Here is a 106,671-nt window from a genome sequence, read left to right on the forward strand (position 1 = left end):
AAAATCCTAGAGTTTGTCGATTAACTTGACAATAAACAAAATACATATATATGCTATACAAATATGTACGATATTCTTTTCCTACCACCCTATCCAAAGATCAAATTACATTTGCACATTTTCTTAAATATCAAAAATGTAAACCCACTTCCCAATATGAAAAGGATATGTAAAATGCTTAAGAATCTGTCATAACCAAAACAGACGGAGGACCCAGACGCGTAACATTTTCCCACAAGCTTCATTTTACGGGAATGGGGCAGTCACGCGTGTGAATGCGGTGATCGCAAGGCGGAAGAAGTGAGATAGAGAAGTCAGAGGCAGATGAGATCGAGGCCGGACAGAACAGAAGGGATCGATACAGGACACACGGGTAGATACTGGATGGGACAGACAAGGTCGATACCGGATACAGGGGCAAAATACCATACAGGATGAGACAAACGGGATCGATACCGGATACCGAAGACTGGAGCAAGATACAGGACGTGACCGACAGGATCGATACCGGATACTGGAGACTGGAGCAAGATACCGGACAGGACGAGACAGGCAGGATTCATATCATATCCTGGAGACTGGAGCAAGATACTGGACAGAACGAGACAGACGGGGTCGATACCGGACACTGGAGCAAGATACCGGACAGGACAAGGCAGGCGGGATCGATATCGGATACGGGATACACGGGCAGGGTACTGGAGAGTGTGAAAACACAAGTCTTGCAAGTGCAGAGGTTTGTTGACGGACTGACAAGGAGAGAATGAGAGCACTGAGTTTAAACAGGAGGGAAGTCAATCAGGCAACGAGCCGCAGCTGGCGCCAAACGGGTGGGGCCAAGTGAGGGCAATGGGCAACCGTGACAGAATCTGCACCTCATGTAGAGTAAAACATGTCATCATTACTTTTTATCCCTTTTTACTTTATTTATTCTATTCACTCATTTTCAGGTTTTGGTTCTCTGTATTTCTGCAGCACTTTCTGTTCCCTTAAAAATGGTTAACTTTGTTTCATGATGAACCAGTCAAACAGTACTAAGTTGAAACTTTAAGACAATTTTGTTAGCGATGATGCAACGTTCAATAAAAAAGATAAAAAGAAAATGTAAGAGAACTTTTATAAAAACAGTCTTGGCGCCCTCTGCCGGCCTAGAGTGATACTGCAACTCCCAGCGTCATATCAGAATTGTGTGCACTTATTGATTTAACGTACTTAGTGGCTCAAGGAATTGTTGATCTAATTAGTTGCCAGCACTTTTAATAATCGATTTGATCGATTAGTTGTTGGGGCCCTTTTGCGATCAGAGGATGTGATAAAATACACCTGACGGGGAACCACATAAAATCACATATCCACTTTATTAACTAAAACCTAAAATTGAAAAACAAAGTGACTTTATGACTTCATGTTAAGATTACAAAAAAATGTCTGCTGAGTGCTCGCTTCTTCTAACAAATACCTACATTCGCATTGCAACAACATATAAAAATAAATAATTAGAATAAAATAATATCTCCGAATGAGGAACCTTTACAGAGGGGTTAGCCTAGCATAGCGGCTAGCATTTTTCCCGCTTCAATCTAACCTGCCTGAGCAGCAGCCCGGTGTCAGCTAGCGTCCGCCATCGCGTCTCCGATTTGCCGGTTGAGCTCGGCGATGATGCGGTCCTCGTTTCCGTAGACGCCGGTCTGGAGGAGGGCGTCCCGTTCCTCCAGGAGGCGCCTCAAGTGTTCCTCGGCGCTCTGGCTCAAAGCGGACGCCGGCGCTCGCGACACGGGGACCGGGTCCCCCTGCTGCTTCAACCTGGTATGGGGAGGACAAAATGCAGTGAATTCTGGACTACAGTGCCTACCTGATTAAAGGACGCACCCGCAAATTTAATTTACCAGCCATATAAATGAAATCAATCAAATCATTTTCTTATGTTTTGAAAAAAATCAGAGGGGACATGTCTAGTACAGAAAAGTAACACATTAGGACACTCTCTTGCAGACTGCGTCCGCAGATGTCTATCTTAATCAACTAGTGCAGCAGACAATATTATTTAAATTGGCATTCGCATATATACACAATTGTAACAGGAAGATCATTTGCATGATCTTAAGCTCTCCCATCCCTTGCGAGTGAGGGGACCACGTATGGCTATTACCACATGAAAAAATCCAATCAGGCTTCTATGCAGGAGATAGTTTTGAAACTCTGGACTGGCAGGAGAAGAACAGAACCTCAGATAGATGGTCGGTTGTCTGGAAAACGCATCTCCAGTATGAGATGACAATTAGCACAAAAAACAAAACAAAATGACCAACAACCCCAAGGTATCACCACAAACATCACTATCAACCACAAGGGGCTTGAAAACGTAGCTAAATTTACATTTCTTAGAGTTGTCATATCAGAAGATGGGTCAGAACCAGAAATCATGGCCAGGATAGCTCAAACAACAGCCGCACTAGCTATACTTAAACCCATCTGGAGGGACAAGAACATAGCAGTGAAATCAAAGATCAGACTCTTGGAACTGATGGTTACTTCCATTTTCCTTAATGCTTGCAAGACATGGACTCTCAAAGCAAAACTGGAAAGAAAAATCCAGGCTTTGGAGATACAATGCTACAAGAAACTTTTAGGCATCAGCTACATATCCCATGTGACAAATGAAACAGTGCGCAACACCATCAGAAGACTCCGCAAAGAACTGTAACAAATGAAAACTTTAGTGGTATGGTCACGTGACAAGATCATCAGGACTGATGAAGAAGATTCTCTAGGGTACAGTCCAAGGGAGAAGGAGGAGAGGAAGACCGAAAAAGAACTGGGCCGACAACATTAAGGAATGGACTGGTGTCCCAAAAACAGCCAAGGGACCGTCAGCAGTGGAGAAAACTGTCCAGAGTTGCGTCCTCAGTATTTCCCCAACAACCCAGGCAGTTAAGGGATCCATGAGCCTGCGTATATGTTAATGCCAATTAAATGAGTATTAAGGACACATCAGTTGGCTTGAGCAAGGGGCTGGGAATCCCCTCCTCTATATCAATTTCCCAGAGTCAAAATTGGGAATGTGTTGTTGACTCTAGCCACCTCCCACTAGGGGGATATGGCTCCGGTATATAATAGAAAAATTGTATTAACATCTGCACTAGTCCATTGAGATTGACAGCTGTAGACACAGTCCTCAAACGAGTGTCTTAATAGCGGCACAAGGCAGAGATCGCGATCTCACTCCATAATTACAGTGGGCGTCACTATTTAGATCAGGGGTCAGCAACCTTTTTGGTGTGGAGTGCCACTTTCAAATTTCCTTGTAAATCAGTGTGCCACACCAAGATTACTCGCACATTAATTATTTTAATATCCAACAGAGCTGTCATTTTACACAAGTCCAAATGTACAACATGGATAGATATTTTAATCGTACCATACCATAGATCAATGATATTTTGTTGCAGAAAATATCAAAACTTGAAATAATAGCAGCAAAGCAGAAGGCGTGCGCGCGCACGCACGCACGCACGCACACACAAAAAATATTCGCCATCAATAAATGGTTTTCTGTGCTTTGCTATGCAGTGAGCAATGTGATAGCTTGCTTTAGTGGTGGCGTTTTTGTTCTGTGTCTGTTTGCCGTACCTGGACACTGCGCGTTTAAATGTCTATGCCATGTCAGACTCATCCTTGAATTCACGTTCATGTTTCGTCTTGTAATGACGTTTAACACATGTTGTGCGAGGTACAACGCTCTCGAGGCATAATGCACAAAACAGCACGGTCATTTTTTTTTACACAAAGCCTCATTCATCTGTCCATGCTGGCTGGAAAGAACGTCATATATCGCGCGCGTGTGTTTCGTTGGCTAGGTTAAAACACGATCTCTCTTCTGCGAGGCGCCGCGCAAACACACACTGACACACAAAGCAGAGGAGGGGCGCTAACGTAAAGCCTCTAACATGGCGCGCAACTGGAAATGTCTAAATTTCAGGTAAAAATGCGCATTTTTAAAGTATAATCATTATTATTTTGGCGTGCGCTCGCGTGCCACTGGTTAACCCCTCACAAGTGGCACGCGTGTCATACGTTGCCGAACCCCGATTTAGATGAAGAGGCATTTGGCTACTGAAAAAAGTCATAGTTGCTCCTACTGTTTACCCGCCTTCCTTTAATTTTTTAACTTTTACATTTAGAGCACTGAGCAGAAATGACATAGTGTCAATCACCCTCAGTGGGCCTTAACGATGCTTTGCTTTTAAACAGTCTGATACACTGGTATGCGCCAGAGCATCACCGTGTTGACTCGGGGGCCCGAATGAGCACCACAGATGGGGCGACTTGTATTCCGGAATTTCCATTACCACCCGGATTGTAGAGCCAACAAGCTACTAGAGCGGAGCTCACCTGTTGATCTGGTTCCTGATGTCTCCCAGTTCTTGGCGCTCCTGTCGTACGACCTCCTTCTCCTCAGCGGCCACGTAGCGCACTCGCATGGCGTCCAGCTCGTCCTGTTGCTTCTTCAGACGAATCATGGCGTTCTCCTGCTCACGCTGCGCACGCCACACATGAAAGGCAACGATTGGTACGATGGAGTGTCGGGACTAACCCCTTACAAAGGAACACAGTTAATTTTCTCGCGGTAACCAGTTATTAATGAAATGTTGTAACCCTCGATCCGCCAGCAAAATCCTCTGAAGGTTGGGCGTGTTTATATCGAAATACAACTGACTACAGTCATCATGGCGCCAACTCGAGTATGAGGGCACTGAATTCCACGTCATGAAGATATTCTCCCAACTGTACACACCCGCATCCAAGCCAAGTTAACAACTATAACTGCATTACGGTGTGGTATGCTGGGTGCACTGCAGCAGGTAGGAAAACGCTCCAGAGGGTCATCAAAACAGCCCAGAAAATCGTCGGTTGCTCTCTGCCCAGTCTGGAGGACATTGCCTACTCTCGCTACCTCAGCAGAGCAGAAAACATTATCAAGGACTTTTCTCAACCCGGCCAAAACATCTTTTTGACCTGCTGCCTTTCGGCAAGCGCTACAGGTCACACAAAACAAAAACAGACTCAGAGACAGTTTCTTCCCCAGAGCCATTACCACCCTAAACACACACCGCACAAAAAACTGAAAACTTTAGCAAACACACTACCTCATACGAACGTAAAATGGTACTCATGTCTATGATTCTTGCACAATGTTGACTGCACTAAGTTTACTGCTCAACTTGCACAATGTTGACTATTTTTTTGCACTATGTTGACTATTTTTGCACCAAATGCATATTGCACCAACCCTTACGATACCAACTGTATGTAACATCCTACATTTCTTGTGTAAATATTGTGTAAATTATAACTATAACCTTCTTGTTTTATAACCTAAATCTTCTCTGTTCCTTATCTTATATTCTTGGTTTCTCTACCTCACTGTGAGTTTGTGAAACTGGAGTGTCATGCCCAATTTCGTTGTCACAATATGTTAACCCATGTTGTAACAATGACAATAAAGGTATATTCTATTCTATTCTAAAATAATAGACTCAAATCAGGGGGTCAGCTTGTATGCACATATTTGGTTGTGCGTCAACAAGTAGGGAATGGTAGGCAGCGTGAGGGAAGGGCTTATATGGGAACAATAAACAAGCACAGAATTTGCGGTAAACGTATGCCAATTTTTGCAATACACCATGCTTGGATAAAAAAAGAAAATATCAGGGACAGTACCCAGAATTGAAGATCTTCCAGTGCTTTGAAGCCCAGATACAAAACGGGTATAGTGTCTGAGCGAAGTCTTCGCTTGCAAGCTCTTGAGATTTCACAAGACAAAAAATATGAAGGGTCTCCCGCTTCCACAGGTTGGTGTACACATTTTCTTTGTTTTCTTTTATTATGTGTCTGTTTCAAAGCAGTTAAGTAACCGTAATTCATAACTTTTTGATCTGCTAGCTGTAAACCGGAAACGTGAAATATAGGAAAAAAATTCTTTAAAGAAACATCCTAGGAGTCTCCAAAGGTGCATTTATACAGTGACTTGATTACGCAGGTGGATTCCATTTATCATCGTTAGTCATTTAGATCAACAATGAATCATTCAGAGATCCTCACTGAACTAGAGTTTGCTGCACTGAAAGTAAAAGGGCTGAATAATTTTGCACAACCACTTTTTCATTTTTCATTTGTAAAAAAAGTTTAAAACATCCAATAAAGTGTGTTCCACCTCATGATTGTGTCCCACTTATTGTTGATGCTTCACAAGAAATTAGTTTTATATCTTGATGTGTGAAGTCTGAAATGTGGCAAAGTCACAAAGTTAAAGGGGGCCAAATAGTTTTGCAAGACACTGTATATGACAGTGAGGGACATGAGGGTAGACTGATTGAATGGGAGTGGGGACTGCTGTTTAGGAGGGTGACGGCAGCGGGGATCAGGCTTTTCCTAAGGCGGACCCTCCTGAATATTGTTGTCCTGTATCTGCGCTCTGACGGTAGTGGGATAAAGTGTTGGTGTAGTAGGCAGTGTTCTCGTTTGCCCCAGACGCATCATTTTTGCTGGGGACGCATAGTCTCAAATCAACGTGCGTCCCCGGGACGCAACCTTTTTGCCACAAAATTGTCATTATTACCCGATTACTTTTTTTAATAAAGATTTACCGCACTCCATACTTTTCGTCAGGCAGATCCGCTATTGTTGTTTTGGTCTCGCGGTTTGGGTTTTCGTCTGCACGCCGATCTCGGCCTACGAGATCGCGTTGCTTCGAGATTACGTTATTGTTGTGGTGCTTGTCGTCGAGCGTATGCCTCCGAAAAAAAGTTAGTATTGGGTGAAAATCAACACAAAATTGGTAATTTCTTCAGTGTCAGTAATAAGTCGAAACATAATGCAGAAAGTGATAACAACGGCAATAATTCCGGCACGGAAAAACGGCGGAGAAATTCATACCTGTCAACCTGTACGTTTTTGCCGTACAACGTACGTTTATTGTGCATTTTAAGATGTGTACGACGTACGGGAAAATCTGTACGGGAAAACGCAAATTTGTTAATTATGGGTACCATCCGGTATACACCGACTATCACGAAACGGCAAATCAATCAAGTCAAACGAGTTCGAGTCGTGTAGTGAAAGGAAGTCCGTCTTTATTTAGAGAACCGGCTTTTTTGGCTCAACTAATTAAAAAGAGCTGGCTCTCAAACGGCTCACTTGCTTTGATGATTGATATTACGAATTATGTTGTATAAAGAAGTTAAGAAAAAAAGGAAGTATAAAAGGAGAAAAAAAAAAAAAAAAAAAAGACAGGTTTGTGGTTATCCCTTTAATCGGTATATTACCAACAATAATTTGATGCAGAAAATGAATTAATAATCTGATGATTAAAACTGAATTAACATAATAATAATAATAATAGATTTATATTATATATTTATCGCCGATTTACGATTTCAACCTCGATAACACTAAATTTTGGAGACCCATAGATCTCTGTCGGGACCCATAGATTTTTGAGCATGCGAGTCTCCGGGACCCATCACTTTTCACAGGTAAAATGAACACTAAGTTAGTGAGTTAAATATACTCAACCACTACTAAAATCATTTTACCAGAAAAATGAATGACCAAACACTGGTGAGCTATTTTCAGAACTGGTCTGCGGGCTTCTCATCTGTCCTTAAGGGGCAGCACGTTTGCAACACATCTCCTATAGCAGGGGTCGGGAACCTTTTGGACTCAAAGAGCCATAAAAGCAAAAAATATTAATTTTATTTTGGGAAAGAGCCACACCATATATTATGAGACAAATTTACTAAATTGCTAAACCGGCGCCCCAGACAAAAGCTTAGTCTTCAGCACATTTATTTTTGATGATTTGATAAAAATTATGAAAAGAGAATAATGCCAGAGCCCCTGTCCCAAAATCAACAAACATACCACTTTAAACTTGTCTCTTTCTTGCAATTACTCAAGATCGGTTTAACTCATTTTGACCCTTTTTTTTATACATATTGGTTTCAAAACCAGATGCAAGCAGTTGTTTTGTAAAAACGTGACAACATTCTGCAAACAGGGAGCCTGATGTGCTTACTTTTGGCGCATACGGAGTGGGGCGAGAGATGGGAGGGAGTGCTTGCACTTTTTGCATCGCTCCACCCATCCCTCCCACTCACCCAATCAAATGACTAAGTTCTCTTCCGGTGTTTTGGCGTATTTACAGTTCTGTGGATTCATCATAAGGTATCTGAACACTGAACACAGATTATATAGTGAACTTTTATAGAAAGGATTCTTTAGCGTTGTACAGCCAAAACAAGTTTTTTCCCCCTTTTTTTGTGTGACACCTTGACTGTAAATTGTAGTGAAAAACGTGCCCTATATATACTGCGAAGTAATGCTCTTAAATTTAATATTGGTTTGGCTTTGCGTGTACCTGAGTAGAGTAGAATAGAATTCTCAAGTTTTGAACCGGATGGAGAATTTTTGCACGCAAATTTGTCTCTGAGCCACAGATACTCATAGAAAGAGCCATATATGGCTCGCGAGCCATAGGTTCCCGACCCCTGTCCTATAGCATCAGGCATGTGTACATATTAATATGAAACATATTATCTCAGGAAAAAAAGCAGACTTTTCTAAACAGAGAATGATCATTTCAATTTGAGTTTCAGGCATTTTTGAGAAACCTCAGCAAGAGTCTTTTCCCTTTTTTCTTCCACCAAGTGATACACGGCAGCAATGAAATGAGAACGGACGCCAAAGAATACTGCGAAAATGGCGCCTGATGAAATTATCTTTTTCACAAGCATGTATTGTGGGCGAGTACGGAATGCATCCCTGCAATAAATGAGGGTTCGAAGAACACATTTTTTTCGTTTTTTTTTTCTAGGGGGGTAAAACTTTCGTGAGAAAAATGCAGCAGGGAAGAAATTCTCACGCCGGCCGCCGAGACAGGCGAGAGAGTTGGGGGGGACCAAAAAAAAAAAACAAAAAAAAACAAAACGCATGTAAGTCGTATTTCTGTCGTCTCGCTCGCCCGGCGAGCTGCTCGTTAATCACCGTGCGAAAACAAAAAAAATCGGCGCTGCGCTTTAAGGCCGACGCGAGCCGTAAATTGGGAACGCCGGCATTTTAATAACGTTATCAAGGCCTCGACGTCGGACCTTGCACTTCCAATCGCCTTTTGCACTCAGCCTTCCATCTCAAAAACTCATTTCAATAATAAGGCACTGATAACGTTTGAAAAGGACCCTTTTTCTTTTAAAATGTCATATTTAACATGCAGCTATAGTTTTCTTTTAATGTACTTTTAGCAAATACAATCCCGAAAGGCATCCGTTTTAATACAATCAAAAGAAAAAAAGGTTGTACTAACTCTGAAAAGATATAATGAACCCCATGAAGGGGTTTTTAGCCTCCCATTGAAAGATCATGAGTAAACACCATAGAATGCATTTAACCATGGATAAAATGAATAAATGGAAAAATAAAAGTTTACATAAATAAATGGATGAATGATTGCAAGTAGTGCTTGTAATAGAGGAGAGACTGACTCAGTGAGCTGCAGAAGAATTCATCATTATCACTAATGAAATAATGTGTGTGCTTTTATTTCAGCTGTCTACTTTTGTCGCTCCATTTGTTGTTATCCAGAGGTGTCAAACCCATTTTAACCCGGGGGCAACAAGATAGACCAAACATTCTCTTGGGCGCGGGACTAGTAGATTAGAAAGAAAGAAATAGAGAAAGAAATAAGAGAAAGAGAGAGAGAGAAAAAGAGTGTGGGACAAGGAAAGAGAAAAAGGGAGAGAGAGAGAGAGAGAGAGAGAGAGAGAGAAAAGAGAGGGAGAATGTGGGAAACAATAGAGATAAAAAGAGAAATAGTTAGAGAGTAAGGAAACAGAGAGAGAAAGAAAGAAATCCAAAGAGAAATAGAAAGAGAACAGGGGAGACAGAGAGAAGGGGAATCAAAAGAGAGAAAGAGAGAAAAGAGAGAGAAAAGGAAAAAAGGAAGAGAGCAAAATAAGGTAAAAAGACACAGAGAGAGAAAGAGACAAAGAGGAACCTTTGAAAAGACTGAGGGAGTGAAAGAGAGAGACAGAGAGTGACAGAAAAAGGGAGGAAAAGAGAGAAAGAAATACAAGTACAATGTCTTTGTAAGAGGCAGCCGGTTTTGGCAACATCAACTGGACATATTTCGACCTGCAGCTCATTTTTCTCTTGCGCTTCTCTCAGCGTTGTTTCGCAGGCCGGATTCAATCCCTTAGCGGACCTGCTCTGGCCCGCGGGCCGCCTGTTTGACACCCCTGTTATCAAATACCAGTGTGAAGAACGGTCGAAAAAGAAAAAAACCATTTGTTGAAGGGACATTGAGTATCATGAAGCGCCTTCATGCGGCTAAAAAAACCTAATCAAAAAACAATATTAATTTGAATAAGAAAATAAATAAAAAATTATGAATTATATATGTGCATTTTTAAATTGCTTTTAGGTCTAGACATTTCTATTTAGTTTCCATAACTCAAATACAACATAACAAATTAAACATAACCCGGAGGGAGCTGACATGATTGTCGGCCATCTTACTGCTACGGGTACCCCAAAAAGCCAAAAACCTTGCAAAAAGCTGGGCAAAAAAGGAGGACAAAAATAATATGGTTTGTTCACTTAACGTCCCAATAGTTTGTGTTCTTCTTTATACTTTGTAGCACTTGTTTTCAGTAGCACTGCACAATACAGCAACATATAGTGTCCCTTTAATAGTCAAGCGTAGATCTATAGAATGAATGAATGAATGAATACTGCCAGAGGATAGCTGGGATGGGCTCCAGCACCCCCGCGACCCTACTGAGGATAAGCTGTGCAGATAATGGATGGATATGTATTATATACAAGGGCAGCACGGCGGTGCAGTGGTTAGAGCGTGTGCTGCACAGTTCTGAGGTCATGAGATCGAACCTCCTGTGTGGAGTTTGCATGTTCTCCCCGTGCTTGCGTGGGTTTCCTCCCTAGGTGTGAATGAGCGAGCGAATTGTCTGTCCCTGTGTGCCCTGCGACTGGCTGGCAAACAGTTCAGGGTGTCCCCTGCCTGAAGACAGCTGGGATGGGCTCCAGTACCCCCGCGACCCTACTGAGGATAAGCGGTGCAGATAATGGATGGATGTGCGGAGCCGTTCTATGTCTTCGAATATCAGTGCCATAAAGGGTTAAAGAAAACAGCATGCAGATGCTATTCATCAACATCTACATTGTTCTGCATGTTTGCTGGCAACACTTCTCCTGTTTCATGTTTACTTTGACAGTAAAAATGAAGTCATGTTCAGTTTGCTGTTTGCCAAACTCATGAAAAGCAAAAGCAAGCAGCGTCAATGGAGTGAGAAAAGTTGGGGAGACTTTGGCTAGACAGAGGCGGGACAGAAGCAAGTTTGTCAGCAGGCGGTGGATTGCGAAGGGGGGGATACTTTCTGAAAAAGTCGTCGCTCTGGCAAAGGCTGGATGGGAAAAGAGGAGATAGGCGGGACGGGGGCACGGAGAAAAACAGGCTTCGGTGTTGACACAAGCGGGCCCCCGAGGAGCGGCCGGCCGTCTGGATTAGCGAGCGCCTCGGGCCTAATTGCCGCAATAACAAACCTTCCCCGAGACGCGCCGCCAAGGACAAGTCCGGGTCAAGTCCTCCGCCGGCAGAAAAGTTCCAAAAACTCATCGAGTCATTCATCTACCGACCGCTCGCTTGTAATTCTCGTTGTTGCGCGCGGGGGTCAAACCCGGTGGCGGGTGGGCGGGGCCTGTGTTTGGCACCGGGGCAAGGAGTGCGGCTTCGCTTGATATTCACTTAGCGCCACTTTAACATCGTGGAAGGGAAATTGGATGATGATGTGGGAACAGAAAAAGGCGAAAAAAAGAAAGGTTCTTGAAAAAGTCCAAATGCTTTAAAAATATAAAAAACTTATAAGCCAAGGCGCGAATTGAGAAACAATTGTTTCCTACAGACGCTCCCCCTACTTACGACCATTCGACTTACGAAAAACAGTTCATACAAACATTTTTTTCGAGATTTAGAAAAATATCCGGAAATTGCTGTAATGTAAATTTTGTATTGTGTGCACCTTTTTCCAAGTACAGGACAGTACTGTAGTGCTTCTTTCCGCCTCTACCGGCATGTGGCGTTGTGAAGAGCTCACCCAGCATCCACCCCAAAGAAGAAATCCACTTCCTCTTCCTAGTTCATGTGTAAACATTCAATACTGTATCTCCAGCGTGCTAAGAACTTTGACACTTTTATAGTTTAATATCTCGTGCAACTATTCAGTATGGTTGGTGTAAAGTGTAAAGAAGAGGCGAGCCGTTTCTTTCGAAATAAAAGGGGACTAAGAAAGCTTGATGCGGTTGAGAAAATGGTTGGAACGTTTATTTTGGCCACTTTTTACCACGGAGGAGAAACTCTTGAAGCGCATCTTTCAAATGTAAGTTAAACGTAACTTTCTTTATCTTTATAGAGCATATTATTTTATGAAATGTTTCCTTTTTAGTACAAAACAATACAGGTTACGTATACAAGCCTTAAACATACAAAATATAGCACTGAACCAACTTACGAACAAATTCAACTTACAAACGATCGTTCGTAAGTTGGACAGCATCTGTATTTCTTTGTGTATAAAGCGCACCCGTGTACTTGTGTAAAGAAGAGGCGAGCCGTTTCTTTTGAAATGAAAGGGGAATAAGAAAGCTTGATGCGGTTGAGAAAATAGTCGGAACGCTTTTTTTCGGCCACTTTTTACCAAGGAGGACCTCTTGAAGCGCGTCTTCCAAAAGTAAGTTAAACTCAACTTTATTTGTCTTTATAGAGCATATTATTGTATGAAATGTTTATTATTTTAGTACAAAACAATACAGGTTATATATAAAAGCCTTAAACATATAAACCTTAAACATTCAAAATATAGAACTGAAGCAACTTACGAACAAATTCAACTTACGAACGATCGTTCGGAACCTGTTTCGTTCCTAAGTAGGGCAGCGTCTGTATATTCGAGGGTTGCTGCTGAATGGCACTATCAGTCCTATTTTGTATCCCAATATTATGAAAGAAATATCCACTTCTTACAACTTAGACCGTCTCCAAGTATTACACTGTAAAAATGATGCCTATTTATTGTGACATTTTTCTCTTTTAAGTCTATATTACACGTTTATCTGCGAGTGCCATATCTAATCACAAAGCAAAGAATGTTCCTTACGTTGTTATTAATGATAATAAAGCAAGGATGGGCAAACTACTGCCCGCAGGCCACATATGGCCCGTCACATTTTTTCATCCGGCCCGCCAAACTGTTAAAAATATAATGATAATATGTATAAAATGGTAAGAAAAAAAAGTACTACTAATGAAAATGTGTGGATTTGATACCACTCTAGTCTCCAATATCCCAAACATTCAAATAGCTGGCTACATTTAGTTTACTTGCTATGTGTTTATTACATTAATCAATATATTTTACAAATTTTATGAAAAATGTCTAAACTTCTGAGCTGGCTGTATTGCATTTTTAAATTCATATTATCAAATGAAGTGCTTTGAAAAGGGACATAATTTATTACTTTGCTTTTATTCTGAGCGTTTCAAAACCAATTTGATTAAATGGTTTGAATATGAACAAAACAAAAGAAGAATAAAGAAACATAATGTGTAATTGTTAATGTCTGCCTGTTTGGTTTTCTGTTCATAAATGCATATCCGAAAAAGACTTGCCTCCATTTTGGGGGGCATTAATTTTTGCCTGAATGTAATGCACAAAAAATGCCAACAGCCAACAGTATTTTGAAAATGTGCCAAAAAATAGAGACCGGTCGACATTATCTTTTTCCCATATATATTGCTGAAGATTCGAGACCTTTTCGTGGATACATGAAACGAAATCTTTAATTTTTCCCTCCCGGCTTTTTTTGCCCAATTTTTTAACCCGATGCGCCCCTGCAATGAAGACTCATCTCAAACCCGATGCGCCCCTGCAATGAAGACTCATCTCATCTCATCTCATTAGCCGTACCGCTTATCCTCATTAGGGTCGCGGGGGGGCTGGAGCCCATCCCAGTCATCTTCGGGCAGTGGGCAGGGGACACCCTGAACTGGTTGCCAGCCAATCGCAGGGCACACAGGGACAGACAACTCATTTGCTCATTCACACCTAGGGACAATTTGGACCGGCCAATTCACCTGAAATGCATGTTTTTGGAACGTGGGAGGAAACCGGAGTGCCCGGAGGAAACCCACGCAAGCACGGGGAGAACATACAAACTCCGCACAGAAAGTCTGGAGCTGGATTTGAACCCACGACAGGTTCCCATGACATGAACTGTGCCGCACAAGCGCTAACCACTGCGCCGCCGTGCTGCCCGCAATGAAGACTAATCTACTCTAAATTTGTCCAGAGTGACAACCACCTAAATGACAATCTTCAATAAGCCTTTCCCCCATTATTTGATGCAAAACAAATGCCACAATTTATTTTACTAAACACAGATTAATATGTATGCAAAAATGCCTATATGTTCAACTATATTCGACAATATTGATAAAATGTGCTCCTTGTGCTGTTCACACAATAAAAGATAATCACTGCCTTAGTAAATCCCCAAAAAGTTTGTGGAATGTTTGTGTGGTCCCACTGCAGCCACTTGCTCAGTTCCATAAAAGAAGACTAAACACGTTAGCCGTCACTTCCTTCAACACTTTGTGCCCGTTAAAAAGTCAAATGGGGGGCGTGGACATTCTGCGGGGGCCCTAACAATAACAAGATGGCCGCCGGGCCTCGTTATTGTCCCAATATTTGTTCTCGGCGAAGATCGACTATGGCTGCTTGTCCCAATATTTGGAATTGAAAGGCTTTCTAGGGGGGGGAGCTTTCATCTGCGCGTTCAAGACCTCCATCCCCCGCCGGTAAAAGCAACATTCGTCCTGCCGCCGAGACATTCACCACGGGCAGACCGGCGGCGCTTCGAGATTACGGAAATCAAAACAATAGCCGGCATGAAAAATGCCTGGTTCACATAAAAAAGAAGAAGGGGTTCGGATTCAAGATTTTGGGGAGGAACTTATCCTCTGTCATTGACTCAGAGATAAAATGACTTTGTCGCCATCATGTGGCAATCTGGTGGTAAGGTGGAAATGATTTAAACAATTCTAGGTACAGGTTCATTCTATTCTCAAGTTAAAACGAAGACTCGGTCGATGAATCGATCATCAATTTTAACTAATTTTTTTTAACCTATTACAGTAATCCCTTGCTGAATGGCGGTTTACTTTTCTGAGTGTTGTCGCTATTTTTGGGATTTTCATCTTCAGGGTTCATACACATTTTTTCATGCCCAAATTCCAGCACTTTTTAAGGACTTTTAAGGCCAATTCTTAAATTCCTCCAGTACCATTAAAAGAAGACAGCCGGTGAGGATCAATCATTTTGAAGATCCACAAATATATCTGCAAATAACATACGGAAATTTTAACATGGCTTGCACCTTTACCAAGACGTGTGATTCTTAGAGTAAATCGCTGATACATTTGTAGCTGACAAATCTCTCCAGTGTAGGTTAAATTGTTCGGTAATATGTTGCTTACATTTTCAGTTGCAGAACGTTCTTCCCAATTCATTTTACTACTAGGAAATGCTGCCTTAATTTTTAGTGTACACCAATACACATCTTCTTTTATTGCGTGGTCTATCGAGTCAAACTGCCAAAAACATAGCAACAATTTCAAGCATTTTACAAGCACCTTCCCCAAAATCAAAGCCCTTTTCAAACCTCGAAAACACAACCTTGAAATTCAAGCATTATCAACGGTTTCAGCCCTGCATCTTGCATTGTGTTCTGCATTCCAATTGGCTAAATAGTTCCCCCGCCCATTTTCTGCTTGTCTGCTTACGTGTCAATGACATTGACATTATGTCATTATGAATGCGCAAATCATTTTCATTTTTGAGTTCCTTTAAAAGTCATTAGCTAAACACAGGTCAACAAAACACTCGGGACCCAGAAAAAGCACCAAAAGGCAGAGGAAGATTCTTTCTATCGCCAACAAAGTTGGCCTTGTCGACCCATTAAACTTGCTCTGGAGACAAATGCGGGTCTTTGGCGATCCCTAGTGGCTCTATTTTCAAGGTTTGCGGCTCATGACACTTTTTTTGGTCTGATATGCCTTTGTTTTTGGTCCAATGTTTTTTGGGTTGCTGACCGGAAAGTAGATGCAGTTTTACATAACATCCACTTATGGCCTCAAAGTATGATGTAAAGTGGATCATCTCCTTCATACAGTTGTGCAATAAAAGGCCAAGATCACTTAAATTTGAATTTGACTGTAGTTTTTTTGTAAAAAAACAAACGTATAGTACTTTCATTTGTTAAAAGTCTAACTGAGCCTGTAAATTGGGTTTGTTCCAGAGAATTAATACATAATAAATAAATATTTCTACTTTGTGGGTTTTGACCAACGTGGGGTTATTTTGGTACGCAACCTCTGCGAAAAACGAGGGATTACTGTACTGCATTTTTCCAAACTATAAATCACACTTAGGGGTTGCCCTGTAAAATGGCTGAATAGTAATTTCTATTTTAACTAAATTTCAATGTATCTTTGAAGAACTTGGTAATTTGTGGAAAACAAGTTTTCCAGCACCAGCAAATATCGACTTCTCAAATTTTAGGCCCAAAAGTTTGGCTCTTGAGGCCATCTGGACTCATGAAGTAGTTAAGGCAAATTTGACTTTGCAGAGGTGTTCACAAGAAAGAAAAGGAATAAACTAAAGTATTAAACTTGTGAAATGTTGGGAACATTTTGCAAGACGTTCAAGAAAAACTAGTGTTGGGTCACGCTACCTGTTTGAAGCGAGCCAGTTCCTTCAGTGCGCGACTCCACTGCTGCTTGTAATGAAGTTTGGACTTGGTTGTGGACTCCAGCTTCCTTTCAAGCTCCACCTGCTCAACAACAACAAAAAGCCACTATGAGAATTCTGCATTGTGTTGTCCATCTGGTGCATGTTACCTTCTCTAGAGTCAGGATGTTGATCTCAGACTGCAGGCGGACTTCGGGTTTGACATTCTGTTGCTCCTTGTAGTGATGGAAGTCTTTCTCCAGTTGCTTGTAGCGGTTCTCCCATTCGGTGATCTAAAGATCATGTACCAAAACAAAAACAACTTTCCAATCTGTTTGCACTAATCAGTGTTATTTTAATGTATATTTTTATAACTGCCAACCTGCTTGAGGAGCCGCGTACGCTCCTCCTCCATCAGGCGTACTTTGTCCCGCTCTAGCGCCGCCCTGTGGTCACACTCCAGCTGCAACCTCTTGATGGTCTCCTGCGCCTCCTTCTGACTTAGTTTGTGCTCGACCTGCAGGTCCCGCTGGAGCCTCTGGGTCTGTGGAGGAAACGTCGAGGAGGTGAAACTAAGAAAACATTGTGTAGGAGGTACAATAGAAAACGAGAAGAACCTTCAGCTCAGCTTCAACAAGATTTTTCTCCTTCATCTCCAGATCGGACAGAGTTTTCTGAAGCTGCTCCTCCAAACGACTGCACTCTATTTCCTACAACGCAAACGAATAAAATGTTTCTGTTTTGTTTTTAATCTAATTATTATAGAATTTAAGTGATTTTCAGCATTATCTTACGACTGATTTTTACAAATTTTTATTTGACGAAAAAAAAAAAAGCTGTCAGTAGAAAAAATAATATGTTTGAAAATATGATCCTACGACAAATGTTTTAACAGCAACCTCTTACTTTCTTTTTGACCCAGGCTTCCCTCTCATGATCCCGCCGCATCCACTCTTCTGCCAATGCCTGCATGTGAGTGAACTCCTTCTTCCGGAGCTACACGATCATGACACAGAGGACATCAGAATGTACCATCAAGTAAATCAAAGTCAATAATCGGAAAAACCCAAGTAGAAATGTAGGCCGGCCCGGGTACTTAGAATAGTTAATAAAGACATCGACTTCTCCCATTATTATAGCAAATAGAAAACAGAAATCATTTAGACACAGATTATCCTAATTGAAATACGTTTAGTCAGATTTTTCTGTTAGACAATGATATATACTAACATAAAAACAAAATGGGATGTGCCATCACTTTCTAAACATATATAACAACTTGTGGTTCGAACAGTTTGCAACACAAAAAAATGAATGTGTACCTGATCATTGAACAGATCCTCTTGAGTTTCCTTCCACAGCTCCAGCTCCAGGGCCGCGCGGTACTCAGCAGTCTCTCTGGGAGGTGTCAGGCCTGAAGATGCAGTGGGGACGGGGAGGACAGGCTGTGCCCCGGCAGGCTCAGCAAGGGCCACAGGTGATTCCTGCAGAGGAACGGCATCCTGATTCTTTACGGAATCCAACACGGGGATGTCCTTCATGTTGACCAGTCCAAAGTCATCCAGCGTGGCTACGAAGCTCAACTCTGCCACTTTCTCATTGGAGCTAACCCACAGGGGAAAACGGCGCTTAGTTTAGTGTCCGCAGACAGAAACATCAATGGGGGAAGCACCTCAAGGTGGAGAAGAAGGGTACTCGGTCCTGGTAAGTTTGGCGCCAGGTAGTCTCTCTCACGCTCGCCGGTTGGCGGCTCCTCTCAGCGGCGAGGAGGTGGGACAATTGCAGTGAGGCTTGGCCGATCAGGAGATCTGTGGTGCTGCCGGCCTCTTGGTGCCATAACTCCAACACAAGAGGGACTCTTATTCCAGAGGATAGGAGAATATTTTGATGGCTTGTTTTTACATTAGGGAAAATGTGGCACACATTTGCTAGCTAATACATAAAGGTTTTTAGGTAACATGGACAAGTTTCTCAATAACATCAATAAAAGTAGAGTACAAACATATTATATAGCGTGTATTGAATTGAAAAAAAGGTTTGTCACTACCTAAGGAAGGTGTCTTGCAGCTGCTGTGGCACAGCGGCAAAGTCGAAGGCGCAGTACGAGTGTGGCAGGGATACATCTGTGTTCCTGTGCAGCTGCACAGGGCGGCTGGTCATTACGGGTGCCTCACTGCCAAAAAACTCGTACGAGTACCTGAGCAGAACATTGAGAATAATGGTGGGTTTATATTGACCTAACATTTGGCGGTTGTATCTACATTTTACCTGTGACGTAATTTTTAGCGAGCTGTAATTCTGAAAACATTATGAGGTCCTAGGAGGGCCCTTGTAGACATTTTGTAAAAAGCCATTACAAATTCTATAATTCGCTTTATTTGTTGGAAATCATCAATGTGCTACTGATACTGTACAGTTTTCTCTTATAAATATCTTATATACTGCTACATGATACAGTATACTGTACATTAGGATACCTCAAGACAATTTCAACAAAAAGAAAATATATCTCCACATATGAAAACTGTTTAGGTCTATTTTTGTGTGTCATTATGTTGTATCAGATGGTGAGAGGAAAGTTTATAATCTTAAAATGTTTTATTTGACCTTATTTTAAAGGTGATGTCTGTAAACTCAAAATATTTCAATTGCTGATGTCATCTTCAGGCTGAAATAATCATTGCAGCCTCTGTCGAGCTTCTTGTGTGCCGCATGTATCTCTTAGAAGCACTCGAATAATTTCCATCATTTTGGGGTTGGGATCGGCATTCCCACTGCATTTGAAACATTTATTTTCTTACTTTCACCATTTTTATCCTACAATTAAGGAAAACAACCGGCATGCGTGTGAAATCATTCTCCAACCCCTAGTTTCCCTGCTTCCGTTTGTCCAGCCTAATGCAATTTGTGGCTGGAACACCAATGAAAAAAGTAAGATGAAAGCAGTGGTGAAAAAATATACGGTATATAAAAGGCTCTTTGAACTCAGTTGGACATTATTAACACATACGTGATAGATAAAGTATTTAATTTTGAACTTTTTAAGGACACCTAAAACTACGCATCCCACCTTTAAGCCATACGTTTATTTTTTTTATTCTTTTCTCATAAAAATATGTGTGACTGTTTTAAGGTGAATCCTAAATGAAAATACTTAACAATGATAAGATGTAGTTTATTTTCACATGTGTTTCTTGAAGACATCATTGTGAAAAGTGTATCGACTGTCAAGTATACAAGACCAAGATAGGCGCCGGCTTTTTCCCGTTAGCCATTTTTGCTTTCTGTTTTCTGAATTGTTTTATAAAGTTGTTTACTTTGAATTCATTGTAACCTTGTGTTAAGGTGATCAGAAGGAAACTATTAAAATGTAAATAAATAAATTAATAACCAATTTTGGAAAGATATATTTTAAAAGATTTTCTACAGACGGTGTGCCTAAAGATATTTGGAATAAAATAAAAAAACTATAGTTGAAAAACACTGAATCATCACAGTAACACATGCCGCGCTCACCTAATCGTGGCTGCTATGGTGTGTACAAGTCCAGTTTGTCTGAGGTTGCAGAGGTCCAGGGAGAAACAGTACCGATGTGCAGACGGGGGAATAGATGCTTTGGGGGCAGAGAGGAACACTGTAGAACTGGCACCATCTCCCTGGGCTTGGGTTGAGGCGAGCGGCTCCACGTCTGCTGGACACACTTGGTCAGGACGTCACTACATATCAACCAGTGGAAAAAGAAGATGATTGAAGAATACCGTGCGACAGAGTCTTCTGCTGGTTTTGCGACGGCCCAACTTCAGGAGGGTTTCGGATCGGAGTTGAACTGGCCATTTGATCTTCAGTGGTGGGCACAATGATAACAGAAGGGGTTCTCTTACTTCCCTCCTTGACAGATGACGTCTACATGAAGGAAGAAAAGCAAAATATTCAAAATATATTTTTACGTTGAACCCTATATAACTTTTAATAATCCGTTTCAGGAAGTCTTCTAGTTTCTATTTCAAGGGTGGGCTAACTACGGCCCGAGGGCCACAAGCTTCAAGTGGTCTAATCCAGCCCACCAAACGAAAATGAAATGTTGACATATACAGAAATGAGTTGTTGTTTTGATGTCTCCATAAAATGTTTATTTTTCAGTGCGCTCATGGCAAACATTCAAATAGCTGGTTACTGTTAGATTTGACATCTCGGATATTAGCTAGAAGACTTGACCTGAACTGCTAGGTTGCTGTGAGTTGTACTTTCTTCAGAGTCTTACTATTTTAAAGCACTCTTGCACACATTATCCAGTGTGAACCAGTAAAGACCATTGGGTCTCACATTGGCACAACTGTGAGGTTGAGTCTTCTTGATTTTGCTCTAAAAATGCATCGAATCAAATGTACAAAATTTTCTTACAGGGAACCCTGGTCCATCCACCAGGGTCTCACAAGATTCTATGGGAAACACAGTACAATGAAATGTAACTTGTGCATGTAAATGTAAACAAGAAACAATGGATAGGCGTGTTCGCTTTTTTCCCCGTGTATTGCTGGGGTGTCGGGTTCAAGATTCGGTATCAGCATAACACATCAATCACCAATTTTTTTTATACATATGCAAAAATGTGGCAAAAGTTTGCCCACCACTTATCTAGTTAGTATCTAATATTGGTATTGACAGATGTCAGCGGACCTGCAATTGCGGAATGAAGTCCTCTCGGCGCAGCGTCACGGCCACGCTAATGCTGGGCTGCAGGCCAGCGGGGATGGGCGGTTGAGAAGGTTTCACACGGGAAGGGGGATTCAATGTGAACACGCCCTCCACCGTGGCCATCCCCTCTACCAGGTCCACGCCAGGTCCAGCCAGTGCGGCCAGGGGAACTTCGGCGTTTCCCAAGGAGTGCGTGCCACAGCATAAGTGGATCTGCAGGGGAGGCTGCCGTGACAAGAAGGCACGCACGGCGCAATCACTGCTGCGCAGGCGTACAGAGGCGCGCTCGGGCTGGAAGTCCGGAGTCAGGAGGTTCTGGAAGGGATCGCTGGTAATGTCGTTGCCTAGCAAGGTGTAGAAGAAGAAGAAGCCGCGGTCCTCTGACGACAGTTTAAGTGTGGTAGGGATTAACTGCAGACAAGTGTACAAACACATTCATGCTAAAACGTACACACACACACGCAACACGTACTTTGACGTGGCTACAATAGGGTCTTCTTACCTGTTCCAAATTGGCAGCAAAGGCCACAGTGACGGACAGAAGAAACATGTTGTTGTCGATGTTGTCAGGCCCCACCTGGTGATAACCTTGCTCAGGCACCAGGACAGCCTCCAGGTCTTCTTTGAGGGGGTGCTGGGCTGAGGGGCGACTGGTGTAAGCCGCTGGAGATTTGGTGGGGGGGCGGGAGATAATAAAACAAATTCGCTTAATTCTAATTAGACCAGCACAGACTGTCATTTTATTTCCCACCCTACTCGCGAGGTGGCTCATCCTCCATAAGTGGACAAGTACATTCCCTCAGACGCACAACCGATGGATTTAGGAAATATTGCGAAATTTGAGAAAATCAGATTCTCATGTAAAATGTGACTTAATAATGTCACAAAATATTCCAGACAACAAGTATACAAATCTATTTACCCTCCGCGCAGAGTGCGCTTGGCTCGATTTGCAGACATCTGCCCACCCCTACTGCTTACCCAGTCAAATTGTTCTGGGTCCATGCCTGGCGTTTTCCGGTGTTATGTGGGTTTCCCTCAAAGAGTCTCAACATTCTACATAGATTGTTTAATGGGCCATAGAAACATAGAGCCAAAATGGGGTGTTTGACTGTAAAATGTAGTGGACACTGTGCCATATATAATCTGGACAGAACCTTTTCCCCTCCTGTGTCGCATCTGCTTTGCATATACTAAAATTGGAACAATATAGAGAAGATTTGCATGGGTAATATTTTATCTTGGAGCCAACTATACTCATCAAATGAGCCATAAATTCCAGGCCCCTGATAAAGACCATCATGAGCTCTGAGCTTTCCCCCCTTTTTAGTGTTTTATTCATTTTATTCCTATTATAATCATTACTAAAAAAATGTTTTATAAATGTTATGTATTGAATTGACATGTTTTGTTCTGATTCTATATCTATCTTCCCTTTTCTTATATTACCTAATCAGCTATTTTAGTGTTCTGGATGGTGTGAATGTGTGACTGAATGTGTTGTTTAGGTGGGAAGTCACATTTGTTTAATGGTGGCAACCTGTTCAATAAAAGTCCGTTGTCTACCCCAGCTCCATGCAACACCGTTAAAGAGAAAATGTAAATGAATAAAAATATTAGATAAGTAGTACAAGACCAACCTGTTCACAAAAGTTATCTTCTTTTACTCCTTACATTGTGTATTTGACATAACTTAATTAAAGTATTCTCTAGTTGCAGTCTTAATTTCAATCAAACGCGTATGCGACACCACACACCCCGAAAAAAAACATTTAAAATTACTAATAAATAACAGAAAAAAATCGTCTAAAAAAAAAACTCCTCATTAGTACCCTTGACACAAAGAAAGGAAGTAGCACCTTTTTGAGGCTTTTTGTCTCTGGCCACTTGGGGAATGGTTGCCGGTGGAGGCTGGGGTGTTGGCAGCAGCAAGTTAGGTGGGGAGGGTGGGGCCGGTGCAGGCGATGCTGGTTTATCGTCGTTCTCCAGCACCATGCTGAGTAGCAATGACGGCTTTTTCTTGGTGTATTTGCTGCTCAGCAACATGTGCCAGTGAGGGTCCTGTAGGAAATACAGCATTATAGGAGCGGGATGGTTCGTCCAAACATCACCAAGACGGACAAAGCACCTGAGGCACTTCTTGAACGGATCGGAGGTCCAGCACCATATAGCCAACATTCTCTTTGGTGTTGGTGCTGCAGTCCACGGCAAAGCACTGCAGCTTGATGGGAGTCCTCTGCAATCTGGACAATATCCTCAAAGTTATTTTAGGGTCTTCATTTATTCTCAAAGAAAGAATGAGTTGAGGCCTTGAATCTGACGTGACGATTCGCAACTAACGACTATCTTTATAGTGGAATAGTCACAGACCAGAAATAATTAGACGAATAATCAGATAAATATATATTTCTCCTTAAATTTAGCATAAAGTTGGTTCAATTATATGGGAGTTGATATTAAATACAAGCAAGGGTAAGATTAAAAATAAATTTTTAATTGAACATATTGCGGATTTGTATCAAAATTAAATAAAAATACCGGAACTAAATTAAGCCTAGTGCTCGGTCAGTACAGAGACATGAATTAATAAATAAACCTCTATCCATTTTCAGGGACAGGAAAATAATGAATTCAAATTGGGTCAACATTTGTATTCGTTTAGACAAAGAACAGGCTAGTTAATAGCAGTAAAACAGTACATTAACCATATCATGTGCATTTTGTGAAGTGCATTCAGTGTCCACCCGCAAAGTCTGTAACAAAATAACTAACCTATTTTTGTTTGTCTTAACATATTAACAACTGACGTCTGTTCTTCGGAATGCATGAATTTAATTTCAAATATGTTTGTTAGGCAAACTCTGGCTCAAGATAGCTTTGATTTCAAAATATCTATCTATCTAACCAGGTCATATCCCTCGAGAGGGGTGACCGACAAGACAAACACATACACAAAAAGGAAAAAATGGCAAAAAACACAAACTTTTTTGGATCATGGCCAACCCAAATGCCCAAACACCCAAACAAGTTAAGCACCTCGGCACCCAAGTTGATCATGCTTTCGTCCCTCCAGATGAAACGGGACACAAGAAAGCGGCCATGTCACTCGGGTCAGGGTGACACAACACACCCTTCTCTTCAACAGCAGGGCCCGACAGCTTTCACTGGTTTACCCTTGCCGCATCATACAGGTGCCCTGCCCATCCCTTAGAACGCGTCGAAACATCCCGTTATCCTATCACAACACCTCTCCACTCTGTCCAATCACCAACAAGAGCTCTAGCTTCCACTATATTTAGACCTCTTTCCTGCAGTGCACTCATAACACCATCCATCCACGTCAATCGTGGCCTTCCTCTTGGTCTCCTTCCATTGACTTCTGCTCTGTAGATCCTCTTCAACATTCGCTCCTCATCCATCCTCTCCATGTGTCCAAACCAACCGAGTACTCTCTCATCCACACGCTTGCTCAGTTCCTCTACTACTACGGTTCCGTCTCTCACAATTTCATTTCTCAATCTATCCAATCTTGTCACTCCTAACATACTCCTCAAACACTTAATTTAAAAAAAAATAATTTCCTTCTCAAATCTGCTTTCAGGCTCCAAGTCTCTGCACCATAAAAGATAGTCGGCACAATCACACTCTTATACGGTCCTCTCTTTACATCCATACTCCTAAAAATTTCAAAATATAAGCATATAAAATCTAAAAGGTCATCAAAACAGCATTTGCTTGAAATTACTCGAATCTTACTGAGGCAGGTTAGACTATGTTTCCTTTAACTGACGTGATCTTTAATGTTCGTGTATCATCGAGATGCTGCCTTGAGGTCTGCTTCGCAAACTTTGCATGTAGTCTACTTATTTGCCATATCCAGGCTAAAATGCTTCTCAACTTAAGAAGTTTTGGTACGTGCATTGGATGTTAACGCTGTAATTTCTGTATGTTGCCACACGAGACAGAAAAGAAGCTGTTCCACATGAGCGACTCTCAGCAGATTTAATTCATTTAGAGATGCCTCTCAATAGTTGACAAAGGAATTCGTCGTCGACAATATCTACAACCGATTTTTCTCAATAACGTCGACTAATCGTTGCAACCCTAGTCGACATTGACACACAGAAACAAAAATACCTGTGCTGGTGCAGCATCTTGCGGTCCAACTCCCAGGCTAACTCGGTGCTGAAGTTGGGCTGGTCCAAGTGTTTCACTGGGTCGGTTGTCAGCTGCTCACCATCAAAGCTTGCCTGGACCACCAGGCTGAGTCTGGGGCACTTGGGGAAGTCGCGTCCTGTCAACATCAAAATTAAATGAGGGGCAACCACCTAAAAATAGTTTGGAGTATGCTGTATTACTCTTATTTGGCATTTGCTGGGTGTAAGAGAACGGGTGGAAGAAATGTTGGCCTGGAGAGGGATAGGCGCCACCAGGCTGTACTTGCCAAGGACACACCACCGGAAATGGTGCCCCATATGACCCTTGTGGTTAAGGGATATACCCACCCACCCAAAATCAACTAACACGCGAATGGTGCCCGGATTGAGAGCGGATGGAAACATATGTAGGCCAGGAGTGGGATGGCCGCCACTAGGTTGTACTTGCCCAGGACCCACCACAGGAAATGGTGCCCCTACGACCCTAGAGGTTAAGGGATCCAGACAACCTGGACAAAAGTAAAATACACCACTATGTTTACACAAACATAACACGAAAGAATCCATAATAGAGTGGTCTGCTGGGAGAACAGCATTTCGATGGCTGACAGGAAATGCCTGGCTAGTCTGATCAGGAAGGCCAGCTCTGTCCTGGCTGCTCCCTTAGACCTGGACGAGGTGGTAGGGAAGAGGAGGATGATGGCTAAGCGGTCATCCATGACTAGGAACATCTCCCATCCCCTGCAGGACACCGTATCTGCTCTGGAGAGCTCCTTCAGTGACATGCTGCTTCACCCCAAGTGTGTGAAAGAGCGGTTCCGCAGTTCCTTCCTTCCTGCAGCCGTCAGACTATATAATAAGCAGTTCTCCCGATACACTGTACACCATATACCTGTCAACCTGTACGTTTTTGCCGTACAAAGTAGGTTTATTATGCATTTCAAGACGTGTACGACGTACAAGAAAACCTGTACAGAAAAATGCAAATTTGTCAATTATGGGTACCATCCGGTATACACCGACTATGCCGAAACGGCAGATCAATCAAGTCAAACGAGTTCGCCGCGGTAGCCTCTATCTCGGTATCGTTTTTTTTTAGTTACAAACGAAGCGAGCGGGTTGTTGCTACTGTGCGCATGCGTCTGCCACCTCGGATGTCATGTGGCAGTTGTGTAGTGAAAGGAAGTCTGTCTCTTTTTAGAGAACCAGCTTTTTCGGCTCAACTCATTAAAGAGAGCTGGCACTCGAATGGCTCACTTGCTTTGATGCATTATATTACGAATTATTATGTTGTATAAAGAAGTTACCAGCTCGGTGGCCTTGGGGGTACTGGGAGGTTGTGGTTCAAGCCTCGGCCGAGTCATACCTAAGACTTAAACATTGGTACCCGTTGCCTCCCTGCATGGTGTTCAGCATTAGGGGTTGGAATTGGGGGGTTTGGTCACCTAATGACTCCCAACACCTCAGTTGGGTTGAGCAAGGGGGCTGGGAATCCCCTCCTCTGAATCAATCTCCCAAAAAGAGTCAGAAATGACTCTAGCCACCTCCCACTACGGGGCTAGGCTGTGGTATATATATATAATAAAGAAGTTAAGAAAAAAAGGAAGTTAAAAGGAGAAAATAAAAAAGACAGGTTTGTGGTTATCCCTTTAATCAGTATATTACCAACAATAATTTAATGCAGAAAATGAATTCATAATTTGAATAAGAAAATGTATTATTCTACTTAATTATATTTGCATGTATTTTTCCTTCTACAGCGAACGTCCAAGCGACTTCATTTTTGAACTTTTTTTTATAATAAACCTCATTTATGTCGAGCAACTCAGTATCTCACAACAAAATGTTAATTAAAAATATATATGGTATAACGAAGCACATATACAATATAACATGTTAAACTACATAAATAAACACCTTTGAAAAAAAATATGGTGTAAGATTATATTGTATTTTGTAAGGGAAAATACAACAATTTGTAAGGGAATGGAGCCCTGGAGCTTGACAGGTATGGTACACCCTCCGTGACTTTGCCTATTTGCCCATTACTGGGCACTTCACTTCAACTATTTTGCACACCTGCCATTGGAAATATTGTTTTTTATTTTTTATATTTCTAAATTTCTATTTCTACATCAGTTCTCTTATACCTAGCCACTCCTTTGCACATCTGTTCTCCTCTGCACTATCGTACTCCAGTGTTATTGTATAATGACTTGTTTACCTGACTGCCCATTTTGCACATCTGGTAAGCTGCTCCTCTTGCACTCTTTGCACTACTGTATAAAACTATACATAGCTATAAATTATTTAGCATATTATTAGTACTCCAATACTCTAACTCAGTACAACATTTATTTATATCTGTACATTCAAGAAAACTGTGCGGGTCAGATGTATCGACATTTCGTTCTGTATACACGTGTACAAGAATGACAATAAAGTAGATCTGAATCTGAAAACATACTTGTTTATACTGGTAATATTCTTAGCTGTTATTCATTATTCACTGTCTTACTGCTGTAACAAAATTAATTTCCCCATTGTGGGACGATTAAGGGATTATCTTATTTTATAAGCAGGCTGAATATTCTTACGATTCTCGCTATTTGGCCTTCGTTTGTAATTTCGGTGGCAAGTGCCACCTGTTCAGTTGTGTTGGGGTTCTAAAGTTTTTAAAACCAATTAGTTTAATGTAACGAGATCAAATTTAAGGAGATGGCGACTCAGTAAATTCAAATTATGACTCTCTAAGGCATTTGTTTACGCTCACCTTCCAAGATGGACAAGACGACCAGAAGTTGCTCGCTCTTCGGAGCCATGTTGACATTTGGACGAGCAGTAATATTGAAGACAAGGCACGCTAAACTTGTCTTTTAACTGTCCAAATTTTGTGAGGGGAGAGCAGAAAAAAAACTTTAGAAAAGAAAAGCTACTTGAGGTTTTCCGTTGGCAAAAGGGAAAAGCCGCTTTGTTGTCAAGCTTTGGCGCCACCCATTTTGGTTTGGGGGGGAAGGAAGTTGAAGGGGGAGGCAGTCGCAGTGAGGGGGGTTCCAAGTGGTGGGCGGTGGTACTGCACTCTCTTCTAAATATACAATAGACTTACATTTTGAAATAAACTTCTGTAAATATTCAAATCAAATAAGAATTTATTTTACGATAAAGCACTTTCCCGACACTGAATTCCAACCCAAAGTGCTTCAGCGTAAAATGAGAAAACTCCAACCGTTTCTCCTTACCCAATATCCTGGGACGTCAAATATACGGACGCAAACCAATGAAATGGGAATACTTACTAATGCAATTTTAAAATAAAAATTCAACAATAAATAAATTAATAAAACATAACATATTGTCCCGAAAACACTGAAATAGATGTACAGGAGTATATTACTTTTCAAGAAGAAAAATAAACAAATAAATATAAATTTAAAAAAAGAAGGATAAATAGTTTGATACAGATAAAAGTTCTATCATTATTTTTGTCATTAATACCACGCTCCGATCTCCCGTCCCGGCTGCCCAACTCGTACCGGTCCTCCGACCACGCTCTGATCTCGAGAGCTTCCTGCTTCTCCTGCCCAGGCTGCCACCTGAGGCTGCCCCGTTTGCGCCAACAGCCACGGACCCTGATTGGCTGTTGGACTCATTTTAAACTCCCGTCTTCCTGAAAGCACTCGTCAGATCGTCAGCAAACCTATGCTCCCAGCAAGGCAAACTTTTGTGACTCTCCGACTCTATCCTGCCCTGTTTTCTGTCTGATTCCCATTGCCGACCTATTTTCTGGACACTTTCATGTTTTTGCTCCTCCGCCCTGGCCATCGACCTGTTTTTTTCTTGCTGTCAACGACTACCTTCGCTCGACACGGAAGTAGCTATCTGCTACCCGTGACCGACAATCATCGGATGTCATGGTTGCCATGGTGCCCACTTGCTCGTGCCCGTGTGTGTCATGGTTGCCATGGCGCCCACTTGGACGCGCCCGTGTGTGTCACGGTTGGCTTGGTGTCCAATTGGCCCCTCCTGTGTGTCACAGTTGCCATGTTGCCCAATTGGCCCAGCCCGTGTGGCAGAGCTGTGGCTCGTTTAGAGGTTGACTTTCTGTGTATATAAAGCTCAGGGCTCTCTTGCTTCGGTGTCAGCCCGTCAACGAACTTGTGCCCCACAAGACGTGGGTTCTGTCCTGTTTTCCTGTCAACAAATTTCTGCCCCACAAGACTTGGGTTCTGTCCTGTTTTCCTGTCAACAAACTTCTGCCCCACAAGACGTGGGTTCTGTCCTGTTTTCCTGTCAACGAACTTCTGTCCCACGAGTCGTGGGTTCTGTCCTGTTTTCCAGTCAACGAACTTCTGCCCCACAAGACGTGGGTTCTGTCCTGTTTTCCTGTCAACAAACTTCTGCCCCACAAGACGTGGGTTCTGTCCTGTTTTCCAGTCAACGAACTTCTGCCCCACAAGACGTGGGTTCTGTCCTGTTTTCCTGTCAACAAACTTCTGCCCCACAAGACGTGGGTTCTGTCCTGTTTTCCAGTCAACGAACTTCTGCCCCACAAGACGTGGGTTCTGTCCTGTTTTCCTGTCAACAAACTTCTGCCCCACAAGACGTGGGTTCTGTCCTGTTTTCCTGTCAACGAACTTCTGTCCCACGAGACGTGGGTTCTGTCCTGTTTTCCTGTCAACAAACTTCTGCCCCACAAGACGTGGGTTCTGTCCTGTTTTCCTGTCAACGAACTTCTGTCCCACGAGACGTGGGTTCTGTCCTGTTTTCCAGTCAACGAACTTCTGCCCCACAAGACGTGGGTTCTGTCCTGTTTTCCTGTCAACAAACTTCTGCCCCACAAGACGTGGGTTCTGTCCTGTTTTCCTGTCAACAAACTTCTGTCCCAAGAGAAGTGGGTTCTGTCCTGTTTTCCAGTCAACGAACTTCTGCCCCACAAGACGTGGGTTCTGTCCTGTTTTCCAGTCAACGAACTTCTGCCCCACAAGACGTGGGTTCTGTCCTGTTTTCCTGTCAACAAACTTCTGCCCCACAAGACGTGGGTTCTGTCCTGTTTTCCTGTCAACGAACTTCTGTCCCACGAGACGTGGGTTCTGTCCTGTTTTCCTGTCAACGAACTTCTGTCCCACGAGACGTGGGTTCTGTCCTGTTTTCCAGTCAACGAACTTCTGCCCCACAAGACGTGGGTTCTGTCCTGTTTTCCTGTGATATCTGCAGTCCGGTATTGTTCCCGTTTATTTTTGTACTGATTAATTTCAGGTTCCAGTTTTGTTTTCCGTCTATACTTGTCCTGTTGGCTAGTTTCTCCAGTTTTGGTTCCCATCTAGTTTCTCCTGTTTATTTTCGTTACCCTGATTCGTTATCGATCTCGTCGGTCTCTGGCGTCCTGTCCTTCCACGCCAGACCGGCTTCCTAACGTGCATGACTCCCCATTTCCCATAAAATAAAAAGCTTGTGTGAGAACGTCACGCGATTGGGTCCTGTATCTGTTCTGGTTCTGACATCGGACCATGGATGCAAGTCATTTTCTCCTTCTCAATAACACTGAGTAAAACGAACGCAATTGGGTCCCGTCTCCGTTCCCGGTCCGTGACAGTTTTAACCTCGACACAACAAAATTTCGGTAAAAATGCAAATGAGAAATAACACACTTACGCTTATATTTCTATATATATATATATATTTATAAACATCCTTTAATCGTGATTGCCAAACATATGAATTAAGGCATATACAGTATAAAAAAGCAAAAGCAGATTCCATGGTGAGCGATTTTAATGATCATAATATATGAATTTAGAGCAGGGGTGTCAAACTCATTTTAACTCGGGGGCCACACGATAGAACAAACATTCTGTCGGGGGCCGGACTTGTAGATGAAAGAGAAAGAAAAAGAGAAATGAAGAAATAAGAGAAAGAGGGAGGGAAAAGGAGAGAGGGCGGGACAAAGAAAGAAAAAAAGGGAGAGAGCGTGAGAAACAAAAGAGATAAAAAGACAAGTCGTGAGAGAAGGGGAAAGAAAAGGAGAGGAAGAAAGAAATCCAAAGAGAAATAGAAAGACAGGAGGAGAGAAAAAAAGAAAAGAAAGCGCAAAGGGTAGGAAGAGAGAAAGAGAAAAGAGAGAAAAGGAAAAAGGAAGTGAGAGCAAAAGAAGTTAAAAAGACACAGAGAGAGAAAGAGACAATGAGCAACAAAGGAAGAGAAAAAGAGAGACACAGAGAGTGAAAGAGACAGAAACAGAGTGGGAGAAAAGGGGTGGAGAAGAAAGAGAGAGAGAGAGAGAGAGAGAGAGAGAAATAAATACAAGTACAGTGTCTTTGTTCGAGGCACCTGGCTTTGGCAACAACAAGTTGACCTATGTCAACCTGCAGCTTGTTTTTCTCTTGCGCTTCTCTGAGTGTTGTCTCGCGGGCCGGATTCAATCCCTTAGCGGGCCTGATCTGGCCCGCGGGCCGCCTTTTTGACACCTGTGTGTTAGAATCATCTCGTCCTATGTATTTATTCGATGGAGTGAGGCAGAGGCGTTGCTGGAGGACACAAAACATCATAACAAGGTAGATGATCTTCTAAAGATGGAGCTACGTTTTGATAATATCCATGTGAGAAGATGTCTGCAGAGGGAGAAGGTAGAAGAGCAGCACCACATATTATAGTTCAATTCCCCATAGGTCACTTTAAAGCAGGGGTGTCAAACTCATTTTAACTCCGGGGCCACACAATCGAACAAACATTCTCTCGGGGGCCGGACTAGTAGATGAGAGAAAGAAAAAAAGAGAAAGAAATAGAAGAAAGATAGGGAGAGAAAATGAGAGAGGGTGGGACAAAGAAAGAGAAAAAGAAAGAGAGAGAGAGAAAGAAAGTGAGAAACAAAGGAGGTAAAAAGAGAGGGAAAGAAAGAAATCCAAAGAGAAAAAGAGAGAAAAGCGAAGGAGAGAAAGAGAGAAGGGGAGGAAGGGGGAATTGGAAAGCAAGAGAGAGAGAGAGAGAAGAGAAAAAGAAAAAAGGAAGAGAGAGCAAAAGAATGTAAAAATACAAAGAGAGAAAGAATCAAAAAGGGAACAAAGAAAGACAAAAAGAGAGGCAAAGAGAGTGAATTGTTGAGAGTGAGAAAAAAGGGAGGAAGAGAGAGAGAGACGAAGAGAGAGAAATACAAGTACAGCGTTAGTGGGAGGCACCTGGCTTTGGCAACATCAAGTGGACATATTTCAACCTGCAGCTCGTTTTTCTCTTGCGCTTCCATTAGCGTTGCCTGGTTGGTTGACACCCCTGCTTTAAACTCATGGTTATTAGAGGAGGGGGTAGAGTTAGGATGGAGATGGGGTGTTGTGTGAGAGTATGGGACTCCTTAAGGGAGGGGTAGGAAACCTAAAACGTTGAAGGAGCCATATTGAACCAAAGGAAAGAAACAAAAACAAGGGGGGGGATTACCTAATGTGCGGCCCCTTTTTAAGGTTTTTAATTTCCGAATTCTGAGGTTTTGAGATTTTTCCCTGCCCGGATGTAGGTTTTAGATCAGGGGATGGTGTAATGGTAGTCTGGAGCCCTTTGAGACTCCTTGTGACTAAGGACATCCCAAATGAAAATAACTTGATTGGACAACACATGCTGTACATAATGGGTTCCTACACCCTATTCATGTACAAATTCAAGCACTTTCAAGGACTTTCAAAGCCAAATTCTCCAGTATTTCCCTATATAGGTGTAATATGTAGCTTACATTTTCAGTTGCAGGAAGTTCTTCCCATTACCGGAAAACGCTAGCCTAAATTTTTTTGCATGGCCCATAATAAAAATCCATTTTTGATCCGCTTTCCTTGCACTAAGACACATTTCATAGTGCCCTGTTTGGGTTAAGCATACACCTGGCCATACAAACTAATGCCAGCCGCCGTTCATCACTATGGAAGAAATGCAAAGACAAAGCGAAGCAACATTTTTAGGCAGACGTGTTAAGAATGCCATAACTAGGAGGCCAAAACACTTGATTCCACCTTAGGTAAAAATGCCGTAAGGTGGGGTCAATGTATCCTGGGGGTCTGAAATACTGCCGAATTAGTATACTAAAATAATTTGTTGTTGTCATAAGGTGGGGGGAAATACTGTAAAGAGGGGTTCAAAGGTCTTATTTCACATTAAAAGGTAAAAACGTCATAAGGCGGGGTCAACTGTATTCCAAGGGGTCTACAATCCTGCTTAATTTGTTGCTTAAAAATGATTTGTTGATGACAAAAAGTGTAAGTAGGGGCCCAAAACATCTTCTTCCACACCAGTAGGTAAAAATGTCGTAAGGCGGGGTCACTGTATCCTGGGGGTCTAAAATACTGCCTAGCTTGTTGCTTACGTGCTAAAGTAATTTGATGTTGATATAAAAAAAAAGGGGGGGGGGTGATTAATGCCATATGTAGGGGGCCAGAACATCTTATTTCACACCATTCGGTAAAAATGTCGTAAGGCGGGGTCACTGTATCCTGGGGGTCTAAAATACTGCCTAGCTTGAGGCTTATGTGCTAAAATAATTTGATGTTGATATAAAAGGGGGAGGGGCATAACTAGGAGGCCAAAACATCTTGTTCCACACCAGTAGTTAAAAATGTTGTAAGGCGGGGTCCCTGTATCCTGGGTGTCTAAAATACTACCTAGCTTGTTGCTTATGTGCTAAAATAATTTGATGTTGATATAAAAAGGGGGGGGGGAATGCTATGTATTGGAAGCCAAAACATCTTATTTCACACCATTAGTTAAATATGTTGTAAGGCGGGGTCACTGTATCCCGGGGGTCTAAAATACTGCCTAGCTTGTTGCTTACGTGCTAGAGTAATTTGATGTTGATATAAAAGGGGGAGGGGCATAACTAGGAGGCCAAAACATCTTGTTCCTCACCAGTAAATAAAAATGTCGTAAGGCGGGGTCACTGTATCCTGGGTGTCTAAAATACTACCTAGCTTGTTGCTTATGTGCTAAAATAGTTTGATGTTGATATAAAAAGGGGGGGGGGGGGAATGCTATGTATTGGAAGCCAAAACATCTTATTTCACACCATTAGGTAAAAATGTCGTAAGGCGGGGTCACTGTATCCTGGGGTTCTAAAATCCTGCTTAGCTTGTTGCTTACGTGCTAAAGTAATTTGATGTTGATATAAAAAAAGGGGGGGTTAATGCCATATGTTGGAGGCCAAAACATCTTATTTCACACCATCAGTTAAAAATGTTGTAAGGCGGGGTCACTGTATCCCGGGGGTCTAAAATACTGCCTAGCTTGTTGCTTACGTGCTAAAACAATTTGTTGTTGATATAAGAAAAAGGGGGGGGTTAATGCCATATGTTGGAGGCCAAAACATCTTATTTCACACCATTAGTTAAAAATGTTGTAAGGCGGGGTCCCTGTATCCTGGGTGTCTAAAATACTACCTAGCTTGTTGCTTATGTGCTAAAATAATTTGATGTTGATATAAAAGGGGGGGGGGGGGAATGCTATGTATTGGAAGCCAAAACATCTTATTTCACACCATTAGGTAAAAATGTCGTAAGGCGGGGTCACTGTATCATGGGGGTCTAAAATACTGCCTAGCTTGTTGCTTACGTGCTAAAGTAATTTGATGTTGATATAAAAAAAGGGGGGGGGGGGGGTGTTAGCGCCCTATGTTGGAGGCCAAAACATCTTATTTCACACCATTAGTTAAAAATGTTGTAAGGCGGGGTCACTGTATCCCGGGGGTCTAAAATACTGCCTAGCTTGTTGCTTACGTGCTAAAGTAATTTGATGTTGATATAAAAGGGGGAGGGGCATAACTGGGAGGCCAAAACATCTTGTTCCGCACTAGTAGATAAAAATGTTGTAAGGCGGGGTCACTGTATCCTGGGGGTCTAAAATACTGCTTAGCTTGTTGCTTACGTGCTAAAGTAATTTGATGTTGATATAAAAAAAGGGGGGGGGTGTTAAAGCCCTATGTTGGAGGCCAAAACATCTTATTTCACACCATTAGTTAAAAATGTTGTAAGGCGGGGTCACTGTATCCTGGGGGTCTAAAATACTGCTTAGCTTGTTGCTTACGTGCTAAAGTAATTTGATGTTGATATAAAAAAAGGGGGGGGGGGGGGTGTTAAAGCCCTATGTTGGAGGCCAAAACATCTTATTTCACACCATTAGTTAAAAATGTTGTAAGGCGGGGTCACTGTATCCCGGGGGTCTAAAATACTGCCTAGCTTGTTGCTTACGTGCTAAAGTAATTTGATGTTGATATAAAAGGGGGAGGGGCATAACTAGGAGGCCAAAACATCTTGTTCCTCACCAGTAAATAAAAATGTCGTAAGGCGGGGTCACTGTATCCTGGGGGTCTAAAATACTGCCTAGCTTGTTGCTTACGTGCTAAAATAATTTGTTGTTAATGCCATATGTAGGAGGCCAAAACATCTTATTTCACACCATTAGGTAAAAATGTCATAAGGCGGGGTCACTGTATCCTGGGGGTCAAGGGTATTTTCCCAATAGTTGCCCACTTCTTCCCAAACACCCAGAGGTGTTGAACACATGCCAAGGAATTCATGATGGCGGATGCTATGTACAGCGTTTCGAAAAAAGGGGCTACGCTCACAAAAGACGATACAATCAACACGTACGGTTAGCATATAGCGGTACAAACGTAGCATCGTCTTCTTCCTCACGGAGTACATTCGGTCAAAAAACACACCAGTACACGACTTTCCTTCCCGTGAAATCCATTTCCCGTAAATGCAAAGCACCTCCGATGCTGCAGGGGGCGCCAGTGAGAAGTGAAGTTGGTTGGGTCACTGTTTCTTTACTTCGCTTTCTGTGGGAAAATACAACAAAAATAGGTTGCCATTACATATTGAAATATACCGTAAATTCTGGACTATAGAGCGCACCTGATTAGAAGCCGCACCCACCACATTTCGGGAGGAAAACCGATTTTGTACATACACAAGCCGCACCTGTATATTAGCCCCACATTGATAAAACGCAATACAAACACGAAATTAACCCATACCCGATACGGTCTAAAAAACACAGCCGGCAAAATGAAAATGATGCCGGTACTTAACATTTAATGCAGACCTGCAGAGTCCGGGTGCCCATTGAAAGTAATCCAAGGAAAAAAGTGTATATTTCCAAAGGTAAGGGTGGGAAAAATATATACCCACTATTGTCGGCCGCGTCCACAAACACGTCTCACCTTTACTCCACTTCCCGTCAGCCCGCGTTTGCCCCGCCCCTTCTTTCTCATTTGCTCGTACAAAACATCAGAATAAGTTTCTAAAATAAATACATTACAAAAATATACAGTTGCAAATACATATTATACATGGTTACACATATTTACAAAGAAAGACGGTACACCGAGAGAATTTTCAAAGCTTTAATAATAATATTATAACTTTCATTCCGAATCGTGCCTGTAAAGGGTAGCAAAACGCTACTAGCAACACGCTCGCAACACAGTAAACAGCTCTGTTAAGAAAACATACCGTACTTGTAAAAATCACGGTAAACCGTCCTCATCTTCCTCCTTATGACCGACGTCATCAAAGTCGTCTTCCTTCAGTATGGGAAAGAGACTTTGCCATATAGACGTTGTCCCACGCTCCCTTATTCGAAAACATGCTAGCATAACGCTCGCTAAGTAAAGTTTACGTGCGGTAGCTCTGTCTCCTTCTTTATCGGACTGCTCGTTTGCTTTTAGCTTGAAAGCTACGTCATGTGCCTTTCTTTTTGCAATTTGCATGATGAGGATATGCATACGCATATATCATTTGTGCACAAGCTAAGAAGTTGCAGTCTTCCTCGGCGCATATATTCCACCGGTCTAAATCTTACCTTTTGTACTCGAGCGCCGCTGGCGGCCGTTAGAAAAATGACATAAATTGGCCGCATCACTGAATAAGCCGCAGGGTTGAAAGTTTGGGAAAAAAGTAGCGGCTTATAGGCCGGAATTTACCGTATGTGGAATTTGGTGTGATATTTTAAACTAAATATCAGGCATTAAAATGGGTCAGGGGTTAAAATGTGCGGAGGAAATACTGTGTTTGTGTAAAACACACACACTTCATTTTTTTATTAAAATCGGGATAAAATTCTCGTGGTCTCTTCTCGGCCAACTAATCATTGTAAGGGACAAATGTTGTTAAGTACTGTATTTTCCGCACTATAAGGCGCACCGGGTTATAGGGCGCACCCCGAAAAAATAGTTTTTGGTCCTATATCTTCCATAGATAAGGCGCACCGGATTATAAGACGCTACAATGGGAATGTCGACAAAACAGTCAGATTGTTCAGTCCAACTGATTACCCCCTTAACATTCCCAAAGCTTGCAAAGAAGCAAATACGTGTCGAGAACACGTGCGGATGCGGTGTCCGTACCATGTCACTCAAATGCATCGTTGCAAATATCATTCGGAAGGTTAAAGTCTTGGGATTCAAGAAATGCCAACCATTCCTTAGTTTCTATTTTCTTTTTCGCTCGCAACTTGACTGTGCATATGACAATAAACACTTGGAATTGAGTATAATTTCAAAATAGACACTCCAGTCCATCCATTATCTGCACCGCTTATCACAGAAACATCGAGTTCAGTCTGAAACAAGATACAGGGATAATATATAGCCGGAGTAGCTCACCGAAGTCGTTGTGTTCATAATAATGTGCAGCCAATGTCCTCTTATATCCGTGAGTGTAGTAAATCCAGGAGAGTAAAATATTTACAAATACAGAATAGTAAAAAATGCTTTCTGTATGTCGTCAACCACGTGCTATACGCATTCATCTTTTTCGGCCAATTGCAGGCTTTGTTTTGCCGTTCAAGCCAATGCCAGCCTGTAAATGATAAAAAGGATCCGCCCCTTGACCTCCGAATAACTTTAGCCAATAGTAATCGATTCAAATGATGATTGACACATTGGTTAGCCAATGAAACGCCGGTAAATAAATCCCGGCATACACCGCGTACTACTTGGCGTTCGGGGGAAAATCTAGTCGGCGGCTGTTGCATTAGTTGGAAGACTTTGCGACTTAATATTGATCCATATATAAGGCGCACTGTATCATAAGGCGCATGGTCAGCTTTTGAAAAAAATAAAGGCCTTTAGGTGCGCCTTATAGTGCGGAAAATACGGTACACACACCCATGATAAAAATCATTTCATGACAATATAAACTATTAACACTATTAACATTTACAATTATTTACTCCATATCCGATTCATCACCAAATACATCAGAGTTCTTTCCCTCGTTGTGCTTTTAAGTCTTTAGTTATACTTTTCACTTTTTTTTAATGGCCAAATTCAAGCACTTTTCAAGCACTTTCAAGACCAATTTTTCCAGTCCCTTTAAAGTTTTTGAGTTGACTTTACTAAGATAAAGTTGTTATCTTGCTGCTGGCACATACCTTGTGCTACTTTGAACTGTTCCTATCTATGATCGTTTTGTGTCGATGGGTTGCTATAAACCAAGGGTGTCAAACTCATCTTAACTCGGGGGCCACATCATAGAAGGAACATTCTCTCGGGGGCCGGACTAGTAGATTAGAGAGAGAAAAAAAGAGAGAGAAAGAAATAAAAGAAAGAGAGGTAGAGAAAAAGAGAGAGGGTGGAACAAAGAAAGAGAGAAAGAGAGAAGGGGAGAGAGGTAGAGAGAGAAAGAGCGAGAGAGAAGGGGAGAAAATGTGAGAAAAAAATGAGATAAAAAGAGAAATAGCAAGAGAGGGGGAAAGAAATAGAAAGAAATCCAAAGAAGAATAGAAAGAGAGTAGGAGAGAAGGAGAGAAAAGAGAGAAAGAGAGAAAGGGAGGGAGAGAGGGGGGGGCAGAGAATGTGAGAAATAAATGAGATAGAAAGAGAAATAGCAAGAGAGGAGGAAAGAAATAGAAAGAAATCCAAAGAAGAATAGAAAGAGAGTAAGAGAGAATGAGAAAAAAGAGAGAAAGAGAGGAAGGGAGAGATGGAGAGAGAGAGAGAGAGAGAGAGAGAGAAGATGAGATAAGGTGAGAAACAAATGAGATAAAAAGAGGAATAGAGAGAGGGAGGGAAGAAAGAGAAAGCAATCCAAAGAAAAATAGAAAGAGAGTTAGAGAGAAGGAGAGAAAAGAAGAAGAGAAAGCGAGAAGGGGAGAAAGAGAGAATGGGAAAGCAAGCAAGAGAGAGAAAAAAGAGAAAAAGGGAAAAAAGAATAAGAGAGCAAAATAAGTTAAAAAGACAAAGAAAGAGACAAAGAGCAACAAAGAAAGAGAAAAAGACTGACGCAGAGAGTGAAAGTGAGAGAGAGAGAGAGAGAGAGAGAGACAGAAAGAGAGAAAAAAGGAATGAAGATAGAGAGAGAGAGAGAGAAAGAAAGAGAAAGAAATACAAGTACAGTGTCTTTGTGAGAGGCACCTGGCTTTGGCAACATCAAGAGGACATATTTCAACCTGCAGCTCGTTTTTCTCTTGCGCTTCTCTGAGCGTTGTCTCGCGGGCCGGATTCAATCCCTTGGCGGGCCTGATCCTTATAGTCCAGTGCGCCTTTTATATGAAAAATATAATTTTAGGAGGGTTTGCCTTTTAGAGAGAAAAATACAGTAATGTCCTTCAAAGTTCGATTCATCAGTTTTACTTGTCGTGCTTATTGCGTTTATATCTTTCAGGACCACGTTCTGTTTTCTACATTCCCTCATATTTGTCTCTGGTACCGTGAGTGATAATAGTGTGATAATAAAATAAAACCCAATGCCTTTTAGATGGATAACAACACTCTCACTGCCGGGACTCGGGTTCGATTCTTGTTGCGTTCTACTTTTTGCAATTGTGTTCAGAAATTATTTTCAACTGATCAACCATTCCAAAACTACGGTAATTTACCGTAAAACCTCGTGTTAAAGCGCACAAAAACTTTGAGGGTTTTATTTAGGTAAAAAAAAAAGCGTTATATTTTAATAAATGCAGTACCTCCTCCCACTTAAACTCCACGTACTTTAATCCATACACCCAATTCACAGATATTTTCCCCTAGTATCTACACAATTCATGTGGGTCATTTTTCATATGGCCTCATAGCTCAGTGGTTAGAGCACTGGTCTCGTAAACCAGGGGTCGTGAGTTCGAATCTCACTGTGGCCTGATCAGCTATGTTCAATGGTTCTGTTTTCATGAAGCAATTTAAATTGTCTTGGTAGGGTGAAAAGAATCAAAAGTCTCTGTATAGATCAGGTTTTACAAAATGGGGCACTCCAAGGTTTCTATTCTGGCACGTGAGACAACACTAAGAGAGGCACAAGAGAAAAATGAGCTGCACTTTTAAATATGTCCGCTGGATGTGGTCAAAGCCAGGCGGTATTCTGTAGTCTCTCTTTTTTTCTCTCTCTCTTTCCCTCACTCTCTATATCTCTCTCTTTCCATAGCTCTCTCTCTTTTTCCCTTAATCTCTCTCTCTTTCTTTTGCGCTGTTTCTCTCTCGTTTTCTTTTTCTCATTCTCTCTCTCTCTTTTCTTTACCCTGCTCTCTTTTTCTCCTATTCTCTTTCCCTCGCTCTCTTTTTCTCCTATTCTCTATTTTTTTTAATTTTTTTTCTCTTATTCTCTTTCCCTCGCTCTCTTTGTCTCATATTCTCTTTCCTTTGCTCTTTATCTCTTATTCTCCTCCCATCGCTCTTTTTTCCCTTTCTCTTATTCTCTTTCCCTCGCTCTCTTTTTCTCTTTCCCTCGCTCTATCCCTCTCTTTCCCTTGCTCTTTCTGATTTCTCTTTCCCTCGCTCTTTATCCCTCTCTTTTCCTTGCTCTTTTTGATCTCTCTTTCTCTCCCTCTCTTATTCTCTTTCCTTTGCTCTTTTTTTTGTTTCTCTTTCTCTCTCTCTCTCTTTCACTTTCTCTCTCTTTCTCTTTATCTCTTTCACTTTTTCTCTCCCTCTCTCACTCTTTCACTTTTTCTCTCCCTCTCTCTCTTTCACTTATTTTCTCCCTCTCTCTCTTTCACTCTTTCTCTCCCTTTCTCTCCCTCCCCCTTTCTCCCACGTTTTCTCTTATTCGCTCTCCCTAGCTCTTTTTATCTTTCTTTATTTCCCTCACCATCCCTCTCTGTCTATTTTTCTCTTTTCCTTGCTCCTTATCTCTCTTTCCCTTTCTCTTGATCTCTCTGTTTCCCTTGCTCTTTATCTTGATCTTTCCCTCTCTGTCTCCGTCCTCTTTTCTCTTCCTATTTCTTTTTCTTATTTCCTTTCCCTTACTCTCCTGTTTTATCTCCCTCTCTCAAGCTCCCTTTCTTTTTGAAATTGTAATCATTATGGACAAAATGATCAATTGATGACATTGGAGCGTATGTGAAACCTACCAGCAGTAGTTCGCGCCGACACCTGTGGCCCGGATACCAAAGACCTGGAACTTAGACCTTCAAAATAAAGCACACAAATCAGCCAGGAAACGCTGAAAGAAACAAAAACAGTGCAGTGCAAAAAAGGAATACAGTAATTCAGCTGTAATAAACATGTGGTCCGCGGGCCGAATACGCCCGCCAAGGATTTCAATCTGGTCTGTGAGACAACGGCGAGAGAAGCGCAAGAGAAAAACTAGGCACAGGTTGAAAAGTGTCTACTGCAAAGCAACTGTAGCTGGATAACTTTTTAAAATTTATTTCTCTCTTGTTCTTTTTCACTCTTGGTTTCACTCTCCTTTTCTCTTTCACTCTTCATCTGTTTTATCTCTCTTTTGAAATGTTTCTTTCGTTTTTTTTAGGATTTCTATCTTCTATTTGCTTTTTTTTTCTTTGTAATTCTCCCTTGTATTTTTTTTCTTTCTCTTTTCTACTCTCTCTTTTTCTTTCTCTCCCCCCTTCTCTTTTTATCACTTTTCCTTGTCTCTCTACCTCTTTCCTTTTGCCTCTCTTATCCCCTACTTTCTCTCCCTCTTTCTTTCTTTTCCTTCATTTCTCTTTCTTTTACTCTCTCTTTCCCATTCTTTCTCTCTCTGTATAGTTTTCTCTCTTTTCTTTTGTCTCTTATTTGTTTAATGCTTGAGACTGTAAATGTGTTTGTTCTTTGGTTTCAATGTATAATAAAGTACAGTAATCTTTTACCACCGAGCTCTTTGGTTATCACTGGTTTGCGGATTTTGAATTAAGTTGTTTTTGTTGTCATTGATATGAACGACTCGTACATTGCGTTCTGCAGGAGACAGCAAAGGCTATCACGGGGGGAAGCTTGTTTGTGTCTGTGATGGGTGGACGTGACTGCCTGTGCGCATGACTGTGATAGGCTGGTGTACTGCCAACCGTTTCTTCAATCTCGTGCTGACATCGACTTTGAAATACCGTGCTTAGAACATTGCAGAGGGAATTTGTGTTGTTTTTTTGCCTGCATGCACGCTTGCTTTCATTTCTTCAATCTCGTGCTGACATTGACTTCGAAATACCGCACTTAGAACATTGCAGAGGGAATTTGGGTTGTTTTTTTGCCTGCATGCACACTTACTTTCATTTCTTCGATTTCGTGCTGACATTGACTTCGAAATACCGCGCTTAAAACATTGCAGGGGGAATTTGCGTTGTTTTTTGCCTGCATACACGCTTGTTTTCATTTCTTCAATCTCGTGCTGGCATTGGCTTTGAAATACCGCGCTTACAACATTGCAAAGGGAATTTGCATTGTTTCTTTGCCTGTATTCACGCTTGCTTTCATTTCTTCAATCTCGTGCTGATATTGACTTCGAAATACCGCGCTTAGAACATCCATCCATCAATTATCTGCACCGCTTATCCTCAGCCCAGCCGAGCCACCTTTGGGCAGTGGGCAGGGGACACCCTGAACTGGTTGCCAGCCAGTCGCAGGGCACACAAAGACAGACAACTCATTCGCTCATTCACACCTAGGGACAATTTGAACTTACATGCATGTTACTGGAATGTGGGAGGAAACCGGAGTACCTGGAGGAAACCCACGCAAGCACAGAGAGAACATGCAAACTCCACGCAGGAGGTTCGATCTAATGACCTCAGAACTGTGCCGCACACACGCTAACCACTGCGCCGCCATGCTACCCCACTTAGAACATTGCAGAGGGAATTTGCGTTGTGTTTTTGCCTGCATGCACGCTTGCTTTCATTTCTTCGATCTCGTGCTGATATTGACTTCGAAATACCGCGCTTAGAACATTGCAGAGGGAATTTGTGTTGTTTTTTTGCCTGCATGCACTGTAGTTCTGGCCAAATTTGCTCCAAAATTAATTTTTGCAATCTTGAGCCTGGATTTTCATGCACAGGATAGCTCTTCTTGTATGCTGAGGAGGTCTAGACAGTAAGCAACTGTGCACACACGTAGCTTAGAGGGAACATTGATCTCATCCTTTTAGGAATTCAAACACCGTGAAAAAACAAGGGATTGCAGTAGAAAATACACCCATCCAATAGTGTAATTCAATATCATTCTCATCGTGTTAGCAAAAAAATACAACCGTAGCTTGTGCGTACCCGGGTAGATGTCATACTGTCCTGCCACCAGGTTGTACGTAAGTCCAAGGTGCGTGTGATGATGCGTGTGCAGGTGTCGGCCCAAAGTCACGTGGCCTCGCTCGCTTCTGTCCACTTCACGCTCCACCTCAGGGGAACCTTTCTCGTCAGGCTGCACAAAAACACGTATTACTCTTCATTTTTCAACGGTAAGGTGAAAAAGCATGAAAAGAAACCCAAATATCTCACCTCAGATTCCTCTCGACCTGCCGTCTTGCCGTATAAAGGATAGTGGAAACCTTAAGGGACATATTCAAAGACTGTTTTACATCCCATTATTTAAATGAGAAATGATTTTAATGAAAAAGTCATCTTCCCTACAGAAATTTGTGACGCCCTTAATCACAAGGAGTCTCAAAGGTCTGTACAGACCACAGACTATTGCGAGCTACAGACTATTATTACACCATCCCCTGATCTAGGACCTACATAAGGCCAAGGGAAAACTAAAAACCTCAGTCAAGTCATGTTTATATGTATAGCCCTTAATCACAAGGAGTCTCAAAGGTCTGTACAGACCAGAGACTGTTACAGACTAGAGACTATTATGAAACCATCCCTTGATCTAAGACCAACATGAGGGCAAGGGAAAACTCAAAACCTCAGTCAAGTCATGTTTATGTGTACAGCCCTTAATCACAAGGAGTCTCAAAGGTCTGTAAAGACCACAGACTGTTACAGACTACACTATTATTACACCATCCCTTGATCTAAAACCTACATGAGGGGAAGGGAAAACTTAAAACCTCAGTCAATTCATGTTTATATGTATAGCCCTTAATCACAAGGAGTCTCAAAGGTCTGTAAAGACCAGAGACTGTTACAGACTACAGACTATCATTACACCATCCCCTGATCTAAAACCTACATGAGGGGAAGGAAAAACTCAAAACCTTATAAAAGTCACGTTTATATGTATAGCCCTTAATCACAAGGAGTCTCAAAGGTCTGTAAAGACCAGAGACTGTTACAGACTACAGACTATCATTACACCATCCCCTGATCTAAAACCTACATGAGGGGAAGGAAAAACTCAAAACCTCAGTCAAGTCGTTTATATGTATAGCCCTTAATCACGACTCAGTCCTGTTCCTGTTGGTATTTCCTGTCCGGTATTGTTCCCGTTTATTTTGTCCTGGTTAATTTTGGTTTCCAGTTTTGTTTCCGTCTATTTTTGTCCTGTTTATTATTTTCGCCAGTTTTCGTTTCTGTCTAGTTGTTCTGTTTATTTATTTTTTTCGGTCCGGTATCCACCCCTCTGTCCAATATCAACTCGGGCAATTGGAATCGATCTCGTCGGTCTCTGGCTTCCTGTCTTTCTATGCCAGACCGCTTTCTAACGTGCATGACTCCCCATTTCCCGTAAAATAAAAGGCTTGTGTGAGAACGTCATGCGTTTGGGTCCTGATCCTGTTCTAGTGCTTGACAAAATCAATCTTTTGAGTGTAATTAGGTATGTCTTGATATAACTACTTGACCTCGTAATACACCCATTGATTCAGTTGTTATTCAGTCCCTACATTGTTTCAAGAGGTGTTTTTAGTTTGCAGTCGGAAAGCCTTGAGTTTTATCAGTACTTGCTAGACCGGGTTTAGACAACGGGCTACTGTGAAGTAGGGAATTTTCCACTACCCCTCGATTTGTTTTTGTCATAGCCCACCCTCCTTATACAAAAGATAGTCAGCCATTTTGACAGTGCACTAGTGAATCAAACAGTTTTTTTCAGTTATGTTATGTATTTATCCTACATTAGTAACCTACCTTGCATCTAATAATTACGGACGACAATGGATGTTTAAAAAAAAATAAAACATATTTATTCACCAACAGTGGGGAAAAAACTTCTAATGTTTGGTATTGAATGTGTAAACTGGTTTATTTTAACATGAGCTAGCTCACTACGCCACACAAACACAATCACATCTAGCAGTCGGAGACAACATTTGGTTTGCAATTAATGAAAACAAATCATAACTTTTGATAAAAATGACTTAGAGACTTGCTATTTTTGACATACTCAGAAAATGATGGCAGGCCAGATTAGAGGTAAGAAAGTAACCCGACCTGACCAATAACCTTTATTTGAGGGACCGAGCCCGAAGCAAACCCTGCTTTTTCTATTTTATTTGTAAGGACTTGGGAGGAGGAGGTGTGATTTTGGCGGAATTTCAGGTTTTACCTCTAGGCCATATTAATTCATCCACCGCAGCACATTCCTAGTTAAGAATACAGTACTACGTTTTCCACATATGACGTTGGGCTGCTCTTTTGTCTGTGTTTTGAGTTTATTTGGGTTGGGATTTTAGTTTTATATATTTTTTTTTTAAATATATTTATTTTTATTTAACTTTAATATTGATTTAATATTTATTTTTATATGGAATATCGTTGAAAACTCAATAAAAAACGCATATTTCTTTTATTTTATTATTATTTTATTTTCAACACAAGGATACTGCTGGAAGTGTGAATTTCCCTACGAGGATGAATAAAGTATCAATCTATCTATCTTTTTAAAAACAGTTAAAAAGTATTAGGCCCCAAAAATCAATGCATTGTGACACCTTACTTCCGACGCAATTGCTAGTACAAACAGTTGAAAAACGGGAAAAGCATGGTCCTAAAAAACACGAGCAGATGTGTGGAGTGTTATTCCTGACCTGGATAGCTGTGAACCAGGGTGGGTGACGCCCCCCTGTAGGAGCCTCCGCCGCTCTCACACATGGCCAGGTAGGGCGGCGGGTATGAGGAATGCTGGTACTGCATGTAGGGTTGCTGGGGGGTCATTGGAGGAGATACCGCCACCCGGGCACTCTGAGACTCCCCGGACAGGATCACCATGGGTTCTTCCTGAATCCCGTCCGAGTCATCCGGGTCACCAGGGGGCGGCGGGTTGCGTGGGCCCTGGAGTTTCCTAGCGTTGCGAGAGATGCCGCCTCCCGCCGAGGTGGCTTTGGGCCCGGCTGTGTCAGGGGTAACCCCCCACCTCTCTGCATTGCCCTCGTCCGCCGCCTCCTCGGGTGGACTCTGCAGCTCTGAGAATTTGCTGCGAGCCAGGCGGTGAGGCCACACGGAGCCGTCTGGGGGCTAAATCGATGGGGACAAGTGTTGGTGCCGGTGCCAGTGTTTCCCCTGTCAATCGCTTTAACAGTGGTGGGCGGGAGTCGTTTGAGGTCAGTCCAAATTCTTCTCCAGGAGCTGAATCAAACACCAAAGACCTTCTTTGAGGTCCAACTGACATCTACGTTTTAGGAGCATGTTCTGGTTTTGGCAGCTTCAGCCCACCGCTGCTGAGGGGCTACTATAGACCGTTTCAGGATAACGTCACTCATACTTCCAGGTGGCAATAGCTCCAATCGCCCTAATACCAAAAAAAACTCTTATTTGAAAAAAAGCAAAGCCTTTGAAAAAACTGGGAAATGACCACAATTAATCATTGGATTGGGTGACATATGTCAGTCTAAAGATGTTTAATAGGGTAAAGTTTTCAAGGATGTGACATAAGGTCAGGTTCATAACCAAAAGATATGGATACAAAGGAAACAAAATAGGATTTTTAAAAGTTAACATCACTATTGTATCACAACTCTTCATTAAACAAGTTTTTCAGACTAATACTCAAATTTCTGATCATTATTTTAAGCTAGCTGCCACAACGTTAGCATTAGCTGCTGGAGGCCACGTCCTTGAACCTAGCTGGTAAAAAATAAGCCAACTACTTAATGATTTTAGCAAAAAAATGTTTCTTTGACCAGTTTGAACATTTCTGACCATTACCTTTTCATGTTAAACTATAAAGGAACGCAGACATTTTAGGCTTACTGCCACAACATTGCATTTGCTACTGGCAGCTGGAACCTAGCTGGTATACCAGCTCAGTAGCCTAGATGGTAAGGCGCCCGCTTTGAGACTGGGAGGTCGGTGGTTCGCGCCCCGGCCGAGTCATTCCTAAGACTTAAAAAGTGGTCGGCGGCGCCCTCTGTTGGCTGCGGCTGCATCGGCTCGCTACAACGGGTCAGGTGCAATCGACATTTCGTTCTGTGTACATTGTTACACAGAATGACAATACAAGGAAATTATTATTATTATTATTATTATTATTATTATAAGGATGTTAGCCACAAAAGAGGTTTTTAACAATGCTAATCAATAATGCGACCAGCATTGGTGAAGCTAGCAGGGCACTGTCATCAAAAATATGAGCAAAATCGAATTCTTAAAATTTATTAATAGAAAATATTGGGACCAACAGAAGATTTAAGATTTGTTTCGTTTTTAAACTTAATCACACAAAAGGGACAGCGTGTAATAATTCACCACTAGCGGTCTGCATATCATAAGGTGAGTTCGATGCATGTGCATTCAAAGAAGTCACACTAAGGGGGCCCAAACCTGTAGCAATCTCGTGGCTAACTTCTAACGTCTGCATTAAGTGAGAAAATCTACTAAATAGGCTAATAGAAGCTTGAGAGAGCAAACCAGAAATTATGACTGAAGTTAGGGACATTGCATGACCAGCTGTGGAAGGCGAGTGACACCGAAAGAAGTTTTATTTACCTGGAGAACCGAACAACAACAAAACCGGCTAGCAAAAAGCCATAACCCAAAGTCAAGTGGCTAACATGAGTGGCTGCAAGGGGAAATAGCGACAAATAGTTTGGTAAAAGCATGTCATAGCAAATTAGAAGATGACAAATGGTTGATGCCTTAATGATGGGACTCAAGGACGATCACAGCTGTAGAACATAATTAGCCATTAAACAAGTGCTAAAAGTCTCACTAAGACAAGCTAACTCCGTAAAATTGTCATTCCAGCATTCACAGAGGGCGAAGTGTGTCAACCTCAAGAGGAGTTTAACGCCGTATAAAATATTTACACACTTTTGCCTATAATCGCTATACAATACACACAGGGTCTTTTAAGTGTTTGTCAATTTAAGATCATATCGCCCAACTCAGGCCGAAAAATTTCTTCATTACGGAGGAACTAGCCAAGAACGTCATGTGTTTCGGACTCTAAAGAATTTACCTAGTCTTCCCAATCAAGGCTTTTTATGTCTATGTCCGCATTTCAGACCAATTAAGCTGTTTTTTTGCCTCCCCTGGAAGTATCCAGGCTCCCATTGTATACAAACAGTATGGAAGGGTCTATAGAAGAAACGCTGCGTGATCAGAGACCACCTTTCAGAAGCTCTGCTTGCATGGAGGATGATGGCGGGCGCAGATTGGTGAACTTGGACGGACGCTTAAGAATCTGTACAAGCAGCACATAGCAACATTTAGAAAAGTTGCGCGTTGACATTCACATGTTACCACGAGCCACGTGCGACAAAACGCCAGGCGGGCTAGCATGCCTCAGGCTGAGCATGAGCGTCTGTGCACAATGGATGATCGATCGCTCGTGAAAGCACCACCACAGTATGGACGGCGGTTAGAGACAGATGGAAAAACTTACACTGGAATAGGAAACGTTTGAGTCCAGATCTGTCTGAGGGTTGGGTATGTGGTGGGACGAGGATGAAGAAGAGGAGGAGGAGGAGGATGGTGACTTGATGTCCTCGCAGTCTTTGGTGGCGATGTGGTGCTGATCCACTTTCAAACCCAGCCCTCTTTCCCCCCTCTCCTCCAAGTAAGAGAGGATGGCTTTGGGACAGCAGCCTTTAGCACCTTCCGGAACTTTAGCTCCGCCGGGGAGTCTAACGTCTCCGTCTACGTCTCGCCCAGCCGGCCCTCGCTCAGGACGTTGTTTCTGCTCGCAGCATTTGGACGCCAGAAGGAGTTTCTGATCCATTAAGAGTCCTCGAGAGTACTGTCCATAATACAGCGACTGGGCTAAGGCGGTCTGGGTCTGACTCATGGCAAGCTGCAGTTGAGACGTCGCCGCAGGCCCGTCAGCTTTTTTACAGTCCACAAACTCTTGGATGGAGACTCTGTCTTCATCTTTAGCCTCCTCCTTTCGATCTTTGCTTTTAAGATCTTGACAGGAAACTTTGTGGTAGAAGTTCTGCCTGTCCGCCTGCACGGAACCTTGAAGGTAGTATGGCTCAAAGCTGTGGTAATAAGGAGACAGGGGTTCTTTTGTAGATGATGGTGGAGGCACCTGGGGGGGCGTTTTAATGGCATTACTATGGTTAGCATTAGAGTTGGCTTCAGAAAGTACAGAGGAACCAGACTTAGATCTGAGGCCATCCATGCGACTTTCAGAGGAAACGCCGTCATCCCCCGCATCTGAAATGTCAGAGTAAGCAGGGCTGTTGTCCTTGCTTTCACTGAGGAGCAAAGGACCGCCGGGAACGTCCATACGTGAAGAACTTCCAATGGAGGGACTGGGAGCATTGTCCGAAAAGGTGTAGACCTTGTCGGCCTCTGCGCGGATACTCGCCATCCGGCTCTCTTGGCTTTCGCCAAGACCATTTATCACGTCTTGCTTACTCAGGTGTTCTTTCAAGAGGCTCCCCGGAATCTCCTTTGTGTTGACTTTCGGAGAAACTTCTTCCATTTTGACAGCGTCACTGTTTGCTGTCCGAACGGCCGTGTCCCGGTTGTGTTTGTCCTTGAGCCGTCTCTTCTCTTTCTTGCGGGTCTCCTTGCAGGTTAGGAGTGTGGCATTGACCAGGCTAGGTTCATCAGCCATGCTAAGCTTAGGCTTGATTGGTTTCAAAGATGAATTTTTGCTGGTCAGGCCCACGGCTGGCAAAGGTGAGGGCTGCTGTGAGGCGGCGACGTCGTTGGGATACGTCACGTTTGGTATGGCGACGAGCTTGGGAGGTGTGGGAGCTGGAGCAATCGGCCGATTGGACCGCGACTTAGATAGCTTTTCTACCTTGTTATTTGCTTTTTTGCTCTTCTCACAAAGGATTTTCTTGTCAATCAAACCTTCAGCTTCCAGTTTAGGCATTTCTACGCTCGCGTTCCGGTCCGGCACCATGCAGTTTTCTAGTACTACCGTCATGTTGGAAATGATGGGCAGGTTGCTGAGGTCGTCCATCAGACCGTCTTTTAGAAGGGAGCTCCTCCGGGTTTTAGTGCTGAGTAGCAGCCGCCGGTTTTTAGCAGAGCCCACCGTGGTCACCCTGTACAAAGGGGCAGGTTTTTTGGACGAGGGGCCGTTATTAGACTCGGCGATGTCATAAATTGCTTCCTCGCAATCTGACAACCTTTCCTCACTCTGTTCTTCTGACTCCAAGTGGGCGTGTGTCTGGTGGTAGCGCAGCCCGTTGATGTGCTTGTATCTCTTGGTGCAATTGGGATGGGGGCAATCGATAAGGATCGGTGGGGGTAAGGAAGCGCATCCTCCTCCTGGGTCCAGGAAAGAGGGGTCTGACTTTCCCTGCGGTGTGCACGGGGCACTGCGGGATTTTGCTCTTATCCTTTTCCCGTTACCATTTTTAATGTCCACTGAAGAAACTAGACTGAGGTCCAAATTGGCAGGCAGTTTATTCTTCCGCTTGCCAGACGGGAGCACGGAGGATCGGCCAGCAGGTTTAGTTTCCTCAGTGGTGAAAAACGGCGCGGAGGCTCTGCAGTTACTGAAGAGTTTTAAACTTCCTCGTCGACCTTTGCTGTGTACCGCCGAGGCTGAAATGCCGCCGCCCCGGCTCCGGTGTTGTGGTAGGCTTCGTATTTTGGCAGACGTTGCCGCGTCACCGCAGGGCCTCTCTGCCAAAGACAGACGCAGCCTTTTCCCACGGCCACGCCCACCCGGCTTTTCTGGATCACTGGATGGAGACTCACAGAACCTGATGAAACATGGGGAAAAACACAAAATAATCAATAAATGGAAAGGGCCTCTCTACCTTTACTATCTACCTAACTACCCAACCTACTTGTCGCATCCAACTGCAGCATATTTGCGCAATTTCTATGCACTAGTTTCCCTGCCTACCAACCTACCTACCTTTCAACTTTTACCTTCCCGTGTACCATTCAACCAATCTAAAAACGAAATAGCAAATCCTTCCATTCATTTCACTATTTAAAACACACTTCTACTTCTACTCTATATCATATGAATAACCTATACTTTTTGTGGACAATATCTCTGTATTATTTGTAATTGCAACATCCTTTGCCTGGTAACCCTGAAAGGGGGGATACCCCATTCTCAAGGTTTCTTCATTTTACTCATGTTAAGGTTTTTGAGTTTTTCCTAGCCCTCATGTTGTTTCCAGATCAGGGGATGGTGTAATAATAATCTGAAATAATGGTCTGTGCAATAACCTGTGCAGCCCTTTGAGACTCTTTGTGATTAAGGGCTATACAAATAAAAATGACTTGACTTGACTATTTATCTTTCTACCGAACTACCTAGTTAACAACCCAGTGCCCACCTAACACCTCTAGATCACTGTATGAAGACTGACAGAAATCACCAAAAACTAACTCAATTGGGACAAAGCTACTGCCTATAGAATTGTTATACAGTGGAACCTCGGTTCTCGACCATAATCCGTTCTATTTCTTTGTACGAAAACCGATTTGTACGATCACCGAAGCCGTTTTTTTCCCATTAAAAGTAATGTAAAATTGTTTTAATCCGTTCCAACACCCTGAATGTTTATCTTGAATATTTAACGTAAAGCTAACCCAGGCTAATCGTACGTTTGCGTTAGCGTAATCTTCCGTACGAAAGATTACGCTAACATGAACGTGTAAAAATAAAAAAATCAGGTCGTTTACACGTCATTTAGCACCCGGGTCTCCACAACAAGTGGTGAGCAGTTAAAGGATAAAGAAAAGAATTATGAATAGGATTTCTTACCGGTCGGCAGAAGCCATGCTGTATTCCTGAAAGAAGGGAAACTCGCACACCTTCTTCATATTTTGCTATTATTTCTTTCTTAAATGCAATAGTTGTACGCACTACTCCTCTTTTTTCACCTGTAGCAACTTTGCTGCTTGCACCAACCTTCTTCCGAGGCATAATTAGGGGTTAAAACACTCCCTTCACCGCTTTTGAAAAACGAAAACAGAAAAGGAGTGCGCGTTGCCGTGACAACAGTTCTTCACGAGGGGTGGGGGCAATCAACACTCGTACGCCGCTCAGCGTCGCCCCTAGCGTACCGGCGTTCGAACTCCGATTTTTTTAACGAAAAGCGAAGCAAGAATTTCTCGAAATTTTTGGTCGAGAACCGATTTGTCCGAACTGAGAGGCGTTCGAAAACCGAGGTTCCACTGTAATATTGAAATATGTCACTGCCTATGTCTCGTCATGATTGTATACTTTTTCATTCAAAATGTCTTAATTTATTTAATCGTAAGTATGTCACGTCATTTGAGTTTTATAAGTTTGTAGCCGGAAGTGGCCTTCAGCGCCACTGTCTTGTAGCCTTCACCTTAGTTCTTTGAATAGAAGATCACATCAAGCAAATTCTTATTCCTATCCCTGTTAACAGGATTAAATTGATCTCCTTGGGAAAAGGTTGAGCGGATTAAACACATCTTGGGGGTGACAAAGCTATTGTCAGAATGCCAGTGGTCTATTTCACTGTGGGATTCCTTTGATTTTTAACTTTGTAATAGTTTCAAAATCAGCTTATGGACTGACCTTTTTGTATAGGAATGATGGTAAGCCTTAGTGAATTTCTTCAACCATTGCCTGGAGCTCGTTTATGACCAGAATATTCTGTAAATAACTGCTTATGCATTTTCAGCCTTTATTTTGATAATGGAACCGGGAAACAAACAAACCCAACCTACAAATTTCTTACCTTCCTACCTACCATTGAATTACAAACCAAGTACATAAAATGCTCACCTATTTATCTTTCTACCTACCTGTTTACATAGCTAACTAACAACTCCAACCTATCCAACTATGTTGTACTTCTAAACCAAGCTTGTCACGGTTGCAATGGCGCCCAATTGGCCCGCCCGTGTGGCACCAGCTGCAGCTTGTTGACAGATTGGCTCCCTGTCAGTATTTAAACTCTGTCCTGTCAGTTCCCTTTTGTCGGTCCGTCTGCGAATCTCTGTTTTACACGGCAAGTCCTTTTTCGCCTGTCCCGTTCTTTGCTCCTGTTTGTCTCCCTCTATGATCTGTTTTGATCTAGACCACGTCGGCTCTCCCATCCCGAATTACGACCTGTTTTGATCTCGATCACGTCTGTTCTCCCGTCCCGAATAACGATCCGTTTTTGATCTCGACCACATCTACTCTCCTCTCCCGGCTTTCGACTTTTTTTTGCTCTTCTATCCGGCTCCTGACCCGTTTTTTTCTGTTCCCGACACCGCTATCGCTCGCCACGGAAGTCCCACTTCTGCGTTCCGAGCGACCTGCTCCTGCGACCACCGGATCGTGTGTGCAATCCTTTCCCTTCTTCCCAATAAAACTTGTCAGAAACGTTACGCGAGTGGGTCTTGTCTCCCTTCTGGTCCTGACAAAGCTTCCTACCAACTCCTATCCGTCCAACCCATGTATCATCCTACCTACCTTACAAAACACGTACCAACCCGATAGCCTTCCAACTCGCCTACCAAAAGACTTGTCTTTGAGTCCAGTCCAGTTGCGATTGATTCCATGCACACAAGTACTATTCCACAATGTTCGCTTTCATCAGCGTTGTGTTTGGATTCAAAAATCGTTCGCTAATCACCAAAACGGAGTTGTATAACTTTCTATTTATGTCTCGTACGTCCGCGAAAGCAATTTAGACCACCGATGAATCCGTCGTCACCATGGCAACAACCACCACCGGCGGTAGCAACGGCCAACCTATGATAATTGAGATCAGACACTAACCTTTCACACAGTAAATGGTAATGGCAAGCAATTATACACAATTAGTGTAGAGTTTCTCGACAAGTATTGGGACACCAAATCAATCTGGGGTACTACCAATAGTACTCCGACGATACTAGGTTAGGTACAAGTATTGGGACATGAGAGTATGTTGCACCTTGGTGTATGTGGGTAAAATTAAGTGAAAAAATCGTAATGTATGGGACACAATTTTTAATGTTTTTACTGCCACTGACTGTGTTAGACGTGAAACCTTTCAGTAATATGCAGTGAGGCTAGTGTCTTGTGAAGAACAGTCAAATTTACAAATAAATGGACCTACATCTCACAGTGTTCTCGTTTGCCTGCATCCTTGCGTCCTAGACGCATCATTTTTGCTGGTGACGCATAGTCTCAAATCAACGTGCGTCCCTTTTTGCCATAAAATTGTCATTATTACCCGATTACTCTTTTTTAACAAAGATTTACTGCACTCCAAACTTTTCTTCAGGCATTTTCGTTTTGGTCTCGCGGTTCGAGTTTTCGTCTGCACGCCGATCTCGGCCAAAGAGATCTCGTTGTGTAGTGAAAGGAAGTACGCCTTTTTTAGAGAACTGGCTTTTTTGGCTCAACTCATTAAAAAGAGCCGGCTCACTTGCTTTGATGCATTATATTACAAATTATTATGTTGTATAAAGAAGTTAAGAAAAAAAGGAAGTATAAAAGGAGAAAATAAAAAAAGACAGGTTTGTGGTTATCCCTTTCATCGGTATATTACCAACAATAATTTGATGCAGAAATGAATTATTAATTTGATGATTAAAACTGAATGAATATATAGATTTATATTATATATTTGTCGCCGATTTACGATTTCAACCTCGATAACACTAAATTTTGGGGACCCATAGATCTCTGTTGGGACCCATAGATTTTTGAGCATGCGAATCCCTGGGACCCATCACTTTTCACAGGTAAAATGAACACTGATCTCATTCATCATTCGATTTGCAGAGTAATAAAGCAATATATGAACCGTACCATAGGAAAAAACGTTTTATTATCTTACCTTAACTTATAAATGAAGTCTATGCGCTGCTCCTTTTGAATAAAATTGATAGGTAATCCTCCGTTATGAAAAAAAGTCCATGCAACGAGAAAAGAAATCACTGATTGGGTTGACTTGCTGTTAACTTGTTTATATCATGACCAGGGTTGGGTAGGGTTACTTTAACTTGATTACTTTCAATTACTTTTGGATTACTCCAAATACCAAATATACTAATAAAAGACAAAAGAAACTAAATATGAATAAAATGATGCCTCACAACACGTGGTAAGTTTTCTCTCCTGGCTTTGATCTCTTTGATCTCCGGCAAAACGAACATAAAATGCGACAGAAACAAAATGAAAATAAATCCAAACAGCTTGCCAACATCATTTTTGCCGTTCCATGTGCTCCGTTACTCCCTAAGCCTGCACAAAATTGAGTCATTTTATTCATATTTAGTTCCTTTTGTCTTTTATTAGCATATTTGGTATTGGAGTAATCCAAAAGTAATTGAAAGTAATCAAGTTAAAGTAACCCTACCTAACCCTGGTCATGACTAATTCTGTTGTTAGGGGCTCATGTGAGCGCCAATTCAGAATCCTTTGTCTCACTATCGCCCTTTGCCATGAGGCAAGAGAATTGCGTGCCTCACTCTGCAATTGCAGACGCTCAGCACAGTAATATGTTATATACTAACTGTATTATTAATATACATAATGTAAAAAATCAGTAATTTTGAATGAGAAAATCCCCAAATTTGTGGAGGGAAATAAGTTACCACTGAACAAATATAACAATTTGATATATTTTTAATGTTATAATTCAATTAAAACAGGTGAGGCACTGTTTCATTTTCTATTTAAGCAGACTGGTAGTGAGGATCTTTAAAAAAAACAAGGGGAAAGCAAAAATGTGACATCATCACCTAGGAGGAGCCCAGTCAAGTTTGGTGCAATCCAGCAGTGTTCCCACGTACGTCCTTTTCCTCCATGTCACGTTGACCACCAACACGCCTGACAAACAAACACATACGTGTCCACAAAATAACTTTTGGATTCCATACATCGCATAGGGAAATCAAAATTTGAAGAGCGCGGATCAATGTGAGACAATCCCAATTGCTTGAGTTTTCCTTGCCTGCATGTCGGTTTCAGATCAGGGGATGGTATCATCCTTTGAGACATTTTCTGATTAAGGGCTATACAATGAAATGTGATTTGATTTGAATCTCGTGATACAAAATACTACAGGGGTCTCAAACTTAATTTACTCAGTTGCGCCACATCCATACTGGATACTTCTCAGAAGCCCATAAGCGTTACCTGTGGCATTCCGCAGGGCTCAGTAGTTGGTCCCCTTCTTTTCAGCAGAAGCTCAGATACAAACATTCCACAATGATCAAATATATTTTTTTCTATATTCATTTAATTTTATAATTCAACATTAAATTAAAAAATAATGTAATAAATGAAGAAAATGATAAAAATAAAGCAAATAATAAAGATTCAATAAACTATATATGTGAGTAAAAAATACCATTTCCGATTTAATTGTGTGTATGAACAGCCTTTAACAGTGTTCAACAAACTGATTTAAAGGGAGAAACTCACCTAAAGTTATGCGCAAGGTGCATTCACTGTGCTCTAAGCTTCAGTTCAACAATGTTTGACGATCCCTGCCCCAAACAACCCCTCGTTCTGCATTTGCAATAAGTGATAAATCTTATCAGTTTATTGTTGAAACTCATAGTCTGTGTTGTGCGCGCAAACTAGGAAATAGCTAACCAATCATATCGCAGGGCAGATGTACACTGGTGTCAAATATTTGCTGGTGATTTTATTCCAAATTTGAGCCCAGGCTAACTAATTAGCACTGAAATAGTATCTATATCCCACTAACTTTTTAAGCTTACATATTCTGGCGGGTAACCCAAACTATCGCCTTGTGGGCTGCGAATGACCCAGAGGCCGCTGGTTGGAGACCCATGAAATACGATATGAAAACTACACACAGTTCATCATAAAATCTCACCTTCTTGGGTCTCGTGCCACACAATGCCCTCCAGGTTGACGCTGGTGCCTGGCTGGCAAGGACCCAAAAAGTTGCCGTCCGAGTCGGGCCCGTTCGGAAGGGCCACTTCTTGCGTGTTGGTGCCCACCGAGCGCGTTCTCACTACGTTGCAAGTGGGCGGGGCCACCGCCGGTGGAAAAGAGGTGGCGGTTGAAGGCAGCGAGGCTCCTGGGGCCCCTGCCTGCCCCGGAGCGGGGACCCCGCCAGGTGGAGTAAACATGGGCTCCACCTGAAAAGACAGAAATAGAAGCGTGATATAGTTGGTTGTGACAACGATGAAATGCATGTTCTTTTTCTATTGTGGTTTTATTTTGCAGATGATGTCTGTGACCAGTGTTCCCTCTAAGTTGCGCGCGTGCGCAATTGTGCACTGCTCGTACATTCTCAGCGCACAAGAAAATCTAGCCGGCGCACAAAAATGAGTGCTCTAAATTATTAATTAAGAAGCGACTTAAGTCAAAGTTACAGTGCATGAAGGTAAAAAGACACGGGTTCCCCTGACGTTGTGTGTGTGTAAATGCGGTATTTTGAAGTCAAGTCGAAGTTGAGTAAAGTTAGTAGAGTATGTCGAGAACCGGCTTCTTCGGCTCGGCTCACTAAAAATGAACCGGCTCTTTCGGGTCCTAAACGGCTCTTCGGGTTGTTTTTGCTTCTTTAATCCCAACATGACCAAATATTAAGTAAAATTATGCACAAATTGACTTAAAGGAAGGGGGGAATAGAACAAAAAAGAAAAAAATACCAAAATGAAAAAGAATTGAAAAGCTGAGAAAAAAAGAAACAAAAGGAAGAGAAAAAAAGAATTTAGAAAAAAGCCAGAAAAAAAAGAAAAGAAAGAAATGTAGGAAAAAAGTAAATAGAGAACAAAAAGAAAAAAGTAACAGCTCGGAAAAAATAAACACAATGAGATTTTTTTTAAAGGAATTTAAAAAAAAAGTAGAAAAAAAACACGGAAAAAAGAAGTTTGTGTTGCATTCAAAAAAATTCCAATTATATCAAGTGAATCTTGTTGCCAACATTGTACTTCCACTAAAAAATGTGATTAAGTACAGTTCTGTATCTTACAACCGACTCAATAAGCCCCCAGAAATGTTAATATTATGCGACAAAATATATCAGGAAAAAAAAAATTGGATATCTTGTGAAAGAATTGTAAAAACAAACAACGTTTGTAGGCCGTACAACCTTTTAAATAGTACATGAGTCAATTCATTCAAAAGGGAATAATAATTTTGCATTGCCGGAAACTCAGCAAAATGTAACTTGATGTCAAGTTTTGGACATGTTTGATAATAAATTATCTTGCCACACTTGGGATTATGGTGGCTCACTGTTGTTTCAAGCGTTGCTCACCGACTCAGTGTGAACGCTCAGACCCGTGGAAAATTAGAGGGAAAATTGTCTGTGACGACGGCCCAGTTTTTATTACATGTTATCTCTGGAGACAGAAGGCAGGAGAGGCTTGACTGGATCTGAGCCAAAATAACCCAGTTTTTCAGGGCCCAGGATACTGATTATTAGTATTAAGAGGAGGCTGATAACAGATATTTAGAGCAGATATTCATTTGGTGTAAAAATTTAAAAAATGGCGCAGGAAATTTTAAACAACGCATAAAAAAAAAATGTTCGTTATGCATTCAAATAAAACTTGAATAGCTCTCTAAAACTGTTTATAGTAAATACATTACAACTTCCAACACAACTTACATGACTAATCTTAGACGAAAAACTAACAGTGCAGGCAATAAAAGCAGCAACTCGTATAAAGGTACATAGAATATTAAATATGTATCTGTTTTTTTTTTCACAATAAACAAAAATGTCAATACAACCCACATGACTTAAATTAACTCGAAAAAAGTGCATCGAAATTTCAATGGAGCTCCCAAATTAAAAAGTTTGAGCACTACTGTTTTAGAGCCAGATTGACGAACTAATGTCACGCGACTGAAAATTATATAACAATATTTTTAAAAGGAGTCCTGTAGTTCTATGCTGAATATTATTACATCAAAATGTCATGGTATTGTATTTTGTAGGTATAATAATAGATTGGTCTTTCAGGAACTGTCCTCTCATGGTTCAAATCCTACTTCTAATTGGACACACTATGTTAGATATTGTGAAATGACCTCTGAGCTCTTAAGTGTTACCTGAGGAGTTCCGCAGGGCTCAGTACTTGGTCCCCTTCCTTTCAGCACCTTTATGCTTCTGTTAGGTAATTTTACTCGCAAGTATCCGTTGCAACGCAGATGACTCTCAAATGTATCATGCGATGGAGGAATCTGTCCCACTAAATTGTGGAAATTTGTGGACGTGCCTCACCGACATAAAATGATGGATGTTAGTCAACATTTTTCGCCTTAATCCCGAAAAGACTGTAATGTACATTATTGGTCCATCTAAATGCCGTGACTTGTTCTCAAACACTGCTCTGAACAAAAAGACAAATGGAATATCACCAAGAGCGACTCAGTCAAAAATCTAGGTGTCACATTGGAACCTAATCTGTCCTTGTTTTGTGTTAAGAATATTAGTAAAACAGCGTTCTTGCATCTTTGCAACATTGCTAAAATTCGCCCTATGCGGTCTCAGTCGGATGCAGAGATTATAATTCATGCGTTTGTTACCTCCCGTCGTGATTACTGTAATGCACTACTTTCCGTCTCCCAAAGTCCAAAATCAAGAGCCTTCAGCTGGTACGAAATGCTTCAGCGAGGCTTTTAACTAAGACAAGAAAGTTTGATCACGTTACCCCGATTTTAGCTAACCTGCATTGGCTCCCTGTTAGCTTAAGATGTGATTTTAAGGTTCTGTTGGTATTATACAAAATTATGCATGGACTTGCCAATCATATCTTTCAGATTTAAATTCCCCCTATGTTCCTGCTCAGAGGTCTGCTAAAGATCACAAGAGCAGGGAAGAGATCCGCAGGTTCACGAGTGTTCTCCATTGGGGCCCCGGTGCCGTGGAATGCTCTGCCCTCTTAGATTTATAAGCAAACCTCAGTGCAACTGTTTAAATCTAGGCTTAAAACACACTTATATTCTAAAGCACATGAATGATCTTTGTTTCATGTTGACGATGCAATGCAATATCCATAGTAGCCTAGTCATCCTGGAAGGAGTATAACCTCATTTTCAAGGTTTCTTCAGTTTCCTCATGCTAAGGTTTTGAGTTTTTCCCTGCCCGCATGTAGGTTTTAGATCAGGGGATGGTGTAATGCTAGTCTATAGTCTGTGCTGCCCTTTGAGACTTCCTGTGATCAAAGGCTACACGAATAACCATGACTTGACTTGTCTTGCATGTGTATCAGATGATTTCTCTCTCCCTGGGCATGGAATCAATCGCAACTGGACTGGACTCAAAGACAACAAAAAATCCAAATATCAAAGGATTGCAGTATCAAAGTGGTGCTATGGTAGGCAATTACATGATAACAAAGCAACGTGATATCCAAGAATTGTAATACGGCAGTATGATTGCACGGAAAGGTTAAAATATTGTAATTGCGAATAAATGTCAAACGTCAAAGATCGGGGATGTCATTGTGTCATATCAGAATGGCCACTTCTTTGGTAACCATAGCAACACAACAGGAGCTCACTGATGGATTTCTCATCCACTTCTAGTTAGTATTCATCATCTTTCCGTCCTGTCAATCATCATTTTTCCCCTGTCAATGTTCGTCCTTCCGGCTTCTTTGGCATCCATTTTATTCCTTCCCCATGGACTCACTCGAAACACCCCCCTCTACTTCCCTCCTCCTTCCCGTCTTTTGCCTCTTGTGGTGTCCTGACGTTCCCTTTGTTACGCCATCGTCTTCATCCTCCTTGCAACACACTCATACGCACAGACCTATTGAAGATAAACTAAGCATTTTAAAAGTAATTATGTGCTCATGGAATATTTTTACAATCACCACAACTATTTTCTGAAAGCAACACAATGTGACCACCATAACACAATAGAATGAGAGACACACAACAAAGCTATGAAAAAACACAATCAAAATATAGTCAAAATAAATAAAACACACATTTTGCGGCTACTTAAAAACAACAAACACACAAAAATAACCCAATTAAACACAATCATTGTAAGACACAATCGGTCATAAAGATATATGCTAAATATTAAAACACAGCATGACCCCCAACATGCTAATATAGAAGGATGAGCAAATACCGATACTGAAATCAGTATCGGGCCAGTAACAGACCACATTTGTAGACATCGGCACTTGTAACGAGTATATTAGTGTCAGAACCCGAACAGACGGTGGACCCAGACGTGTAACGTTTTTCACATAAGCTTTATTTTACGGGAACGGGAACAGTCATGCACGGGAACACAAACGCCAGTGATTTGGCGATTGCGGGGCTGAAAAGGTCGAAATGGGACAATATAGACGGGATCGATACCAGATACAGGATACACGAGCAGATACCGGACAGGGCGGGATAGACGGGATCGATACTGGATACACGAGTACGATACCGGACAGGACAGGAGAGATGGGATCGATACCGGATCCTGGATACACAGGCAAGATACTGGACAGGGCAGGACAGACCGAATTGATACCGGATACTGGAGCAAGATACCGGACAGGACGGGAAAGACGGGATCGATACCGGATAGTGGAGCAAGATACCGGACAGGACGAGACAGGCGTGATCGATGCCGGATACCGGAGACTGGAGCAGGATACCGGACAGGAGGAGACAGGCTAGATCGATACCGGATACTGGAGACTGGAGCAAGATACCGGACAGGACGAGACAGACGGGATTGATACCAGATACTGGAGACTGGAGCAAGATACCGGACAGGACGAGACAGACTGGTTCGATACTGGAGACTGGAGAAAGATACCGGACAGGACGAGACAGGCGGGATCGATCCGGGATACTGGAGACTGCAGCAAGATACTGGACAGGACAAGACAGGCGTGATCGATTCCGGATACTGTACACAGGATCAAGATACCAGACAGGACGAGACAGACTGGTTCGATACTGGATACTGGTGACTGGAGCAAGATACCGGACAGGACGAGACAGGTGGGATCAATACTGGATACTGGAGACTGGAGCAAGATACAGGACAGGACGAGACAGACAGCATCGATACGGGATACTGGATACACGAGCAGGATACCGGACAGAGTCAAAATACAAATCTTGCAAGCGCGGAGGTTCGTTGACAGACTGACAAGGAGAGAATGAGAGCACTGAGTTCAAATAGCAGGGAAGCCATTCAGGCAACGGGCTGCAGCTAGCGCCAAACGGGCGGGCCCAAATGAGGGCTATGGGCAACCGTGACTTATTAGTATTTATCAACAAATGATGAAAACAATTTCTTGTCATTGACAGATTTCTTTAAGAGTCTATGGGAAAATTTTAAGGCTGCGTATCGCTTTGACGGGTCTAAAATTCGGCGACCTGGTGTTTTAGTGAGCCCGGGCCATCCCCAGGGATTACATTGCCTTAAATTTGAGCATATCTGTCTTCCTCTCAGCATATAAGGGTGCACTCTTTTCGGCTGCTGTTCTGAAATTCCTTCCTACCCATAAAACGTCCTTGTCATGCACACCCACAACACGAATAGCGGTTAGTGCCTTTGAAAACGGTGAGTACTTACAATTTTCGTTTTCATTTAGTCTTATTTGACTCTTTCACCGGTTCAAAATACCATTTTCTGACATAGCTTTTAAGTCTGGTGTGTTTTTCTGAGGTAGCTTTCTATCAAGGTGTTGATTGACTCAGTAACCACGGAGTGTATGTATGCATTTCAACACTCGATTTATATCATCAGTAAAAGTTCTCTTTGCAACAATTTTAAGTGTCAATGTTCCTGGTTTTACTTGATTATAAAGAAAACAAAATCGCTGCTGTCAGGTCAGCCCATGGAAGGAGGTCACTGGAGAGTCGGACAGTTTGGCAGAACATCGGGCTTTTAGGGACACTTGGGGCTTCCTTTGGAGATCATTTATGTTTGGAAACTGCGAAAACGTTACCAAGGGTCTACTATTTCCGAAGGACACATTTCAAGTGACGTTCTCGCTTTGGCCTCCACTCATTAGATAACAGTACTTAACAATAAAGGTAAAGTCACAAAAAAAACAACGTTTTACATATCCCTCTTTCATTTGAACATCCAACAACATAAGTGTAGACGTGGAAAAACATCAAACCTGGCCAATATAGCAGTGTTTATGGAGGGAAGTTAGTAAGAAGCGCCATTAGAGGGTGCGCTTTTAAAGTCATGTTTGTTTGTATAGCCCTTAATAACAAGAAATCTCCAAGAACTGTAAAGACTACAGACTATTATTACACTGTGTCCTGATCTAAAACCTACATGAGGGCAAGGAAAAACTCAAAACCCCATCTGTCATGATTACCGATGTGAATCTCCTGCGCCCGCTCCTTTGGCGCTGACTGCCTCGGACTCTGATTGGCTCCGTCCCAATTTAAACCCACTCCTAACTGTCCACCTTTGTCAGTCCGTCTGCGAATCACTGTTTTTACACAGCAAGCCTTTTTTCGACCCTGACTCAAGCCTGTCCCATTTTTTTTGCTCCTGTTTGTCTCCCGCTACGACCTGTTTTGATCTCCACCACGTCTGCTCTCCCGTCCCGGCTTACGACTCGTTTTCAACCCTGACCACGTCTTGCTCTCCCAGTCCCGGCTACCGACCAGTTTTCCGCCCCTGACACCGCCATCGCTCGCTACGGAAGATCCACTTCCGTGTTCGGATCACAAGCAGAGAACGAGAGCGAACACTGGATCGTGGGCGCACAGCTCGTTCCTTCAATAAAACTTGTAGTAAAGGTTACGCGAGTGGGTCCTAATTCATCATGAGGAAAATAAGAAACCTTGAGATGGGAACGCCGATGATACCAGGATGACCAGGCTGTAATGGATGTTGCAAGGGCAGCAACATCCATCCATCCATTATCTGCACCGCTTATCCTCAGTAAGGTCGCGGGGGTGCTGGAGCCCATCTCAGCTATCTTCGGGCAGGGGGAAGGGGACACTCTGAAATGGGTGCCAGCCAGTCACAGCGCACACAGAAACAGACAACTCACTCACACATTCAATCCTAGGGACAATTTGGACCAGCCAATAAATCTGACATGCATGTTTTTTGGGAATGTGGGAGGAAACCGGAGTGCCCGGAGGAAACCCACGCAAGCACGGGGAGATCATGCAAATTTCACACAGGAAGGTTCGATCTCATGACCTAAGAACTGTGCCGCACACGCGCTAACCACTGCTCCACCGTGCTGCAGGGCATCAACAAACAATACACAAACAACATGAATTAAAGGTCATTCATAGGCTATAGTCTATTGTTTTAAAGTTCTTTCTTTAGTTTTTTGTTCATGTGGATACCCCTTATTGAGTCTTTGTCTGCCCGTGGCGCCATTTTCATGTCAGTATTTCTTTTGGTTGAAAAGGTGCAGTTTTCATTTGTTATCTATGTAGAATATCTTTATTACATGCCATGTATTGGAATTATGTTATAAATTTAGTACTATTAAGCCATATTCAAAAGTTTTGTGCAGTAAGTTAAGGTTCTAAACGTAGACAAATTATTTTATTAGCTTGTTGTGAACCTAAGGCTGTACTTTTGTGTTTTTAGGCCATTATTTGTAAAAAGAAATGCAAAGAGTGTTTCTTTTGGTTTGTTAAGGAATTTAAGGTAAACATCTCAAAAAACAATGCAGACTTTGCAAGTGTGCAAGCAGCCGATGCAGCACAACAGGGTTACATTTAAGTCAGGGTTTCTATTAGCTTAAGGCAAGTTAAATTTATCTATCTACCCTGGTCATTTCCCTCAAGAGGGATGACCGACAGCAAGACAAACGCATACAAAAACAAAGAAAATAAAAAGGGGTAAAAAGAAAAAAAACACAAAAATCTTTGGACCATGGCCAACCCAATTGCCCAAACACCCAAACGAGTTAAGCACCTTGGCACCCAAGTCGGTCATGCTTTCGTCCCTCCAGATGAAACGGGACACAAGAAAGCTGCCATGTCACTCGGGTCAGGGTGACACAACACGCTCTTCTGTTCAACAGCAGGGCCCGACAGCTTTCACTGGTTTACCCCTGCCGCATCATACAGGTGCCCTGCACATCCCTTAGAACACTTCCAAACATCCCACTATCCTTTTACAACACCTCTCCACTCATTCATGTACACATTTACCAGGCACAGCTTTTAGTCAAGTCAAGTCATGTTTATCTGTAAAGCCCTTTATCACCAGGAGTCTCAAAGTCGTGTACAAACTACAGACTATTATGACACCATCCCCTGATCTAAAACCTACATGAAGGCAAGGAAAAACTCAAAAACCTCAACATGAGGAAAATAACCTTGAGAAGGGACCGCACATGAGGTTTTGCCCTTCCAGGCTGGAATTGATTTTGCAATAACAAATAATACATAGATACAGACGCTCCCCTACTTACGACCATTCGACTTACGTAAAACAGTAGATACGAACATTTTTCCCGGGATGTCGAAAAATATCCGGACATTGCTGTAAGTTAGATTTAGTATTGTGTGCACCTTTATCCGAGTACAGGACATTACTGACGTGCTTATTTCCGCTACTAACGGCGTGTGGTGCTGTGAGAGCTCACCCAGCATCCACGCCGAAGAAGAAATCCGCTTCCTCTTCCTCGTTCGTGTGTAAACATTCTATACTGTATCTCCAGCGCACTAACATACCTGTCAACCTCCACGGCTCCATGCCCTTACAGTTGTATTTTGTCTTAAAAAATACAAAATAACCTTACACATGTTTATTTATGTAGTTTAACATGATATATTGTACATGTGTTTCCTTATAACATTCTGTACATATTCTTAATAATAAAATACAATTTTAAAAAATCAGGAACAATTGTTATCAGCGTAACTAAAATATCCATCAATAAGACTTTAAATTGAAATTTGTAAATAAAGATATTTTTGGAGGAAAAAATTTGCATTTCTATTTTGTAAACCAAACCACAATATCAACCATTGATGCTTGTATTTTAAATTTCAAATACCAATAACAAAACAATAGCTTTATTGTTTTAATAAGCTTATTATATAGAATACGATCGCTATTGTCGGAAGCGAAGCAGAATGCGCATTCACGCGAGGGAGGAGGATTGTTTCAGGGGAGTCAAAATTAGGCACTACAGCGGCAGACGCATTTGCAACGAAAAACATGATACCGAGATAGAGGCTACCGCGGCGAACTCTTTTCACTTGATTGATTTGCCGTTTCGTGATAGTCGGTATGTACCCATAATTGACAAGTTTGCGTTTTTCCGTACACATTTTCTTGTACGTCGTACACGTCTTAAAATGCATACTAAACGTAATTTGTACGGCAAAAACATACAGGTTGACAGGTATGGCACTAAGAACTTTGACATTTGAATTGTTTAATATCTCGTGCATCCGTTTAATATGTGTAACGGGTGTAAATGGCGGCGCCCTCTGTTGGCTGCGGCTGCATCGGCTCGCTACAACGGGTCAGGTGTATCGACATTTCGTTCTGACAAAGAATGACAATACAAAGGAAATTATTAATTATTATTATTATTAATAATAACTTTTGTTTTATTGAAATTCCTGCTGAAATGTGTTGTATAGTTTTTGTGTAAGTGTCCTGCAATGATGAGTCCAACAGTGCCACCTGCTGGTATGGGGTAGGGTTTGGTTTGGCTTTTGACATGTGACCGGAAGGCGGGGTTTTTGGCAGTCTACAACGAGCTGTGAACGGTAAGACATGATCTTTTGGTGTTCCGCAAAAAGTTAATTTTAAACATTAAAACCACAGCTGACAAATCTCTCAACATGCACAGTAATGTGATTGATGTTGTCAAGCTGTTTGGATTTATTTTCGTTTTGTTTCTGTCGCCTTTTATGTTAGTTTTGCCGGACGTTGTATGTTGTGCTAAAATGCTAATTCTCCTTATAGAGATCAAAGAGATGAAACGCCAGCAGAGAAGCTTACAACGTTTTGTGACTCATTCATTTGCAGGTAAATTGTACCCGTTTTTATACTCATTATTGTTATTATTTCTATTTTCTCATATATATAAAAAGGATGATGTTGGTTAAAATTCAGACTAAAGAAAAATATGTTGAATTCATTGTAAACGTTAAAAAGCCACTATACGATCTCTTGTTAAAAGTATCTTGTTAAAATGGATGTAAAAATGTATTGTGATGGTTGATATTCTAAAATGTATTTTATGTAAACTGAAAAGAAAGCTCTTTGATATGTTTTTGGCAGTCTACAACAAGCTGTCAACGATCAAAGAGATCAAAGCCGGCAGAGAAGGCTAAGCACGTGTTGTGACTCATTCATTTGCAGCAACTGCAATAAAAACCTCATCATCCAGTCCAGCGTGAATGCGGATCTTTGGTGGGACAGGTACACCGCGGTTACATATGGTTGGTGTAAAGTGTAAAGAAGAGGCGAGCTGTTGCTTTTGAAATGAAAGTGGAATATGGAAGCTTAATACGGTTGAGAAAATGGTTGGAGCTCATCTTCCAAAAGTAAGTTAAACTCAACTTAATGTATCTTTATAGAGCATATTATTTTATGAAATGTATATTATTTTTAAATACAAAACAATACAGGTTACTTCTACAAGCCTTAACCATACTTATATAAACCTTAAACATACAAAATATAGCACCGAAGCAACTGACGAACAAATTCAACTTACGAACCACCGTCCCGAACCGTTTGTAAGTAGGGCGGTGTCTGTATCGTCAAGGTGAAAAAACGTTCCTTGGACAGTCACTTCTGATTTTAAAAAAAATGACAAAAGCAGAACTCTGGAAAAACAAACACACACACAACATGACGCCATCGGACGAACACACGAAAAAGACACTGAACACAAGTAATGGAGACACAAACAGGAGGCAAAGACACAAACTGTTTCAATTAGCTACCGTCACGTCGCGTTGTGCGAAGTGTTGTGTTGTGACTTGACATTCCCGCCACGCATTTTCCTCCATCTTTGCTTCCTCTCCCAGTCAATGAATGAAAGAAATGACAAGGAAAGGCCGTCTTCCCCCTTCACGTAGACCCTTGTCTTTACCCGAACGTGACGTCACGCGAGAATGTCAACCGAGGCGAACAATAAAGGCGAGTAAGGGGACACGCTGCCTCTTTCTACCCGGACAAAGGGTGCACGTGCCCCCGGCGACAATAGCAAAACATCACCATCATCATTCTGAGGAGGACCCTTTACCCCCGGCCTTCACAAACATTCTCTCCCATTGAGAACTGACCGTGTGGGCTCCTCCTCGGTGCTCGTTGGCCGCCTGGGTGACGTCGTCATGCGGCCGCGTGAACGCTCAAAAGCCGCAATCCAGCGCGGGCGAACGGAGGGATGGCGTCGCAGGTGCGGGGTGTCCCGGAGCTCTGCTTCGGCTTCCCTTCCTCTTCGCCTCCTCCTTCTTCTTCGGATGTGCCTCCGCTCCGAGGAGGGAGATGCGACCATCCAACAAGGAGGAGGAGGAACCGCTTGGGGGGTGGAGGAGAACCCTCATCAGGGGGGGGGGGGCTTCTTTTAATTGCTCACTAACTATAATTAACCAGTCAATCAATTAATCAAAGAAATAAAACAATCACACAAGCCATCCGTTTGTCATCCATCCATGCATCCCTCCTTGACATGTCAAGTCATGTTTATCTATACATCTATACATCCATTTATCCATCTATACATCCATCCAGTCATCCATCCATGCCATGTCAAGTCATGTTTATCTATAAATCTATACATCCATACATTTATAAATCTATCTATACATCTATCTTTACATCTATTCATACATCTACAACCTCTACACATCTACAGCATCCAACCATCCATCCATCCATCCATCGAAAGACCCACCCAATACCACCCACCGACCCATCCATCCATCTCATCCATCCATCCATCCATCCATCCATCCATCCATCCATCCATCCATCCATCCATCCATCCATCCATCCATCCATCCATCCATCCATCCATCCATCCATCCATTCATCCATCCTTGACATGTCAAGTCATGTTTATCTATACATCCATACATCTATACATCTGTCTATACATCTATACATCCATTTATACATCTATACATCCATTTATCCATCCATCCATCCATCCATCCATCCAAACATGACATTACTGTTGAGATATAGAGGAAAGACAGTGCCCGCGATCCGGAATGCGGAAGTGGATCTTCCGGAGCGGGAGATGGTCGCGTAGTAGACGAAAAAAACAGGTCGTTAGCTGGGACCGGAGATCATAACGTGATCGGGGTCAAAAAACGGGTCGTTAGCCTGGACGGGAGATCAAAACGTGGTCGCAGTCAAAAAACGGGTCGTAGCAGGAGGCAAACGGGGGAATCAGGAACTAACGGGTGGGAAACGGGTGAAAAAACGGGACCAACGTGAGTCAGAGTCAAAAATGCTTGCCTTGTGAAAACAGAGGTTCGCTGACGGACTGACACAGGTGAAATTAATCCGTCATCATGACATTTTGCATGTAAAGACGAATACAATGAACGTATGACTAAATATTGCGGGTTCATTACTGACCCATAGTGACCAACAAAGCATATGCAGCTAGTAATATAGTAAACATCAGAGAATTGTACCAAACTGTTTGGATGTCCAAAACCATCTGCAACTTGTTCAAATAAACAAGAAGCTGATTTTTGGATGTTATGAGAATCAAACAATTACTTTTGAAAATTTCAAGTCTGAGTACAAACGTACTAAAGGAATTGAGAAAAACTGTAATGTACAGAACACGTGACTGTGCAGCGCTGATATATTTCTGATTGTTTGCCATTAGAGGTCGCTGCAGTGCAACTCATCGGTGGGTAGGGTGGTGAACCACCCTCCCTCCTCCGTCCACTCAGAGGCTTTCGAAGCAGAGGTTAAATGAGGGTCAGTCTGTGTCTACCAAAACAGCCGATGCTCACTTCAAATCAAATCAAATCTAATCTATTTGTAAATAGCCACTCAAAGTGCTCTATAAAAACTTCCAATGTACAAAAGAAAATTAAGTTAAGTCAAGTCAAGTCATGTTTATTTGTGACGACCTTAATCACAAAGAGTCTCAAAGAGCTGCACAGACCACAGATTCTTGCAAACCGCTGACTATTATTACACCATCCCCTGATCTAAAACATATATGAGGGCAAGGAAAAACTCAACAAGAGGAAAATGAAGAAACCTTGAGAAGGGGCTGCACATGAGGTAATCTCCCCTCCAGGATGACCTGGCTGCAATGGATGTTGCATTAACAAACAATACACAGATATTGTCAACATGAAATATAGCTCATCCATAAGCTATGGAACAATCCACTGCTCTCCAAAAAACACAAAATAAGATTGAAAAAAATATAAAGAATGAAAGTGAAAATTAATCAATCAATACTAAATGAATCCATCATTTCCATGGGCTGCACTTACATCAAAGGGGCAGTGTGACGTCGCTCGATTGTGCCCTGCGACCGAAAACGAGTGCTAGAAAGAAAGAAGGCAAACCTTCAGATACTTAAAGTGACTGAACCATGCCATATTCCTTTTTTTTTGCCCAGCCTTTTGCAAAGAAAGAAAAAGAGGGAAATTAAAAAAGATGGAGAAAAAAAACAAGGAAAAAAGCAAGATTGCCAACTATGATGTCAGCTCTATCTAAGTGAAGCTAATATTATGTAAAATGAATCCAAATTTCTCTTCCTATAACAATTTAAAAGCATGGAAGTTTATTATATCGTCTATATATTTTTGCTTATTTTATTACAATCTCCTCATTTATGCCTGCCTACCCAACATCCTGAACACCGAATACACAGACACAAACAATGGTTAAAATACAATAAAAACAGAAAAATAGTAATAAAAATAAAGTATGATTGTAGCACGGCACGGACTAACTAGGAAAGTCTAGAATACAAAGAGAATAACCAACAACAGCATTCATAACCTTACTATTAGTACTGTGTTGGAATTAAGATATCAAAATGTACCGTTTACCAAATTGTTCGGATGAGTTATCTGACTCCATTAACCAAACACAAAAGATGAACAGGAAGCCGACATTTCTACACGGTAGCAGATTTATTTTTCCTAAGAATTTGTACTCCATCGAAAATGGCCGAATTAGTGACGTTGGAGTCTATGGGAAGCCTTTTTCTCAAGCCCTTTAGCTTTCTCCTATTGGCCATCTTCTCCCCGCATAATGGCGTGCCGACTCCTCCCATGGGCGCGCCAAGGAAGCCCCCTGGGCTTCACCATCTCGGAGAAGAGCGTCTCGATGTCTGGGATACTCAAAACAACACCCAGCGTTTCTCCGTCAGAGTCCTGTTATCAACAGAACTAGACAAAATATTCTGCATTTGGAACAGCCTGACCTGTCATTGAACTAAAGCCTACTCTAAAGAATTCTCGTGCCGGCGTGATGAAGGGGCCCATGGTGAAAGGACAGCCGGAGCTAGCGAAGCGGCTAGCGGCGTTATAAGTCTTCGGTACCATCCGCAATTATGGTAAATGCGAACTCACGACCAAATAAGATCATCGAGTGCGGGTGGAAAACATCGAAGCGCACAGGGAACGCAGTTGCTGTGTTTTGCGGAAACGTGGCTCACGTTTAGCATTCCGGACGCTAACGTGTAGCCACCCGGAGCTACCCGGAGAAATCCGGCTTCAACGTCGCTAAACAGAGACACGAAAGCCGGGGGGAATCGGAGAGGAGGCGGACTTGCTAACACGAGGTCGTGTATCCCTGGATTTTCACAAAGAAAAGATTTCCATCTGCCGCAGGAATGTCGAACTTTTGGACTGGCGTGACGTCATCCGCTCCGCTACAAGCACCCTAGGGCATCATGTTAATCTGTTAATAAACAACGGGGTAGACTGCTGGAAGTGTGAATTTCCCTACGGGGATGAATAAAGTATCTATCTATCTATCTATCTATCTACTCAGTGAAAATCTTCATTGCATTATGAGTCAATCGTATAAAATCCTTTATAGTCAAAGTATAAAATCCTTTAACTGTAATGCCCCTCGATGAGATCAACGATGCACTCAGTGGCTGATTGAATACTGTTGCCAATTTAATAACAAAATACTAAGCAGGATAAACATTCACACAGAGGCTGCTTTTGGTCGTTACTCACACCGTTCACACGCAGACTGACTCCAAAGCACAAAACTTCCGCACTTGTCCCCTCCCCCTTCCCCGGCGACACATCCTATCTTAAAGGGTCCATGCGTAACACAATCAACAGCAACAAAAGTAACAAACATTATAGTTTATGTGTTTTGAAAGTGAAAATTACTGAATTAGTTGAGTTGGGGTAACCCAGTCATAACAGTTATTTGTTGAGTTACAAAACATGTTGGTCGGTTAGTTATTAAGTCAGGCAGTGGGTCAATGCACTGTACAGCGGCCACTGTGAATATGCACATATGTATTATATACTATTAATATATTGCGTTTTTTTAACGTTTTTATCCTTTTGCAAGTTTTTATAATTTTAATGCACTGACAAGAAAAGCCCTGCGATTTCAATATACTTGCAAAATGACAATAAAATACATCCATTCATTCATTTATTCATTCGCATTTGAGTTGTTTGGTATTGTCAGTTCCTACATGGTTTCTTTATATATTGGTTTTGTCACGACCAGAACGGAATTAGGACCCAGATGCGTAACGTTGACCACAAGTTTATTGAGATATAGAGGAAAGGCAGCGCCCGCGAACCGGTGCTCGCTGGACGTGGGAAGCAAGCCGCCCCCAAAATCGGAATGTGTTCCGAATGCAGAAGTGGATCTTCCGAAGCGGGAGATCGTTGTGTTGTGGACGGAAAAACAGGTCGATAGCCGGGACAGGAGAGCAAAACGTGGTCGGGGAAACCAGGAACGGATGGAAAACGGGTGAAAAAGTGGTACCGACGGGAGTCAGAGTCAAAATGCTTGCCATGTAGAAACAGAGGTTCGCTGACGGACTGACAACCGGCAAGTGACGTTCTTTATACAACATAATAATTAAAATAATAAAATAAAATATATAGAATACGGACCTTAAGTAGGACAGGGAACCAGTCAGGAAGCCAGCAGCGGCTGGCGCCAAATGAGCGGGAAATTAATCAGTCATCATGACAGGTTTGCGTTAGTCATCCATCAATAAATTGATTTGTCAAAAAGTTGGTTAGTTTGAGTTCCGAACCAACTTATTTGTCTCATGCAGTTCATAATTCACAAAGTTTAAAAAAACCATACTGCGCTCCCTTTTGTAGTGAAGGATTTTATGCATTTGACTATAAAGGATTTTATACGATTGAATACAAGTTACATTTATTGAGTTAAATGCAAGACATTCACTGACTGGGCTTTAGTTCAATGAAAGGGCAGGCTGTTCCAAATGCAGAATATTTTGTCAAGGGAATTTTGATAACAGGACTCTGACGGACGACGGCAGGCGTTGTTTTGAGAACAAGGCGCTGTGTTGTGAGAACGGTGGGCGCAAAAAGATTCCTTGGCACGCCCATGGGAGGAGCCGAGATGCCAACTTGCGGGGAGACGTGAGCCAAGAAGAGAAAGCTAAAGGACTTCAGGAGAAGACTTCCCACAGACTCCAACGTCACTTCTTCAGCTGTCTCTGATGAAATTAATTTAGTTATTCTGTTAGGGAAAATAAATCTGCCCCCATGTGGAAATGTCTACTTCCTGATCATTTTTCCCTCAAGAAACGAGCGCATAAATTGTTGGGTGAATCTAGGTTGTGTTTGGTTAATGGAGTCAGATAACTAATTGAAACAATTTGGTAAACGATACATTTCGATTTAATTCCCAACAGTGGTCAGTAAGTCCAAATTAAAAGGTTCGAGAGTCTCTTGGCCTGTTACCAATGGTTATACAATGGTTTCGTCACGACCAGAACGGAATTAGGACCCAGATGCGTAACGTTAACCACAAGTTTATTTAGAGGAAAGGCAGCGCCCGCGATCAGGTGCTTGCTGGATGCGGGAAGCAAGCTGCTCACAGAATCGGAGCGTGTTCCGAATGCGGAAGTGGATCTTCTGGAGCGGGAGATCGTAGTGCAGTAGATGGAAAAACAGGTCGATAGCCGGGACAGGAGAGCAAAACGTGGTCGAGGTAAAAAAAAAAAAAAAAAAAAAACGGGTCGATAGCCGGGACGGGAGATCAAAACGTGGTCGGGGTCAAAAAACAGGTCGTAGCGTGAGACAAACGGGGAAATCAGGAACGGCTGGATGGACAACGGGTGAAAAAGCGGGACCGACGGGAGTCAGAGTCAAAATGCTTGCCGTGTAGAAACAGCTCTCCATCAATTAAAAACATCCTCTAATTCTGTGCTTTGTATGAATAGAACATGATTATTTCACAAGTCTAAAAAGCTAGCAGCTAGCCAGCTAATGAACAACTAGCTTTTCCCGCCATTTAGAAATTCAGTAGATTAGTAACAGGGTTGGGTAGGGTTACTTTAACTTGATTACTTTCAATTACTCCAATACCAAATATGCTAATAAAAGACAAAAGAAACTAAATATGAATAAAATGACTCAATTTTGTGCAGGCTTGGGGAGTAACGGAATACACGGAACGGCAAAAATGATGTTGGCAAGCTGTTTGGATTGATTTTCATTTTGTTCCTGTCGCATTTTATGTTAGTTTTGCCGGAAATCAAAGAGATCAAAGCCAGGAGAGAAACCTTACCACGTGTTGTGAGTTATCATTGTATTCATTTTTAGTTTCTTTTGTCTTTTATTAGAATATTTGGGATTGGAGTAATCCAAAAGTAATCGAAAGTAATCCAGTTAAAGTAACCCTACCCAACCCTGAGTTCAACACTCAATTATTGGTAAACTAGCTGGTATGTTTGTCCAAATGGGAACTGACCCGACAGATCAGGAAGTTGTGGGAAAGAAGGAATCTGGCGCTACTGTTAGCACTACCTACAGGACCGGAGTGGAATCACAGTATCTCCTTTGTCCTTTCTTGTTGACTTTTCGCTGTTTGTCAAACATTTGGCGATGGACTTTGGTACAAAAATAACTGGAGCGTTTGTGTGTTGCTGGAAGCGGGGCTATAACATGTCAACATCCAACACGCCATCATTGTGTATCATCTTAAATATTTTGACCGTAATACCCACAAAATTAAAGTGACGAAAGGTTCTTCTTTTTGAACTACATCGTTGAAGACACGCTTATGGAATGTGATCTTGTTGGTTAGTGGCAGGGTTGGGTAGGATTACTTTAACTGGATTACTTTCAATGACTTTTGGATGACTCCAATACCAAATATGCTAATAAAAGACAAAAGAAACTAAATATGAAGAAAATGATGACTCACAACATGTGGTAAGCTTTCTCTCCTGGCTTTGATCTCTCTGATTCCCGGCAAAACGAACACAAAAGCTTTCCTCCAAGAAGGATTTTGGATCTAGTATCAGTATTGTCACACTCCTCAGCCTGCCAATGCTGAGGTCCGGCCCATCTCTTAAAAGCGTTGATGACGCTTTACCCTGAAAGATAATGGCGGACAGATGAGGAAGGTGCTGTATTTGAGCCAAATCAGGAGGCGTTTCCTGCTACAATGGAAACCAGTATTATTTGTTTCATGAGGGGACACAATAAAATGGCCTGGAGAGGGATGGGCACCGCCAGGCTGTACTTACCCAAGACATACCACAGTAAGTGGTCCCGACAACCCTGGTAATTAAGGGATTCGCGAACCATGGTTTAGTTTCTTAAGTCGTCATTTTCTGTATGATTTTATGACAGAAATATTTTATTATTTCCAAAAATTGCTAATGATCTCATTGTTTTGCTTTAAAAATATTTGAAAACAATGGAATGCCTTTACTGGACCTTTGGGTAAAGGCCGTTAGGGCCCAACCTCACTCAGACCTTAACTCCAGCAGCCCCTCCAGTAAATTGAGTTTGGGACCCATGCTGTCCACACAAATGTGCAGAGGATAACAATTTGGCCCTCTCACTCAAATATAAACATATCGGATGCTTAAACCAGTTTTTGTACTTTCACGGTTGCCATGGCGCCCAATTGGCCCCGCCGTATGGCGCCAGCTTCTGTCACGGTTGCCATGGCGCCCAATTGGCCCCACCCTTGGACACCAGCTGAAGCTCGTTGACAGATTGGCTCCCTGTCAGTATTTAAACCCTATCCTGTCAATAGCCTTTTGTCGGTGCGTCTGAGAATCTCCATTTTTCCTGTGTTTTTGCTCCTATTTTGCTCCCGCCACGATCTGTTTGATTTTGACTTTTTCAGTTCCCGAAAACGTCATCGCTAGCCACGGAAGTCCCACGAGCAACCTACTCCCCGTGGTCAACGATCTCCGGATCAAGTATGCCCTCCTTTCTCCTTTCCCGAATAAAACAGTGAGTAATGTTACGCGAGTGGGTCCTGTTTCCTGTTCTGGTCCTGACAGAACACCTTTTTCCTGGCCAAATTCAAGCACTTTTCAAGGACTTTCAAAGGCCATTTTCCCATTTTTCCAGTACCATAAAAGATGAAATCTGGTTTGAATTATGTATGTTAGATTTTTTTGCATGGCCCAAAATAAAAGTCCATTATTGATACATAATCCTTGCAGTCATACACATTTCCCAGTGCCCTGTTTAGATAGATAGATAGATAGATAGATAGATAGATAGATAGATAGATAGATAGATAGATAGATAGATAGATAGATAGATAGATAGATAGATAGATAGATAGATAGATAGATAGATAGATAGATAGATAGATAGATAGATAGATAGATAGATATTTTATTCATCCCAGTAGGGAAATCCACACTTCCAGCAGTATCCTTGTGTTGGAAAATAAAATAATCAAATAAAAGATATAGAATACAAAAATACCCACTATAACGTTTTGCTATAGAGTATTTAAATAGTGCTACGGAAAATACACATTGTAATAAAAATAGGGTAATATGCAAATTTGGGGCTGGGGTTTAATGTGGGCTTTTACTCCCCCGGGTGGAGTTAAAGAGCCTCATGGCATGAGGAAGAAGAACGGAAGATGTTTAGATGGAGCATGCTCTGTCCTCATGAGCGCGCCCAGTTGGTACTACATACAAACTAATGCCAGCTGAAGTTAATCACGAGGGAAGAAGAAATGCAATAGCAAAGTGAAGCCACCAGAAAGCGGCGTCAACGTCATTTTTTGAGCAGACTTGTTGAGAAAAAGTCAACCAATTCAAGCAAACATTTCTAAGAATTTCACCCAAAATTCTTTCATTAAAAATAAAGTTTTTTTTCTGGATTCCAAACACCCGTACGGACATCTTTGGACTTTAGTGGGATTGTTTGACACACTTTTGGTGGTATCATATGACCTGCACACGAGTGTGTGTGTCGCACACGCGTGTACACACCCACAAAACTGCAAACAGACAGGATCGAACGGAACCCGTCGTCTATCCCGAGTGACGGTCCAAAAACTTCTCTTTATCTTCTATTTATTCAAAGAGACTGGGTCAAAGGTGGACCTCCCCCCCCTTAAACACACGTCCGGTGGCGTGATCGGTTGGGGTGAAACCGCTAAGCAGGTGAAGGGGTTTCTGGTCTAAAGTTTTTGGGGGTTTTCCTGCAGGAGCCCGAGAAATGACGGACAGCGGCACGCCGTTAGAGGAAGACAGCAGCGGCAGCGGTAGAACTTGCACCGGATTGTCCATGCGTCACCACGGTAACAAGGATAAACATACCACTGGCAGGTTTGTGTTTCCCTATAAGACGGTACCTGGTACCATTACCTGAACGCCTAACAGTAAAACTGAAGTTATACTTGGAATATCAGCATAGTTTTGGTCTCTTTTGGAAGACACTTTAAAGTTCAATATCTGTTTAGGTTATGAATTATAGAAGTTTGAGTATCCATCCATTCCTGTCACAGACCAGAAACGGACACAGGACCCAATAGCGCTAGTTATCTCAGTTTTTATTAATAAAGAGGGAGAGCAGGGCTTGCCTCCGCGATTCGATGGCTGACGGACAAGGCGAGCGGGCGATGCGGAAGTGGCACTTCCGTGTCCAGCGAGGAGGATCGGAAACAGGCGGGAATTAGAAGTCGTTGGCCGGGACTGGAGAGCAAAGGGGGTGTCAAGTTCAGAAACGAGGTTGGTCACAGGAGGCAGAATGGTAACGGGGCAAAACAGGTCAGGTAACAGGCAGGCAGAACGGGGCGAAGTCAGGTCCGGAAACAGGTTGACAACGAAGATCAGGCAGAGAAAAGCAGGGCAGGAACAGAGTCGGACGAAAAAGCTTACTGAGCTGCTGGCAACAGTTCGCATAACGATCTGACGGCTGATCCAATTAGATGTCCAGGCTGTTGCCGCCAATTAAGCAGTCGTAGATGCGCTCAATCGACAATCATGACAATTCCATCATTATCTGAAAAGCTTATCCTCAGTGGGGTCGCGGGCGTGCTGGAGCCCAGCCCAGCTAACTTTGGTGACATCCTGAACTGGTTGCCAGCCAATCACACACAGAGACAGACAATTCACTCGCTCAATCACACCTAGGGACAATCGGACCGGCCAATTAACCTGAAAACTGATGTTTTTGGAATGTGAGAGGAAACCGGTGAACATGCAAACTACACACAGGAAGGCTGGTAGCTGGATTTGAACCTGAGAGGTTTGAATACACACAAGGACAGATTTTGTGTCTGCCTATTATTGTCTCTCCATAAATCGGCCTGGAAAATATAATGCAGCAGGGCGGTGGGACTGAACAACACAACAGGATTAAAGACCCAAGTCTTCCTGAGCTCCACTTCAAAATTGACAATACTACAAAAAATGAGCATTTTACACAAGTTTTCTCGAGGAGAAAACCAAAAGAATGGCATTTGAGTGTCCCTATGGAAAGGGTGTCATGATTGCGGCTGCCCCGTTGGCGGCAACAGCCGCAGGAGCTGATCGGCTGATAGACTCTTTTTAAACTCCCATATTCCGAAAGAAACCCGTCAGACCGTCTGCTAACCTATGCACTCAGCTAGGCAAGCTTTTGTACTCTCCGACATTATCCTGCCCTGTTTTCCTGCCTGATACCTGTTGCCGACCTTTTTCTGGACCCGTTACTGCTTTTGCTCCTCCGTCCCGGCCATCGACCTGTTTTCCTGTTTCCTGCCTGATAGCTGTTGCTGACAACTTTCCTGGACCCGTTCCTGTTTTGCTCCCCTGTCCTGGCCATCGACCTGTTTTCTCGCTTTCAACGACTACCCTCGCTCGACACTGAAGTACCACTTCCGCGTTCCTGCCGTCTGCTACCCGTGACCGCCGATCATCGGATCGTGGATGCAAGCACTGCTCTCTGTTTTAATAAAAACGGAGTAAAACGAACGCTATTGGGTCCTGTCTCCGTTCCTGGCTTGTGACAAAGGGACTTCTATTCTGGAATGCTTCATTATACAAAAATGATCTTGGGCTCTAATGACATGTAAGACTTGGGGCTATCTTATCCACCACCCTGTTTCGAAAAATGTACGGGTGTCAGTGTCAAGAACCAGAACAGGATCAGGACCCAAACGCGTGACATTTCTCACGCACGCCTTTTATTTTACGGGAAATAGGGAGACATGCACGTTAGGCAGCAGTCTGGCGTGAAATGATAGAAAGCCAAAGACCGACGGGATCGATAGCAATTGCCAGAGAAGATATCGGACTAATGGGGTCGATACCGGACAGGACGAGACAGACAGGATTGATAATAAAACAGGATATTGAAATAAATGGAATGGTCTTTGGCAGCTGTCTTTCATTTGTAAAATAACAAATAAGCATGTTATTACTATGTTATTACCAGGTTAAATCTTGGAAGTAGGGTAGAATAGACCCAGTCAACCACTTAACAAATCATTTTCTGGAAAATCCCAATGACCCACACCTGGTGAGCTAGACAAACTATACAGGAACGAAAACAGGAGAGAATAATAAACGGGACAAAAATAGACGGCAACGAAACTGGAAACCAATTTTAAACAGGACAAAAATAAACTGGAACAATTTCGGACAGGAAATGCCAACAGAAAACAAGACCGAGTCAAAACCCACGTTTTGCCGGGCAGATGTTCGTTGACGGACTGACAAAGGAAGAATGAGAGCAGTGAGCTTAAACAGACGGAAAGCCAATCTGTCAATGAGCCGCAGCTGGCGCCACACGGGCGGGGCCAATTGGGCGCCATGGCAACTGTGACAGTCAGGCTAGTTAGGACCTACTATATTCCTAAAATACTTTTATCAGACCCTTGTCGACGAAACATAATCATTGATGATGAATTAGAAAATTAGGTTGGACATTTATGAGGCTGTAATGGTAAAGTTTATGTTTTGTTATTAAATGCTCATCGTGGCTGCAAATATGATTTTATCCTAAAATTTTTGTTAGCATTTAGGTAACCCATGGGAGGAGCCGACACGCCAGCTTGGGAGAAAGGCGTGGGCATAGGTAACTTTGCGCTCTAACGCTCAACGGGTGGGGCAAGGCAACAGGAACGGTCTAAAGGTGGGGTGTGTCGTTTGAGATTTCCTAAAAAGTTAAAATGAAATATTTTCTCTATTAAGTATGTGTAAACGATGAGTAACTGAGTTCAAAGAGCCCTTACCTATGTCCCTTTAACATACTTTTAGTAAAGCTGTTCGGGCCGCAGAACACGTTAGGTAGGAGGAAAGGGAAAATTGAGAAGTGAGGGGATAAGAGAATGTAGCTAGAAAGTACAAAAAGGCCTGCTTCAAGTAGAGTTCAAACGCCAACCCCAGAAACAAAGAGTCTAAAAGAGCTTGTCTCAGAAAAGCACGTCCTTGCACGTGTAACATTTGGAGGTTGACATAGGCTGCAAAAGTTCCAAATTCCATACAGGACCTTTAAGTGGTAGAGCAGTGGTCACACTCTTTTTTGAAGCTGAGAACTACAATTCTGTTTGATTTACATTACTTATGTTTTATTACTATGTCGTTATTACGTTATTATCATGTTATAACCAGGTTTTAAATATTAGTGGCTCAGGAGGTAGAGCGCTCGTCTTGGGATCAAGAGATCGCAGTTCGAATCCTGGCTCCTCCGTGTTACATGTCGAAGTGTCCTTGGGTAAGACACTGAACCCTTAATGCCCCCAATAAGCAGGTTAGCGCCTTACATGGCTGCACGGCCGCTATTGGGAAATGTGAAGCACACTGTAAAGCGCTAAATAAATGCAGATCATTTAATTTCATAAACTGAAAGGCTATCCAATAAGATTTGTCCGTCAACAAACCCCTGCACTTGCAAGACATGCATTTTGACCCTGTCCGGTATCCTGCTCGTGTATCCAGTATCTGGTATTGATCCCATCTGTCCCGTCCTGTCCGGTATCTTGCTCGTGTATCCAGTATCCGGTATCGATCCCGTCTGTCCCGCCCTGTCCGGTATCTTGCTCGTGCATCCTGTATCCGGTTCAATCCCGTTAGTACCGTCCTGTCGGGTATCTTGCTCGTGTATCCAGTATGTGGTATCAATCCCGTCCTGCCCAGTATCTTGCTCGTGCAACCTGTATCCGGTATCGATCCTGTTTTTCCCGTCCTGTACAGTACCCTGCTCGTGTATCCAGTATCCAGTATTCATCCCGTCTGTCTTGTCCTGTCCGGTATCTTGCTCGTGCATTCTGTATCCAGTATCCATCCAGTCAGTCCCGTCCTGTCCGGTATCCTGCTCGTGTAGCCAGTATCATGTATCGATCCCGTCTGTCCCGTCCTGTCCATTATCATGCTTGTGCACCCTGTATCCGGTATCTATCCCGTCTGTCCTGTCCTGTCCAGTATCTTGCTGTTGTATCCAGTATCCGGTATCGATCCCATCCGTCCTGTCCTGTCCGGAGTCTTGCCCGTGCATCCTGTATCCAGTTCAATCCTGTCAGTCCCGTCCTGTCCAGTATCTTGCTCGTGTCTCCAGTACCTGGTATCAATCCCGTCCTTTACGGTATCTTGCTCGTGCACCCTGTATCCGGTATCGATCCCATTTGTTCCGTCCTGTACCGTATCTTGCTCGTGCACCCTATATCTGGTATCGATCCCATCTGTCTTGTCCTGTCCGGTATCTTGCTCGTGCATCTTGTATCCGGTATCGATCCTGTCTTTCCGGTATCCTGCTCGTGTATTCAGTACCCGGTATCAATCGCGTCTGTCCCGTCCTGTCCGGTATCTTGCTTGTGCATCCTGTATCGGGTATCGATCCCGTCTGTCCCATCCTGTCCAGTATCTACTCGTGTATCCAGTATCTGGTATTAAACCCATCTGTCCTGTCTGGTTTCGATCTCATCTGCCCCTGGCTTCCTCTTTTCCTGTGCCTGACTTCTCTGTCTCACTTTTTCTGCCCGTTTGTGTTCCTGCGCATGATTGCCCCGTTTCCGTAAAATAAAGTTCGGTGTGAAAACGTTACGCATTCGGATCCACCGTCTGTTCGGGTTCTGACAGTTATTTGAGGTAATGTCAAGGCTGTTTGAGTGTTTATCTCATTAGTTTTAGAAGTCAAGTAAAACGCGACTATTCTGTGTTCAGTTCAGAAGCCGAGATGATTTCTGAGGAGCGACAAAGGAGTCCCCGAACCCTCGGCGAGCATCTGCAGAACTACGAGTCCGAGCTCCAACAAGAAAATCAACAGCAGCTCCAACAGCAAAATAACCATCAGGAAACAGTAACATGCAGGAAAGGAACACTGGTCAGGTAAACAACATCTACTAACTCATTCCATGCTATAACATATGAATACGTTTCCGGAATCGTTTCCCCTAAGTGCTGAAATGTAGGAATACGTTTTTCTTCTTTTATTAAAAAAAAACAAAACTATTACAAAGGGTTTGGAGCTGCTCATCGGTAAGTGTCAAGCCTCTGGGAATGATTTTAGTATGAAAAATTACTGTTAGACGGCAGGAATGGCTTTCATCAGAACTTTGTCAAAACATTAGGGAATCCCAACTTTCTAGTGTTGCTTCCTGTATCCGGTGAATGAGTGTGTGCAGGTGGCCCCATATGGCGAGTAGGCATAGTGAAAATGTAGTGAGAGTTGCGAGATTTGTACAAATAATAATGGGTTATGGTTAAAATAGGAAAGAATATATCTTTATTGTCATTGTTACAAAATGGGTTGAACAAATGTGACAACGAAATTGGACATGGCACTCCAGTTTCACATTTAACGGGGAGGATAAAAGAAAACAAAGAAGATAAAGGAACAAAGAAGATAAAAGGTTATAGTTAACACAATATTTACGCAAGAAAACTCTTCTAACTCTTCAACAAAGCTTCTCTATTTTAGACCCGTCGTCATCGTCTGGTCAAAGAAGAATGACGTTTCGTGCACGTTCGCAGGAGCGTGATCACCTGAGGGGATGCAATCGCCATGGTGACCAAAATTGTGCGATCACGTCACTAGAAACACCGGGCGCTGAAAAGTCCTTGCATAGTTCATGCATAAGTTCAGTGTCTTTGCTATAAAATATTATTTTGCGTTGTTTAGATATTATGAAAAAAATGAAAAGTTCTGCTTGAAATGCAACCTTTTACAAAAATCAGTTTTTCTCAGATTTTTTTACAATGAAAGATCAGGGTTCAAGCTTCTTTTTTTCCTATTAACATATGTTTTTCTGGAGAGGGATAGGCGCCACTAGGCTGTCCTTGCCCAAGACACACCAATGGAAATGGTGCCCATAAAACCCTAGTGGTAGAGGCATCCAACTTACCAACCAATCAACCACATAGCTCACGGTTCATAGATCCCTTAACAACCAGGGTCATAGGGGCAACATTTCCTGAGGTGTGTCATGGGCAAGGACAGCCTGGCAGTGCCCATCCCTCTCCAGGCCATTTTCTCCCCTACATGAAATAGAGTACTGGTTTCCATGTTTACCAGTAGCAGAAGAATCCTCCTAAACTCACTCAAATACAGCACCTGTATCATCTGGTCGCGTTGTTTTTCAGTATGAAGCATCATCCTACTCTTGAGCATGTGACAATACTACGGAGCTAAGATTTTCTGTAAGCATTCAATTATTAGATAGTACACCTTATGGTGCAACCTGGACACATCATCAGTGACTCTCCCAGGGGTCATTAGGTGTTTCGGGTCTTAGTCAGACACCCTCGACCTAGATGAGGGTGATTAAACCCCCGACTTGGGTCTAGGTACCGCACTAAGAAAACCCTCTCCCTTCCTCAACCAGAGCCAGCGTGAAGCCTTTTCAGCTGCTTCCATGATGTGGTTGATGGTTGTTGGTGGCCTATGCAGTCCACAAATACAGAGGATCCCGAAGACCTGCCTGCAGGGCCCCTGCAGCCCACCTCAATAGGGGCCCTCCACCCATTCCTCTGGCATTCAGCCACGAGATCAGCATACTTTGCCCTCTTCCTCTCTTGCACTTCATCCATCCAGTCCTCCCATGGGACCGTCAGCTCAAGGAGCAAGACCTGCACTATGTCTGGCCAGAGTATTGTAGCTGCTTCCTTATATCCACCAAGAGCTGCCAGTCCCTTGCAGTTCTGAGCAGGCCCCCATGGGTCTTCTTGGAGGGTTAAGGTTTCTCTCCTGCTCGTACAAAGGAAATTATGCTCTGGGTTTGATGTTGCCGCTTGCTGGTGTTGATGCCAGTGCAGATGTCACGTACCAGAAACAGGACCCAGTAGCGTTCGTTGACTCAGTTTTATTAATAAATAGAGAGAGCAGTTCTTGCGTCCACGATCCGATGATCGACAGACAAGGGTAGCAGGTGGTTGGAAACGCGGAAGTGGCACTGCTGATTCGGTGTCAAGCGAGGATGGTCGAAGATCGACAGGGAATACAAGTCGTTAGCCGGGACGGGAGAGCAAGGGCGGTGTCAAGTTCAGAAACAAGGTCGGCAACAGGTGTCAGGCAGGTAGCGGGGCAAATCAGTTCGGAATCGGGAAGGCAGAACGGGGCAGAATCAGGTCCGGAAACAGATTGGCAACGGGTATCAGGCAGAGAAAAACAGGGCAGGAACAGAGTCTGAACATGAGAGCTTGCCGAGCTGGGAGCAACGGTTAGCACAACGATCTGACAGGGATCTCTTAACAGCCGGGGGTTTAAAAGGAGTTCATCAGCCAATCAGCTCTCAGGGCTGTTGGCGCCAATTGAGCAGTCACAAGTGCTCTGAATCAGCAATCATGACAGCAGATTGTGTCTGCTATTGCCCACAGGACTTGGTCGTGGGCCAAAATAGCAAAAATTGACTGGCACCAGCTCTCCTGATTTGACAAAAAAACATCTGGCGTTGATTGACTTTTTAAAACCTTTTAAATCAGCTTTTAACCCTTTGCGTGTTACAGGTCCAAGACGTTTGATCCGTCTCTACTGAGTCCCATACCAAGCGAGCTGGACTCGAAGTTGGAGAGGAAGAAGTCGCACTACAGTCAGGTGACCGGCAGTCCACGACATAAAGACAGAATTCGCACAATGAGAGTTCACCATTTTATTGCTTGTCGTCTTGCAGCTGTCCAAGAGCAACTGCCAGTATCACAAAGTCTTCAAGGAGATCAGCAAAGACGAGCAACTCAGGCAAAGTAAATTCAATTTTGAATATGGGCGGAAAGGGGGCAAAGCCTTAGGGGCCAGGGCCGGCAAAGTCCCCATTTGCACCACTATAACGTCGAAACAGATGATCAGGAGAAAACATATGATTACTTGGACTTCGCCACTGTTAGGAATTAAATATTACAAATGTAACGTTTACCAAATTGTTCGAATTAGTTATCTGACTCCATTAACCAAACACAATTCTCCTAACAATGCATGCTCGTTTCTTTATGGGAAAAGATGGACAAGAATGGCGGACATTTTCACATGGGGGCAGATTTAATTTCTTAAATGATAAACTAAGTGAATTGCATCGAATTAGCCGAATTAGCCGAATTATTGTTCGTCGAGCCTTTTTTCTCCCTCTCGATCTCCGATTTTCTTCCTATGCCCACGCCTTTCTCCCAAGCTGGCGTGTCGGCTCCTCCAATGGGGCGGGCCATATACTCCCCACGTGGGCCCCTATTCGTCTCCTCGATGTCTGAAGAAACTCAAAACAACACCAAGTGTTTCCACGTCATCAGGGCTTTCTTCTCCAAACATTGCCTGCCATCTGCGTCAGAATTCTGTTATCAAAATTCCCCAGCCAAAACACTCCGCACTTGGAACAGCGCGACCTGAAGCTCACTCAGTGAAACTCTTCATTGCACTCGATAAATGTAAATTGTATTTAATCATATAAAATATAAAATCTTTCACCACTACTAAATTATGGCTGGAGGAAAAAAATAAAGCAAATCCTCAGAAGGGGCTGTATAGCAGGACTATTGATTTTAATTTTGGATTCAATTTATTGGTCCACTTCGGAAAATTCAGCTCCTTATTTTAGTCCCAATTGTCGTTTGGTTACAAGCATGAATTTTTTTGTATTTTTTGATCTTCTCAAGCTATGATTCCATGGTTATTTTTGCTTCACCCTATAGCAGGGGTGTCAATCTCATTTTAACTCGGGGGGCACACGATAGAACAAACATTCTGTCGGGGGCCGGACGAGTAGATTAAAGAGAAAGAAAAAGAGAGATAAAGAAATAAGAGAAAGAGGGAGGGAAAAGGGGAGAGGGTGGGACAAAGAAAGAAAAGGAGAGAGAGGGAGAGAGCGTGAGAAACAAAAGATAAAAAGAGACAGGGGGGAAAAGAAAGGGAGAGGAAGAAAGAAATCCAAAGAGAAATAGAAAGACAGAAGGAGAGAAAAGAGAAGAGAAAGCGCAAAGGGTATGAAGAGAGAAAGAGAAAAGAGAGAAAAGGAAGTTAGAGCAAAAGAGGTTAAAAGACACACAGAGAGAAAGAGACAAAAAGCAACAAGGAAGAGAAAAAGAGGGACACAGAGAGTGAAAGAGACAGAGACAGAGTGGGAGAAAAGAGGTGGAAAAGAAAGAGAGAGAGAGAAATAAATAGAAGTACAGTGTCTTTGTGAGAGGCACCTGGCTTTGACAACATCAAGTGGACATATTTCAACCTGCAGCTCCTTTTTCTCCTGCGCTTCTCTGAGTGTTGTCTCGCGGGCCGGATTCAATCCCTTAGCAGACATGATCTGGCCCGCGGGCCGCCTCTTTGACACCTGTGCCCTATAGCATCACTGCAAGCCTTGGGACAGATAGTAGAATAGATAAAGTACAAAAAACACAGTATCGAATTGCCGGGCCGCAGTCTTTGCACACAGGATTGTGAACTGAATGAAAATAAATGCATTGTGGGAAGTTATTCAGCCGACTCCTTTTCGGCATTATCACGATGCCCTGCTGCGGACCAATAGAAGACAGGCATCTCAGAGATGTAACTCTTCATATGCATGAACGCTGTAAAAAACTTGCGAAATATTTTGCTATTGATGACACAAAGAGGGAGAAATGCCGTAAAGAGGGGCCACAAAAACATCTTATTCCACACCGAGAAGTGAAAACGTCTTGATGCAGGGACACCATATCCTCAGTGTCCACTGTAACTCCGTGTTCCAATCGAAGACTTGGTCCTGCTTCTATTTTAGTACCTCTTCTTCTTTCAAGTACCTGCAGAGGAACACGTACCCCCATTTGAGAACCACCGCACAAAACATGAAAGATTTCGGTTAAAAGCTTGCCGATGAGCCATCGAATTTCTCTTCTGTCCCCAGGTTACACGTGTGCTCTGCAGAAGGACATCTTGTACCAGGGACGCATGTTCGTTTCCGACCACTGGATCTGTTTCCATTCCAAAGTTTTCGGGAAAGACACCAAGGTCGGTCTAGGACAGGGGTCGGGAACCTTTTTGACTCAAAGAGCCATAAAAGCAAAAAATATTAATTTTATTTTGGGAAAGAGCCACACCATATATTATGAGACAAATTTACTAAATTGCTAAACCCGCGCCCCAGACAAAAGCTTAGTCTTTAGCACATTTATTTGTGATGATTTGATAAAAATTATGAAAGAGAATAATGCCAGAGCCCCTGTCCCAAATTCAACAAACAGACCACTTTAAACTTGTCTCTTTCTTGCAATTACTCAAGATCGGTTAAACTCCTTTTGACCCTTTTTTTCATACATATTGGTTTCAAAACCAGATGCAAGCATTTATTTTGTAAAAACGTCACAACATTCTGAGAATAGGGAGCCTTATGTGCTTACCTTTGGCGAGAGATGGGAGGGAATGCTTGTACTTTTTGCATAGCTCCACCCATCCCTCCCACTCACCCAATCAAATGACTAAGTTCTCTTCCGGTGTTTTGGCGTATTTACAGTTCTGTGGATTCATCATAAAGTATCTGAACATTGAACACAGATTATATAGTGAACTTTTAAATAAAGGATTCTTTAGCGTTGTACAGCCAAAACGAGTTTTTTTTTTCCCCTTTTTTGTGTGACACCTTGACTGTAAATCGTAGTGAAAAACGTGCCCTATATATACTGCGAAGTGTTTCTTTCGCATTTAACTTTGGTTTGGCTTTACGTGTACCTGAATAGGATAGACAATCCCGGTTATGAACAAAGTGGAGAAATTTTGCATGCAATCAAATTGGTCTCTGAGCCACAGATACTCATAGAAAGAGCCATATATGGCTCGCGAGCCATAGGTTCCCGACCCCTGGTCTAGGATGTGGTTCCTGTCCAAATTTTTTGAAAAGTCTGCTTCAGTTTTTTGACAATTCCAGTACAAAACATAAGTCTACATACCTGTCAACCTCCACGGCTCTATTCCCGTACAAAATACAAAATAATCTTACACCATTTTTTTTTTTCAAACGAGTTGATTTTTGTAGTTTAACATGTTATATTGTACATGTGTTTCATTACATCATATATATTGTTAATTAACATTTTGTTGTGAGATCCTGAGTTGCTCGACATGAATGAGGTTTATTATAAAAAAATGAAGTAGCTTGGACGTTCACTGTAAAAGGAAAAAATACATGCAAATAGAATTAAGTAGAATAATACATTTTCTTATTCAAATTATGAATTCATCTTCTGCATTAAATTATTGTTGGTAATATACTGATTAGAGCAGGGGTGTCAAACTCATTTTAACTCAGGGGCCACACGATAGAACAAACATTCTGTCGGGGGCCGGACTAGTAGATTAAAGAGAAAGAAAAAGAGAGATAAAGAAATAAGAGAAAGAGGGAGGGAAAAGGAGAGAGGGCGGGACAAAGAAAGAAAAAGAGAGAGAGGGAGAGAGCGTGAGAAACAAAAGATAAAAAGAGACAGGGGAAAAGAAAGGGAGAGGAAGAAAGAAATCCAAAGAGAAATAGAAAGACAGAAGGAGAGAAAAGGGTAAAGAAAGTGCAAAGGGTAGGAAGAGAGAAAGAGAAAAGAGACAAAAGGAAAAAAAGGAAGTGAGAGCAAAACAGGGTAAATGACACAGAGAGAGAAAAAGACAAAGAGCAACAAAGGGAGAGAAAAAGAGCGACACAGAGAGTGAAAGAGACAGAGTGGGAGAAAAGGGGTGAAAAAAAGAGAGAGAGAGAGAGAGAGAGAAGGAGAAATAAATACAAGTACAGTGTCTTTGTTCGAGGCACCTGGCTTTGGCAACATCAAGTTGACCTATTTCAACCTACAGCTTGTTTTTCTCTTGCGCTTCTCTGAGTGTTGTCTCCCAGGCCAGATTCAATCCCTTAGCGGGCCTGATCTGGCCCGCGGGCCGCCTGTTTGACACCTGTGGATTAGAGGGATGATCACAAACCTATCTTTTTTCATTTTATCCTTTTATACTTCCTTTTTTTCTTAACTTCTTTATACAACATCATAGTTCGTAATATAATGTATCAAAGAAAGTGAGCCGTTTGAGAGCCGGCTCTCTTTAATGAGTTGAGCCGAAAAAGCCGGTTCTCTAAAAAGAGACGGACTTCCTTTCACTACACAATGATGTTTTTTTAAGACCACGTGTATTTCAAATCGACTCAATCAACCCCGCCTGTTGTATTCCGATCGGAATGACTTACGGCGTTTTAATTCAGGTTCGGTCATTGCGACTCGATGATTGTAGCCAAAGAAAATTCAAAACTAGGTTGTAATGTAGGCCTACTGCTCTGCTTTCGCTTTGTTCACGCGTGATCGGAACAATGCATGATGGGAAATCCCCGGGCGGCAGACGCATGCGCACAGTAGCATCAAACCGCTCGCTTCGTTTGCAACGAAAAAAAACGATACCGAGATAGAGGCTACCGCGGCGAACTCGTTTGACTTGATTGATTTGCTGTTTCGCGATAGTCGGTGTATACCGGATGGTACCATAATTGACCAATTTGCGTTTTTCCTTACAGGTTTTCTTGTACGTCTTAAAATGCATAATAAACGTACTTTTTACGGCAAAAACGTACAGCTTGACAGGTATGAGTCTATCTCTGGGTATCTGGCCTGACTCCATTGAGAATTTGTTCCATTCCAGTTCCTGTCAATATTTTGTGGCATTTCTAGCTATGTATTCTTTGTTTTCAGTTAATATTCCAGCAATCAATATCACCTCTATAAATCTTTTGATGATGATGTCATTGTTCAGTCCAAAGAAAATGTCCATGTTTTTCCCAGATTGCCATTCCGGTCATATCCGTCACCCACGTCAAAAAGACCAAGACGGCCCTCTTGGTGCCTAATGCTGTAGTGATAGCCACAGCAAATGGCAGAGTAAGGAAGGGGCCGTTCCAATTTTTTTTTGCTGGGAGACTAAAAAAAATATTCATTTGCTGAACCATCTTCTTTACAGTACGTCTTTGTGTCCTTCCTGGCCCGGGACAACACCTACAAGTTCCTTATGTCTGTCTGTCTTCACTTGGAGGTAAGTTCTTCAGTTGTTGGAGCCAAAGAGCCTGACGCTAACTTGAGCTGGAGTCGAAGCTATCTATCACACTCACTAGGCAACAGTCCTTAACTCATTCAATGCTAGTAGTTTTTCTCAGATTGGGAGAGCCGGTGACTCATTCTTGAAGACCTACAGAAAATTCAGTCCTGTAGTTATTTATACATAGGCTTCAACTCTCATTTTTCATCAGAATTTTTTTTTTTCTTAGCTTTTACCGTTGTTCGGAAACAGTTGAATATGTTTCTTCCATCAGATTATCCATTTTCCGTACTGCTTATCCTCAGTAGGGTCGCGGGGGTGCTGGAGCCCATCCCAGCCATCTTCGGGCAGTGGGCAGGGGCAGGATTACTTTAACTGGATTACTTTCAATTACTTTTGGATGACTCCAATACCAAGTATGCTAATAAAAGACAAAAGAAACTAAATATGAATAAAATGATGACTCACAACACGTGGTAAGCTTTCTCTCCTGGCTTTGATCTCCGGCAAAACTAACATAAAATGCGACAGAAACAAACTGAAAATAAATCCAAGCAGCTTGCCAACATCCTTTTTGCCGTTCCGTGTATTCCGTTACTCCCCAAGCCTGCACAAAATTTAGTCATTCTATTCATATTTAGTTTCTTGGTATTGGAGTAATCCAAAAGTAATTAAAAGTAATCAAGTTAAAGTAACCCTACCCAACCCTGGGCAGGGGACACCCTGAACTGGTTGCCAGCCAGTCGTAGGGCACACAGGGACAGACAACTCGCTCGCTCATTCACACCGAGGGACAATTTGGACCGGCCGATCCACCTGAAATGCATGTCTTTGGAATGTGGGAGGAAACCGGAGTGCCTAGAGGAAACCCACGCAAGCACGGGGAGAACATGCAAACTCCGCACAGGAAGGTTGGTAGCTGGATTTGAACCCATGACCTCAGAACTGTGCCTGACACGCGCTACCACCACGCCGCCCTGAATATGTTTCTTGTCATTACTTATTTCCAAGAAAATTTCTGGTAAAATAGTTTTCTGTGAAAGGATGCATTTCAAGCAGAACTTCCCCTTTGGTGCGTTTGTTTTTTTGCATTTGTGATACCTCCAATATCTAAACAATACTTTCCATAAAATCAAGGGCAAAATGATATTTTATTGCAAGAACATTCAACATATGCACGAATGCCTGATGTTTTCAGTGAGGTGATCACATACTTTTGGTCATCGTGGCGATCACGTTCCCTCAGGCAACCACGTTCCTGTGGGCATGCACGAAACGTTGATGAAGATAAGACCAATTCGTTGAATCGTCTCATACGTGTTCAAACAAATGCAGGAATCAAATGACCCAAGAGGGAGTTCTTTTTTAATTGGCACACAATTTCAACAACAGACTCAGCGAATCACAGCTATGGGTGGGTCTTTATAGTTTTCAACATAGCACGTGTACCCGGTTTGGCCCCGTCCCTTTTCACGCCTGAAGGCGTACATGCCCAGGATTCCGTCCTTATTTGGAAGTGTTTTTAAGTTTATGCCAGTTTATGTCACTTTGCCCTTTGCCGTTATCGCTTGTCCTCCCTTGAGGAGGATTGTTTGTACTAATTCGTCCGCCGAGACCTTCCCGAGATGTAAACAACATTTCTCCAAGTGTAAGCAAGTCTTTCTACATTTCTTTCTAAATGTATGCAAATCTATTCTACAAATGCAAGTTTATTTTCTACAACAACGTCATCCCTCTGTGACCGGACGATGACAATGGGCCTTAGTTATCTTTTTTGAAATGCAAAATCTCTGTTAAAGAGTTACCTGCCTTATACTATTGTTCCGTATTCTGCAACTCTCCACACACTGCTTCACTATACCTACTCACCATATGGGGCTGCCAACCCACATTCGTTCGCAGGATACAGGAAGCAACACTAGGAAATCCGGCTTGCTGATCAAAGCTACTCTGTTATCTAATGTTGTTTTATCAGACTGAAATCATTCCCAGAGGCTTGATTCCTACCGATGAGAAGCGGCAAAACCTTTATAATAGTTTTTCTTTATAATAAAAGAAGAAAAATATTTTGGCACTTAGGGACAATACTTCTGAAGATGTATTGATACGTTATGGCATTGAATGAGTTAAAGGCAAACATTTCCATCCAATGGCTAAAGCACTTTTTGTGTGACTTGAATGGGTTATTCATTTGTTCGAAAAGGAGAAGAGTCCGTGCAACAGCCCTATCCCGTCCCAAATTAAGTTCCGTGGTCGAACGCCGCCTCGCTCCCCGCGATTTCCTCTGGTTAGCCACAAACACACACACGTAAACAACACAAGCTCGCATCGCGTTTGACGATACTCTACCTTCATTAGAGTTTTCATGCTGACTTCGCCGACCTGGATGGATTGCTGCAGAAAAGAAGGCGAGACACGGAGGAAAGCAGCACTTCGGATTCCCAGACCCCCGATGACGACAAGATAGCAGGTAGCCGGATGTTTGAACAATAAGTACAGTAGAAACCCAAAATATGGTGACCCCTCCCTGCTACATTTTCACTTTACGTGTGGAACAAAACGTTTTTTCAGTCCCTCTTCAGGGCATTTTCCTCTCTTTATCATATTAACAACTAATTTGTATGCCCAACTACGTATAAATACCCAACTTGTCTGTCTGCTAATGTTCAAAGTCATATAAAATGCTTGTCTGCTATTTTTTCGCGTTACGGCATCATAAAAATGACAAAAAGCAGAACTACCTCCCACAATGCCTTTCTTTTCATTCAGTTGAGAATGTTTTGTTCTTTCGTGATTTCTCGAGTTAGCGATACAACACTGGATTTTAGTACTGTGTTTATTCGCAATTGGTGTTATGATTTGGTTGTGGATGGAACCCATGTGGGGGAGGCAGGAGTTGAGGGCAGAGGTTCTTAAAAAGAGGACAGTATTTATTACCAGAAATCAGGACCAAAGAGGTTGGCAAAAAATGCCCAAACAAAAACTAAAACCAGTAACCAGAAAATGCAAGTAGAAAAGTAACCAGAAAATAAGCAAACCTGGCGTGGAAGTGAAAATGACAGAACTAAAAAATGACCGGAAATTTCGGAACAAAAATGGCCTTTTAAAGGGTTCAGGATGATTGGACACACTTGTGTCCAGTTCAAAACGCCAGTTGGGGCCATCCGGTGGTGGGAGGTGGGCAAGACCCTTACAATTGGTCCCAAGGCTTGCAGGGATGCCAAAGGGGGAAGCAAAAAACCCTGGAAATGAAACTTGCGATTACCAAGAAATACGACGAAGGCCCACAATTCGCTATGCTAACTTAATTTTATGGTCTTAATTAATCGACAATTGGGAAAATGATTAAGAACAAGAGGCAGTTAAACGAACGAAGTCTTCTAAGGGGATGGCAATCCTCGCTAGAATAAACTTTAAAATCAGTATTTTTAATCAGCCTTCCCCTTCTCCTCCCCTGTATCCTTCTGCTACTCCGCTCAACCAGCTCAAGTCACGTCAAGCTAAAAGCACATAAAATCCTTCCTTTACATACACAATTATTTTTGGGGTGTTTTCTTATTATACATATGTACTCTACATAATCATTGTTTATTTAATGTTTTATCTGTGGTACTAGGGGTTTAGAAGACATTGGGGCGGCAGTAGCTCAGGAGATAGAGCGCTCGTCTTGGGATCAAGGGATCCCAGTTCGAATCCCGACACGTCCGTGTTACATGTCGAAGTGTCCTTGGGTAAGACACTGAAACCCTAATACCCCCAATAAGCAGGTTAGCGCCTTACATGGCTGCAAGGCCGCTATTGGGAAATGTGGAGCACATTGTAAAGCGCTTTGGGAAGTCATTGACTTGAAAAGCGCTATATAAATAGAATAGAACAAAATATGCCTTTTTTGTCATTGTTACAACATGGGATATGCTGTGACAACGAAATTGGACGACTCCAGGTCCACATTTACAGTGAGGATAAGGAAACTAAGAGATAAAGGAACAAAGAACTAACTGACTTTGTTGTAAGTAGGCTTTGTTTTCCTCCGGGGGGGGGGGGGGGGGGGGGGGGGGGGGGGGGGGGTCAAACAGAGTTGCTGGATACAACCGGAATGTTTTATGTTTGATCTTACATTACACATTACACATAGTCCAGTGTTTTTCCGAATTGCTCAGTCCACAATTGAATGGATTTGGGAGTACAGTCCATAAACATGCCCGATTAAAGTCGCCGTCGACGATAAAGCTCCGTTGGGGTGTGCAAGCTGCTGTTTATTGATAGCAGCGGGCAGGAGATTTAGCGCTAAGCTAACGTTAGCATCCGGTGAAACGGTTAGCGGTGGAAAGTAAACAGCAAACACAAAGACCACAGTTAACTCTCCCGGTACATAGAAGGGTCGATACTGCTAGAAACTCCATATCGAGTGAGCAGTGTGAGTCAATGGTTCGGCTGTTATTGTAGCGCGTAGTCTCCAACCCCTGTTTTTACCGGAGTCTTCGTCTCGTTCGAGCCGGTGATGTAATGCGGCGTCGGGTAAGCAAGACTCCGTGATGACAAAAAAAATACTCCAATTCCGGACGTTGTTGGTGGCGATTCGCAGCTCAAATTCACTCATTGTGGACGATGGATCTGGCGTTGGTTGAACATGCAGATCATTTCATTTCATTTCATTACCTAATTACCATTGGTTTCCCTCCCCCACTGTACGCCAATTTCCCTCAGCGATCTACACCTCAAAATGGATTAATGTCACAACCTAAGGGTCTATTGTATATCCCATATAATGATCAACCAATTTCCATTTTTTGTACTGTGTCAATACCCAACAACCCTTTCCTTTCAGACAGTCCTTCACGGTTTCATCAGTATTCCTAATTTCTACTGGATCTTTGATTATAAATCCTCATGGTTTCTGGACCTCGAACCAGTTTGAAGTTTGAAGTTTTACCAACAAGTCTATCTCCCTCAATCTTCTCTTTTTCCACTTTTCAGACTTCACAGTCCGTCCCTTCCTGGACACATTGGAATGCAGTGACGCCTGTCCATCTCCTGACCATCAACACCAAGTGAAGAACCTTCTTCATTCCAAACACCTCAAACATTTGAAGATTCCCAATCAGGAAAGCAAGCAGCATGGCCTGGAGCTAAAACGAGAAGATGGAGGAAGGGGGCAAACCATGTCCCTCAACACTCTGCTTTGTATTTACCTGTTTCTGTGAGTGTGTGTCGTGTTGATACCCAAAACCGTACCTCCTTTGGCTGGAGATCCATTAATGTGTTTTCATGTGTCTTCAGAGTATGCATTTTGATGTTGTCGTCATGCTTCTTGACCGTCAAGATGGTTTCCCTGGAGCATCGACTGGCGACGCTCGGCTCAATCTCAGAATTGGTACAATCGGAGTAAGTTGACACGGCCTTTACCTAGTTATTGAAGATGGATCGTGGATTCTGATCTTGTCCTCCGCCTGTTTGTTAATTTTCCTGTGTAGAATTCAGATTCAGATTCAGATATACCGTAAATTCCGGACTATAGAGCGCACCTGATTATAAGCCAACCCCACCACATTTTAAGAGGATAACCGCTTTTGTACTTGCACAAGCCGCACCTGTATATAAGCCGCATGCGCCCACCTTAAAACATGTAACACAATCACAAAATTAACCCAAACCCGACTTTGAGTCCCGCGATTGTAACTGAATATAAAGTACACAGTCCAAACACCACAGCCGGTAAAATGAACGGAAAATGATACCGGTACTTAAAGTTTGATGCAGACCTGCAGAGTCCGGGTCCCGTTAAAAATAATCGAAGGGAAAAAAAATTATATTTCCAAAGGTAAGGGTGGGAAAAATATATATCCACTATTGTCCGCTGCGTCCACAAACACGTCTCACCTTTACTCTACTTCCCGTCAGCCCCCGTTGTTTTCGCCCCTTCTTTTTGATTCGCCCGTGGAAGTCTCTAAAATAAATACATTACAAAAATATACAGTTGCAATTACATATTATACACGGTTACACATATTTACAAAGAAAGACGGTACACCGAGAGTTTTCAAAGCTTTAATAATAATATTATAACTTTCATCCCAAACCGTGCCTGTGAAGGGTAGCAAAACGCTACTAGGAACACGCTCGCAACACAGTAAACGGGTCTATTAAAAAAAACATTCCGTACATGTAGAAATCACGGTAAACCGTCCTCATCTTCCTCCTTATAACTGACGTCATCAAAGTCGTCTCCCTTTCAGTATGGGAAAGAGACTTTGTCATATAGACGTCGTCCCACGTCCCCTTATTCAAAAACACGCTAGCAACACGCTCGCAAAGTCAAGTTTACGTGCAGTTACTCTGTTTCCTTCTTTATCGGACTGCTCGATTGCGTTTAGCTTGAAAGCTGCGTCATGTGCCTTTCTTTTTCAATTTGCATGATGAGGATATGTCTACGCTAATTTAATTTGTGCACAAGCTAAGAAGTTGCAGTCTTCCTCGGCGCATATATTCCACCGGTCTAAATCTTACGTTTTGTACTCGAGCGCCGCTAGCGGCTATTAGAAAAATTACATAAATTGGCCGCATCACTGAATAAGCCGCAGGGTTGAACGTTTGGGGAAAAAGTAGCGGCTTATAGTCCGGAATTTACGGTACTTAATTGTCATTCTTGTACACATGTATACAGAACGAAATGTCCATACATCCGCACAGTTTTCTTGAATGTACAGATATAAATATGTAGTATTGAGTGGGAGTATTGAAATACTAAATGATATCCTCAATAATTATAGCTATGAGTACTATACAGTAGTGCAAAGAGTGCAAGAGGAGCAGCTGAACAGATGTGCAAAATGGGCAGTCAGGTAAACAAGTCACTATACAATAACAATGTTGGTAATTCAAGAGGTTGGAGATTAACTGCTTCTCGGGAAGTTTTTATCGGCAGAATATATTCTGGAGACCATCGCAATGCAAGTCTTCAATCGGACAATCTTAGCAGTAATCTCTGTGACATTTTGAAGCAAGATTTTTAGACCTTTTTTTTGACGTCAACAGAAAACCGCAACTTCAGTTTTCTGCTTGCCAGCGCCCATTTTTGTGTTCAGCTAATTCTCAAAGTTTCAATTTGCTCCATATCCTGTTTTTAACTGCCTTTTTAAAAAAATCCTCCAACCCCTGTTCGCACCCTGGTCTCGTGGTTGCTTGACAGACTGAACCCCGCTCTTTCGCTTAAAGTTCCTGACTTTTAGTTTGCATTGAAAATATAACTTATCCAGCGGACACTATCTTAGAACATCAAACTTTACACTGTAAAAGAAGAAACAAGAAACATCAAACAGGACAGAGAAAAATAAACATGACAATGCAGCAGCTTCTCTTCTTAGGCGAATGGTTGAGTGGTTCACGAGGTGATAAAACTCTTTGAACCACGAAAACATTTTATTCAACTGTTGGAACCCTATATAATTAAGATGATTCTTATTCTGATTCTAATTCTAACATTGTAGTGTGTGAATAATAAATGTATTTACAATTATCCCATCAACCACTTTGACCTATTGTCCTCTGGTAGACGCTACAGGTCCCTTAAAACGAGGACAAACAGGCTGAGACACAGAAGGGCCATCACTACCCTAGATGAGCGCACAAACTGTGAATGATTTTGGGTTCTTGCTGCTAAATGTTACAGCAAAAAATGTGAAAATGTATACCTTGTATACCAAATGTTGCGCTATTACTAGAACTTAAGCTAGTCTCTAAGCGCTAGTTTGCAAATATTAATTTTTTTCACTTTTATCCCGATAGTCTTTTCCCTTTTTTAAGTATTTCTTATGTGTTTTTTCCTGGAGTTCCATGTCTAACCTTGTTGCATACAATGTTTAAAAAGTAGTTATCAATGACAATGCAATTCAATTCAATTCATTACATTATTTTTTTCTTGTTTCAGCAACGACTTCCTGCGGGTTAACGACGGTGTCAATAGGGAACTATTCTCCGAACTGCTAAGCTTCAATCTCAAGAAGCTGGAAAAGGTCTCAACTTTCAAGCTACCAATCAGCTTTCCCATGCGTTGCCACGTGACTCTGTGACTAATAGAACATGATCGTGGGATATAATGTCTCACTTGCAACGACTAGGTGACACCGGATACCAGCTAACACTGATTAAATTTTTATAGACATTCTACCCACTCGTCGCAATGAAGTATTCAACTGCTGCTAGAAGCTAGCTACATTAGCATGTTCAAGGTTTAAAATAGATGGGCGAGCCGCTAAATATATTTTATATAGAGTGCAGATGATGGACTAGCAGATGGAACAGGGGTCGGGAACTTTTTTGATCCAAAGAGACACAATAGAAAAACATTTTTAGAGAGAGCTAAACCATACATTTTAAGACAAACTTCAGCAAAACCGCATAACCGGATCTTCAGAAAAAGCTAATTTTTCGGTGCATTTTCATTTTCTGTGTGATGATTATATATATATATATATATATATATATATATATATATATATATATATATATATATATATATATATATCCCCCTAGTGGGAGGTGGCTAGAGTCATTTCTGACTCTTTTTGGGAGATTGATTTAGAGGAGGGGATTCCCAGCCCCCTTGCTCAACCCAACTGAGGAGAGATGTTAAGATAAAATATTTGAAATAATAATAACAGAGGGGCGGCACAGCAGCTGGATGGTTAGCACGCAGCCCCGCGGTGCAGAGGTTCAGAGTTCAACTCCAGCGACCACAACCTCCCCGTGTGGAGTTTGCATGTTCTCCCCTTCCCTGCTCCAGGCACTCCGGTTTCCTCCCACATTCCAGAAACATGCTTGTTAGGTTAATTGGCCGGTCCGAATTGTCCCTAGGTGTGAATGAGCGAGTGAGTTGTCTGTCTCTGCGACTAACTGGCAACCAGTTCAGGGTGTCCCCCTGCCCACTCCACCCCAGCAACCCTACTCACAATAAGCAGTGCAGATAATGAATGAATGAATGAATAAAAGCCAGAACTTGTGCCCCATATAAAAAATATACCACTTTAAACCTGTCTCCCTCCCATGGGTACTTAATATCATCGAGACTCATTTTGACCTACTTTTTATCTAAATAATAAAACAACGTGCGAGCAGAGTTCTTTTGTAAAAATGTCACAAAATACTGCAAACAAAAGGTTCATGGACGTATTTCCCTTCAGCACAGTTGGTGCGTGTGTGAGAGAGGGGAGCGTGCTGTTTTTGTGTAGCTCCACCCACTTCTACCTCTCACCCAATCAAATTATTCTGGGTTCCTGGCTAGCACTTTGTTTTTTATCAAAAAGTGTCACAACAGTGAAAATACATTATTAAATGAGCTTCCATGTAAAGAATTCTTTAGCGATGTTGTGACACCTTGACTGTAAACCAAATAACACTGTGCTCTTTATATTCTCGACCAAACAATCTATGTTTACAGTGTAGTTCTGGCTTTGCATGTATCAGTCTTGAGACTGAGCCTATAAGAATTGGAATACTGCATAGCCAGTAGCATCTGGTCACCGAGCCATAAGTACTAGCGAGCAATAGGTTCCCAACCCCTTAGCTTGAAGCTACCCATATTAGCGATTTGTTTTAAAATTAAAAGACTAGCAGCAAATGATATTTTTATTAATCTGAGACGAAGCATTTGCAGTTTGACAGCTTAGAAAATCGATAGTTTGCACTGTGGATATACGAGACATATGGACAACAGCTAAACACTAGCTACGTTATCATCTTGATGGTGGAAAGTACTGTGTCACGGAACGGGTCGGGAAGCAGGAAGTGGGAACTCATTTGCGTAGACGATCCGTCACTTTAATTGAGAAAGAAAAGTTGTCCAACACACAAACGGACCAAAAACAAAACAAAACACGATCAAACGCAGGCAGATTTACAGTCTATGCATTTAACAGGATTAGACAGAACTTGCCGGAATCGCACAGAATGTTACATCGAAGTGCAACAAAGTCCAACAAGTACCCATCAGGAAAATACAGGTCAGCCAGTGTCAAGGGGCGGGGCCAGCTGGGCGCCATGACAACCGTGCAGGACATGACATACTGTACACCCAGCAACAGCTAGCATGAGGTTTTTGAGTTTTTCCTTGCCTTCATGTTGGTTTCAGATCAGGGGATGGTGTCATAATAGTCTGAAATAATAGTCTGTGCAGCCCTTTGAGACTCTTTGTGATTAAGGGCTATACAAACAAAAACGACTTGACTTGACTAGCATTTTACGATGCAAATGGGCTAAGACCTAGCTAAAATCTCACGTTGACTGCTTAGCGTAGCTTGACTAGCATGAAGCTACATTAACGTCATACTGTTTTTTTGTTCCAGGTGCAGAAGAATCTTCAAAGACTTTTGGATGAATCCGTCTGATGAATCGTTCATTCTGTAAATATTTCTAACAATGTAATATATACATATAAACTTTTTAGCTCTGGGGGGAAAAATACTGACCCAAAAACACAATTTTGGGGATTAGATTATTTTGTTCAAATAAAGATATTGCATTGTGTGAGTTATTTTACAAGTACTTTACGCATTAAAAATATCAATTCACAAGTACTTTACGCATAAGTAATCTCAATTTACGAGTACTTTATGCATTCAAAATCTCAATGTACGAGTACTTTACGCATAAGAAATCTCAATTTACGAGTACTTTATGAATAAAATATCTCAAATTACAAGTACTTTATGCATTAAATATCTCAATTCACGAGTACTTTATGCATTAAAATCTCAATTTACAAGTACTTTACGCATAAGAAATCTCAATCTACGAGTACTTTATGCATTAAAAATCTCAATTCACGAGTACTTTATGCATTAAAATCTCAATTTACAAGAACTTTACGCATAAGTAATCTCAATTTACGAGTACTTTATGCATTCAAAATCTCAATGTACGAGTACTTTACGCATAAGAAATCTCAATTTACGAGTACTTTATGCATAAAATATCTCAAATTACAAGTACTTTATGCATTAAATATCTCAATTCACGAGTACTTTATGCATTAAAATCTCAATTTACAAGTACTTTACGCATTAAAAATCTCAATTTACAAGTACTTTACGCATTACAGATCTCATTTTACAAGTACTATACGCTTTAAAAATCTCAATTTACCATTACTTTACGCATTACAGATCTCAATTCACGAGTACTTTACACATTAGAAATCTCAATTTGCAAGTACTTTACGCATTACAAATCTCAATTTACAAGTACTTTACGCATTAAAAATCTCAATTTACGAGTATTTTACACATTAAAAATCTCTATTTCCAAGTACTTTACGCGTTACAAATCTCAATTTACAAGTACTTTACGCGTTACAAATCTCAATTCACAAGTACTTTACACATTACAAATCTCAATTCATGAGTACTTTACGCATTGAAAATCTTAATTCACGAGTACTTTACGCATAAAAATCTCAATTCATGAGTACTTTACGTATTACAAATGTCAATTTTACGAGTACTTTACGCATTACAAATCTCAATTCACGAGTACGCATTACAAATATCAGTTCATGAGTACTTCACGCATTAAAATTCTCAATTTACAAGTACTTTACGCATTACAAATCTCGATTTACAAGTACTTTAGCATCAAAAATCTTAATTCGCGAGTATTTTACACATTACAAATCTCTGTTCCTGAGTACTTTACGCATTACAAATCTCAGTTCACGAGTACTTTATGCATTAAAAATCTCAATTTTCAAGTACTTTATGCATAAAAATCTCAATTCACGAGTACTTTACACATTAAAAATCTCAATTCACGAGTACGCATTACGAATCTCAGTTCACGAGTACTTTAGGCATTACAAATCTCGATTTACAAGTACTTTACGCATTAAAAATCTTAATTCGCGAGTATTTTACACATTACAAATATCTGTTCCTGAGTACTTTACTTATTACAAATCTCAATTCACGAGAACTTTACGCATTACAAATCTCAATTCACGAGTACTTTACACATTCCAAATCTCAATTCACGAGTACTTTACGCATTACAAATATCAGTTCATGAGTACTTCACGCATTAAAATTCTCAATTTCCAAGTACTTTACGCATTAAAAATCTCAATTCACGAGTACTTTACACATTCCAAATCTCAATTCACGAGTACGCATTACGAATCTCAGTTCATGAGTACTTTACGCATTAAAAATCTCAATTCGCGAGTACTTTAGGCATTAAAAATCTCAATTCACGAGTACTTTACACATTCCAAATCTCAATTCACGAGTACTTTACGCATTACAAATATCAGTTCATAAGTACTTCACGCATTAAAATTCTCAATTTACAAGTACTTTACGCATTACAAATCTCGATTTTACGAGTACTTTACGTATTATAAATCTAAATTTAAGAGTACATTACGCATTGAAAATCTCAATTCGCGAGTACTTTACGCATTAAAAATCTCTATTTACAAGTACTTTACGCATTAGAAATCTCAGTTTACGAGTACTTTACACATTCCAAATCTCAATTCACGAGTACGCATTACGAATCTCAGTTCATGAGTACTTTACGCATTAAAACCCTCAATTCACGAGTACTTTACGCATAACAAATCTCGATTTACAAGTACTTTACGCATCAAAAATCTTAATTCGCGAGTATTTTACACATTACAAATCTCTGTTCCTGAGTACTTTACTTATTACAGATCTCAGTTCACGAGTACTTTATGCATTAAAAATCTCAATTTACAAGTACCGTATTTTCCGCACTATAAGCCGCTCCGTGTTATAAGGCACACCTTCAATGAATGATATATTTGTAAACTTTTTCCATACATAAGGCGCACCGCATTATAAGGCGCATAGTCAGCTTTTAAAAAAAAAAAATCAGATTTTATGTGTGCCTTATAGTGCGGAAAATACGGTACTTTACGCATTAGAGATCTTATTCACAAATACTTTATTTATTAAAAATCTCTTGTGCTGCTTAAAATAACAACACCAAAAAGGATGCTAACATTAGCTGTGAGGACTATCGCGGTTCACGGATTCTTGGGCACTACTTCCTGTGGTGTGTCTTTGTGCGCCCTGTCCGTCTTGCAAAGCGATGGCCTTAGGGTTGGGGGCTCGCCCTCGAGACTGGTAGGTCACAGGTTCGAGACAACAGACACAAAAAACAAACCTCACAAATCAGGATGCAAATGGAGAGATGGTGATAATAGAAAACAAAAGGAGGAAAATATTAATTGGAAAATAAAAATTACTGGGTGCCATCCAAAACGTTCTTATGAGAGAACATGTTAATTAGCGACAGGTGTGGGTCGATTAGACACACCTGTGCCAATCACAAACAGATTTGGCGCCCTCTGGTGGACAAAGTAGCACCAGGGCCTAACACCCTCCCCCAAAACTATCGAGCACAGCTACAGCCAAGCTAGAGTTTGAGCAGCTCATTACATTGAAATGAAATTCACGAATTAAATCAGAAGCTGAGGAAAGTTAAAGGAGCGCAAAGAAATGGTGCTCCGTGGATTGTTATTGGGTCCTCAGGCGGCGGCAGGAGAGAAGGCAATAAGGGAGGCTCCAGGTCCGGCCTGCTGCTGGTAGGGGGGGATTCTGTTCCCATTAACCCTGATAACAGAGGGATTACTGTGTTTATTTCAATATTAAGCAAAATAAATGAACTATCAAATAAATGTGTGTTCTCTACAAGGAACTGACATGATTGTTTGCCATCTTGCTGCTACTAAAAGGACTCAAAAGCCTTGTAACCTTGGTGTGGTTCGGTCACATTTAGTCTCCGTAGTTGCGCTTTGTAGCACTTGTTTTTCAGTTGCACGACACAATAACGCAACATCCAATGGTCAAATTTGACACAGTGTCCCTTTAAGGCAAAAGAGAAACTTCAAGATGATGTGGTGCTTCTGGTTGCACGTGTCCACTTTGGAGAAAGAGACTGTTGTTCTCATGCTAATTCAGGAGCACAGTGAAAATGCCTCCAGGACAACAATAACTTTTCTTTGTTGCATGGGCGTAACCAGCCTGTCTTGGGGGGTGCTCAAGCACCCCCAAACACCCCCAAAAATTATAACATTTTTACAATTCTCTTTTCTTTAATAAGGTGGCTTAAAATGATGAAAAATAGTACAAATATCTATATATCTATATATCTATATTTCTCAGTCAGAAATACTCCACTGCCTTGAAATGGTTCACTCCATTTGATCCCCGGCACTGCTCTTTTGTAGTCTTACTCTAGTTGTATTTTGTGGTATTTTTTGTAAAATTTCTTTATTCAGATTTTTGTAGTATTTGTGTAGTATTTTATAGCATCACCTTGCTTTTATTTTTTAGTATTTTGTAGTATTTCTACGGTGGTAATTTTGGAATATTTCCATTGTTTACTCTTCGTATTATATCTGTAGTATTTTTTTGTAGTATTACTCCAGTTGCATTTTTGTAGTAATCATTCTGTATTTCTGTCGAAATATTTATGTACAAGTATTTTATGTAAAGTGATACTCTGGTTGTATTTTTGGAGTATTTCCATACTAGAATCTTCTTTAGTATATAAAAAAAATATTATTGCACTGATTTTTTGTAGCGTTCCTGTTGTAATATTCCTAAAATAGTATTATGTATCAAAGTCTTACTGTAGTAGTATTTCTAAAGTACTTTTTTCTTATCATCTAATATATCAGGGCCCTGTTTTTAGTTTTGTAGTAATTTTGTAG

General features: G+C 42.0%; 3 protein-coding genes and 1 non-coding gene across 9 annotated transcripts; 2 read left to right on the forward strand and 2 right to left on the reverse strand.

The window, feature by feature from the left end:
* Positions 1-281: 281 nt before the first annotated feature.
* Positions 282-28,694, reverse strand: cep120 (centrosomal protein 120). The gene is made up of 18 exons (XM_088335184.1): positions 28,482-28,694; positions 25,689-25,845; positions 23,680-23,794; positions 23,411-23,612; positions 22,054-22,214; positions 21,534-21,962; positions 20,615-20,759; positions 20,373-20,544; positions 18,904-19,053; positions 18,529-18,714; positions 18,179-18,461; positions 17,763-17,852; positions 17,474-17,566; positions 17,239-17,400; positions 17,027-17,149; positions 16,861-16,959; positions 4,393-4,538; positions 282-1,803 (listed from the first exon to the last, which is right to left on the reverse strand). Exons 1-18 carry the CDS (start codon positions 28,528-28,530, stop codon positions 1,608-1,610), a joined length of 2,958 nt encoding a protein of 985 aa, XP_088191310.1. The 5' UTR covers positions 28,531-28,694; the 3' UTR covers positions 282-1,607.
* A 2,687-nt stretch (positions 28,695-31,381) lies between these two features.
* On the reverse strand, positions 31,382-69,572 carry znf608 (zinc finger protein 608). 5 transcript variants are annotated; one of them, XR_015850557.1, is made up of 10 exons: positions 68,780-68,916; positions 57,991-58,258; positions 56,885-56,972; positions 49,644-51,927; positions 46,849-47,275; positions 44,378-44,427; positions 44,150-44,300; positions 42,020-42,076; positions 36,322-36,512; positions 31,382-32,316 (listed from the first exon to the last, which is right to left on the reverse strand). XR_015850557.1 is itself a non-coding variant. In XM_088336672.1 (9 exons), exons 2-9 carry the CDS (start codon positions 58,247-58,249, stop codon positions 36,490-36,492), a joined length of 3,339 nt encoding a protein of 1,112 aa, XP_088192798.1. In that variant the 5' UTR covers positions 58,250-58,258; positions 69,354-69,572; the 3' UTR covers positions 35,709-36,489. The 5 variants fall into 5 exon arrangements, 4 of the variants coding, with proteins under 4 accessions (XP_088192798.1, XP_088192797.1, XP_088192796.1 ...); XM_088336672.1 differs by lacking the exons at positions 31,382-32,316; positions 68,780-68,916 and adding an exon at positions 69,354-69,572 and having other exon boundaries at positions 35,709-36,512; XM_088336671.1 differs by lacking the exons at positions 31,382-32,316; positions 68,780-68,916 and adding an exon at positions 69,012-69,277 and having other exon boundaries at positions 35,709-36,512.
* On the forward strand, positions 40,741-40,813 carry trnat-cgu (transfer RNA threonine (anticodon CGU)). Its single transcript has one exon. It is a non-coding gene; the product is annotated as a tRNA-Thr (tRNA).
* A 7,829-nt stretch (positions 69,573-77,401) lies between the features above and the next one.
* On the forward strand, positions 77,402-102,461 carry gramd2b (GRAM domain containing 2B). 2 transcript variants are annotated; one of them, XM_088336673.1, is made up of 13 exons: positions 77,402-77,495; positions 78,718-78,838; positions 86,438-86,525; positions 86,602-86,671; positions 88,795-88,898; positions 91,688-91,783; positions 91,863-91,934; positions 94,141-94,224; positions 94,296-94,407; positions 96,915-97,137; positions 97,218-97,322; positions 99,865-99,949; positions 102,278-102,461. In XM_088336673.1, exons 2-13 carry the CDS (start codon positions 78,729-78,731, stop codon positions 102,317-102,319), a joined length of 1,191 nt encoding a protein of 396 aa, XP_088192799.1. In that variant the 5' UTR covers positions 77,402-77,495; positions 78,718-78,728; the 3' UTR covers positions 102,320-102,461. The 2 variants fall into 2 exon arrangements, with proteins under 2 accessions (XP_088192799.1, XP_088192800.1); XM_088336674.1 differs by lacking the exon at positions 77,402-77,495 and adding an exon at positions 83,657-83,821.
* The last annotated feature ends 4,210 nt before the right edge of the window (positions 102,462-106,671 follow it).

Source organism: Urocampus carinirostris, chromosome 5 (assembly GCF_059441175.1).
Source record: "Urocampus carinirostris isolate Australia breed hairy pipefish chromosome 5, RoL_Ucar_1.0, whole genome shotgun sequence".
Lineage (NCBI taxonomy): Eukaryota > Metazoa > Chordata > Actinopteri > Syngnathiformes > Syngnathidae > Urocampus > Urocampus carinirostris.

What these genes read in the sequence shown, in the direction of transcription:
- cep120 (XM_088335184.1), bottom strand. Translation starts at nt 28,530, where the DNA reads ATGGCTCCGAAGAGCGAGCAACTTCTGGTCGTCTTGTCCATCTTGGAA. An exon ending in AAGATGCTGCACCAGCACAG is followed by an intron (nt 23,795 to 25,688) that starts GTATTTTTGTTT and finishes GATATTGTCCAG; the next exon opens with ATTGCAGAGGACTCCCATCA. An exon ending in ACCATAGCAGCCACGATTAG is followed by an intron (nt 19,054 to 20,372) that starts GTGAGCGCGGCA and finishes TGTTCTGCTCAG; the next exon opens with GTACTCGTACGAGTTTTTTG.
- znf608 (XM_088336671.1), bottom strand. Translation starts at nt 69,077, where the DNA reads ATGGAGGAAAATGCGTGGCGGGAATGTCAAGTCACAACACAACACTTC. An exon ending in CCTGGTTCACAGCTATCCAG is followed by an intron (nt 44,428 to 46,848) that starts GTCAGGAATAAC and finishes ATGTCCCTTAAG; the next exon opens with GTTTCCACTATCCTTTATAC. An exon ending in ACAGTATGACATCTACCCGG is followed by an intron (nt 42,077 to 44,149) that starts GTACGCACAAGC and finishes TTTATTTTGAAG; the next exon opens with GTCTAAGTTCCAGGTCTTTG.
- gramd2b (XM_088336674.1), top strand. Translation starts at nt 78,729, where the DNA reads ATGACGGACAGCGGCACGCCGTTAGAGGAAGACAGCAGCGGCAGCGGT. An exon ending in AGACGAGCAACTCAGGCAAA is followed by an intron (nt 86,672 to 88,794) that starts GTAAATTCAATT and finishes TTCTGTCCCCAG; the next exon opens with GTTACACGTGTGCTCTGCAG. An exon ending in TTTTCGGGAAAGACACCAAG is followed by an intron (nt 88,899 to 91,687) that starts GTCGGTCTAGGA and finishes TGTTTTTCCCAG; the next exon opens with ATTGCCATTCCGGTCATATC.